The following is a 144,179-nucleotide window of genomic DNA, read 5'->3' as shown; positions in this document are numbered from 1 at the left end:
TCAAACCTAAGATGAATATATCTTCACATCTTTGAAACTGGCATGTGTCTTACAGTCAACGGTGCTAGAAAAGCCTAGTTTAGCTAGCATTGTTTTTTCTTTCGTTGTGATACATAAAATGATGAGTCTCTGACAACTGAGGGCTTGTTAGGATGGATGAAATATGGAGGATATCAACAGGGCACATTCTTTCGGAAAAACCCCAAAAAGTACATGGTACCTGCCGTGTGTTGCAATAATGGTCTGCAAAGAACCTGAGGAAATATCTAATACTAATGATCTGAGACGTGATGGTCATTTCCTTTTTTTAAATGTCTTTGTTTTTAAAAAGTACCTAATATACATGTAGTTTTATACAGTATGATCACATAAATAGTTTTTGTTTTGGGCTTTTTGAAATATTATTTCTTTTCATTGTTTGCTTGGCTCTCTATGGCAGACACACTCTAATCCTGGATCCCTCAGTGACACATGCCCTTATAATAATCCCCTGCCCTTGTGTGGGGGTGGGCCTATGGCTTTCTTCTAACCAAAAGAATATGGCAAAGGTGATGGGATGGGACATCGCTCTGTGATTAGATGCCACTGTACACGACTCCATCTTAGCTGATTTAGCAACAGAAGACTCTCTCCCTGACCTTGAAGAAGCAAACAGCCATGATGTAAGCTTGCCTATGAAAAGGGACACATGACAAGAAATTACAGAAAGCCCCTATGATATTAAGGTGGTTGTCATCCAACAGCCAGTAAGAAACCAAGACCCTGAGCCACGCAGTCACAAGGAAATGAATTCCTCCAATGGTCACGGGAGTTTGAAAGAGTACCACGAGCTCCAGAAAGGGATTCAGTTCTGCCCAGACCTTGACTGCAGCCTTAATGAGACACTGAGCGGGGGATTCAAATCAGCAGATCTGATTCATGACCCATAAACATGGTGCAAAAACAGCCATATTTTGTTTTAAGCTTGTGCATTTATTCGTTACATAACAACAGAAGACTAATGTACTACGTTGCTCCTTTTTCTTCTTCCCTCTACCCATATCATCGCCATCACCGTCAGCACCCAGGAAACCCAGGTGACAGTTTCCTAAATTATAGAATTATAAGTACTCACAAAATGTCCATATCTGTAGTGTGGGGATCTTAATCATATTTCAAAATGTGGATATTATGCAACATCATCAGCATCCTGCTTTTCTCAGTCACCAGTACTACATGGAAACCCTTCCAAGTTTCCTGCTATGGTTCTAACAGTCTTTTTAATGGCTACAAAATGGTCCATGGTATACAGGGGCTGTGCTGAGCATTCACTTTGTTTCTAGTTCTTTGCCATAATAAGAAAAATTACAACCAGTATTCCATGTGCATTCTTGATGGGTGTTGTTACTTCCACTGTCTAGTTTCCTAAGAGAGGGATTGCCAGGTCAAAGTCAACTATGCATTTCTTTTCATAGCTATTACCCCATTACTTTCCAAAAGGATGCAATAATTTACACCTGTTAGTAACATCTAAAAATACCCTCACCTCTCCATTCCTGGGCAGAAAGTAGTGTTTTCCTTCTTTTTAATTTTGGCCAGTCTAAGAAATATAACTTACTTTTGCCTGCCTATAAGGAGTTTTTTCAGATTAGCTCTTCTATGATTTGCATAATTTTAATCCATTGCCCATTTCTCTCTGGGATTATGTCCTTGTTGATTTTTAAGAACTCTGTATATTATATAAGATACTAATCTCTGTGTTCTACATGCAGATATTTTTTCCAAATATATTGTCTTTTCCACTCACTTTTTTAAAATAAAAGTTCTCCTTCCCCTCAATTTATATCCATGGTCTTCTAGATTTTCTAAGGTGTTTGTTATGTTTTTATTCTATTTAACTTTTACTCTATCCAAAATTTGTCTATATGGTGTACATTACTGGTACCATTTTATTTACTTCCTGATGGGAATCCAATTGGGCTAGCACCATATGTTGCAAAACCATCATTTTCCCAATGATTTAAAATACCACCTTGGCCATATGTTAACTTCTCATTCTTACCAAGATCCATTTTCAGGTTTGGGTTTCTTTTCCACTGGTGCACTCTGATACCAGTGCATATTGACTCAAATACGGCAAGTAAATTACAGCGTGTTCTCATCTGGCACAGCAAGTGCTTTTTCTGTAGACCTCTTTGACAAAAAGCCTCAATTCAGGCAGCACGCGTTCCTTCATAAGAAAACTTAAAATATTTCATCAGTTTTAAAAAAACTAGCTTGTGGGGAGTTCTAGTTAAAAATAAATTTTACTTTTATATTAAGGTTTAGAAGATTCACATTTTAATATTAGTAATTCTTTTCAGCCAAAACTATATTCCAGCCCTTGATTCATATCTCATGTTATGCTCTTCAATGCAAATATGTAGTTTTCATTGTAGGGGTAAGTCCAGCATAGAGTACAGCAAAGAACTGTTTACAAGAATTCAAATTTCATTTTAACACAATGTGCTCTCTTTGGGACTCTCACAGAGTCAGGGGTGGGGAGTGACTCACTAAAACACTAACATCATAAACTCAGCAAATTTTCTCCTATTCTCCTTTTTTCCTTTTTAATATTTATCAATTTAATAAGAATTTGAGTCCCCACAACTTCAAGGTATTGACACTTAAACAGGATGAGGTGCTCTGTGTTTGGGGATTTGCCTTCACAGAAGTTAACTCAGTAAAATTTAATTTTATACAAAAGCAAATGAAAGCTTTTGCACAATTTGCTTTTCTTTCTCTTTGGTCAGGTTTTTACGAAGTATTCTCTCCATTTCTATCAAGTATGATGTCAAATTTTACAATATTTGCTGTTCTCAAAAATGTACATTGAATGCCGAGTCCTGCAGAAATGGCAATTACATTTCCTTTTGTACTCCCCATAAGTAGGAAGCATTATAAATCAAATCAGAGTACTCAGATACATTAATATTAATTATAGCCATTTCTTTCTCTCTTTTTTATGTTAACTGTAAACAGCTTTCAGAGGGTTTATTGTCCTCCAGACATAGGACATAAGGTATAGTTTGTTTGAATTGTAAGGAGGTAGATGGAAAAAGAAGAAAGCCTTTAGGATATTACATAATCAAGTATGTTTTTTCTTCTAGACAAATATTTCATCAGATTGAAAGTCAAACAAAAACGCAAGATGCTTTATTTAACCGTACCACCATTGAAAATATAATTTAAAATAAGCAGACTACTTTTATCCTAGGAGCCAAAACATAAAATTTGAGACTTTTCCTACCAAATTTGCAAGATTTATCAGTCACCTGAGTTAATGGAAAAATAACTGTAAACCTCACGCTCTCTTTTGTTTTTAAAGACATAATGCTTCCTTTTAAAACCTTTAACAAAAGCTGAAGGTTCAACATAATTATATTTCCCTTTTATTTATAAGTATGCCCCCTGCTGCCGTAGTCTAATAGGACAGCTAGGTTAGACACGGCAAAAAACAATCATCTGCTACATTGAAAATTGTATCTTCTTTCCTCCATAGCACCTGTGCCCAACTGGGTTCTAGCCTTACTGTATTTCCTAGTTTCACAAAGTTAAGGGGATAATTTTTGAAAGTATCTTTATAACTGAGAGTAAATAGAATACAGCAAAGAACTGTTTACAATTCAAATTTTATTTTAAAAGATTATTACTCTTATAAACACACAGGTTTATATGGCCCCTCTCAATTTTAAATAAAATGCTCAAGTTTATGATGTTTTAGGATGATCTCAAATTACATCTACCATAAGGTGCCAATATTGCTTTGTTTCTCTCTCAATTTCTTAATTCATTAAACAAAAAGCATATTGTTTCCAGGAATCTAAGAAAAAGGTAAATGATTTTATGATGTTATGGTAAACTCGAACCATATAATTCGGCAATGCTCAGGTTACGCTGTATCCATTTAGGTCTTAGTGACTTACTTTTCCAAGCATGCTAGATTAAAAATAAAGATAGGTTTCATTTGCTCCATTTTCTAAAACCAAGACAAAGTAAACTGAAACGGCATGATGAGTAGACTTTGTCAAATACAGCGAAAACTAAAATGCCAGGGTTCACTTTATGACAGGTCAGCGTGAATGGGTAGATGGCACAACTCGAGTAAGAATTCAGTCTCCAGTCAACAACATAATATTGATTACATGGACAGCTTACAAATAACAGGTTTATCCAATAGTCAACTACAGTGTCCTCATCTACACCAGATTAGGAAGGTATGTACACCCAGTCCCACCCTGCTCCAGCCTGACTCTTTAATTTCTCATACACATGATTTTTCAGGACTCCCACCAGTCTCGGTGACTGATGCACAGCCTAAAACCTCACGCACACTAAGTTAGAAGAAGCTAGTGTATGTCCAGTTATTTGTATCTGAAATATCCTTAATGTAGCATGGAAGTCTTTGTCTCTTATTAAAGGAGGTCATGGGGACGAGAAGGGGGATGTTAACTTGTGACTTGGATCATGGATTTCTTCCCATGGGAAGAACTTGCCTTCTGGAGGCATGGTTGTTTCATTTTGCTCCCACTTCCATTTCATCCTGCCCTTATTTCAAATATTTTCTGAAATCACTTTAATCACTTTGTCTGCATCCTAGGAGAACAGTATATTCTTCCAAAACCAAATTTCCACCTATCTCAAAAAACTTAGGTTGGACATTCAAATTCAAGTTCAGTAGAAATCCCCTTAACAGACACATCAGCATTTGTAACTGGCCTGGTATCAAAACCAGTTGTAAAAAGGCCAATCATTAAAAGTATTAAAAGTTTCAGGGGGCAGGCTCCCTGATTTACAGTAAGTATGAAACTGTCCAAGGAGGGGCCAAGTGTGTGAGAAAGCCATCTCCAGTCACCCACATCCAGCTTGCTCTGGGCGTGGCTGTGTTTTAAAGAGGGAATGTACAGCACCAGTTTGATTGGCAAGCTGGGCAAATCAAGGTATGCTAAGAAAGTCTCTAACTCAGTACAACATGACTTCATAGACCAACATAACTCCAATAAAGTTGCGCCAGACAGGAAAATCCAGGAAAGTTCCCTGAGACAACTCTCTACAAAAGAGATCAAAAGAGGAAAGTGTACTATGACCACCTCCAATACGTTTATAATACTAAGACAGTAAGTATTGAAGGGAATGAGGATAATTCCAGAAACAGGGTAGACTGAAGAGCACAAACAATTAAAGCAAGTCAAGCAGTAGCAGAAGAGTCCTGATTTGGTTTTCAACTGTCATTTTTGCAGCCCGAAGCTAATTATATTACCATTTTCTGTGATACTAAGGATTGCAGGTGCCACTATTATTCACTGAATAATGATGTTACCCTCGTCTTGAAATGCAGAATCCTCGTTTCACAGCACTTATGATGCTCAAAGAGAAAAACAACTTTCTAATGTAAGAACTTAAAGAAATAAAGTCTACAAGAACACTTCATGAAATGAGAATGAATTGTTTTAACAGCAGTGGCGGATAATCAAAATTCACACAGCATTTCTAGATGATAATTCATCTTTAGTAGACCCTTAATTACCACATTCATCCTAATTATTGGAACCTGTTCCAGAGACATTAAAAACAGGTACAAAATAAAAGATAGTATAAATGTAATTCTGCATGAAAATAAACTGCAGTTGCAATTATTATAAGTAGTATGCAATTTATTGGCTCTCAATAGCATAATTTGCATTTTAAAACTTAGAACAACAAATCAGTTGAATACCTTTAAAGACTTGTTCTCATGCTCTGTAGAGAAGAGAGAACAGGATAGATACACAGATACATTTTAAATGGAAAAAAAAAGGCAATTTTAAAAATTCAATCAACACACAAAAAATAAATAAAAGTAGACCACCAACTTACACTATACACAACAATAAACTCAAAATGGATAAGAAACTAAGCCCTGGCTGGTGTAGCTCAGTGGATTGAGCACAGGCTGCCAACCAAAGTGTCGCAGGTTCAATTCCCAGTCAGGGCACATGCCTGGGTTGCAGGTCATGGCCCCTAGCAACCGCACATTGATGTTTCTCTCTCTCTCTCTTTCTCTCTCCCTTCCATATCTATAAATAAATAAATAAATTCTTTAAAAAGTGGATAAGAAACTTAAACTGCAACACCATAAAAGTCCTAGAGGAGTAAGTAGGCAGGAAAATCTCTGATATCCCATGTAGCAATATTTTCATCAACATATCCTCTAGGGCAAGGGAAATCAAGGAAAGAATAAACAAATAGTACTACATCAAATTAAAAAGCCTCTGCACAGCTAAAGAAAACATCAAATGAAAAGAAAACCAACCATATTGGAAAACATATTTGCCAAAAATACCTCAGATAACAGTTTGATCTCTAAAATATATAAAGAACTCACGTGGCTCAACACCAGAAAGACAAACAACCCAATTAAAAAACGAGCAAAGGACTGAACAGACACTTCTCCAAGGAGGACATACAGAAGGCCCAGAGACATATGAAAAGATGCTCAACATCACTAGCTATCAGAGAGATGCAAACTAAAACTACAATGAGATACCACTTCACAGCAGTCAGAATAACCATCATTAACAAACAAAAAAACAAGTGCTGGCCAAGTTGTGGAGAAAAGGGAACCCTAGTGTACTGTTTGTGGGAATGCAGACCGGTGCAGCCATACTGTGGAAAATAGTATGGAATTTTTTCAAAAAACTAAAGATGAAATGGCCTTTTGATCCAGCAATTTCACTGCTGGGATTATACCCTAAGAGTCCTGAAACACCAATTCAAAAGAACCTACATGCCCCTATGTTTATAGTGGTGTTATTTACACTAGCCAAGTGCTAAAGTGACCCTCAGAAATGAGTGAATAAAAAAACTGGTACATTTACACAACGGAATACTACACAGTAGAAAGAAAGAATGAATTCCTACCTTTCACAACAGCATGGATGCAACTAGAAAGTATTATGCTATGTGAAATAAGCCAGGCTATGAATGACAAATACCATATGATCTCACCTATAACAGGAACCTAATGAAAAAAACAAACAAATGCACAAAATAGAAATGTAGGGCTTGGAAAGGAGGAACAGACTGACAGGGACCAGACAGGAGGAGAGAGAGGAATAAAGGAGGAAAGAAGGAGAAGGGCCCAGTTAAAGAACAAAAATAAATGGTCCATGGACATGGACAGCCAGGTGGAAATTGACTGTGGGGGTAGGTGGGGCAGGAGAGAGCAACAGGGATAAATTGGGACAACTATAATAAAGCAACAATTAAATAAATAAGTGAAATTCAATCAATAGTAGTTTATTTTGTCTTTACGATGTTTTATCAATGTTGCTTTTATTTTATATTTTTAAACTTGTAATAATAATTCACATGGTCAAAAATTACAAAGTTCAGAAGTACAGAGTGAAGACTCCTTTCAAGACTGTCTCCACCTGCTTAGTTCCCATCTGTCCCTTTCCCAGTAACAAATGTTTTACATAATGAGTATATTATTATGTATATGTGCATGTTATATATTCTTTTCCCAATTTATACAATTTGTAGCATTTTATACTTTCCTGGACCTTATCTTTTTAAAATTATTTTTCTTTTATTGAGTCCAGAAAGAGGGGAAGGGAGGGAGAAAGGAAGAAAGAGAAACATAGATTGGTTGCCTCTTGCACACGCCCCTACTGAGGACCAAACCTGAAGCCCAGGCATGTGCACTGACTGGGAGTCAAACTGGCAACCTTTCAGTTTACAGGATGACACCCAACCAACTGAGCTACACTGGCCAGGGCTGGGCCTTACATTTTTATTTAACATTATATCTTAGAAATCTTTCAGTACATAGAGCACTTGTTTATTTGTTTGCTTTTAACAAATGATAATATTCTCTTATATTGATATACCATAATTTGTTTAACCAATGTACCCTGTGGACTTGTATATTCATCATTTCACAGTTGTAAGAACTTAGCTATGACAAATAAAATTGCTGGTTCAAAGAGTGAAATGTACATTTGTAACTTTGACAAATATTGTCAAATTGCCCTTCATATGCAGTTACCTTTCAACTACACTCGTGAGAGCAATGAATGAGCAGGCTGGTTTCATGTTAACAACACATTATTTAATAAAAATCAAAACTGCCTGTTCCTGGCCAGTGTGGCTCAGTTGGTTGGAGCATCACACCACAGCCAAAGCACTGCAGTTTGATTTTTGGTCAGGGCACATATCTAGTTGACAGTTTGATTCCTAGTCTGGGCACATTCAGGAAACAACCAGTTGATGCTTCTCTCCTGCATCAATGTTTCTTTTTCTCCCTTCCTCTCTAAAAGCAGTGGAAAAAATGTCCTCAAGTGAGGATTTTAAAAAAATCAAAACTGCCAATATGACATGAAAAATGGTAACAGTATGGTTTCATATATGCATATCTCTAATTTTCAGTGATGTTGACTTTATATACATTTTAAATTATTTTTATTTTATTGTTTGTGAGCTATCCACTCATATTTTTTTCCTCTTGTCTTTTGGGCCTTTGGTCTTCTGTTGACTTTAGGAGCTTTTTATATAATAGTGAGATTAACTCTTTCCCTCTAAGGTGGGCTGCAAAATTTTTCCAAGTTTGCAATTTCTCTTTTGACTTACCATATGATGTTTTTGTTGTGAAGAATTTATCCTTTTTATATATCCAATTCACTAATCTGTTTTTTTTACTAATCTGTTTTTTAATACAGATTATAGATTTTCATTCATAGTTAAACAAAAGCCTTTCGACCAAAAAAATGAATTTTCATTGAGTATCAAAAAGGCTTTTTTTTTACATATAAATTCTTGATATATCTGGAATTTATTATAGTACATGATGTACAAGGTAGATAAATTTTTAGGGGGGATGCTACCCATCATTACAGGATCATTTGTTAAATAATCTATTTTTACTCTTTCAGTACTTTAAGTTTCTACATACATGCTTCCTCATATATGCATAAAGAAACTCTGGCAGGATGTATAAAAAAATTAAAAAGCAGTTACTTATGTGAGGAGAGGGATGGGAGGAAGAATACAGACACTGGTCATGTAAAGCAAAAGGATGATATAGACTTTCCACTTAATTTTTCTTTTAATTTAATTTTAGTATTAATCTAAAAACAAAATGAAATACAATGTAAAAATTTATATTCAGTTTATAAAAACTAGACCCATTTTCTATCTGTTGTCATACAATTACACTATTCTCAATATTTTATAACTAATATAAAAGTAAAGTGATTATTTATTTTGTATTCTTCTAAAATTTTGCGCATTTCAACATTTTCCCAAGGAAGCAGATATAAATTGAACTATTAATCAAGAGGAAGCCCCTAATCAAAATGAGTTAATTAAGCTTATTCGTCTCAGATTTTAAAATCTGAGCTCAGACAATCTCATGATGAACAAGGATAAGATAATGAATGTATAATTAACAATTTATTATAGCTCTGTATCCTGAGAACACCATTAGTCTTTTTTTCCATCCTCATGTAATGAGTTCATTGTACAACTCTGAATGATGACCAAAGAGCTTTGCAAAGTTTGTCTGAAATAAGAAAACAATTTTATAGTTTTCAAGTAATATTGTTATTGTTACTCTTCTTAGAGAGACACAATCATCATTTGGCACTTTTAGCATGTTGGTACAGCTGCTAGTCAGGTTACACGTGGCAATATGTTGTCTTTAGAGAAGGCATTTTAAACAAACTTCAATTGTCAAAGGATGTATCCAAGAAAGAATATCTGCACATTTTCCTAATTTACTATGGCATATACCTCTGAAGATCATCTGAGGGATACTGTTTGAAGTCACAATAGAAACTATTTCTTTCCTAAGCAATTGTATTTAATCTAATTCATGACATAAAGACAAAGACCTGGATAAGAAAAGTTTTCTTGTTAATATGTGTTATGGGACAAACTTACCTGTTATTTCTAAGGCAATATCAAACACTTCAGCAGGGTCTACATATGATAATGCATCCTACAATATTAAATTATTTATAGCCAAAAATCTTGTTTTATTATTGCTCATCTAAATTATAAAGTATACAATGTAATGAGAGATGTTGTGAGTTTAATACTATGGAACTGTACAAGCCAAAACACTTTCTAGATCAAGTGACAGAAAAATGTTAAATGAGAAGACCAAAAAACACATCTCCTGCTGCAGCCAGGAAACAATGGCATCAAGACTCTGTTCTCTTGCATCCTTGACTTTGCCTCCACTTTGCTTCATATCAGACAGGATTTGCCTGCATGGCAGCAAAATGATGGCAGGTATCTCTAAAATCATATGGATTATAGAAGTCAGAAACCTAGAGGACTCTGAATAGCCCAGTTTGAGTCAGGTGCCTATCCCTATAGCAACACTAAGGTCTGGGGAATGCAGTGCTCTGATTGGGCAGGACTGGACCATAAAATAAGAGAGTTTAGAAAACATAACCTGGCTGGGCCCAGCTAATTGTTATAAAAAGGGAATAGGGGTGGCTCTCCAAAAGAGAGGTGCTGAAGAAGTTGACATATTTTTCTTTTCACATATGATCCTAAAATATCAGACACAGTGGAATGAGCTGTAGAAATTCTTAAAAAGTATTTATTTGAAGCCTTTCATGTTAGAACTTGGAATTATTTTAGAGAGCATCCTTTGGTTTCAATCCTGGGAATGGGGTCTTCTAATGGCACTTTAGACTTTCTAATGGCCTCCATCACTCCCTCTGTCAGGCTCAGGAAATGCCTTCCACTTCCACAGGCAGTAACAAGCAATGTAAAGATGGCAAAATTTAAACCAAGTCTCAAGGACAAGCACATACCCAAACACAGAGGATCAAAAAGTTTCAGTACCTCTCACTGCTCTCCATCCACACCCTCCTCTTGGAGAATGCACCCTTTCCCTGCAGCCCTGCAGGCCAGATCGTCCTGCTCTTTGCCTTAGCTGCTTAGACCCCAGGCCAACCACTTCTGGGTCCTGGTCCTTTAAGAGCCCACATCCTGCTCAATTCCTGGCTATTTGCTGCTGCTCTTCCAGCTCCATTTTAAGTCTTCAGGTATAATTACAGTTACAGACCCACCTTTGAGGTGGGTCTAATTCTCATTTTAGAGAGATTAAAATATGGTACTTAGAGATGTTAATTCACAAACTGCCTAGACTGACACAGGAAAGTACTGAGGCAGGTCTTCTGCCTGGGTCCTGTGGTTTCCCCCTGTCCCCAGCTCCCAGGTTCTCCCTGGCTCTGGCTCATCCTACACCCAGCCCCAGCTGCTGCTGTCAGTCCTACTGTGTCTCTTCTGGTCTCGTCTTTTTACCTCACCTTCCTCTCCAACCCTCACACATTGCATAACTTTCTTCCCAATATTTTTATTCTAAAACAAACGGCACTATTTTGACAGTTAAGTATTTTTGCTTTTTTTTTATGTAATTACAGGAATGTCGAAGTGGAAAAGACTACTGAAAGGGAATGATAGCTCTCTCAGCATGACCATCAGCATCCTCCTTCTCACCTTCATGGAGGGAAGGACAAAGTTTGAAAATGGCAGTCCAGGAAGAACGAGTACAGCTCAAGGAGACACTACAATGAAAGGAAATGGGAGACTCAGTGTCAGGTTTTTAAACAAGAGACTTGACATGAAGGGTACTTGCTTTGGCACATCTGAGAAAGTAGAGGAAAATACAGTATTGAAATTTATTTGCAGTATAAGTTGCTTATGTTGATTGCTTGTTAAATCAGATGGGGGATTCAGCCAATTCCTGTTGACATATACAGCCAAAATTCATTCTTTAGCTTATGATGATGATCAATAAATACTGATGAATAATGTGTTACAATTTGCCCTTTTACTTATGTCCTCAGACATCTACAGTTTGCCTACAGTAAGTAAATGTACTTCAAAAGCCTAATGGTCATATTTACTTTATGTTAATTCAGAGATACCTTCTCTCTAATCAGTGATTATAAAAAAATATCTGTAACAAGCTTCTACACCTGAGGATTCACCAACCACCAAATAACCAGTCTTAAATATGGACTTTTACTCCTGATTTCTCCAAGTCAGAGTAATAAGAACTTCTGGATAGATAGATTGATAGATGGATAGATAGATAGATAATGAGATATAGATCTATAGTATAGATTTATATCTATATATAGGATATAAGGATATATATATAATGATATATTCTTGTTTTAGATATATACATGTATATTTATATACACATATTTATTTATATCCCTCCTTGTGTGTGTGTGTGTGTGTGTGTGTGTGTATTCTTAGATATTTCCTCACATATATATCCTTAGATGTACATTGGACCCTCAAACAACTACAGATCATCCCTCCTACCCACCATTCCAGGATCCAACCCCAACCCTGCAGATGCCCAAATCCACATATACTCAATTCTGTTAGAAAAAATGATGTAGAAAAATACACACACTTGGCCCCCCACACCTGTAGATTCCCAACTACAGATCAAAAATACTGTTTTTGATCTGTGTGCAGCTGGTCAAATACATGGATGCAAAGCCCATGGATAGAGAGGATCAACAATATATATTTATTGAAAAAAAAAATAGTGTATAAGTGTATAAGTGACCCACACATGTCAAATCCATATTGTTCAAAGGCCAACTGTACACATTTCCATATATATTTATATGTATATATTCTCTTATGTATATCTCCATACATAAGTGTATGTCTATACATATATATAAAACATATAATCATCTATGAAACCAAACTTTGTTATTACATTCAAACCATGGAGTTTGAGGTGGTGGTTCTAGAATTAATGGATCAAAAACTAACTGAGTAATAGATTGTGGGAAAAGCCTAAATCATGATAAAATAAACAAGGAGTTAGACTGCGTAAAGCTACGTGTAATTCTTTACATACAGAATTCATCCCACTGGCGGACAGTGGGCCATGTAGTGTGCAAACAGAACACGGTTTAGAGGAAAGGAGGTTGGCACCACACTCAGTAAGCTACTTAAACTACTGAGCCTATTTTCTCATTTGTAGCACAAGGAAACTATTATTTACTGCAGAGTGATGTTGTGAGGGTTTAACAACATAGTGCACTTGGCATATGTATCGATGTGCTGAACAGCAAAAAAAACTAATTGAGTTCAAACATTCATCAGGTTTGGAAGAACATGCAATGTCTTTCTACACAGTAAAATACTCTAGCAAAATCCTATACTATTAGGTAATAATTATAACTCTTACAAGTGAATGTTTTATAGTTTACAAAGTTTATTGCTTAGTGTGGAATGAATTACTGAACCAAAAGATTGAGGTTCTAATGCCAATTTTGCTGGAGTTACTATGATTTTAAGCATAGCTTAATCAATCTGAGACTCATTTTCACGTATCTGAGTGGGAAGGACACAACCTGCTTCAGAAGATTGTGGTGATGACACCCTAACTGGGGTGGCTCAGTGGACTGAGTGTTGTCTCACAAACAGAGGTTCACTGGTTCGATTTCCAGTCAGGGCACATGCCTGGGTTGTTGGCCAGGTCCCCAGCTGGGAGCATGCAAGAGGCAACTGATGGATGTGTCTCTCACACATCAATGTTTCTCTCCCTCACTTTCTCCCTCATTTCACTGCTCTCTAAAAATAAATAAATAAAATCTTTAAGCAAAAAGATTATGGTGATGATTAGCTGTGACAAGGGAAGCAGCATAAGTGGCAGAGTTACTAGAATATGACTTCCTCATCTTTCCCAATCCTACTAAGACAAAGTAAGACTACTGACGCTCACCAAAGTGTTTGAACATAAATGGTTTCTAAAATAAGAAAAAGTATATGAACAGATATATTTGAAAGATAAACAGTATTAAATTATTTTAATTTTCAAAAGCATAGTCATTTGAAATAGCATAAATAATTTCCTCCATCCTCAGGCACATCCAGACCTTCTACACTTTTCTGTTAAGGGTTGTTATTTTAATGTGACTATTCCTTTTGCTCAATGCCATATGATTTCTTTGGTATAGTCTTTCTAATAATATTGCCACATCATAAAAACACTACCATTTTATGTTTTTTATATTTTCTTCATCTGTGCCAAGCCATACAAGCATGGTTGACATTTTTTATTGACAACACATCAATAACATTGTAGGCCAGGGTTCTACTGTTTGGAATATTAATGGAGATGCTGTCAGATATTTAAATAATAGTGGAACAATGTTTATCAAAGTCATTATGCTCATGAAAAAAATAAGCAAAGACCCTGGATACCTAAAGTAAATTAAACATGAAATTTCTTCAGATTACCATAAGTCTTCAATTCCTAATAAAAACATTAATATGTGGCCAACACTAAACAAAATATGCTATATCAAAGTACAGTGTAATCAGAATTGTTAATGTAATAAAGTAAAACAGTAAAAGCTATGCTGACTTCTTTTTCCATAGTTAAGAACAATCCATGTTGCAAATATTCTCCCTCTGTTAACTAGGTAAATTCTTATTCATCTTAATGTCATCCAGAAGTAATGAACTTGCCTAAAATAAATTTCCTTTTTTCTTTTTTCTAAATATGCTGAATTAGTGATTCATATCTTTCCAATTCAGGGAATAAAATGTCATGTTTCTATTGAATATACCTTCTGGAAGCCTACTTGAAACTATAAAAGATACATAAATGAAAGGGTATAGTGTGAAAAATAAAAGCCTTCAGCCACTCTTCTGTGTAATTGGGTCAATAAGAATATAGATCAGATTGGTCATGAATATTTACAGTAATGTAGTAAGCCAAGTCACCTATAAAGTATAATTCTTAGGTTTGTGAAACGTAAGTATGACCCAATTAAATGTCATAATATAGTTGAAGAATTATGTATTAAGCAGAAAGAAAGATTTATCATCTATAAAACCACAGAATAGTCTTTTCTAACCATTGGCAGTAACTACCCAGACTGTCAAGAAAAAAAATAGGAAATTTGGTCTAAATTTTCATAACAGAATTCATTTCCATGTAGGTTTACATGGAGAAAAGCAGGTTCTGGCTGATGGAAGGATTCCAGTTTTTACCACAGATATAATGGAAAAACAATAAATTGGCAATCTGATTATATACATTAATTTTAAGAGGTGTTTTTGTCATTGTTTCTGCTGAACCCCACTCTGGCACTGACTGAAGTAGGATTTTCAGACTGTCCTGCTAAGAATTGCAGTGAACCCTCCAGCACACCTGCACTCCATGAGGACTCTTCTCCGCGAGACAGCAGTTCTGTGATGTCGCCCTCGGCCTGTCCCTTCCTGTGTGCTCAGTGAGAAGGGTGTCCCCACAGATGAGGAAACCTGACAATAGGGATTCATTAATAAGTAAATTAGTGGTTTTCAAGATGAGAATTTATTTCTCATCTGTTTCCCAGAGGATGGTTAAATTAGACTGCATGTCTTTCCAGAACATCTTATTTCTTGACACAAATAACCATTATATAATTTGTGATTTTTCTTGTGGGATTTTCTTGTAGGATATATATATAGATTTGGATTTTTCTGGGATTTTTAAAAAAATTTGTATTGTTCTTCAATTACCGTTGTCCCCATTTTTTCCTCCATACTCTCCCTGCCCTACCCAACCCCCACCTCCCACATTCAATCCTCCCTACTCCAGTTATCTTTGTCCATGAGTCCTTTATACATGTTCCTTGATTTGACCCTTTCCTTTCTTTCTGCTATTATCATCCCCACTTCTGGTCACTGTCAGTTTGTTCTTTGTTTCCATGTCTCTGGTTCTATTTTGCTCTTGCTTGTTTGTATTTTTGGTTAGGTTCCATTTATAGGTGAGACCATATGGTATTTGTCATTCACTGCCTGGTTTTTTCACTTAGCATAATGCTCTCCAGATCAATCCATGCTGTCGTGTACAGTAGGAGATCCCTCTTTCTTTCTGCTACTCAGTATTCCGTTGTGTAAATGTACCACAGTTTTTGATCCACTCATTTACTGATGGACACTTAGCTATTCCAGCACTTGGCTATTGTAAATAATGCTGCTATGAACATTGGGTGCATACGTTCTTTTGAATTGGTGACTCAGGAATCTTAGGGTATAATCTCAGTAGTGGAATTGCCTGGTCAAAAGGCAGTTCCATTTTTAGTTTTTTATGGAAATTCCATATTGTTTTCTTTTTTTAATATATTTTATTGATTATGCTATTACAGTTGTCCCATTTCCCCCCTTCACTCCCCTCCACCCTGTACACCCTCTCCCACCCACATCCCCCTTTTAGTCATGTCCATGTGTCATACTTATAAGTTCTTTAGCTTCTACCTTTCTCATACTATTCTTACCCTCTCCCTATCTATTTTCAACCTACCATCTATGCTACTTATTCTCTGTACCTTTTCTCCCTCTTTCCTCCTCCCACTCCCCTGTTGCTAACCCTCCATGTGATCTTCATTTCTGTGGTTCTGTTCCTGTTCTAGTTGTTTGCTTAGTTTCTTTTGGTTTTGCTTTAGGTGTGGTTGTTAATAATTGTGAGTTTGCTGTCCTTTTACTATACATGTTTTTTTTTTAATCTTCTTTTCTTAGATAAGTCCCTTTAACATTTCATAAAATAAGGGCTTGGTGATGATGAACTCCTTTAACTTGACCTTTTCTGAGAAACACTTTATCTACCCTTCCATTCTAAAGGAAAGCTTTGCTGGATAGAGTAACCTGGGATATAGGTCCTTGCCTTTCATGACTTGGAATACTTCTTTCCAGCCCCTTCTTGCCTATAAGGTCTCTTTTGAGAAATCAGCTGACAGTCTGATGGGAACTCCTTTGTAAATCATTGTCTCCTTATCTCTTGCTGCTTCTAGGATTCTCTCCATTTTTACCTTGGGTAATGTAATTAGGATGTGCCTTGGTGTGTTTCTCCCTGGGTCCAACTTCTTTGGGACTCTCTGAGCTTCCTGGACTTCCTGGAAGTGTATTTCCTTTGCCAGAATGGGGAAGTTCTCCTTTATTATTTGTTCAACTACGTGTTCAATCTGTTGCTCTTTCTCTTCCCCTTCTGGTACCCCTATAATTTGGATGTTGGAACATTTAAAGATGTCCTGGAGGTTCCTAAGCTTCTCCTCATTTTTTGAATTCTTATTTCTCCATTCTTTCCTGTTTGGTTGTTTCTTTCTTCCTTCTGGTCCACTCTATTGTTTTGAGCCCCAGTTTCCTTCCCATCACTATTGGTTCCCTATGCATTTTCCTTCATTTCTTTTATGGTTACTTGCATTTGTTCATCTAATTTGTGACCAAAATCAACCAATTCTGTGAGCTTCCTGATCACCAGTGTTTTGAACTGTGCATCTCACAGATTGGCTATCTCTCGGTCGCTTAAAATGATGAGTCCTGGGGCACTGATCTGTTCTTCTGTTTGAGACATATCTCTCCCTCTCTCTCTCTCTCTCTCTCTCTCTTTATATTTTTTTGGTCTGGTCGCTCCTGTTACAGTGAGGGGCGGAGCCTTAGGTGTTCACCAGGGCTGAGCACCCCAGTAGCTAGATTGTGATGTTGTATGTGGGGGTGGGGGTGGGAGGGAACAATGGCAGTAGCTCTGTTCTCCGTGGGACCTCAGTCCCTTCTCTGGGATCCTGGGTTGCACTCTCTGCCCTGCTCCACAATCGCCACCTCACTGGGTCTGCCAGCTGCCGCTTGCGTACTCAGGTCCACCCGCTGCTATCTTGTGTGCCCCAGATGCCTAACGTGCTCCCAGTTGCCTTATGCACCCAACTCTCTCTGCTCTCCTCGCCACGACCCGCACCGTGACCCAAGTCTGGCTGCTCCTCTCCACCTCTCCTACCAGTCTAAATGGGTCTACTTCAACTTCTTGGCTGTCCAGCTTCCATTCAGATAAATTCTCTGTCAGTTCTGGCTGTTATTCTGCCTCTAAATTGTTGGTGTTCCAATCTTGGTTGTGGGTAGAGGTACGGTATGTCCACCTATGCCTCCATCTTGACCAGAAGTCTGAAATTCCATATTGTTTTCCATAGTGGCTGCACCAGTCTGCATTCCCACCAACAGTGCACTAGGGTTCCCTTTTCTCCACAACCTCACCAGCACCTGTTTGTTGCTTTGTTTATGATGGCCATTCTGACCAGTGTGAAATGGCATCTCATTGTGGTTTTAATTTGCATCTCTCTGATGGCTAGTGATGCTGAGCATCCTTTCATGTGTCTCTGGCTCTCTGTGTGTCCACCTTGGAGAAGTGTCTGTTCAGGTCCTTTGCTCATTTTTTAATTGGATTGTTTATCCTCCTGGAGTGGAATCATGTGAGTTCTTTATATATTTTGGAGATCAAACCCTTGTCTGAGGTATCACTGACAAATATATTTTCCCTTGTGGTTGGTCCTCTTTTCATCTTGCTGCTGTTTTCTTTAGCCATGAAAAAGCTTTTTAGTTTGATGTAGTACCATTTGTTTATTCTTTCCTTTATATCCCTAGCTCTAGAGGACACATACCAATGACATATTTCACAGATATAGAATAAACACTTCAAAAATATATATGGAACCATAACCAACCCTGAATAGCCTCAGCAATTTTGAGAAAAAAAAGTATGAGGGATCATAATACCTGATATCAAACTATACTACAAGTTCACTGTAATCAAAAGTCTATTACTGGCATAAAAACAGACACATAGACCAGTGGAACAGAATAGAGGGCCCAGAAATAAACCCAGTTCCCTATGGTCAGTTAATACTCAACAAAGGGTGCAAGAACATAAAATAGAGTAAAAATAGTCTCTTCAACAAATGGTGTTGGGAGAACTAGACAGGTACATGTAAAAATGAAACTCAACCACCAACTTACACCATACACAAAAATAAACTCAAGATGTATAAAAGGCTTAAATATAAGTGATGACACCATAAAAGTCCTAGAGGAGAACACAGTCAGGAGAATTTCAGATATTCCATGCAGCAACATATATGATTTGTTTTTTACAATGGGCCAAGGGTTTCCTGGAATTTAAGTTAAGAGTCATTGAGATAGTCTAGCAGCTTCTACAGGGATGAATGGAGTCATTTAGAGAAAGACATGTCACCCTCTTCTAAGAAGATAAGAAAAGGATTTAGGTCCAACACCACCTGATTTCAAAAAAAACTTTTTTATTAATGCATGGCCTTTAAAGACATTATGGCATACATCATCTTGGGCAGGTACAATTTCAGAATCATTTACCACAGTGCAGTTTAGCACAAGGAGTATCTGCAGCTTAAATGTTTTTCCAAACCCAAATTCCACAGCTGGCTGACAGGCCATCAGAGTGATACTCTGTCACTCACAGCAGGAGTGAGCAGAGGATCCGGGGGAAATATGGGGGGAAAAATGATTGAAATCAATGTGTTGAAGGAAAAAAAGGCACAGAAAGGAAAGAGCATAAGCAAGTTAATTTCACCCCCTTCTAAGAGACTCTGCTCTAGGAAGTCGATTTTCAAATTCACTTGAAAATAAGAACTTCTACAACAGTTGTTTAACAACCCTCATCCCAGTTCTACTAAACCACAGCGTACCTGGGGGAGAGACGTGGTAACTTGGCCACGTGTGTCCACAACAAGGCCTTGGGTGATTCTCTGGTAAGTTTGGGGTGTACTGCTTGAAAAGAGAACGTCAAGTTGTTAGCTGAAGAGAGTCCCCTATGTGCTTGTGGCAATATTCTGAGCCTTGGGAATAGTGAACCTCAGTTCTAACAAGATGACATTCTGGTTCTTGGAGCCAGCATATGAGCTCTTATTCAGATGAGCTGAACAAAAATATTTAGGCCTTGCAATATGGGGCAAGAACTTGAGCAGACTCAGTAAAACAAGAAGTTCAGGTAAGATGGTTAAATCCTATTACCAGTTACGATTACTTTAAACAAACAACAACAGAAAGCACCCTGGAACTTGCATTCTGAAGACATGGATGCAAATCCTGACTTTTTCAGCAACATTTTTATCATCTGCACAAAAGAAGTGATGATATCCAATTTATAGATGCTTATTATCAGACCTATAAGTTTAATAATGTATTTAAAAGTGCTACCTAAGTGTAAGATATTATGACTACCGAAGAGATTTATGATTATGAATGTAAAGAATATGAGGGCAGGTGTCGGTGTCAGGAGAGTCTAACAAGGCCTGTCCTTACAGGTGGGCAGGGATACACTGCCCTGGGAATGTAGGATCGAAGAATAATACAATGTGATTGACAGCATGTAACAGCCCCCTCTGGTGGCCAGTAGATCACCAGAGACTTCCATCTCCAGGTATGGAAGAGTAAAATAGGACTCAAAATTACTTAAGGAGGAATTCGAGAGCTGGAATGTCATCAAGGTAAGTTTCAAACATACAGGGGGAAAAAAAATCAGTGCGCACTTCCTGGAAATGGAGTACCTGATGGGAGCTTTGTACAACACGAGTTATTAGAACTGACAGCTAAGTCAGGACAGGAAAAGCAGCAGTAATCTATCCCTAAGACTTCAGCTCCCCTTGGTCAAGCCTGGCAAAGCTGAGCCTACACATGGAACTAAAATCCCAGTTATAGAGAGTGGAGAGATTCAGGAAGCTGAGGAGGTTTACACAAGGGCAATGAACCAAACTGAGGAGGTAACATTTATTCCACTACAAAATGCTGTTCAAAAGAGACATCTGCTACTGGCCAATGCAGCTGGGTCTGTTCAGAGGTTCAAATACACATAGCATTTCAGGTCAGGGGGTGATGTACAACAGCAGGGGGGTGTGAGCACTGTTATAAATTAGACGGCAACAGTTTAAGTGCAGGCAAATTCAGATTTTTAAAAACCTGCCTACAAACAAAATGGTCTCTGGGTTAAATTAAACCTCTAGGGAGGGACTGGGCCCTTACTGTCACCTAACCAATGAGTGGCCCAGGGGTGAGGGCACAGACACAGATAGTGTGATGTTTTCATTGCTATTAGAAGGGTTTTCATCTTCAGGTTCGGATTTTTAAACATCCACCTAACACCTCCTGTAATCCAGGCACCAGATGCAGCCCTCCCACACACACCTAATGTGCCTGTAATGACAGCAGAATCAAAGTAATGTGACCCCACTCCAGAAAACATGCCAAAACTCTGACCAAGGGGCTGTAATGCTTATAGAATAATAATGTTATTACTAGCAATAGTAATCAAGAAAAGAAATTAAATAAAATGTAAATATGCAATGCAGAGAAAACAATTAGACTTACATATATTAGAACACTTAGTCTTTTAAATGTAGGTCTATTCTCTTGAAACCTTGATTATATCTTAGGCATTAAAAAACAAAAACCATCACAAGTGAAAACATGTGACAGAAAATACAAAATCCCACCAATTCATACTGATTTCATAAGAATTCCAGCCCTCTGGGAAGCAGTCGTGATGAATTTTAAATATCTTCAATCATCTCTGTATTTAAAATAAATTTCGTCATCTCTTGAAAAACACAGGCGTAGAGTGCCCTCTAGGGTCTTTTTATGCCATTTTAATTTACTTTTTAAATTAAATTTATTGGGGCAACATTGGCCAGTAAAATTACACAAGTTTCAAGTGCACTATTCTATGATATATCTAATGCCAAATCAAGGGGAAATCTCATTTTAATCATTTCTGGCTATGCCCATTAAATTTACAAATATGGCAAAATTTGTCCATTACTGCTATAAAAATGTAAACATCTACAAAGTTTAGTAAAATTTTCCCCCAAAAGAAATATCTTTGAATGTAACAAATCTACATGAAACCAAAAACTAAAGGTTTGTATCTAATATGTATTACATTTTTATTTTACTTTCTTTCTATGGCCTACATATACAAAAATATTTAAAGCAAGTCTAATACCAGTAGGGCTATTTTTGGGTGTATGTGTATATGTTATTTTTTATATTATGCATTCATTTCAGCCTCTATCCCAAAAGAAGAAACAGTGTTTGTTAATCTAACATGTGAGGCTTATACCTTAAACTGAGACAATGCATGAGAATAACTAATAAATGATCTTATGTATAGACTAATAAACACGATGATTATAATACAGACATTCCTAGAAATGTCTTTGCCCTGTTTAAAGCCTATAGATCGGGACGAGACTATAACTACAGGCTAATAGGAACAGATTTATAAATGTCATGTGAAGCCTGAAGCTATAAACTTTGAATCAGAAACTAAAATTCAAAATAAAAAGAACAGTAACTTGCTGCAGACTAACAAGAGACTTTGCGTTAATATCAGCTATCCACTCTTTATCAGTCAAGTCAGAGGTCCAATTTCCTGATCTCTAAAATGGGGTAATTTTGACAGCTGAGCATATTACATAATTTTTCATGTATCAGATGTGAAAACTGATAGAAGAGCTTTATCCTATCAAGCTTTTTGTCAGTGTTCCCTCTTTGCACATATATTAACTGTTCCTCAAATACAAATGTTTACATATTTGGGAGGAATTTCACCACACCCTTTCTCTTTTCTCTTAAAATTTTTCCTAGAGAATCTCTTTCCTTCTAGTTACTTCAAATACCTTCTACAGTCTGGAAACACTTAAATTTACCTCTGTACAACTACTTCCTAACATCTGTCCCAGCTGCCTATTTTCCACCTCCTTCATCCACAGCATTAGAGCAGCCCAGGGGCTGAAATCAAAGACATACAATGTTTGAAGCAAGATGCTGTGAGTGTAAAAGGAGGCAAAACATGTTCTGAACTATCATCTCCAGCTACAGCTTGATTCAGAGAAATGGCCACGAGGATGGGAGGCACCTCGATATAGTCCACCACTGGTACCACTCAAATCAACTCTGCCCTTCATTAAATAAATCCATTACTGAGTTTTCATGGTGTTAGACTCATTAAAAAGCTTAATAAATAACAGTTATTAGCTTAATAATGCTACAGGTGCTGCAATTGATACCCGAATCAAAGTTCATATTTATCACCTCACTTCTCTGTCACCCTTAATTTTTCTCTCCCTTCTGTCTCCCAATGACTCCCACATCCTAATACTATCACCTTGGGGGTTAGGATTTTAAGATATAAATTTGTGGAGGAAGCAAACATTCAGACCATAGCACCATTTTACAATGAATTGTCACTAGGTTCATTTAAACTTTACAATTCAGTGATCCACCATGGTCATTGTGGGCAGCTGATAGACAGGTGCTCAATCTCTACCAGTGCTCAGCAGTGTACCAGAAACAGCTGCTGGTGATCCTCCCCTGTGGAATACAAGATCTTGCTCTAAAACCCTAGGGGTCTGTGCTGCAACTTTCCTCTTGGGGCTTCCAAATACTGTATGTGGAGCTTCATCTGCCCCTTGCACAACTGACTTTGCCTGAGAGACAGGCAGCTTTCACTGCAGCATGGACCTGCTACAGAGCCCTCTTTGGCAATGGGCCCCACTTTAACTGGCAACCATGAAAGTCACCCCATAAATCGCTAAAAGAAGTATTTTTAAAAGTCATGTGTGTTATCTTAAAATCCAAAGAGGCCTACTAAGCACTCTGCCTGTATTCTTAGTTGTGCTAGGTGCAAGGTGCAATAACTTGTCCTTTACCATGGAAAGAATATCGTGGAGTGTCTGAGGTCATTGAATCCTAAAAATGTTAGCCATAAAGAAGCTTTCTGAAACTTTACAGAGTTTCTCTCCCACCATCTGACATGGCTGTTGTTACTAGGGCAACCAGGGTACTTTCCACTTCTTGCACATCAGAACCAGTTAGCACAGTGGCATCAGTACAGTGGAGCAGTGTAGCCATCTTCAAAGTGTTAAGATAATCAAAGTTCCTGAACACCTTATTTTCATTGAGATCAGGAGCATTAATATTGCCCTGGGGCAAGACAGTAAATGTATGTGCACCACTGTTCATCCAACAAAAAGTAAATTGACTTTGAAACTCTTGGATGTATTTGCTAGATTGGTACCAAGGACAAGAGACTATATGGATCATTCTAGCAGAGATAAAATATCTGGCACAGCTGCAACTGGGCCAACTACTTGGTTAAGTTTGTGTTAGTCTCCCATCATCTCCCCAAATCCACACGGTGGATGTGTGGGTCAAACAGAGGAATTGGAAGCAAATGTGTTGGAAATAACCCTTCATCCTTTAAGTCTTAGAGTGTGATGCTAACCTCTGTGATTTCTCCCAGTTTGTTTTACTTCTCATTTTTTCTCTTGGTGTAGAAAGTTGGACTCGCTACAAGACAGATTTAGGCCAGGACTCTATTTAGAACCCACTCTTCCAAAGATTCACCCTAACCAGCACTCATGATAATATTTCTGGTCCCCCATCATAAGTACTTGCTCAGATTATTGATCCAAAAACCTCTTGACATGTCTTTATCTGATATATCATCTGATAAGTGGCCATGAGTCCTTCTGGCTAAGGACTGGAGAATATTTATTGCATGTACTTGAAGTATTCTAACAGGGTTCTTTCTCAAGAGAGCTCAACCTTTCCTTCAATCTAACACTCTGCATATGTGAAGTAGCTCAGATCTTTCTGATAACTAGCTCAGATCTGGAATCTATTTTCTATGTTCTCCTCTAACATCAGCCTTTTTCTTCATAATTCATATTTTTCCCATTAATTGAAGCTAACAAGCTATACCCCAATGACCTTGCCATCTCTCTTCTCCCAGGACCACCATGATGTATGAATCCTTGCCACAGATCCCACTATGTCAAGGTCCCCTGTTGCCACTCTGGCACTATTGCCTGTCACAGTAATTATGTCCAAGGTGCCATCATCTGGCATCAGATATCCTGGAACACTGCCACTCCCATTTTCTGTAAGCAAGACAGGTGGCAATCTCCAGCTGTCAGTGGTAAAATACAGAGGACAGCCACTACAAAACTTTTCAAAGATGCCAACCTCTCCCTCAACAGTTCATTCCATATTGCCTTAGTGAATGAAGTGTTACCTGGATTCTCCCAAGAAACAGAGGCAGGGATGGGTTCTCTGGTCTCACATAATAAACCCATTCTAACATGCCCATCTCCCTGGGTTTCTCACTCCATGTCCCCATGTTCTGTTAAGAAAGTTCTGGCTTTGCCTAGCTTCAAAGAAGGCATTAGGGTATTAAGATGGGCTCCAGGTGTCCTTGCTAGTGCATTAAATCTTGAGTCATGGGAATGTGAACCAAGGTCAACAAACTCTCCACTTTCTAGCCTTATATTCTATACTAGCCTGAGGCCAATAACCTCAAAATCTACTCCCACACATGTTACCCAGTCCCAGCTGGTACAGTATCTCCAGGCCATGCATTACTTTGCAGTTAATTATGTCCCCCAGGCTTTCCTCCTCAAGCTGTGTTGAGACTGGACTCTGGTGTCTCATCTCCAGACCATAAAGTAAGGAAGGAGCATGTCTTAAGGAAGATAAGTATCATTTTGCAAGGCCATTGGCCCTGTGGAGATTTTTCATGTAGCGTCTTTCCTAGGCAAGGAATCCCCAGGCAAGGAGAAGGTGGTCTTCTTGAGCACATGGGTGGGGGTCATTTCTGCCAGACCTGGAGGACTGAGGATTCCAAATTCTCTGGCATATCCACCCAATTCTCCTATTCTATTACTCAAGTTTTCACTATCAGGCCCCTGATTCTAACATAGGGAGCCTGACAAGGGTTCTCTCTCCATCTCCGGCGCATCTTGACCACTCTTACAGTTCAATTCTGGTCCCAGCCTGGTCTCCAGTGCAAGAAATGAGTCACTTTAGAAACTGCTGTGAAGGCCTTCTGACTTTGTGTCCTGAGCTGATAGTGGGCTGATCAGAGCCTGTTGGTCCTCCTTCTTCAAAGCTTCCAAAGTGATTAACAAACACCATTTACACAGTCCTTATCCGCACCACCCAACCCCCAAGATTTTTCAGTCACTAAAACTACCCGGGATTTCACCTTCTACCTGTTGCATCCAGTCCACCACAGGTAAGGTTCTTAGCCATGACACCATGTCACCCCAGGAGTTGTCATCATTCCACTTAACATCAGTACTTTCTTCTCAGAAAACTGAGACACATGATGTACAGAGCTAGAAATGATAGTTATTTAACAAACAACATTCATTATAATCAAAACCTCTGAAAATCTAAGTGTTTTGATTTGATCTTACTTTTGTCAGGTGGCCAGCTGATGGTTTATCTATAATGCACATTCTCTGATAATTTCACTTTGAAACTATTTTAATGAGATTGAACTAGGAAAAACACAAGAAAATGATCATTTATCAATTCTGGGTGCAGCCTGTATCACGGTTATAAAATAACAACAAATGAAGTCTTGCTCTTCTCTTCTCTGGGCCCTAGGATGAGATTTTAACTTCTGCAGAAAATTAAAATGAATCTTTAAAATATCACTTTACTTAGTCTTCAATAAGTAGGTACACTTAAAATATAAGAAGCCTATTAGCAGGAATTCAAATAATCTTTTAACTATATTAGGCTTGCCAAATATAATTTTCTGCATCTGTTTCTAAATTAAATATTTTCACTTTATTAAAAAATTTGCAAACAGTTTAAAAACATGTCTGTATCATCCTGTTTAATTTTTAAATATTTATACACTAAATCCTAGAAAGACATACCAAAATATAGCAATGTTAGACTTAGGATGGCATGATCACAGTTAATTGTCATTTTCTTCTTTCTTCTTATCAATGTTTTTTTTAAGTTTTCAATTATAGTTTACATTCAATATTGTTTTTATTTTTTACAATGAAAATGTATTATACATAGTAAAAAAAGTTATATTACATGAAAATTTTGCCACCAGATTTAGAATGTCAAAAAGTTGCTTAGTATGCATTGTCTGTGTTATCTAATATAGGGGTAGGATATGCAGCCTGTCCTACAATGACCATGTGTTTCCAATTTGTCCTCATATTTCACACCATTACAAATATAAGTCTCCAGGGAAGGCAGTGGCAGTCCTAAGAATAAACCTGACTAGGGACAAAACATTATCTAAGAAGTATTCACCAGAACGCAGCAAAACCCTGAAATGTGTGGGATGTATTGAATGCTGCCCCCATTTCCTCTTCCTGCGCTCGCTCCCCTGTTCTGCTCTCAACTTTAACACCAAGGAAACAATGTGCTTGAGCTGCTAGATCTTATGTGACGTCAGGAAAGAGAAAGCTCTCTGATACATTTATATTTTCATGGGCACAATATGTAATCCTTCCAGGATATTTACATTTTAAAAAGAAATATTAATTAGGAAAAATAGTAAATATCAGGCCTTAGTAGGAGATGCTTCTAATCAGTAGGAGACCTTCCATGTGGGGCTGTCCCAGATGGATGAAGAAATGGATAAAACCATTTCTATATTTAGCTGTCTTTTTGATGACTGATCGTCAATAATAGTGTGGTATACATGGCATCTTCATCAAACTGAGACCATTTACCGTGTGACCTTTGCAAAGTCATGTAAGACTTCTGAGCCTGAATTTTTGCATCTGCAAAGTGGGAATGACATCCACCCTGCGAAGCTCAAATAAGAAGAACAGTAAGGAGATAATGTGTGTGCTGCACAGGGCCCAGCAGGTGCAGCTTCTCTGTGAAGAAAAAGCTTTCTGCCTTTCCTCCTAGTTTAGCTTCCTAGGGCTACCATAACCAAGTATCATAAATTGGGTGGCTTAAAACAACAGAAATTTTTGTCTAGCTGCTGTGCTGTGTACCTCAAATTAAAATAAAATAATATTGAAACTCAACTGTAATGAAAAAAAATGATAAAAATAATAGTAATTTTTAAAAAAACAGAAATTGTTTTCTCACATTTTCTGGAGGCTCAAAGTCCAAAATTAGGTTGGTTTCTTTGATGGTTCTGTAGAAGAATCTGTCCCAGGTTTCTCTCCCAGATTCTGGCGATTAGCAGCAATCTTTGCTATTCTTTAGCCTGCAGCTGTGTCGCTCCCACCTCTGCCTCCACCAACACAAAGTGTTCTCCCTGTGTGTGCCTGTACCTTCACACCTTCTAATACAGATACTCGTCATGGAATTTAGCGTCTACCCCAATCCAATATAATCTCATCATATTCTTAACTTGATTATCTCTGCAAAGGGCTGTTTCCAAGTAAGACAACATTCACAGGCACAAGATATTAGGATACCAGCATATCTTTTTGAGGAACACAATTCAACCCACAACACCCTCTGATTCTGTGACATAAGTGTCTTCCACACCATAGTTGAGAGATCAATTCAAATGGAGATAACTGAAGGACATGGACTCTATTAACGAGTTTAGCAAGAACGTGGTAGGAGGAGCTCAATACGTGATCAATGTCCTGCTGTGCGGAGCCCAGCAAGCACACAAAAAGTAGTGTCACATTCTCTCAGCATTCAACTTTGTGTCCATTTAAAGGCAATATTCTATTGGAAATTAGATACCCAGAGATTTTTTTCCCATATGCATACGAATGCATTTTATTGTCTTTTTCCATTCATTCTTAAATTCTGCTATACTTTCCAACATTAGCAAATCCTTTTTCCTATTTTGAAGAAGGATTAATCGTCTTCAAGTACTGACAGCAAGCCACCAAACAACTGACTGGGCCTGGGACACGGGATCAGCAGTAAAACTCACTCTTCACTACACATTCGGCTTGTGATCTATTTGAATTTATCATATATATATATATTTAAAATAATTTCAGTCACCTGATATCTACCGGCTGATACCATCTTTCATCATATTTGTAAGTTCTGTCTATTCAAAAAAAGCCTCTTGCATTATAGAATGTGCACACAAATCTCCAAACTTTTGAGTATTTCCATTTTGAGTATTATTGTCACTTTTTGTGAGAAAACTTTCACCAGGCAATAAAATGTGGGTAATGAGGAATAGTATAAGTATGAACAGCTGTGAAATCCTTGAATAAATCTGTTAACTGGCATGTTTTCCATTTGTTTCCTCTTTTAAAAGAAGATATACAGGCTCATAAAAATACAAGGGGAACATGAAGCAGACAAGGGTCATGTCAAAGTATAAATGCAAGAGCATAATATAAAATAAAACCAATTCAAAAAGAAGCACACATAAGTCACAGGAAAAGAACAGATTTATATTTCAAAACTGGTTCAGAATTGAATAAAACAGGACTACACAAAAGAGCACCTCTTCGGTTCTAGAAAGTTCTATCTCTTTTATCTCATGCAAATATGAGGGGAGTGACAAAGTCTTTTTACTGACTTTGTGGTAGTGAAGCAGCTATATGGAAAATCTCCACAGCTCAAGTCAAAAGTCCTGGGTGGAATTCTCAGTTCTACCCAATTCTACATGTGTAATTTCGGAAATCACTAATGCAGACATCCTCATTACACTGCTGCTAAGCAATAATGACAAAATATGTGGCAAGGCACCTTGCAAACCATAAAACACACTAAAATGTAGGTACTAATAAGAAAATGCACACTTCCCAAAGGTAAAACAAAATATCATGAAAGTATGTAGGGTTTTTTCTGTCATTTTAGGATTCTGTAAAGCTCTCATAAGTTTTTTAATATTCTATATAGTCAAACTGGGAGAGAATAAAATTATCCCAGGGCCTGTCACTAACTAACAGCAAGACAATATTAAAACTCTGGGATAAACTACCAGAAATTCTGAATATGTCTGTGTATGTGGTGTGTGTGTATGTGTGTATCTGTCACCATATGGCTTTGAATATAGCTGGGAACCTAGTGTAAATCAAGTGAAACTCAGAAGCTCTCGGATTAAAATCTGTCAATTATCCAGCTGCTAAAATGAACATGGAAAAAGTGACCCCAGGTTTACCTAAGAAATAAGACTAAAACTTGATGTGAGTATATCAAAAGGGAGATGACCTTGGGGTGGTCCTGAGCCAATCAGGTAATCACTTAAAAGCAAGAATTTTCTCTGGTTGGTTTAGGAGAAAGAAAGCAAACTGCCATGGTATAAACTGCCTACAGACAGAGGAGGGTTTTAATTGATTGGACAATAGCCAACAAGAACACATAAACCTCAGTCCTAAAGCTGCAAGGACCTGAGTTTTGCCAATAACCTGAATGAGTTTAGATGAGGACTCCAAACCCTGAAAGAGAATTACAGCACAGCCAGTGTCGTGATAAGAGCCCTGTGAGATCTAAACAGAGAATCCAGCTAACCTGTGTCCAGGCTCCTGACCCACAGAAACTCTGAGACAGTAATAAATTAGTGCTGCTTTAAGCTAAGTTTGTGATAATTTGTTACAGAGCAGTAGAAAATGAATACAGTAGCAGGACTGCCGAACTTGTCCTCCCTCTCCTAATGCCTCATAGGGGCTTATGAAAGGCAAGCACAAACATATTGCTTTTAAGTGACATGGTTAAGCATTTGAATGTTTATTCCTAGTGAGTTGGTAATAACAGATGTTTAAAAACAGCAATTTTGTCATAAATCAATTCTCCTCAGTCACAGAGTAATTCCCTCCTATTTATCACTGAGATTAGACTGACACTCAAATATTCAAAGTTGACACCTACTCTGGATAATTTACAATGTTACCAGATTGCAAGCTGTAATCACTTTACACATAAGCATGTAATTTTCTAAGATTTTTATGCCTGACAGAAATGCTCCTACCTAATATATGTCCATATACTGAAAAGAACAATGAAATTTAAATCAATAATCATTTACTAAATATCTACTGTGTGCCAAATATAAGCTTAGGTGTTAGGATCAAAGACCATCATTTAAAAATACATGCATTCAGGGACTTCGTGATTAATGGCGAATTGTTAGAAGCATTGCCTTAAAATCAAATACAAGGATAATAGCCATTCTGACTAGTGTATGGTGGTTATCTCATAGTTTTGATTTGCATTTTCTTTATGATTAGTGATATTGAGCATCTTTTCATATGTCTATTGGCCATCTATATGTCTTCTTTAGAGAAGTGTCTATTCATGTCCTTTGCTAATTTTTATCAGATTTATTTTTGTGTGATTGAACTGTATGTATTCTTTTTTTAATTATAGTTTATTGATTATGCTATTATAGTTGTCCCAATTTTTCCCCCTTTGCCCTCCTCTACCCAGCCCACCCACTCCCTCAGGTAGTCCCCACTCCTCCTTCACATCTGTGTGTCATGCATATATGTTCTTTGGCTACTCTATTTCCTATGCTGTACTTTACATCCCCATGACTGCCCTGTTACCACCAATTTGTACTTCCTAATCCCTTCACTTTTTGCCCAACCCCCTACCCCCTCCCATTTGGCAACCATCAAAATGTTCTCTGCATCTATGATTCTGTTTTCTATCCTGCTTGTTTATTTTGCTTTTTAGATTCTATTGTTGATAGATATGTATTTGTGGCCATTTTATTGTTTATATTTTTATTTTCTTCTTCTTAAAAGAAGACTTTTTCATTTTTTATTGTTGTTCAAATAAAGTTGTCTCCATTTTCCCCTTATCACTCTCCCCCACCCCAGCCATTCCCACCTCCCACCCTTGAAGACTCTTGAACATTTCATACAATGATGGTTTGGTACTGATACACTCCCTTAGTGTTTTTCTTGTCTTGGGAGCTCTTTACCTGTGCTTCAATTCTAAATGATAGCTTTTCTGTGTAGGGTAATCTTGGTTGTAGGTCCTTGCTTTTCATCACTTTGAATATTTCTTGCCACTCCCTTCTACTCTGCAACGTTTCTTTTGAGAAATCATCTGACAGTCTTATGGGTGCTCCTTTGTGGGTAACTAACTGCTTTTGCATTCTTTCTGTATTTTGGATATCGACTTCTTATTGTATAGATCATCTGAGAATATATTCTCTCATTCAGTAAGTTGTCTTTTTGTTTTGTAGATGGTTTCCTTTGCTGCACAGAAGCTTTTTGGTTTGATGAAGTCCCATTTGTTTATTTTTGCTTTTGTGTCCCTTATTCAGGAGGACATATCCAAAACCATATTATTCAGGCTCATGTTAAATAGTTTACTGCCTATGCTTTCCTCTAGAAGTTTTATGGTTTCTGGTCTTATATTTAAGTATTTCACCCATTTGAGTTTATTTGTGTATATGGTATAAGAGAGTGGTCCTGTTTCTTTCTCTCTTTTTTGGGAGGGGGATATATCTGTTTAGTTTTCCTAACACCACTTGTTGAAGAGATTGTCATTTATCAACAAAAACAAAAGCAGATCTACCATACTACCCAGCAACCCCACTCTGAGTATTTACCTAAAGGAAACATAAATACTAATTTGAAAATACATATTTACCCCTATCATTGTGGCAGCATTATTCACAATAGTCAAGATAGGAAAGCAGCCTAGATGTTCGTCAGTAGATGAATGGATAAAGGTGTGGTACACATATACAATGAAATATTGCTCTGCAAAAAGAAAGAATGAAATCTTGCCATTTGCAACAACATGGACCCAGAGAGTATTATGCTAAGTAAAACAAGTGAGACAGAGAAAGACAAATACTGTATGGTTTCACATATTTTAGAATCTAAAAAAAATAGAACGAATGAGCAACAAAACAAAACAAAAACAGACTCAGAGAAACAGAGATCAAACTGGTGGTTGCCAGAAGGAAGGTGGGTGGGGGATGGGTAAAAAAAGGTGAAGTGGAATATAGTCAATAATATTGTAATAAGTTTGCATGGTAGTGGATGATTACTAAACATAGTGCATTGATCACATTGTTAGGTATATAAATGTTAATCACTATATTATACACCTGAAACTAGTATAATATTATATATGAAATGTACTTCAATATTTTAAAAAATCAGATACTATCATATTGCCTACCACCACATTATTTGACATAGTGCTAGAAAAACAAGAAGAAAAAATAAAAAGATGGAAGTATTAGAAAAGAGGGGGGAATCTAACATTATTATGAGACAACATTACTGTCTATAGAAGCCCTATGAGAAACCACTGATAAATCATTAATTGAATATGAGGTACAGAATGCATTCTTATACACTAGCAATAGCTGAAATATAGAATTTTAATAGATATTCTTTGTAATATTGCAACAAAAATATGTTACATAAGAATTAATCTAGGAAAGGATATGTAAAATGTTATGATACTTTATTAAAAGGCATTAAATAAGACTAAATTACATAGGGACAGAGACTCTTACGAAATTAATTAGTAAAACTAATGCAATTCCAACCAAAAGCTAAAGGAACTTTTTATGAATTTGACAGGCTGATTTGAAAAATAACCTATTCAAAAACTAAAGGGCAACAAATAGTCAGGATCACTCTGGGAAAAAAGTGAAAAATATGGGGAAAGTTTACCCTATCTAATATCAGGACTTACAGCTTTAGAGGATGTGATATGATCCAGCAAGTTGGTAACTAGAATAGAATAGAGAATCAAGGAAGAAATATGTATTGGAAAACAATACTCACAGTGAGGAAAGACTGAAGCGACTAAAAAACAATGCTGGAATACTAAAAATAAAATAAATTGCAAGATAATCAAATGCCTACATATCAAAAGAAAAAATTTTAACTTTCTTAAAAATACATAGAACTGAAAAAAAAACTTTTTAAAAACAATCCCTTAAAATAAGATAAACTGTAAAGTAAGTAATTTAATAAATTTTACATCTTTTGCCTGAAAAATGATGGTGTTGGAGAGAAGAGGATATAGTCAAGGATTTTTTTAAAAGACTATTTGGAAAAGCTTCTGTTCAGGCTCCACTGACTGGCAGCTGCAGTTTTCTGGAAATTAAGGGCATTCAATGCATATCCACTGTTTGGTCATCAAGCCTGATCGTGTTCAAGGCAGACTGGAGATGGAGTTGACTGCTCAGGAATAGAAACACCTAGTTAGCAGAGCTACCAGGTATCCACAATTCATATTTACCTCCAAAGAAAGAAAGGTCTCTGAGGAAGAACTGAAACCTTACTGGCATGATGGGTGAGGAGGAAATTTAGCCACTAGCAGTATTAGCTTTACTGTTCTTAGTAAAATTATTTTTCATAAATAGCTACATCACAAAAAAAATATTTGGAGAAGCTTAAAGTACTATTTGCACATTCTTTCCCAGGTGAACATATAATAAAATAACAATGCAAATAAACTATTAGCACAGGTATTTTGCAAGAATAATATGTAAAAAATGAAGAATTTGACATAATTAGCTGTACATACCTTATTGTTTATTTACTAAATTTAAAAAATATTTCATTGTGTATTAAAAAAATTAAACTTTTAACTATTAAAGGTCATCATTTTTAAAAGTAAAAGGAGAAGACACAGACTGAGAAAATTTGTCTGCAATTCATATTAATGGCAAAGCATTATAAAGAAAAATTGATGAAAAAAGAAAAAATCCAATAGAATAATGAGCAAAAATATGAACAGGCATTTCATAGAAGAAATAGAAATTCTCTACAAAAAAAATAGTAGTTACACTACTAAAGGATTATTTGCAACTATGTTCAAAGAGTCATACCAATCTTTCTTGTAAGAGCAAAAAAAATTGAATGCAATCTAACTGTCCATCAATTTTAGAATAGATACATAACTTGTAGTACATTCATACTTTGGAAAAACACATGGCTATGAAATGAATGACAGAGCTACATGTATTAAAGAAGAAAAATTTCCCAATAGCAGAATATAATTAAAGTCTACTCACATTTACATAGTTTTGAAACACTGCTATATCATTTAGGAGTGTAACCAATTGTAGTTAAAATATAAAAACATATATGGAAAGGATTAACACCAAATACAAAATAATGGATCTTGTGGTTTGAATAGCAAAGGAGGAGAGAATGTGACTGAGTTTAACATTTGAAACAAGAACACCACTGGTTATCCAAATACCCAAGTGTGTAACAGAAAGAAGTAACTCTGCCTTAAAATTAGTTCCAAGTAATTCATGCATTTGGGTCAGTGGATTTCTTAATTAATAATATCACATACTTTGTAATGTCAAGGAAGTGCTATACAATGTACACTTACTGCTTTTTAAAAAAAAAAATCCAGACCCAAGGATATGTTTATTGATTTTAGAGAGAGAAAGGGTGAGAGACAAGTATCAATTGATTGTCTCCCATACACACCCCAACAAGGGATTGAACCCACAACCTTTTGTCTCATGGTGCAACACTCCAACCAACTGAGCCACCTGTCCAGGGCAAATTTACTGCTTTGACATTATTTTAATAAGATACATTAATCAATAAATTGCTTTCCTTTTTCATTCTCAAGCTTAAAACAATGTATATTTGGGGTCCACCAAGTCTTCCAATAGTGGCTTATAGTACTATCATTTTTCTCAGGAAAGGTGAGTTTAAGATAGAAACTAGTTATTGCCAAGGGTAACTGTTTCTTAGAAGACATCTCCTTTTGAAGTTTAAAAACCAGTTTCTTGACAAATTTTTATCAAAGAAAACTTTTTTCTTTTCCCAATTTATTTATTATAAAGTTCAAACATCCACAAAAATTGACAGCCTATTACATCAATGAACTAGATTTTGTCATTTTTACTTTAATTTATTTTTCTTTTAAAATGACCAAAGAGCTCAAACACAAAAAGGGTTCAGAGGCATACATTTTCTTGTTATAAAAAATGTATGTTTAAATAAATCAGCTCCCATAAATCTGCCTTAATGAAGCAAAACTTACTACATATTTAAAAAATTAACAGAGCCAGATGGTGGAATAAAAGGTTCACTGCTTATTCCCCATAGCAACAACAATATGGCAGTCATTTATAAATGAAAATGCAGGAGCTTTGGGATCCAGGTAAAAGCTTATGCAACCCCAGTAGGAACCAAGAGCAAGAAGGGCCATTTTGAGAAGGCAGGCCCGCACCCCAGTAGCAGGCTCATTGACAACGGTCCCCCAGAAACAGCCCCACCACCCTGTGGGTCCAGCTACTGCCTTGTTTGACCTTGATCGGTCATCATCACCACCTGACAAGGGACCCAGGAGGAGTCACACTCTCTCATGCTTCAGTTAACAGGCCAACTGACCTAGGTCCCAGCTGTGGACCCTGAAGCAGCCCATGACCCGGCTCCAGCCCTTGATAGTGAGGGTTCAGGAGCAGTACTGCCCAGACAGGGAGCCAATGGGAGATATGCTCATCTGTGCCCCCAGAGGCAGACCCACCAACATCGGTCTGACTGAATTCTGAAGCAATCTTATAACCTTCAGATCATCTAGGAGTAAACATAGTGAGGAAACTGTGGGCTTGAATAACATCAAAGAGCAAATAAACCAAACAGGTATAATGGAACATTCCATCCAAGAGAGTAGAACACACATCTTTCTCAAGTAGACACAGAACAGTGTTCAGCTAGATTGTATGTAGGGCCACAAAACAAATTTTAGAAGGCTGAAATCATACTCAGTATCTTTCCCACTACAGCACTATAAAACTAGAAATTAATAACATGAGAAAAATGAGAAATTTCACAAACATGTAGAAATTAAACAACACACTCCAGAATAACTAATGGATCAAAGAAGTCAAAGGAAAATCAAAAAATATCTTGAGATGAATAAAAATGGAAGCGCAGCAAACCAAAACTTATGGGATAGAGCAAAAGCAGCTCTAAGTGGAAAGTTTATAGCAATAAATGCCTATATTACAAAAAAGAAAGATAGCAAATAAACAACCTAACTTTATACCTCAAAAAACTAGGAAAAAAAACTAAGCCCGAAGAATCAAGTAATCTCTGAAAAATCTGCTATTTCCTTCTCCCTGGTGTACAATCACTTTTCGGGAAATGCGTGGAGGAAGATTTATTCCTATACTCGATAGCTATGTTTAGCATCCTTCCTCAAGAGGACCTGGACTCCCCTTCAGTCAAGGAGTTTTAGGTCTATGAAATGAGTTAGGTCTAGAAACGAGGTAGAAATTCATCACTCTCTACAAAGTGGCTGAAGTCAGGTTAATAGCCATCAGACCTGCAGTTTTTCTGTTCTATAAATTAAGCAACATTTTAGCAAGCTGCTCATCTCTTTCATACCTCATGACACTATGGTCAATTAGTCAAGTTGGAGACAAGCACACCATAAAAGGGGACAAATGGGAAGGACCATGGACTTAAGCAGAAGACACGCTCTAGTCAGAAACAAGGTGTTTTAAGCACATCTCTGCAAGACTAGACAAGATCAATCAACTTCAGTGCAGTGGAGACCAGTATGAGACAAAGGAAGGGCAAAACTTAGGTTAACTGAGATGCTGCCATGAGTAAACACAAGCCCAACTGCCACCACACATGCACACATAGGCACTCTCTTGAAATGGAGAAAGGAAAGGAATGCCCTAAAGAGAGTAGAAAAACAGCCTTTTAGATAGTTTGAACTTTGAATGAATTATTTCCCCAAAAGAGGCTATTCTAGACAGAAGAGATTAAATGATTTTTAATAGACAAGATTAAGTATTCTGATCCTCCACCTATCTCAGGCCCACCACTCACAGGATTCCAAAGAAAGATCAGTTCTCAACATGAAAGGATGTTACTTGTTCTGGGCCAGCTGTGTTTGTACAATGCACCTTTAATACCTTGCCCGGTGGGTTCAGGTGTTGCTATACCATGGATGAAAGTCAGGAGACTTAATTCAATGAAACCTAAGCCTGCTCTCAGGGTTGTAGGTTTGTTGTTGTTGTTGTTGTTGTTGTTGTTTTAACACATAGCACCACTTGACAAATACTGCCACCAAGTCAAGTAAAATGTGAACGCTTTTGTAGTTTGAATGTAAAAAAACAATTATAGGGTTATTTTGTTTTGCTTTCTATTTCCAATTTCTTCTCTGACTTCACAGTTTGTACAGATCTCACTCCTCTTGAAAACCACCTCCACCTCCACTAGACTATTTTTGCTTTTGGGCAAGCATGTTATTTCTTTCTTGTCTTCTTCGTTAAACTTTAAATAAACTCATCCCACAATCATATTTTCATCATTAGTAATTCTCTCTACAATCCCTTGTATTTTAAACTCTGTTCCCACCTCTTCACTAGAATAATACCCCCAAATATCCTCATGAGCTCCTGATCATCCAACCCAATAGTCATTTCCAACCTTCAGTTTTCTTGACCTCTCTACAGCCTCTTACACTGTTGAACACACTCCTTGCTAAAAATCCATCTCAAAGTTCTGATAATTCTTCATTCTAAATATTTATTCTCTCAAAATCTTCCTTTCCATTTCTACTGTCAGTGCCTCAGTACAACGGCTTCTCCCCTGTGCTATTGCAAGTGGTTTCACACTCCTCAGTTTTCTCTTTTTAATCCATTTCCATATCATCATAAAAAGAGTCTTCCTAAAAGGTCAATCTCATTTGTAACTTTTTAAAAAAAAATCTTAAGATTTTTTTATTCATCCTTAAGCTACCAATACTTTGAAAGAGCTCTCCAAGTTCTTCAGGTGTGCAGCCAAGGTTGAGAGTCACTGATCTGGAATAAGATCAAGTCAAAGTTGGAAGACACTGGCCTAAGCCTAGGGCAATGAGGCAGCATAATCCCCTGGTGGAGCTCATTAACATTCCTAGACTTCAGACCTACTAAAGTAGGATCTCTGGTGGAGGGCACTGGGAATTTCTATTTTTAGCAAGTTTTCAAGGCCTTTTAATCAAGGGGGTATATCATAATACTATAGGAATCACTAAAATAGAATATTGAAATTGAGATTGGGCTCACTTCCATATACAGCGTGGGCAAATGGAAATTTATGGAAAAAAGTAGGATGGGGGTCAGTGGATGAAAAGGTACTCTAAGGAAACACTAGAGGTAAGGGAGGATTCTGGCTAAACTGTCCTAACAGGATTCTTGTCGAAGGCAGGCGAGGATGATCAGACATCACCTGAAGGTGGTACAGGATAAGGGGCCCCAATCAAATACTGAGGGTGGGGGACTCTAATTAAATTGACTTAGCAGTATGCTTGCTAAAATTGCACAATGCAGAGATGAACATGAATGTCCAAAAGTCAGGCCTAGTTGCAAAAGAGTTTAGAAGAGGCTGAGCAGAGTTTGGTCAATAACGAAATCTTTGTCAGTAGCCAACACTCCAATTATACAAACCCCATTTTCCCTATAAAGATGCTTCTCTACTTATGATAGGGTTACATCCTAATAAACTCACCCTAAGTTGAAAATGTCATAAGCTAAAAATGTATTTAAAACACCTAATCTACCAAACATCACAGCTTAGCCTGGCTTCCCTTAAACATGCTCAGAACACTTCCTTTGGCCTGCAAATGAGGGAAATCATCTCCTTGTCAGTGCCCAGTATAACACTGCATATTGCTAACCCAGGAAAAAGATCAAAACTGAAACTTTGAAATTCAGTTTCTGCTGAATGCATATTGCTTTCACACCACTGTAAAGCCTAAAAGGTGTAAGTTGAACCATTGGAAGGCAGAGACCATCTGTACATACATTTCCTCCATCTTTCTTATTAGCATCATTTGCCACTTTCGTTGTAACTTTCTAAAGTGTTCTTCATCGCATTTTCTTCATAACTGCGCACTCCATAACCCCTTCATCACTTCAGCCCCAACCTGACCTCTGCTTGTTAAACCTCTCCTCTAAACTGTTAGAATACTTATTGTCCAAACTAGTCATTGTCATGCTTCAAAGAATACTTACCAACTACTTAAAAAGTTTGTTTTTCTTGTATCCCTAACTAGTTGTCTTCAGAGACCATGCTAAGTATAATAAGTATTTTAAGAATACTGGCTAATTGAGTAATGGTTATTATAAGAGCCATTGTCTCCAGTATTATCTGTTGATGGAGAAAATGTACATTAAAAGCTGCTTTTATTAATGCTTTTATATAAACTTATAGCTTATTTAACAAAACTGCACATACACAGTTTAAACTAGTATTACACATGAGTGCAGGAGATACAAATTTGCACTGTCAATGCATAACTCAGAAACAGTTAATAGTCACACAAAGAGTAACTCATATAAAAGAGAGTCTGTTATTAAACACTTTTCATCATACAATAGCAAAAAAAAAAAACAGAGTTTATAAAACAAAGAAGAGACTGAGAAGAAAAAAAAAAAACAGACTGGGAGCAGGGTACTTGTTCATTTTTCTTTGTGTAAGTTGATTGGCTGGAAGCCATTGGCAGTCCGCCCTGGAGCCAGTTGACTATTTATTAGTATCACAAACTATTTTCGTTATTTCTGGATTCACTGAGAAACCTTAGGAGTTTAGCTGAGCAGCATTCATGACAGACTGCCTCTGTGTGGTGTCTGCCAGAGTCTTTCTGTTAACACATCCACTTTTTAAAAAATATATTATTTATTTATTTTTAGAGAGGGGAAGTAGGGGAGAAAGAGAGGGAGAGAAACACCAATGTGTGGTTGCCTCTCACGCACCCCCTACTGGGGACCTGGCCTACAACCCGAGCATGTGCCCTAGATAGGGAATGGAACCTGCAACCCTTTGGTTCACAGGCTGGCACTCAATCTACTGAGCCACACCAGCCAGGGCAACCCATTCTCTTTACTGAAACTAAACTTGCACCATTTTCCCGCTCAAAATTTCTCAATTCCATAGGCAACTCAATCTTCATTCTACTTTGTAATAATGATTTTATGGCCCCTCAAGTATGGCTATCCCCAGATTGGAAATCCCCACTCTAAAGCATTGTCCATTTCATCTTCTAAAGTGCATTTCCAGTAGTTATCAACCGACTCACAGAGCTGTCATCTTGCCACTCGCATCACTCCAAGATCGACTTTTAGGAAACATCAGACTGACTTACTCAGAGTGAAAAGAATGACAAAAGGACAGAAAAAGAATCATAACAACTCACATAACATTATCAGAAATCCAGTTGCTACCAAATATTAATGAAGGTATACCATTTTATAATTTGCCACATGCCACTTTAGACATATCATTGTCTAACTCAATATGAAAACTTCTATAACTCTGATCATTCCAGATTGTTGACCCTGTAAATGTGTTAGGCTAACCTTAAAATTCCAAGTTTTCACATGTCATCATCTAAACATGTAAGAGTTATTAAAAATTAATCAGAATACATAAAGTTAGTACCAAGAGGTATATGTATTAAGAGATGATTCTCTAACAGTTCCCCACTCCCTTTGAGCAGAGGGACACACGGTCTTTTGTTGTAGACTAGCTGTTCGAGCATATTTGTATAGTGAACATATTTGTATAGTAAACAGAGATAATATGTCATACGGAGCAAAAGCTGGGTAGCCTTATGGTCCATTACAAAAATTCAGATTGCCTTAAGTTCATGGTTTCTCTCCTAGAATACAACCCACTATGTATGCAGGTATTGTCTAGTCTTAGTCACATTTTACTGCGGGAAGAAATACTCAGGGAACAAACACAAAAGTGTTATTATTCTGGCTTCTACTATGGCTGTGGTTAGTAAATCGTCCTTTCTCTCTTATCTAGAAGTCTGTCTTCTGTCAGCACCCATGAGACTAAATTGTTAGCTTGTAAACAGGGAAAAATTTCAGACCTTTAAACTTCCTTGAGAAGAAAAAATAACTTATACTGTCAAAGTTGCTCTATTGATTCCTAACAGATTACAATGAATAATTTATATTTTTCTAGAAATGGAAGTTATACCAGTTGCTGCCAAATATGTCACTGTAGTAAAAGCAGCCTTTTCCTTAAAGCACTTTGATAGCAAAGTATAACTGTCAAAGCTAAGAGCAGACAAAAGATATATGACTTCTATGTAATATAAATTAAAATTTAATACCTAATAAAAACATTTGCATAGTTATGGAAGATTTGAGAGAACATTTTATATCAATCACATTATCTACTTTTTACCTTAAAAAGATCAATAAGTCTCATTCCTTTACTGTATCCATTTACTTTAAAGATAGATTAAGATTCCCTTGCCCTGTCCAGGTAGATCAATTGTTTAGAGCATCGTCCCCAAAACAGCAAGTTTGCCGGCTCAATCCCTGGTCAGGGCACATACAAGAAGCAACCAATGAATTCATTAATGAGTGAAGCAATAAATCAATAATTCTTTTCTCCTTCCTAAAGTGTTACTAATAAAGGTTTAATTACTCATTAAAATGGTAATAGATCAAAACTTGCTTAATAAATTACTGTCTCTAAGCCAGGAATTCATATAATGGGTAAGTATAATACTACAATCATTCTTTTTAAAGGCAAGAGCAACCCCAGGATATCCACTGTCACTACTCTCTTGTATGTATTGGAAGTATTAGGTTTAATGCCACAAAGAAAGAGAAAGCCTTTAGGGCATGTGAATTGGAAAATGCCCTAAAGGCTTTCTCTTGTATAATAACATAAAACTCATATTATCTGGTGTGACATATACCTGAAAATCCCAAGAAAATCAATGGAAGAAAAACCACAAACAACTCAGGTACTAGGATATAGATATCAATAGAATTTATCAAAATAACAACCATTTAAATGATATAATGGAAACTAAGATCCCATTCACCATAGCAACAAAAATATATTTTGATATACAAAATTATAGAAATATACTTATTAAGAAATGTAAAAATCTTTGTGGGAAAAGTTATTAAAACACGTCTGAAAAATACAAATACAGAGTTGAGTAAATGGAAGGCATTTTCTGAAGCTATTGCATGAAGAACAAAGCTCAATATTATAAAGGTGTCAGTTCTGTCAGTATTAATTTATTAATTTAATATGATTCCATTTAAATCCTGAACATCTTTCTTCCTAGAGTTCATAAAATTGATTCTAAAGTCCACATGGAAAAATAAGAAAGCAAAAGTAAGACAGGAAACCCCTAGAAAATGAGGACTACGGGTTGGGGAAGGTGAGTAAAAGGAAGAGAATTAGCTAGCTTTATTAGACATTAAAATAGTATCAAGCCTCAATAATTAAAGTGATGTTGATGCAGACACCGACCCGCAGTGTTCACATCATTATGAATGAAATGAGACATTCACAAGGACTACCGAGTCTGGTGGAAGAAAAGGGACAGCATGGCTTTTCTCTCAAGAGGAGTAAAAGCCTTGGCCCTTGCTATGACCGGCCTTTATTGGGTTTCTCGGCACATTACATGATGGTCCTCATTTACTGTGCACAGGTTCACTTTAGGTGGTTACCTTTTACAGAACACAAAGGAGCCAATGCTGCTAATCACATCACAGAAGAGGGATATTTGCAAATGAAGAGGCAAAAGTGGTTGAACCAGTTATACTCACCCTTGGAAGGTTTAGCATGGATTTTAGGAAGTTACTTAGCAGTAAATGTCCTCAATTCAGGGTGAGGAAGTTTTTTAGCAAGAGCAAGACTCAAAGTGGCCTAGGGACATTGCAGGCCTGATTCCCTATATGGAAGAACCTATCCATGGGCGTGGGTCCTGTGCATCTCCGAGTGGGAGCTGGGCCCATGCCACACAGAACGGTCTCCTACATGATGTGTCATTGGCATGAGTATGCCATGAAACAATTGAATGTCCAGAAATAGGAAAGGCACATATAGAAAATTAATAATATATAAAAGCAATATTCCAAATCACCAGAAAATATATATAGTCACTAAGCAAAACCACCTAATAAAAATAACAGGGCTTATAGATAAAATGGGCTATGGTTTAATACTCAAAAACTTCATCAATAACATTCATTGCCTGGAACACAATGGCTCAGGTGCCATCTGATGCTTGCAGACCCCCTAGGGCACAAAGGTTGAACTGCTTGTCTGCTACCTGGAGTCACATAGGTCATGCATTCCAGTTGCCAGAATAACAGCTTTCCATGTGAATTATGTAATCACTTAAGCCTATCAACTATAACTGAGGCTAAAATCTTTTAACTCTTCAGTTCCCCATCAGTACAACTGAAGCAACAGCCCTACTATGTAACTCCATCACTGTGCCTGGAGCCAAATGGGCACTCAAAAAATGCTAGTTCCTCTCCTCTTCCTTGAGGAGTGTATCAAGTTGAAAATGTGTTCCATTTTCAATTAAATTAAACTCCTCTTACACATCAGAAGAGCAGCAAAACTAGTCAACATTTTCTCCTGATAGCAGCTACTAAATGCTTTTTAGCAGTGACAGAATGAAACTCCCATACACAGTTCTCATATGCCTCACTGCCATTCCTAAAGTACAACTCCTCAAGAAAGCCTTCAGGCACCAGATTTCAGAGCACTGATTACATTTTTATTATAAAAAAGTGGTTATTTTATTCCTACTAAAAATGCCTTGAGGGATATACCCTACACCCTAAATATGGGATGAGCAAAAGTAGGTATAGCATTGTTCATAGGGAAAAAGACATGCAGGTTATTATTATTACAATAGATGTGTTAAATCTGTGTTTCACATACTCACAACTGTAAATCTACTCTTGCCTACCCCTATATTCCTTGGTCCCCAAAATTTGACTCCTGAGAATTTATCTTAAAGTAAGCAATCTAAAACAGCAAAGGTTTTATGCAGAATTCTTACATCAGCATTATTTATATTGGCAAAGGGAAATCTGGAAACAACTTAAAAAACTGGAAATAACTATAGGGTTGGTAATTAAATGATGCTAAATCCATTTAGTGAAATATTATACACTATACTATCATTAAATATATTTATAAAGATTATGTTAAAACATTGAAAATATTTATATGATAACTTAAAAAGGAAGAGCAGAATAAAAAATTTTTCAGTATTTTTACAGGTTTATAAAAACTGAATGGTACACAGAAAACTGCTAATAATAATTATATTGGGATGATATGTGAGCTTTTATTTCTTTTTCTCCCCTTTTTTATACCTATTCTTACTATGAAAAATATATATATTTCTTTTTAAAGTCCAGAGACATTTGAATACAGTGAGCACATAACATACCTTATCACCAAGGCAGAAAGATAAAACTGCCTGGTTATGACTTCATTTCCCCTTTAAGACTGTTCTTAATGTTCACTTTCAAGCTGACTTCATCTCTAAATATACTCATGTGGGAGAATATGAGAACACAGTGGTATTTGGCCCTGAGGTCCCTAGTTTCCAAGGAATGTCTACAGACACTTGGCAGTACTTGTCAACTAACAGGAGGATCGGGCAGTAATCTATTTCAATACCCTTAAGTATTAGAGAGAGGCTGCATGTCTACTCCTGACACGACCCTTTATTAGGAGTAATGGCATCTTGATCTTTGTTTGACTCAGATCTTTGCCCTCACCCTGAACCTTCACAAAGGAAAGCAGGCTAGGAATTATACTCATCAGGATAACTAATGCATCCAGATAGAATTCTGTACTAAATACGTGACCATCTGCCATCAGAAGGCAATTCACTTCATTTCTTTTCCTGGTAACAAAATAGGTGTAGTCTGCTGATTGTTTTAGGTTGACAGGTGCTACATTTTGGTAAATATACAAAATTTCAGGAACAAGTTTTTCTTGCTTTTTAGCTTCTGAAAATTGACTTTATCAGTTCTCTGAGGGAATAATAAAGCATTGGTGATTCTGATACACATAGCATATTTTATAAGAAACTAAGTTAACATCAAGAATGCAAATGTATTATTTTACCCTGCAAATATTTGTCATCTTATTAAATCTTTAAAAAAATGTAAGTAAAAAAAAAGAAAGGTAGAGTATGTAGAATTTTAAATGGCAGTTACAGGTTCTTAAGAAATATATCCACTAAGTTAAAATAGCATGATGAAATACCATTCTCTGCTATAAGAATATTTCTGTAGGAAAAAAAAACAAGTTTGTTTGTTTGTTTGTTTGTTTGTCTTATGTTACCATTTGTGAATCCTTAGTATGTACCAAGATTTTTAAAAGAACATGGTCTTTTTAATTTTCAAAACAACACTATGGGATCATCATTATGACTGAGAAAGGTTAATCGATATGTCCAGGGCTAACATGGCACAGTGGAATTCAAACCCAGGTCTGTCTCAGTCTCCTGTGATCCCTGCTCTTGATCATGGTTTTCAGGTCGCTGCCAGCACTGCTGCTCATCTATCTTTGCTTTTCTCAAAAAAAAAAAAAAAAAAAAAAAAAAAGGAAGGAAAGAAGGAAGGAAAGGAGGGGAGGAGGGAGGGAGGGAGGAAAAGAGACAAGACCCTTATTCTCCAACTTTCCCCTCTCAAGAGGAAAACCACTTTCTCTTTGCCTCCATCATTACATCACTCTTCCTGCCAACACAAGTACTTTCATAGCAGGTCACACCCCCCTCAAAGTAAACATTAGTGGCTCACCCTAGGGTTGGCTGCATTGAGAGACACCTGGCTGTCATGGTGGTCTCCAAAATACAACACAGGGCAAATTAGTTCAGGGATTTTGCCATTAAAGAAGAGTGTGATCCTTAGAATCCATATTCTTATTGGCATATTCTTATTGGTTTTCATTATAGAAAATCTTTCTTTCCTGATATGAATGCTTTGTTTACTCCCTGCTCTGTTTAGTTATATTTTATTTCACCCTAGATTTTAATGTCTTTATTTTTTAAACCTGCGTCCAAATGACTGCAAGTGTTACATTTGTCTGAAACTACCTGTTGGCTTTTAGTCTCGTGATTCTAGGTCAGTTTTCAAAGACAGGACAGAGAAGATGTGATCTGTCAAGTGTTATCGAAGAACAGAACATTTATTCCCACAAAAGTAACTGACTGAGCCATGGCCAGGTGGCTCAATTGGTTGGAGTGTCATCCTGTACACCAAAAGGTTGCAGGTTCGATTTCCAGTCAGGGCACATACCTAGGTTGCAATTTCAATGCCCTGTCAGGGTGCATACAGGAGGAAACCGATCAACATTTCTCTTTCACATAGATGTTTCTCCCCCCGCCCCCACCCGGCTTCCTCTCTCTCTGAAATCAATAAAAACATATCCTTGGGTGAGGATTTTAAAAAAATAACTGACTGAGACAACACTCACGAGACCAGTTTTAATTATTGTTTGATGGTCCCTATATTTTATGTTAACACTCTTTTAAAGACTATAAATAAATAAAAATATAAACTAAGGAAGGCTCAGCTAATTTTCAGGCTCTAGATTCTAGGTTTCTCTACAGGAACCAATACAAAATTAAAGTTAAAATTGTGAGAGAAACCTTAGCATATGTGATAAGCAATAATTTATGCATACAAATATGCACTGGATACAATCTGCAAAGCACTGTGCTGCTTTTAGTGAAGGACGTGGAGATGAAAGGTAGACTCCCTGTCCTTACGAGTTTGCACTCTAGTGAGGGAAAAGAGAAATGTACCCAAGTTTGTAGAGGGTGCACATCATGAGAGGTCTGCGATGAATTAACAGATGCGATCAGAGAAAACAGAGGCACATTGTTTCATTTTTCGTGGTTATAAAAGCTATTTTAAAAGGTATTTTAAATAAGAAAATATGCAAATATTTTATTGAACTAGAAAAATAATATTATCTTAGAACAATATAATACTTTTTAAAGTTCTTAAAGTTCCTATTTTGTTCATTATTTATATCTCTCTTCACTTGTGTGCCATATTAATGATGTTTGCCTGGAGTCAATCTGTTAGCAAAGTGGCTGGTGTTGCTCCCTCTCATCACTGTTGACATGACTGGTAGCAATTCAAGTCTTTTCCTGTTAGAAATGAAATTAGTAAATAAGTGACATAATAGTTCAGATCTGTGTAAATTATTCACTTTCTTGTGATCTTTCAGAAAGGAAAGTCACACAAAGTACTTTCTAAAAGGAGAACCATTATTTTTTAAATTTTTGAGTTATAATGGCAAATAGAGATGAAAGTTAATGATATGAAACAGTTCATGTAGTTTAGGTTGATTGCTAGAGTATACCTGAACCAGCCGAATTGTTCCAGAGAGACTAATGGAAGCAAGACAGAATATCTTTTCAGGGCAGAGTGTGGGTAAGTAGTTGAAGGTGTATGTTTCATGTTAGGTTAAAAGTCCTACTTGGGATTTGATCTTTATTTCTAAGAAGCCCTCAGTCCTCAGTGGCAATGTATGTTTAAATTCCTCTTATATTAATTCCAACTTACATGCTGGAAAAGCAGGCCTATTTTCACTCATTAATTTTCATGGCCCTTGAAAGGTCAGTGACTCCCCATGTTAAGACACACCTGATTATAATGCTTTTATGAACTGAGGGAACAGAAATTCTGGTTCTGATCAGGGAAGTGAAATAATAGGAGAGGAAAGAAGAATCATCAAACAGCTAGGCAGCACTGAACTCATGTTGGATCAGCTTTTAAGACTCCCACACAAGGGACAGGCCCCCAAGGCACCTGGCTCTTGAGGGCCAACAGGGCTATTGTCCACGGCACCCATGGGACTCTGGCAAACAAAGAAGCAGTTCCTAAAGGGTGCATGAACACATGCCACAGCTGTCCCCTCAGGTTCAGTGCACTGGTAGTAGGCAAAGGCATCCATTTCTCATGGCTCACTCCAGTAAGACAAGGTTGCCAGTATCTCTCTGGAAAGTGCTGTATGAATGCCTGAAACCTCATCATTTCCAGCTGCTCTTGAAAAATGGGAGCCCTAAACACTTGGCTGTGACGGCCAGCATGGCTTGCTCTTGTCCTGGTTATCCCCACAGGGCTCAACACAGAAAGAACAGGCAAAAGCATTCATCTCCCAATCTTGCCCTGAAAGAGGTCTGATTGCAGACTTTAGAAGCTCCTGTCTGAGGATGCAATTTCTAATTTAACACGCATCTAGAGCGAGGCTGCAATCCTCCAGAGACCCAGGAAACCAGTGGGCACTTCCCTACTTTCTCCATGTGGCTCATTCCAACAATAGAATCAAATCTCCAGTTTTCCTGAAATTTATTCACACACCTAGGACCCCAATTTTTATGGATGCCACCCAAATGCCAGGCCCCCAAATCGCCTAGTTCTGATAGCTAACTGGCTTGAATTCACAAGTCCCACAATACTATAGCAAAAAAAAAAAAAAAAAAAAAAAAAAAGGCAGAGGGGAGGGATCAGATTTAATTGGTGCAGAAGGAATTCTGACAACAGAGGCAGTGTACCCATTCTTCTAAAACACAGATCATTCTCCAGGTTAGGTCATATGCTGTGCCACAAAACAAGTTTAACAAATTTAAGAAGATTGAAATCACATCAAGCATCTTTTATAACCACCATGATATAAAACTAGAAATCAATTACGAGAATAAAACTGGAAAATTCACAAATATGTGAAGATTAAAAACATGTTGTTGAACAACCAGTAAACTGGGTCAAAGAAGAAATTTAAAAAAGACCTTGGAAAAATGAAAATGGAAACACAAAATACCAAAACATATGGGATACTTCAAAAGCAGTTCTCAGAGGAAAGATACAGCAGTAAACACCTACATTACAAAAAAAAATCTCAAATAAACAACCTAACTTCACACCTCAAAGAACTGGGGAAAAAAACTAATCCCAAAGTTAGAAGAAAAGTAATAACAAAGATCAGAGTGAAAATAAATAAAATTGAGACTGTGAAGCTTAATGAAACTAAGAGCTAATTTTTGACAAGATAAAATATAAAAGCTGATAGCTAAACTTGCCAAGAAAATGAGAAAGAGGACTCAAATAAAACTGTAAACAAAAATAAAGACATTGCACTAACACAGCAATACAAAGGTTCATAAGAGACTATTATAAACCATCACATGTGAACAAAGTAAATAACCTAGAAATGGACAAATTCCTAGAAACATACAACCTACCCAAATCACGTAAAAATAAAAAGCCTGAACAGACCCATCACTAATAGTAAGAAGATTGACTTGGTAATCAAAAACCCATCAACAAAGGAAAGCCCAGGACCAGTGGGCTTTACAGGTGAATTCTACCACACATTCTAAGATGAATTAATACCAATCCTTCTCAAACTCTTCCAAAAAACTAAAAAGAAGGAAACATATCCAAACTCATTTTACAAGGCCAGCACTAATCTAATACAAAAGCCAGATATGGACACTATAAGAGAGGAAAATTACAACCCAATATTCTGGTAAACATAGACACACAAATATTCAACAAAATATTAACAAACCAAATTCAACAGTATATTAAAATGACCATACACCGTGATCAAGTGGGGTTTTCCCCTGGGATACATGGATGTTTCAACTTATGCAAATCAATGAATTAAATATACCGCATTAACAAAATAAAAGATAAAAATCACATGATCACAATAGATACCGAGAAAACATTTGACAAAATTCTATATCCTTTTGTGATAAAAACTCAGCAAACTGGGTTTATGTTCTATATTATGGTATATGTTCTATAGAAAGAACATATACCTCAGCATAATATAGACCATAAATGACAAACACAGAACTAACATCATACTTAATGGTGAAAAGCTGGGAGATTTTTCTCTAAAATCAGGAATAAGATGAGACTGCCCAGTCTCACACTTTTATTCAGCATAGTATTAGAAGTCCTAATGAGAGCAATTAAGCAACAGAACAAATTGAAAACCATTGAAATTTGAAAAAAGTAAAATTGTCTTTATTTTCAGATGACAAGATAGTGTATATAGAAAACCCTAATGTATTAGCTTAAAAACAGACACATAGATCAATGGAAAAGAGAGCCCAGAAATAAACCCATGCATATATGGTCAATTAATTTATGACACAGAAACCAAGAATATACAATGGAGAAAGGACAGTCTCTCCTTTGGGAACACTGGACTGCCACATACAACAGAATAAAATTCAACTACTACCTTACACCATACACAAAAGTTAACTCAAAATGGGTTAAAGACTTGAACATAAAGACCTGAAACCATAAGACTCCTAGAAGAAAGCTTAAAATGTAAGGTTCTTTGACATTGTTCTTGGACATGATTTTTGGGGTGACACCAAAAGCACAGGTAACAAAAGCAAAAATAAGCACATGACACTATAGCATACTAAAAAGGAAGTTTAACATCAATAATCATCAGGGAAATGCAAATCAAAACCACTATGAGATATTACCTCATTCTTGTCAGGATGTCTGTTATTAAAAAGACAAGACATAAGTGTTGGTGAGGACATGGAGGAAAGGGGACCTTTGTGCACTGTTGGTGGCAGTGTAACTTGGTACAACCACTATGAAAAACAGTATGGAGGTTCCTCAAAAATATGTGAAGATTAATGACAAATAAAACTACCGTATGATCCAGCAACCCCTAGAAACCATACCTCCTATACCTCCATTTTTAGGTATAGACCCTAAGGAAGTGGATCATTATCTCAAAAAGATATCTGCACTCCTGAGTTCACTGTAGCATTATTCACATAGCCCTGGTACAGAAACAACTTAGGTGTTTGTCAACAGATAAATGTATAAAAAAAATGTGGTGTGTGTATCATGGAATGTTGTGTGTACAGTGGAATATTATGCAGTCTTTAAAAAGGAAACTCTGCCATTTGCAAATACATAGATGACCTGGAAACACTTATACTAAGTGGCATAAGCCATACACAGGAAGACAATCGTGCTGATCCACTATATTGATGTGGAACAGATATGCAGAATGTACCACACCTTGCTAAGGCAAACATAAGTGAGAGAATTGGAGATAAATTTTAGCAGCCTGCTACACTGGTAAAATTTCTTGATTCCAGGTGTCTAGAACATGTTTGAATATCTCTTTTGAAGTGGTATAATGGTATGTGTTGCTGCATCAGTGAAGGAAGATGTTCAACATTTGGTGGCCTCTTGCATTTTGAAGGCAATGTCTGCAATATTTACATGGGCTACTACAGCTCAGTTATCCAGTAATTCATGAGACTGGCCATTGTTAGATGGACCTGGATGAATTAAGAAAGGGACTGAAATAAGTAGATCTAAGCTGTGATGCAAACAGTTCACAAATGGACCTTATGACCAGCAGACCCAACGATACTGAAATGCCATTGGCAGACAGAGCTGTTATCAGATCCACCAAGTCATAAATCAATTTCTCTGGGACCTAGGACTTCCCCTCATGCCACCATGTTCTCCTATCTTTTATAGAGATAAGAATGTGTTTATAAGAATGACAAGTCTAGTGGCCACACAACAGAGTGGACTGTCTCTGGACAGTCCAAAAGGAAACATCATACCTCCAATGCTTTAGCTGTGCATGTGAGTATCTGCACTGGACAGCCAATTCCTCTGCTTTAATACATGAATGATCAGATGATTTTGGGTCACAGTAGGGTAGGATTGGTTAGCAACTACCCAGAGGACACCTACCTTATTAGAGAAGCCATTTTATTATTGACATGTCATAGAAGAGGATATAATTTTTGGTTCCTCCTTGTTTTCATCTTCCTAATGGCCTGGCCCTCTCCTAGTAGTTCCTTTATCTCACACACTAAGCTCTCAGTCTGGCTATTGTAAGAAAGGGCCTCTACATCCTAATTTTTGTGTCATAGAACATAGTTAGGAATACTTTCAGATTACTCCATTTGGTCCCTTTGTACAAATGCCATAACTGCCATGGCCTCTCAAGAAGCAGCCTCATTATGGAGGCCTACCCAGCAGTTCTTTCAGTTCCCTAGGTCTGGTATCAGGTTACCACCTTCATGGGAGCAGGGGGGCGGGCTGGGATCATAAGGGCCACATAGTTTAAACTTCTCCCTCTTCTTGCTACATGGTGCCCTGACAACATCACCTCATTGTAGCAACATACATTGCTCACAGTTTTTTGAGGTTCTAGGAAGTGAATTAGGGAAATGGTCCATTCAGTGGTCCTTACCTTATCTAAATCTTTTCATGTTCCACCCATCAGAATATCCAACCAGTAGTTTTCACCCTCAGTTCCAGTTCACCTTTCCCCTTCTGCCTCACCTCCTGTGCAACTCCCTCTCAGGCCTTAACAGCAGCCATGGAATATTGGCAGTCTGTATCTCCCTGGGTTTTGACATTCTCAGCAAATTTACTGCTTAAGCAACTTGGGACTTCAAAGTACCAGTTTTTGCAACCAGCTGATTTTTATCCATGCCAATCCTTGAAGCTAGTCATACTGCCTTATCTGGGCTTTTCCCATTTCCAGAGTAGGTCTTATCTCTGTGGTACCTAGTTATGCTGGGCCAGATTCCCTGTTTTTTTTTGTGCCAATTGTAGAGTGAACAATGTCAAACGATCAGACATCAAACAGACCAAGCTTGTGATAAAACTCCTGAGAATGAAATGCTAGGTGAAAGAAGTACTACTCCATGGCCTGTTTCACCCTGGGCTAGGACCCAGGCATCTGGAAGGTCAAACATTGGCTCAGAAAAAGCATTCTGGCCCTGTACTGAGAAGGTTTTGTTTTGTTTTGTTTTCATTTTATTTTAATTGTTGTTCAAGTTTTCTGGCTTTTACTCCCATCCCCACCTACCCCTCTAGCCCTCTCCACCTCCCTCCCATTTCCACCCTCCCCCACCCACTAGTTTTTGTCTCCTTTATACTTGTTCCTGCAAACCCTTCCCCTGTTCCCCTGAAATTCCCTCCCCTCTCCCCTCTGGACACTGTCAACCTGTTCTCTATTTCAGTGGCTTTGGTTATATTTTGCTTGTTTCTTTGTTTTGTTGTTTAGGTTCCTGTTAAAGGTGAGATCGTATGGTATTTGTCTTTCACCGTCTGGCTTATTTCACTTAGCATAATGCTTTCCAGCTCCATCCATGCGGTTGCAAAAGGTAGGAGATCCTCCTTTCTTTCTGCTGCATAGAATTCCATTGTGTAAATGTACCATAGTTTTTTGATCCATTCATTTACTAATGGGCACCTAGGTTACTTCCAACACTTGGCTATTGTAAATTGTGCTGCTATGTGGGTACATAGGTTCTTTTGATAGGAAAAACACCAGCACCTCTCTGTCATGACCAGGGCTCTGGATCTAAGCCTTGTGGTTGCAGATGTTGGATCAGTGGCTTGGTCTATCACCTAAGAATTCTTCCAGCATTGGGATCCTTAAGCACTCAGCTGTAGCTGATTTCCATGGAGCTCAGCAAAAGTCTCACTCCTTTCTGAGAGAGGACAGCCTGCAAGGAATGTCTCAGACAACTTTATTATAAACTTTCACCCGATTTATTCCTTTGCATATTTTCAACATACAAATTTCAAGTTTTTTCATAATGCATAGATCTTCTATTTACTGGATCTATTGGCTCCATCAAAAATAGTAAGTTCTTAAATGATGAGAATGGCCCACTGTGCCTGAGCTCTAAAAACAATGTTATTTGTGATAAACATCTACTTTTCTTCTAGGAGTCTAGAATTTTGGTGCCTGCCAAGCAGAGGATACCTAATGTCCAGCTTCCAGTAAAAACCTTAGCAACTTGGTCCCTAATAGCTTCCCTTGTACACAACCCTTTGCACATGTTGTTAAAATTCCAACAATGAGTTGTGTTTCCTCTGTGACTGCACTGGGATTAGATGCTTAGAAGCTCCCTCCTGATTCCCTCCAGACTCTGTCCATGCACCTTTTCCCTTTGCTGACATTGCTTCCTATTTTCTCCCTGTAATAAATCTTAGCCATCAGCCCAATTATATTCTTAGCCTGATGGGTCATTCTAGTGAACATCAAATCTGGGGATGATTTTGGGAACACCAGACACAGGGGTCAACCTGTATAGTTACCCTAAATGCAGTGCCCCTACTAACCAACCAACAGCTCCAACAGCCTCATTCCTGTGTCATTCTGTTCTTTCGTTTCAAACATCCAGAGCCATTCTCACGTTTTGCAGCATCCTTCCTTGTGTGCTGCTCAGTGATTTCTTTTCTCAGTTCAACACTTTGTCCTCCACATTTCAGGGTTGCTTCAAAATTTCTAGTCCGCTGAGGGCACTTGTGGTTCTGCAACAATGATGTGAATTTGTTTTTCAAAGAATAAATCTCTCTGTCACCTGTAAAAATGTGGGATGTGGGTACCCTTGCAGGCACATTTTATCAATTGATAATCTGATCTCCTGGTCTTCTGTTGTTCACCAGGTAAAATGGAAAGAAAAAATATTTCACTAGGACTGCCCACTCATATTTGCTTTTTGTTTGCTATCAATTCATCTTAGCAAATATTTATTTAGGAATCAGTGACAAGACAATGTACACAAAATATATATACATATTTACATGTACATACACATGTATTTGTGTGTATGCATTGCCATGTCTGCTTGGTTTTGACTTTTGTTAGTTTGTGTTTAATTACCATATAACATTATAAACAACATATACTGTCAAAATAATTGAATGTAAGGAAATAAGCACAAAAGAAAGGTCAGTTACAGCTAGAGGTTGACCTGCCTATTGGAGATAAAAATATAAAATTACTTACAAAAAACTGCAAATTCGACTGAACTTACCACATATGTTGAATGTCAGTTCCACCGGTTAGTTTTGTAGAATATTTAAGATATCATCCAATTTGTCTTTACAAGTGAGGTTTGGTCCAAAAAATATTACAATATGCCCCCTCCCAAATCTAGCTCTTTGTGATAGGTAACTATGTTATTATAAAAACACTATGAAAATAGCATCTATCTGAGCTTAAATAAACGCTGTCAAAAATATTTCGATGAACTGATTGCAGTGTTCCTTACGGACTCCATATCCAGACTGCCCAGTCAGGAATCAGAATTTCACCATTACTAACTGTGCAGCACTGGGCTCAGAGCTCACACTCTCACCCTCCGTTCCCTCATCTGTAAAACTGACACAATAAATGTACTTCACAGAGTTGTTATGACAACTGAATATGTTAATGTGAGTAATGTGCTTGATGTAGTGCCTGAGAATATAAAGCATATGTAAATTTTAGTTATTATGATTATCATTTCCCAATGGCTAAGAAAACAGATTATATTCCACTTCAACCATTTACATTTGAGTGTCTTTAGGCAAGTCACACTCATTAACCTTCCTGGGCCTTGGTTATATCCCCTACAAATTTAAGAGACTTCAAAGTTTCTACCTGGTTCTATAATAATTCCAAGTCTGTTAAGGAATTCTTTTTTTTTTATTTAGAAACACTCAGAATCAGATGTCTTCTGATTCTTTGAGCACGTAAGCCCAACATCCAGTCTCTATGCAACATTGTTTAAATCACTCATTCAACAGGATATTACTACGTGTGTGTGTTTTTCATGCCTCTCCCCAAGGCCAGACAATAATGACTTTAGGAACAAAAGGCTATTCTTTTCTCTCTGCACGTAATAAATATTGATTCTTCATTTCATCATGTATCGAATAGATGGCAAGTATGTTCTAACTAGGCATTGAGGAAAAAAGTAAGTAACGTTTGACTCCTGGTGGCGAGGGTTCATCAAAGAAACAATGGCCTCTCCCAGTACTTCTGTCTAGGAGAAAACTGCCTCCCACCCCAACTCTCTCCCTGAAGCCGGACTATTCAGTTCCTCCCTATATGTTTCTGATGTTTTTCAAGCTGCTACGCCAGTGCTGGAGCTCAGAAGGAGTGAGTCCAAGTAAGTCAGTACTGGCTCTTTAAGAGGAACTACCTGGGGCCCTGGCCAGGTAGCTCAGTTTGTATAGTGTGATCCTGATATACCAAGATTGTGAGTTTGATTTCCCAGTCAGGGCACATACAAGAATCAACCGATGAATACATAAATAAGTGAAACAACAAATCAATCTCTGTGTGTGTGTGTCTCTCTCTCTCAAATGAATAAATTTTTTTAAAAATTTTAATTTAAGAGGAACTGCCTGAGACTCCAGAACATCTCCATCTCCCTCAGCCTCAATTCTTCTGGTTTTTACCATGAGAATTTATGGGGGACTTCTCCTCCCAGCACTGGAACCCTGGCTGGGGGGCCTGGTGTGGGGCTTGGAATCCTCACTCCTCAGAGGGGATGTCTGCAGCTGATAAATCCCTCTCAACTTTCATCAGCTACATGTGGACAAAACAGCCTGGTCTGTGTCTCTGCCCCCTTACCAGTCTCAATGTGGCTTCTCCTTTAAGTCCCTAGTTGTAGAACTTCTATTCAGCTAAGTTTTAGGTGGTTCTCAATGATGGTTGTTCTGTTTAGTTATAACTTTGATGTGGTTGTGACAGGAGGCTAGTTCCACGTTTACCTACACTGCCATTTCTTGATCAGAAGTCTCCAAAGGAATGTGTTTTAAATGTCCCTAAATGTCCCAAAATGTCATCACAGAAAAAAAGATCTCATTGTACCATTGTTCTTTGAAGCAGATCTTTGATGTATCCAATATTTAGGGCATTACAAAGCAAACAGAAAGAAGAATTCAATTCCTGATCTCAACGAATTTGTTATAGTAAGCCAGCCAATGAAATATAATTATAATATGGTGTGATAAATGCAATAATAAAAGATGGAGGGATCCACATGCTTGAATGGCTCACAGAAAATTACTTTTCAGAAGAAACATGAACTAGGTCTTGAAAGATGAGTAGCAATTCCAAAGATGGAACTCAAAATGAAACAAAATGGTCCATCTGTTGTAACATATCTATGTATATATAATGGAGTGGTTGTAGCAAGTTTTGATTTATTATATTGAGGTTGGCAAGGAGAGATTATCTGAAGGAGAGATGGACCTTCAGATATCTTTCTCTTCCTCACATTACCAATTCATCACCAAATCCTATACATGTTACCTACTTTTTTCCTGAATCTGTTTATTTATCTATATATGAATTCACTCCACCGTGGGCCCAGCCACCATTATCTATCACCTGGCCCATTACAATAGACTTGTAGCCAGTTTTCCTATATTTGCTACTGCCCTATATTTGCTACTGCCCTATATTTGTTACATTCTTCAAACTATGGTTTCAATGATTATTAAAAAATAATCATGGCCCTCCCCTACCCTGAATAATGCAGACCAAAAGCCATTAATTAGCTGGTGCAGGCAGTGTCAGAGTCCAACCAAGGTGAGGAGTTCGTCCACACTAGGCAGAGGCAGAGGCAGAGGGATGGGGGTGTGGGCGAGTGCATATTAGAGCCCTTTCAGGGTGGCCCTGTGAGGGGGCAGCCTGGCACAGGTTGGAACTTTTGCAAAGTAGCTGAGCACCTGCAAGAGAGCATCCAAGTGTCAAGTGTGGGAACCCAAGCAGGATGAAGAGAGCAACTGCACAGGAGAGGGGCTAGAATGGGAGATTGGTTACATATGGGGGGATTGAAAGTTAAGTATATACATAGCAAGGATTATGGGAACCAGGTTTCTCATTGTCAGGGAAAGGAGCTACACATATGGAAAGGAGAAAACTAGAATGAATGGAATGACTCCTGTAGCATTATATTGGAATTAGAAGTTTTAGTGTAAACTCATTGTTTCATATATATGTAAATATGAACCTATGTGTGTACACATATGCCCTACCTCAAGCTACTGAGAAGGCATGGAAGTAACAGCATGCCAAAAGCATAGAGCATGCCTAACACTAGAACATGCTATCTAAATATCATTCTACAAAAGAACCCTATACTCTGACACTGAAAACAATTTCACTTCAGTCGAGTTTTCCTTTTTTCGCAAAATTTCCCCTTTCTGCCCCACCCACCCACCAACCAACCAAAAAAATCCTCTGTAGCTCGCCTCCCCTTTAAGAACCGGATCACAGGAAAATCTCAGCCGAAACCCACCCACCCCCCGGGGAGGGGTTCCCGTCACCACAGCAACGGGAGCAGGAAGAGGCGGGCTCCCCTGTTCTTCTGGCGCACGCCTTGAGCCAGTCCCTAAAGTGCTGGGGCGCAGACTTTGCGGTTATAGTGTGTCACTTAGCTCCGGGTTGAAACCGGACCCGGATTCCGCGCCAACCGCCACGTCAACCTAAACCTACACCGCCCTCCCCACCCCACCTCCTCGCAAGGGAGCCTCAAGACCAGCCCCGCCAGGCCGAGCGGTCCACGCCTTTCCCACAGTGCCCTGCGCCAGGCCCCGCCCAGGCTCGCCTTCGAGGCGGTGCAGGAAGCCGACTGGAGCTGGCCGCGCTCGCTGCTGCCGGTACTGCTTAACCTCCCCTATCCCAAGCACGGCTGCCCAGCTGTTGGAGGGAGAGAGCGTCCTTCCCTCCCACGTGCACAGCTGCGCTTGGCCGGGTAGGGTCAGCTGTGGGAGATTGAGGATGGGGGAGTAGCAGCTGGTGGCGACTCCGCAACACCGAGGTGGGCATGGGCCGGGACCCTGCTGGAGCCCGCGGCTTCCCGGGCCCTCTTTGAAGGGAGGGCGGAACTGCAGTGTGCCTGAATTTGAACCCTCTTCTCTTGGTGTCTGGTTTACTGTGTTCTTGCTCCCTGTCTTCCTCCGTATTACCCTTCTTCACACCGGCGGTTCCCCGCCTCTTGATTCATTTTCTCACGATAGCTTCAGTTATTAGGTCTCCTTTCTCATCTCTCTGTCCTAAGACTTCACACACCAGGAACACTTGACCATCTCTGTAGCCCCATATCTCTATCTTTTCCCTCTCCCCGCATCCCGTTTTAGAGTGATGGCTGCAAGAGGTGTTCATATTGCATTACCTGCAGCTTGACCTGATCCCACAGCTCGGCACAGAGCAAGTTGTTCTCACCCACGCTGAGAACAACTGCTAGGCGGGGAACACCACTGGACCCAAAGTGGTGTTTGGGGATATGTTCTCTGTTTTTTCCTTTTCGTTTTCTGGTCTGTATATTCGCTAATATCCATCACTATATTTTACAAAGGTATTTTTAGTAGCATGAAAAGGAGGGATTAGAAATGAACCAAAGACCATTAACAGGTAAGGACAAAAATAAAATAAATGGACGTTCAGGTTTAAATAAAGAACCTGAGGTTGCTAGGAAGGTTAGTTTTTTCCCAAGTATTTTGAGCTCCTTGGAAGTCAAGTATACATGTTTAAATGCTGTCTGATCTTATTTTTCCACTACCCAGGTGAGCATGTCAAAGTAACTGATTGCCTTTTTCTTTTTTCTTTTTATGTATGTATTTCCAACAAACATAAATGTGCAGTAAAGTTACATTGTTAGTTTGCAATTATTCTTCCATTTTTATAAAATAGTGTCTAATGTAAGCACCTTCTGAGAAAATACTGGAGGAAAAGGGCCTTCTATGTAAGTTATCTATTATAACAATAAAAATTCACATCACTGTTTGGAAGGTTATGTGAAAATACAGACCTTTTGGAAGGTCTGTGCTTCCTTCTAGTACCCCCCGCCCCCTCCCCATCAAAGGATATTTCCTCCAAGTGAAATCAGATTAAAATGAAAATTGAATAGTGTCAAAGGGTTGAAGAAGTAGTGCAGAAGGAAGCGGTGTTACAAAAGGGCAATGCTTTAGCTGGATAAGAAAAAGGAAGGAAACAGTCCAAACAGTTCTCCCCACAGCGCTCCCCCCTTCCTCGCTGTTATGTTCTGGTGCTGATCAGAATAAATTGCTGAGCTTGTTTAATAGTTTTAGCTGGCTTTTCCTATCTTGAGTGATTTCATAAATCTGGATACCTAGATATGAAAGCAGCAAAAGGGGCCCCTAGAGAATAGGGCTTGGGCGCTTACCCAGATTTGGTGTTTAATGGAGATCGTACTGCTAACCATGTTATTTAATAAATAATTTTATTGTTGGGTTTTCAGGTTTTTTAATGCATTTTTAACTACTTGGTTTCTTCTCTTTAGATTAACAGTTGAGAGATGATATTATGATGTTGGAGTCACCCTTGGAGTAATTGGACAGAACTTCTCAATCTTGCAGATTCATCAACTGGAACCAGCAGTGTTTCTTAATGTTCACTTAAATCAGAACTTGTATAAGGAAAGAAATGGGAGTCTGGTTAAATAAAGATGACTGTGTGAGAGACTTGAGAAAGGTCATTCTCTGTTTTTTAATAGTGTGTATGGCCATTTTGGTGGTCTCAGATCAGGATTTTTACAGTTTACTTGGCGTATCCAAAACTGCAAGCAGTAGACAAATACGACAAGCTTTCAAGAAGTTGGCATTGAAGCTTCATCCTGATAAAAACCCGGTAGGTAAAAATTTCTTTTTTAAACATACCTAATTAATATATTTTAGTAACTTTTGATATTTACCCAAATTATTTGAAATAAGTGCTCAAAGTGCTTAAGAACAATCACATGTCAAAAATCAAAATTCAACTTAAGTACTAAAACAACAGAGTTGTTGTTTAAAACAGTATAAAGGAATGTCAGTACCAAAAATACAATTCCCACTTAATTTGAAAATGAAATTTCTAACAATTCTATTACAGATGTCAACCCCAAAGCAGACAATATCTGTGAAGTAGTTTTCTTAGCAAAGTAGGTTAAAATCAAGTATTTTAGAGTGGTAAAATATACCTATATATTTCCTTAGAACTTAGAGAGTTTGTCTTACTAAAAATGGCAGTAATAGCATGCTAATAATAGCATGCTTCAACTTTTTTTCTATTTTCTCTCATGCACAAATCTAAGACCAGAGTCAGGAAGTACTATAAATAAAGCTTGAGAAATGGTCAAATCAAGTTAATTTCAATCATAACATTTTGTTGTGTATCAAATAATGTAATCTTTCAAAAATAGTTTTAAATCTTATGGTATTTTTATAAATCATCTACTTAATTTTTTATTGAGATTTAATACTTGTCAAGGAGAGAGATATGGTTATAATTTTCTATTTTCTACATAGAGTTTAAACATAGGGTAATTTTCTTTGATTTCATAAAACTGAGCACTACAATCAATATTTATCTAAAACTCTTATTACATAGTAACCTTTCTTTCAAACCTATATTGTGCTCTTTTTAGGTTTTTTTATTTTTTCATTTTTCTTTAAAATTTCAGAATGAGATTTTTTTAAGTTTCCATATGAAAGGTGTACATCTTCTATAACTAAGTTTTAGATGAAAGCATTGTTTTAAAAACCAATTCTTTGATACAGTAATAAATAAGGAATATTTCCAATCCATTTCAGTTGTTGCTCTGATACTAGTTTTTATCATCTGATGGATTGGGGTACATACTTTTTTTTTTAACCCACAGCTGAACACATGCTAATTGACTTTAGATAGTGGGGAAAGGGAGGTAGAGGGAGAGAGGAAAACATCACTCAGTTGCCTTCTGCACATGCCCCAATCAGGGACTGAACCAGCAACCTCAGCATGTACCCTGATCAGGAATCAAGCCCACAGCCTTTTGGTTTACAGGACGATGCTCCAACCAACTGGGCACACTGGCCAGGGTGTGGCACTTACTTTTTTTAGTTAATGTATTAGTTTAACCTCAAATAGAAAAATAACCTCTTTGTAATTGTTTTAGGGGTAACACATAATGCATAACAATACTAAGCATTACCAAGGGTTTGTTAAGTTTTTTCTCAGTTGCATTTCTTAGAAGGAATGACTTACATTGTATAACCACATCTATCCTTTTGAGGCATCAGTTCTCATTTCTCTTTCACTTATGTTTTGGAGTGTAAATATTTAAAAATCCTTTTTAAATTTCAATCCATGATAATCCACTTCATCTTGTATTACTACTCCTTACCTTGGTATCTATTCTCCCAGAAATTTCAGGATTAAATTAAATCTAGATACAGGTTCTACAGATACTTGATTTTGTTTCTGAAACAACTGTTATATCTAATATTTTTTAATAGAATAACCCAAATGCACATAGTGATTTTTTAAAAATAAATAGAGCATACGAAGTACTCAAAGACGAAGATCTGAGGAAAAAGTATGACAAATACGGAGAAAAGGGATTGGCAGATAATCAAGAAGGAGGCCAGTATGAAAGCTGGAATTATTATCGTTACGATTTTGGTAAGATGATACAATATTTCTTATGAAGTTCTTGGTTTTTATTTGAGTAAATTTAGAAAATTAATTCTGTTCCTCAGTTATGTAGTTAATATATGTTGCCTTAACTCTTTAATGTAACCCGGAAGTAGAATTCAAAAGAAAAGCCATGTGGTAGCTATGATATGCACAGATCTGAAGGTGTTTAAGCCATAATCTTGTTAAATGTTTTTAAAATTAGGATTTCAATTTAATTGAAAAATATTTGCATTAGAAGTTAAATATTGAAGCCTTTAAGATTTTTAGGGTGTCATTTTTTCCAAGAAAGGCTCAAGCTTCTTTTAAGTTTATTGTCACTTAAGTAGAAATGCCATCGTTAATAATGGTGCAGTGTTGACCAGCAATAAGAAATGAGGCAAGAGAAGAGAGAGTAAACAAGTTAAGAAATCAAAGGACCAAGAAAGTACATACAGGTATCAAGGCAAGAGAGACCATTTAGGTACCCAGTAGCTCTCTCTTAAATGATTAATTAACCTCAAATACAGATAAAGAACTGAAGTATGCTTTTATAGTAGACTAAATAAAATATTTTCAATTTATAGCTGTTGTATTTGTTCCTCAAGACTAACTTTGTTTTCAAAGTATTATTTTTAGGTATGTTCACTACAGCATGATAATCTGTATGAGGTATCAGCAGTTATCATTGCAGTCTAAATCTAGCCTGCCACCTGTTTTTGTAAAGTTTTATATTTTATTTGGATTTACAAATTGGAGGCAAGACCGTCCACTATCAAAAGGATTACAGCTCATTTTATTATGATACTGGCTTTATTGCAATGGTCTAGAACCAAACCCCCAGTGTTTCTGAAGTATGCCCGTACAGTTATGTTCATTTATTTACATATTGCCTTATGGCACAGGTGGCAAACACAAGGCCCTCAGGCTGAATCCGGCCTTCCACCTTGTTTCTACCCAGTGGAAGTGCTGAGCTCTCACTTAACTGTTAAGGAGTGGTTACATTTATACATTTGGCTCTTTGAAGGCAACCATGAGGCTCATGTGGCCCCCAGTGAAAATGAGTTTGACACCCCTGCTCTGTGGCTTCCTTCACACTTCAGAGGCAGGGTTGAGTAGTTGTGACAAAAACCCTATGTCCCATAAAGCTTGAAATAATCACTAACTGGCCTCTATGGAAGAAGTTTGCTTACCCTTGATCTATATCTATCACTATTATTTGGATATTTTATAATAGTAATGCAAAAGGTCACACTGGTTTTGATTGTTATGGTAAATAAAATTTATATTTACTCTAACTGTAAATATTTTAATTACAAGGCAGTTATAGAATATAATTTTAAGTGAAACCACTTACAAAAACATAATTGAAAAGTCTGTAGTTTAGTTAAGGGTAATGTACCTGTGCCAATTTCCTGGTTTAGATATTGTACTAAAACTGTATATCATGTCATCATTAGAGGAAACTGGATAAAGGGTACAGACAGCCTGTACTGTTCTTACAACTTCCTGTGAGTCTATAATTGTTTCAAAAATAAAAGTTTAAAAAATCATAATAGAAATGTTCTGTGGAGATGAAATTTCATTAATTTAGGAACCCCACAAACACATCCATGACAGTCCATACCAAAAACTAATATCTGGATCACTCTTTAAATGTATCAATCATAGTTCTCTGTACTTTTGGCTTTTCTCTTAGTTGTTTTTGATGGTTAAAACAAGAGTAGATAACCTATTTTTATGTGGAAATTTACTTTAATGATGAAGTTTTAATTTTATAATTTTTATATACTTTTAAAAATTAGGTATTTATGATGATGATCCTGAAATCATAACATTGGATAGAAGAGAATTTGGTAAGTTTATGGGCATACAATTTTCTAAAACTAGTCTAGACCAAAACTTATCTAAAATTCTTGAGGACAGTTGTATTTAGAATTTAGATTTTTTTATTTCTGTAGGGTTATCTGATATATATATTAAAAAGTGTTCTATAACCATAATTAAGATTGTCACATTGTTTATTTTACTATCATTATCAACTTTCTTCCATTGTCTTGGTGAAGTTTAATGACTTCCCTATGCAGTAGCTATTATTACAGTTATTCCTCACCTTTTACAGGTGAGGAAATGAAGTCTTGGAAGGGCTAAGTAAGCAACATCCTCAGTGTTCTATGTGTGTGGGTTGCGTAAGATTGACAAATTTGAAATTACAGTGAACTGGTATCCTCCTTTGTTCTATATAAGCGTTTTCCAAATTATTAAAAGACTTTCACAAGACTTTAGAGTATATTAAGTGAATGAAGCCTAAAACAGAATGGTATATGTAGTATAATGCAAACCATGCAAATGTTATACACATATATGCATAGAAGATAAAAGTTAGGTGAGAACAAAGTTGCCACCATTCCATCTGGTACCTCTTAATACTACTCTTCATGTTAACTATACTTAGACAACCTGAGGCTGAAATTTTAGTTGAAGAAGCCGAGAGAAAATAGCACGGATGATAGTATTATAAATTTGTATTTATATAAATTGAAGTTATTTTAAAGTTAAATGTGTTTTCTTCCTCCAGAGAGGAGTTACGCTTTCTTCTGGCTAGGGTCACTAACAGTCTCAGGTCAGCTTTACCAAACAGAGTAAAATGATTTAGAAGCTGAGCTTTGGGTTTTAAGAGGAATAGTCATTTTCCAGTTCATCTTTATTTATAAGACCCTTCGTTACATGAGCCTGAACTCCATTTTTGTCCCTCTATCCTCATAAATGTATTGAAAGCTCTGTTCAGTTTCTTACACATCAACCCCCTTGTCTAGAGGTGGCAGATGTTGGTCCTCTGATTTCAACATCCTCCCATACCCTGGCCCCTTATTCTTCACTACATTGGTAACTCTTGCTTTCAACAGAAATCTTTTATTTTTTGTTCAGTTCTGTAGTTGTAGGCAGGCAGTTAGTCCTAATTACAGAGTTTTCTATCAGGAGTGGAACTCTATCTAGATAATGTGTATCAGTAGTATAGAAGAGGAACTGTGATTAGTAAACTCCTCTCTGAAAGCCTTAAAAATACTCTCATCAGACTTTGTTTCAAGATGGCAGAGTAAGTAAAGGCTGTCTCTGCCTCCTCCCACAACCATCTCAAAGTTATAATTAAATTATAGAACGAGCACCCTTGAGAACCACCTGAAGGCTAGCCTTATAACTAAGGCTATAAAGAAGCCACATTGAGATTGGTAGGAGGGGTGGAGACATGAAACAGGCTAGTACTACACTTGTGTGTGGTGATTAAGAATTGGGAGGGATATTGTGGCTGCAGAGATCCCCACTGAGGAGCAGTGGGTTCCAGCCTCACACTGGGCTCCCCAACCTGGGGCTCCAGTGCCAAGAAGAGTCCCTACAACAGCTGGCTCTCAAAATCAGCAGGGATTTTACCTGGTGAGGCAGAGGGCTGCTTTAGACCCAGGCATACTCTTAAATGAGCCCAAGCACAGACTCCCTCCCTCACAAACACTCAACATAAGCTCTAGGGAAGGCATGTACTGGGAGGAACTAAAGTGTCAGGCCTCAGGGGAAGGGTTGGATGGTTAGTTCTCTCCTAAACTAAAATACTGGTGGGTGCCATTGCTCTGTTTTTAAGCCCTCCCCCCCACATAGCCTGCAGGCACAGGCAAGCACTAAATCTAAGTTTTCCTTAATACGGCTAACACCACTGCCCTACCCTCATGGTCCGCTGAAATCCTGCCCCACTCAATTCACGTGCCAGACCAAACTTCTTTTGGAGGCTAAGCCATACAAGCTGCAGACCAGGCCCTCACTGCTGACTTCCCTAAAATCTATCAGAGATCCACAGACTCCAGACACGCAGTGACTGGCCTCAGCATGCCATGCACATGTTGCTAAGTGAATCCAAGCCCAGGATTAGTGTCAGCCAGCCTTGGTTCACAGCATAATTACTCCCGGGCACCTCCAAGCTCAACACAGGCAGTTACTAACTGCAAAAACTTTGTAGCTCCTACCAGGTGGTCCCAAAGCAGTAGCTGACCTTGGCCTGATTGGAGCCCCACCAGAGCCCTCCCCCCACCAACTAACACATCTGGTGGCCAGCTTCAGACCATACCAGAGCATCGCACAATTAGTACCATAAAAGATACGCCCAAAGGGTGAACTCAGCAGGCACCAGAGTCCTGCTAAAGCAAATCCCACTCAGTGGGGTCAGCCCCTGCACAACAGCTTGCCTGCTATAGTCACAGCCAGTACTCCCAGCCATTCAGCTGGGATCAATTCCACCAAGTGGCATGCCAACAGTAATCAGGGCTCAACTATAACAGGAGAGCACACACAACCCAGGGATACCCCTGGAGCACCTGGCACAGGTGAACAGGGAGACTACACCACTGTGCCCCACAGGACTCCTGGTACATAAGGCCATTCTGCCAAGACTGTGAGACCTAGCAAACCTACCTAATAAATAGAAACAAACACAGGAAGACAGCCAAAATGAGGAGATACAGAAACAGGTCCCAAATGAAAGAAGAGGACAAAACTCCAGAAAAAGAACTGAACAAAATAGAGTCATGCAATCTCCCAGATTATATACACTGATTATAAAGATGCTCAGTGAACTTATGGGAAGAATAGGTGATGTCAGTAAGAACATCAATGAAGAAACATAAAAGGAGGTAGAAGATAAAGAATCAGAAATGAAGAATACATTAGAGTCTAGAATAGATTACGTGAAGTTGAGAATTGAATCAGCAATTTAGAAAACCAGATAGCAGAAAACACCTGATCAGAACAGTAAAAAAATAAAAAGATAATTTATGAGTCCTCTGGGACAACATCAAGCATAACATTCTCATCATAGGAGTATCAGAAGAAGAGCAAGAACAAAGGGTTGAAAACCTGTTTGAAGAAATGATGACTAGAAACATCCCTAACCTGCCAAAGGAAATAGACATAAAAATCCAGGGAGCACAGAGCCTGAAACAAGATGAATCTGTAAAAGTCCCATACCAAGACATTAAAATGTCAGTGGTTAAAGACAGAATCTTAAAAGCATCAAGAGAATAGCAGTTAGTGACCCACAAGGGAACTCCCATAAGACTGTCTGCTAATTTCTCAACAGAAACTTTGCAGTTCAGAAGGGATTGGCACAAAATACTCAGTGATGAAAAGCAAGGATCTACAACCAAGATTACTGTATTCAGCAGTGCTATCATTTACGATTGAAGGAGAGGAAAAAGCTTCCCAGACAAGACACAGATAAATGAGTCAATCACTAACAAACAAGTTTTAGTAGAAATGTTAAAGGGACTTCTTTAAGAAGAAACAAAAACCTATGAAAAAGAACATCTCAAAGGAAAAAATTCTCACAAAGGCAAACACATAATAAAAGCAGTGGATCAACCAACAGTAAAGCTAGTACAGAAGGCTAAAAGGCAAAAGTAAGAAAATTGTGTGTAATTACAACAGTAAAGTAAGGGATACACACAAACATGCCACAAAAGAAGTAAAAAATAATAAAAGCATAAATGTGGAGGGGGTGAGTAAAAAAATGGTAATGATTATAGAATGTGTTTAAACTTAAGCAACCACCAACTTAAAACAGACGTACAAATATAGCTTGGTATATATGAAGCACATGGTAAGCACAAACCAAAAATCTAAAGAGATACACATGAAGGGAAGAAAGGAATCCAACACAACCCTACAGAAGTCATCAACAAACAAGGAAGTAAGAGAATAAAGGAAAAGAGAACTACAAAAAACAGTTCAAAAAATAAAATAGCAATAACTACATACCTATCCATAACTACTTTAAATGTAAATGGATTAAATGTCCAATCAAAAGATGAATGGATAAAGCTGTGTCACATATATGAAGGGGGCTCCCCCCTAAAAAAAATTTTTTTCTGGACACCCAGCCCCTTGAAGTACAGGCTTTCCCCGGTAGGTGAGTGTTGTAGGAACCCATCTGTATCAGTGTTCCAGCTGGTGGTGGTGTGAGAGGCTGCAGCTTCAGTAAATTCTTTTGGAAAACTCTTTCAGTGCACTTGGCTATTTCATGATGGGTGATTTATGAGCGCACCTGCTCACACCCTGCTGAGCGTTCAGTAGTTTACGACCCAAAAGGTCATAACCTCCTTGCCACACCCTCCCTACTCACTTGATCTCACCCCAAACAACATGTTTGTTTGTTTGTTTGTTTGTTTCCCTGGGTGAAGAAATTCCTTGAAGGGGAATGTTTTGCCCATGTGGAAGAGGTGAAACAATAAAACAGCAGAAGCACTAAAAGGCATCAAAATTGACAAGTTGAAAAACTGTTTTGAGCTGTGGGAAAAAACGTCTCAATAGGTGTATTGTATCAAATGGAGAGCACTTTGAAGGTGACTGAAGTTTAAACATGTAAGAATGAATACACAGTTTTTAACAAATAAATTTTGGGTTCTTTTATGTATCCCCTCGTATACAATAGAGTATTAGCCATAAAACAACAACAACAACAACAAAAGTCTTATAACTTGCAACAATACGGATGGACTTAAAGGGTACTGTGCTAAGTGAGATAGGTCAAACAAAGACAAATACCATGATTTCACTTACATGTGTAGTTCTGTATTTTAGAAGTCAAAAGATTGCATTTTGAAATACATTTGTTGTATTCTTAGTCATTGGGTTATGCAAAAATATCCCATTGATATTTGATAATACAATATTAAAACATTTTAACCTTATACAACAGTGGAAAATGAATACATATGATAAGATCTGTATAAAATCAAAGTACCAAGATAGGACATATATTTACTGTAAATAAGGTTTTGTGTCAAATTAGGTGCCATTCAGATTTTTGTTGTGCATTGTATCTTTAAGATTTACAAACAGTAATACCATATTTAATTACTGCTCTTTTCATGTGTAAATAACCACCTCATTACTTGTTTATAGCTTATGAAATGTCCCATTTCTATTAATGTTTGCACTGTCTGTTAAGATTTTATCTAAATTAGTACCAGGTAGTAGTCTAAGTCAGCATGGCAATTATTTCGATCACCTAGATAGAGTTACCTATTTGCCAGACTTTCTAAACATTGCCAATGAACAGCAGATAAAATCCTAAATTTCATACTTTGTAATGTATGGGTTAACTGTTTTTCCTACAGGTTTGTGTGCCTTGTAATTGAAAGGCACACAAACCTGAATATGTAGGACTCAATATTCACACAAGTGAATATTGAGGGACTCAATATTCAGTCCTACATATGTTACAAATTAACCTGAATCAGTTACACATACTTAGAATAGTATGCCTGTTTTGATATCTTACTATGCTTACTATAACCTATGAAAATTTTATTTAAAAATGAATTTTAAATAAACTAATTTTAACGTGGAATTATATGCAAACTTTAAACAAGAGCATATGTCTTCACCTTTTTATCTTAAATGTTGGAGCATATCCTTACAGTGTTAGAGTTTTTAAATGAATAAATTTTGTTGATTTGCATCAGGTCATGACATATGGTTATAACATATAATGTATTATTGGCTAGACATTACATGGTTTTCAGATCTGTTATTTTACCAAATATGTATTTATGCTTTGAATTGTTAAAAATCTTTAATATTTTTCATATAACCCAGTTTTTCACAGCAAATGTCTTAAGAGCAAAGACTGCATTGAATCCCAGAGTCCTTACTAGTATGGTGTAGGTCTCTAATCTCGTTCTTTCAGTATATGGAGTAGTTGTCAGAATTGATTGACCACATGTTTAACCTGTGTTGCCCATAGTAGAAGAGCTTAAATCTGTCTCTCTTGGTGTTTCTCTTCATTTCTCTCATCTACACAAACTTTGTGAGGTTTGGCTATTGCATCCTTTCTTTTTACCGCTTCCTGGTGACTGTATTAAGCAGTTCAAGTATGAGCTTCGAATAGAAGGTATTATTTGATAGTTGAAATGTTTTCTTATAGAAAAAATGTATAGAAAATAATTTACAAAGGCAGTATGAAAGATGTATGACTAACTTTTTATCTTTCTGATCTCAACAAAAATTTTTAACCAAAATACAACAAACCTTCAGTAAATAGTTCTAAGTTGTCTTGGTTTCATTTACTTTTAGATGCTGCTGTTAACTCGGGGGAACTGTGGTTTGTGAACTTTTATTCCCCGGGATGTTCGCACTGCCATGATTTAGCTCCCACGGTTTGTATTTTTTACATCCTGATTATTAAAGTTTTATTATTTCTGATTGATATGTTGAGATTTTTAATATATTGGGGTATTTCTGTTAATAGCAATTATAACAAATAATTTTATTTTCACATATTTATGGTTTTTATTTGCTAGTATAGTCTCCTTTAAGAATATATATTTGAAGAGTGTTCAAGGCAAGAAAAATGGTCTTATCAGAAAAATACTTATGTTTTCTTTTTTTTCCCTCTGTCTCTCATAGTGGAGAGACTTTGCTAAAGAGGTGGATGGATTACTTCGAATTGGAGCTGTTAACTGTGGCGATGATAGAAGGCTTTGCCGAATGAAAGGAGTGAACAGTTATCCCAGCCTCTTCATTTTTAGGTCTGGAATGGTAAGGGATAAAGTTAGCATTTTTTAAATTTGTGAACCTTGATAACAAGGAAAAGACTAGAGAAGACACAATATGTGAATTTGTAGAATGTTTTGATATTTAAGTCTTATTTTAGGTGCCATCTTACTAGACTCTAGTCATAAAAAAACATTTTTGATACACCTTTAGATGCCATTTGAGTTGACCCACCATAACATGGAGGTTGGGGCACCTCAAAAACATGCATGTAGTCCTGACTGGTGTGGCTCAGATGGTTGGTCATCTTTCCTCAAAGCAGGTCTCTGGGTTTGATTCCTGGTCAGGGCACATGCCTGGGTTGCAGGTTTGGTCCCCAGTTGAGGCACATGCTAGAAGGAACTGATTGATGTTTCTCTCTCGATGTTTCTCTCCTGATTCTCCCTTCCTTCCACTGTCTCTAAAAATGAATAAATAAAATCTTTAAAAAAGACAAAAATGCGTGTAGCTCAAGTGGGCACTGCACATACACAGACCCCCAACCTCCTATTTACCCTTCAACAAAAGGGGTTTGAACTGTGGACATTTAAACTGAGCAGGCCAATTGAAAAAATTCCCAATATAAGTAGACCCATGCAGTTCAAACCCACATTGTTCAACAGTCAGCTGTACTTTCAAAATTAAATGTTTGCCGATTTTATTTTCTGTTTTAAAGAATATCATGTAACTGCCCTGACTGGTGTGGTTCAGTGGGCAGGGCGTCCTCCTCAGTGGTTGGATTCCTAGTCAGGGGACATGCCTGGTTTGCTGATTTGGTGCCATAGCTGGGTCACGTGTGAGAAGCAACCAGTCAGTGTTTCTCTCCCTCTCTTTCTCCCTCCGTTTCCCTCTAAATAACTAACTAAACAAATAAAATCTCTTTTAAAAAAATACAATGTAACTGATATGCATATTCTACTTTGTAATTTACAAAGTATTTTACAGGTATTGTCTCATTGAATATAAAGTTAGGATATCCCTTTCTTCCAGTTTTAAGTGACGAAACTGATAACTATTAGGTATAGTATTATTAAAATGTCTTCCGTAAATCTATATAATCAAGAATATCAGCATATCATTTGGAAATAACTATACATTTGAGAGACAGATCTTACTGTGTTATTTGAAATGATATAGAATCAAAAGTATTTGGTATTAGTGGGTTTAAAAAAAAGTGAAAACTGTGTCTCTTTATTTTTTAAAAAATAGGCTGCAGTGAAATACCATGGTGACAGATCAAAGGAAAGTTTAGTGAGTTTCGCCATGCAGCATGTTAAAAGTACAGTGACAGAATTATGGACAGGTAATTTATTTTCTTAATTTGTTTGATTTTCAAGTCTACTTTGAAATTGATGTTTTAAGTTTTTCACTGGCAATATTAGTATTTTGGTCATAATACTGTAATTTAAAAATATTTTTCCATGCTTTTCAAAATGGAATTGTATTATTTCATCTCACCTGTACTAAGTAGTAGGCATTTAACAAATGAATAATATGTGTACAGAAACTAAAACAATTAAGATATGGGAACTAGATATGAAATGAAAAGGCAAATTTAAAAATGCAACTAAATGTTTAGTAAACTAAAGTGTTTTATCACTTTCATAAGTATAATATATTGGGCAGTAAATATCTGTCCAGTTTAATTTTTAAGTTTAAAAAATCTTCTAATATTAGACTTTTCACTTATCAAGTGATTTTTAGGTGAGTTATTTAACTGTTCTTTATTACCCATGAAATGATGGTATTCACATCTAAAGAGATGCTTATATCATTCATTTAAGACAAGTTATATTTCTCAAACTATGTTAAATACTAGGCTTCAGTAATAAAATATATAATGTTTGCCTTCAGGACCTCATTATTTTAGCAAGGAAGACGTTAGTAAACCATTAAAATTTAATTGAGTAACTGTCATACTAAAGGTAAGCTAGAGAATCTGAAGGATGTGCAGACTCAGGTGGGGAAAAGAGGAAAGGTTAGAAAGTACTACTGGAATGAAGTCAGACCCAGGCTGTCATGAACGTGAAGAGGAAGCTTTAAAGGCTCCCTGTGTATTTGGGAAATTGACAGCACTTCATGAATCTAACAAAAGGATGAGCAATGCCCTGGAGTGGCATGGGGGAAAAACAGGGCTCACTGAATGGAAGGAAAAGCTCAGATCATGAGGGGCCTTTCTTACCAATTTGAGTTTCTTAATGAAATAGTGAATTTAGATTGTATGTGATGAAAAAACTGGAGATCCAGTGAATGAAATTGACATACTTAAGAGGATTTTTAGGAAATCCTGAATACTAAAGAGTGGATTGGAAGAGGGTGAGATTAGAAGGGAAAAATCATTTAGAAAACTGTTATGATTATTGAGTAATAAGTAAGTGATCAGAAATTTGCTTTATTTTCTTTTAAGGAAATTTTGTTAATGCCATACAAACTGCTTTTGCTGCTGGTATCGGCTGGCTGATCACTTTTTGTTCCAAAGGAGGAGGTAATTTTATTCATTATTTTGTTATGATGAAGAGGCCATGACATAATTTTTAAATGAAAATCTTTACTTTTTCATCCTTATTGAGATATAATTGAATAGCATTGTATAACTTGAAGGTGTCAACGTTTTGATCTGATACACTTACAAAATGATTACTGGCATAGCATTAGCTAACACCTCCATCCTGTCAAATAACTGCCATTTCTTTTTTGTAGTGATAACAGTTACTGTCTACTTGTTTAGCAACTCTCAAGCATGTAATACACTATTACTAGCTATAATCACTATATGCTGTATATACTAGATCCCCAGGACTTGTTAATCTTATAACTGGAAGTGCATACCCTTAGACTAGGTGACCATCTTTAGCATGCTACTCTAATTCAGTACTTCAAACTATAATTTATACCCAAGGTTATAATATTTTATTTTAAAAAGTTACCTCTTTTATTATTTTATGCAGTAAGAGGTGTGTATTATGTATGTAGAATGAGACTTGGACCGCATATCTACCTAGTAAATAAAGGTTTTGCTATTTACCAGTAGAGCTTAATACATTGCCTAAAAATCAGTGTGGTAGTCTGAGGAAAGGCAAATTAAAGTATAGACTTAAAGCTGAAGCTGCCTGCTATTTTTTTTCCTCTAGATTGTTTGACTTCACAGACACGTCTCAGGCTTAGTGGCATGTTGGTAAGCATCAGTTATTTTGTAAAACTACATAGCCATGTTAAAAAAAAAACACATTTTAAAAGATTCCAAATATTTTCTTTGGTAGTCTCTTGAACACTTATTTGTCATCTTTCTTGTTTTCTGATAAATATATTCATAGCTGTAGGTTTCTAACTAATTAGCTGTGTTCAATATATTTTTAAAGTATTTCATTGATTATGCTATTACAGTTTTCCCAATTTTTCCCCCTTTAGCCCTCCTCTACCCTGTACCCCCCAATTCTCCAGCATTCCCTCCCCCTTAGTTCATGTCCATGGGTTGTACATATAAGTTGATTTCTGTTTCCTATACCATTTTTTACCTCTCTCTATTTAATGCCTACCAGTTATGTATCTTCTTCCATGTGCCCTTCCCCTCCATTCCTCCCTTCCCCACTGAAAACCCTCTATGTGATGTCCATTTCTCTGATTCTGTTCCTGTTCTAACAGGACAGGATTCCATAGAATCCATGGAACATGGAATCCTGTTCCATGTTGTTTGCTTAGCTTTTGTTTTCATTGTTTTTCTTTTTTTTTTTTTTAGGTTCATTTGTTCATAGTTGTGAGTTTGTTGTCATTTTACTATTCATATTTTTATCTTTTTCTTAGATAAGTCCCTTTAACATTTCATATAATAATGGCCTAGTGATGATGAACTCCTTTAATTTGACCTTATCTGGGAAGCTCTTTACCTGCCCTCTCATTCTAAATGATAGCTTTGCTGGGTAGAATAATCTTGGATGTAGATCCTTGCCTTTCATGACTTCAAATACTTCTTTCCAGCCCCTTTTTGCCTTCAGGGTTTCTTTTGAGAAATCAGCTGATAGTTTTATGGAAATTCCTTTGTAGGTAACTCTCTCCCTTTCTCTTGCTACTTTTAGGATTCTCTCTTTGTATTTAATCTTGGGTTACTTGATGATGTGCCTTGGTGTGTTCCTCTTTGGATCCAACTTCCTTGGGACTCTCTGGGCTTCTTGGACTTCCTGGAAGTCTATTTCCTTCACCAGATTGGGGAAGTTTACCTTCATAATTTGTTCAAATAAGTTTTCAATTTGTTGCTGCTGTTGTTCTCCTTCTGGCACCCCTATAATTCGGATTTTGGAAAGTTTCAAGTTGTCGCAGAGGTTCAAAAGTCTTTCTTTATTTTTTTGAATTCTTGTTTCTTCATTCTGTTCTGGTTGAATGTTTATTTCTTCCTTTTGTTCCAAATCATTGCCTTGAGTCCTGGTTTCCTTCCTGTCACTGTTGGTTCCCTGAATATTTTGGGTATCTTTCATTTGTTCTTCCATTTTTCAACCAAGCTCAATCAGTTCTGTGAGCATTCTGATTACCAGAGCTTTAAATTCTCCATCAGGTAGGTTGCTATCTCCTCGTTGCCTAGCTCTCTTTCTGAAGTTTTGCTCTGTTCTTTCATTTGGGCCCTTTTTCTTTATTCTGGGCACCTGCTAAATTGTAAGGGGGTGGGGCCTTAGGTATCCTGTGTTCAATATATTTCAACATGAGGTTCTTTCGTTGTCATTTGCTGCTAAGTATTTTGTAATTTAATTATGAATTCCTCTTTAACCAGAGTTATATATTCATGTTTTTGTCATTTCCAAACTTTATTTTTTTTTTGTCATGTTATTTATTTATTCAACTCTCATCATATTATGGTTGGGGAATAGTCTTTATTGTTGAAACTCCTTTTGTGGGTTGGGATTTTGCCGTTATGGAAATTCTACATGTACTCAAAAATAATGCTCTCCATGTATGTTTAATGTAATTTTATATCTATTAGATCGAATTGTAATCGTTACAAAGTTAACATTAATTTTAAAGTACCCTGTTAATAATACTGTTATTCAAATCTGCATCTTTTTTAGTGTTGTATAAAACAGTTTAATTTACTGTAGTAAAGTTGATTTTTTTGCTAAATAAAGCTAAATCCCTTTGACTTTTTCTTCCCTTGCAACACAACTTATTTTTTTTGTTTTTTCCATCTTAGGATGGTCTTGTCAATGTAGGCTGGATGGACTGTGCCACCCAGGCCAACCTTTGTACAAGTCTGGATATTACAACAAGCACTACTGCCTATTTTCCTCCTGGAGCCACTTTAAATAGCAAAGAGAAAAGCAGTGTTTTGGTATGAATCATTTTCATTTCTTTAAATGCACACATTTAAATACAGTTTTGTAAACAATGAGCAAGAAAATAAATCATTTTATATCACCTGAATGTGGAACATTTAATAACTTAGAACAAATATTTTCAGGGATTTTGTTTGTACTTCAGTTTGTAAATTCTGCTGCAAGAATTATTTTTAACTGGCATAAACCAATATACTTTTAAACCCCAGAGGTATAGAATACATTCTCAGGTTAAATGAATTTCCACTGGTTTTGTTTTATTTGTATAAAATAGAAATCATTGGTAGGTTTGCCTGGAACCCGATATCTTTTTCTTTAAACACCCATTAGGTTCTGGTATAAGCTCAGTTTAGAGATCTACTGGTATGGTTCATCTCCCTGATTTATGCTGAGGATCAAACTAGTTGTCAAGGAGTTGGGATAAGTAGTGGGATACAGACAGGTCCCAGGAAACCCCCAAAAGAAAATAAAAGACTCTGATAAAGAACAAACTTCTTTTAGTTTTCTGTGTTTTAATATTTTGATGTTGATAAAGATACATATTCATTACAGAAATTCTTAACAGTAGAGAAATGTTTAAAGAAAGATGCAAAATTAACTAAAACTGCATCACCAATATACTAGCACCATCAAATTTTGGTAAATACCCTTCCAGATCTCTGCTTAGGTATGCATACGGTTATGACTTGGTGCTGATGACGCTCCAGTTTTATCTGTGGCCTAGGTCTCTGCTCTGCACTCCAGGTTTTAACATCTCTCCTGGGATATTAATTGATGTCCCAAACTTAGCTATAACTATACTCCTGATAGTCCCTAATAAATCTGCTCTACCCACAGTTTTCCCCATCTCAGTTCATAAAATATATATACATGTACTAATATATATAGTACTTATGTGCAATATATACATATATACACACACACTGTATTTTGTGTGTATAATGTGCTCCCATGTAACTCACACCCATGTTTTTGTGCCCGTTGTTATACCCATGGTATGTAGTCATTATAGCCATGTATAATGCACATCCTTATTTTTCCCTCCAAAGTTTGGGTAAAAAAGTGTGCTTTATACAAAGCAAAATACAGTACATGCACACATGTATTTAATAATTATCAACAATCCTTGAATTGTAATTCATAGACTAAAAGTATCATATTTACTCAGTCCTCCCTTAATAGATACTTAAGTTATTTCTACTTTTTTATTATTATAAGCAGTATTGTAATGAACAACCTTGTTCATCTTTTTGCACTTGTTCAGTTATGTATAGAATGAGATAGACTCTGCGATTTTAAATTCAATTCTTACTGCCAGACTGCCCTACAGAACTTTGTGTTTGCTAACCCTGTGCCATCAGTTCGTGAGGATTGCTTATACCTTGGCCAGCAGTTAAAACAGGGTCTTACCTTCTGTAAACTACAACCTCAGATTTTAGTGAGATTGTTGAGTTTTCTAATATAAACTGCAAGCTCAGATATGACTTTAGAAGATATAAATGAATGATACTGGAAATGTAATAACCAGGAGTGATGAATTAAATAGTCCTTGTCCCTTCTAAAAGCATTCAAGTTTAAAAAAAAAATGTGAGACATTGTGCCAGCTAAACATGTCTGGAAGGTGAAATTCAGAGACTGGACAGTATCCTTTTATAGACTCGACGGCCAGGGTTTACACTAAGACAAACAAACAGGTTTATGAGGAGGTTCTAGGGGATTCATCACAAACATTTACAAGCCTCCATAGCAGTGTTTTTAGTGAAATCTTCATAGTGAATGTGACTAAAGTGAATGAGCTCTAGTACTGGGCATGAAAGAATTCTGTTGCACTGGCCTTTTAAGGACTTCAGCAACAGAAAATATTTCATAAAGAGTTTTCAGAATATTTATGCTATAGATTTAAAAAGTTAGGAAAAAAACTGAGTTTTCTGTTCTTATTCCCATTGTTTCTATCCATATGGTTATGTTTATATCAAGCACAATTAAACTGTAAATACAGTGGTAGTTTCTATAAGTTTTTAATGGAGTTTGAGATTTTTCAAGTAATACTGTGTTTGAATTTTCAAACATGGATTGTTTGTAAGGAATAATATACATTAAACTGTCTTTTCAACCCATATATTTCTTGATACAACCACTGCTGCGCTCTGTGCAGTAACAGCTACTTCATTGAGAATTAGACCGACAGAGATCGTTCTGTATGAAAATACGCTGAGGGTGAAGTGCAGACAGAAGTAAAGGAGATGTGTTAGCAGGGAGGTGCGCCTTGTTTCGTTGTTCGTATCTTAAAGGAGAGACCTCGACCTAATATTTAAAATAAGAGTTTTATCAATATAGTTTACTCTGCAAAACTCATGGTTTTTGGATATTATTTTTGAAAACCTCTAATAAAGTGTATTCTGATTTTCCAGTTATAAGTTCTTATCTTAATTCCTATTAATTGTTGGTTGGGTGTGAGTGTCTTGGATCATCAAATGTTCTAGTGTTTCAACAATTCTTAAAGAATTTCTAATGCGGTGGCATTCTATGGAACATTATAGTTCCATTCTGTGGAATATGGTTTGCATTAAAATTGCATTGAACGTAATATATGTAATACAGCTTTTTCTTCATGATCCAGAAGTTCTCCAGGTTGTTGTGAGGATTATTTTAGAATACACAGGTCAGTTAATAGAAATTCCAGGTAATAAAACACCTAATAATGGAATTTGTTTTACATAACTCTTTTAAAGAAACAGGGACGGGTGGAAATAGGAGGGAGGAAGGAGGGGAGGGTTGGGTGGGTGGGTTGGGATGGGAGTAAAAGAGAAAATAGTACTGCAACAACAATTTAAATAAAATTTAAAAAAAAAAAGAAACAGCTAAGTTATCCAATTTTTAATCAATTGTCAGAATATGGTAATAGTTTTCTTGGAGAGGGGAAGACAACATTTAGAATAAGTAGATTGAAAATTGTTTAACTTCTGTAACTATTTTTTTAAAAATTATTTTGTGGAAACAAAAAAACAAAGACTAAACTAAATGGATGTTGATTAAAAAGATTATGATCTGATTCTTTTATTCTAGTTTCTTAATTCATTGGATGCTAAAGAAATATATTTGGAAATAATGCATAATCTTCCAGATTTTGAACTACTTTCAGCAGACACACTAGAGGTAATATTTTTATAATAATTAATAGTAATGTTGGTAACATTTAAAGTCTTAATAGTTTAGAATCAGCATTTACTTTATTCATCACCAGAGAGAAAGTAGCACTTTCAAAGGATTTCATTTGAGCCAACTCTAAGTTAAACTCATAATTGCTGGGGCTGCTGGTGTTACAGCAAGGATCAGTAATTTCATAAAGCCTAACCAGTCCCAAAAGGTTTCAGAGGTGTCAGAAAAGGCAAGATTTTCATCACAAAGCCACTTTGAATTTGATTGGGAACTTGATGTTCTTTCTTGCAAAACTATATTATTCACTGGAAATTAAGAAGCAACTTTAGAAATACTTAGTTTATAGTAGAGTCCATTTTTTTTCCTACTTATTTATCCCAGAGCTTTCTAAGTCTATCATCCCACCAGACTTTTTGGTAAACCTGAAAAAGCTGACTTACCCCACCTCCCAACATTTTAGCTATATGCATTTAAAACCATATAGCAAATATTTTTTACATTATTATAAAATAAACCATTTTTGGGCACAGTTGTCTACATTAAGATTTTATAATATAGTGACTCTTACCCTTCTCTAATTTCATGTGATTGATTTATATAGCATTATTCCAGATAAACTACAAAATAAGAATATGGATGTTTCCAAATGTTGGACATTATTTTGAAGTAATGGGTAGGATTGTTAAAATTAATTTAAGAGAATAATAAGTAAATACTAGAACTCAAAATTTTCTGTCTTTAACATTACTTTTTAATTTACTAAATCACTTTTAAGGATCGTTTGGCTCATCATCGATGGCTCTTATTTTTTTATTTTGGAGAAAATGGAAATTCAACTGATTCTGAGTTGAAGAAACTAAAGACTCTACTTAAAAATGAACATATTCAAGTAAGAAAAATTATTCCGCCCAGCTTTCTGCTAGTGTACTTTATTAATACATAAAATTATACTTTAAATAACTAGTTTTCTTACACAGTATATGAAAATGTCAACCTTTTTCTCTTTTTAGCTGCTTGAGACTCACATGAAAAGTTTTTTTTTCTCCCCACCCCAAGATTATATAAATATTCTCTACATTTTTAGAAGGGTGGCTTTCTTAACCTTATATTATCTCAAGTATTTGAATTCTAGGAAATATTTTTTTAAACTAAATTGAGTTTCAGTGTTAAATGTAAATTATTTCTGTCTCTTATATTTACAGCCCATTAACTTCCGTTTAGAAACTGTGTTAGAGTAATGTCATTTTGTGATTACCTTTATGAATATTTAATTGTATGGAGAAGATTTTATTTTCGTCAAATTGAACCTTCTTTTTCTACTCCAGATTGGCAAGTTTGACTGTTCCTCTGCACCGGCCATCTGCAGTGATCTCTATGTTTTCCAGCCGTGTCTAGCAGTGTTTAAAGGACAAGGAACCAAAGAATATGAGATTCATCATGGTAAGAGGGAAAAAATGAAAAAAAAATTATCTTCATTTTCAAATAGTATAGGCAGACCTCAGAGATATTGTGGGTTCGGTTCCAGACCAACAGAATAAAGCAAGTTGTAATCATTTTGTTGGTGGAGGGTCTTGCCTTCAATTTGTAAAAAAATGCAACATCTGTGATGCACAGTAAAGCAAAGTGCAATAAAACAAGGTATGACTGTGATTTTACTTTTTACCTTGTATGGACATAGTTATAAATAATTCTGCTCTCATTTATCAGTAAATTTGTTTCTTGCAGGGAAAGACATTTTGAATTAGTTATTTTATATTCTTTACTCTTGATCAGTGTTTCAGCAAGAACTGTGATGACACGTTAGACTAGGAAGGAATTTAAGTGCATTTCTTGCTTGTTGACAAAAGTAGCACCTACAGTTTTCATTCCAGTTTGCCAAATGTAGCATCTCAGCCATTATGGGCAATTTATAAATATTCATTCAGATTTTTCCTCAACTAGACTACCAAACATCTCCGTTAACTGTTTTGTCATCTTTCTTGAATTTATAACTACATTTCTACATTTCAGCTTGTTTGGGACTTTAGCTCTGCATTCAAGCAAAGTTCCAGTTCCTAGGGTTTGGTATACATTATAATCCCTGTCCTAGAAAAGGTGAAATGTAGCAAAAGAGACAAACTATTAACTAACACACAGTTAAGTGAGTAACAGATATTTGCCTGTTATGTGACAAACCCTGTTTTAGGTGTTAGAAATGCAAAGTTGTAAGACATGGGCTTTGCTCTCAAGAAGTTTAAAATATCTAGTGCAGGTGAGAGGAAGGAGATCTATAAACAAATATGAAAAGCATTGTAATGGGCATTATGTATAAGTTAATTAAATCAAATACAGAGACTTCTGCATAGTATAGGCCAGGAGGTACTGTGTGAATTGAGGTAACATTTGAAAGCTCAGTTTCCCAAAGTAAGTACAGAAGAACAAGAACTTTGTCCCGTTAAGCCACAGGAACTATATGAACAGAGCTTGCTTGGCAAAGTAATCCTAGTAATAACAACTATTTATTCTGCACTTTCTCTAAGGTAGACGTTTTTCTAAAGGCTTTGCATACTTGTGCACTTTCATTTTTTATCTTCACAACAAACTGAGACTTAGAAAGGTCAAATTACTTTTAGCCCATGACAACAGTAACCAGTCAAGGTAGATTTTTGTATCCAAATATGTCTGCTCCAAAGCCTAGGCTTACAGCTAATTAAATGTTACCTCCTTAAAGTTTTAGAATGACCAAGTTTTAATAATGGAGTTCTGTTCTTTTTTACCTCTAAAATCTTTCTCAGGTTCCCCCTCTTCTCTGCAGTTGCGGCCTTATTTCAGGTCTATAATCTCCTTCATGTACAATACCATCCTCTGGTACAGTTTTCTGTTTCATAGCCTTTCTCCTTTACAATTCATTACTGATTTTATTTGCATCTATTCCCTTGAACATCTGGAACATTTTCATGTCACTTTTCTGCCTTGACTCCAGATTTCTTTTCAAATAAATTTCTTATTTCTTCTCATAGAAGCAATGACTTTGTCTGTTTTGCTCATTGCTCTATTTCCAGCACCTAGAATGGTGCCTGGTGTGTAGTAGGAACTCAGTATTTAGTTGTTAAATTAACAGGATGCATTCACAGTCTGCCTTTGCTGGCGTTTTTGGCCTTATCACTCATCTCTGCCCTTCCAAATAATCATAGCTCCAGCTACTTGGGGATCCTTGAAAACACAATGTTCTTTCACTCTTCAGTACCTTTGTACAGAAGTTTTCTTCCTCCTCCATTGTAATCATTCCTTCCTGACCCTCAAAATATAGGCATTGGTGAAAGTAGGTTTGTACTCGTGAGTATGTGAAACAGAGTTTATTCTTGTATTTATTCATTGAATTCTCCATATGAACAGCTATAAACCTAGTGTTGTCCACCCCTTTATTTAGCAAACTCTAAATCACCCTTCAAAACTTGACCTAGTATCCCCCCCAGGAAATACACTAGGAATTCCCCAAGTATTATACTTTCTTTTATGTGCTGTCACTAATTTTATAGCATAATTTAAATCATTTCTTTGGATTTAAATAGGTATTGGTCATTTGCATGTGCTACTTATACAAGGGAGAGGGAAACATTGTGAAATTTACTTAATCTCTACCTTAAACAACATTATGGACTAGTAAGGAAAGCAGACATGTCAATGGTCATATATTAAAATGCCTGAAGTGGGGAGTATTACCTATTTCTGAGTGGTAAATTACCACAAAAATTAGTGACTTAAACGACATTTATCAACTCACACAGTGTCTGGTGTTCAGGAATCTGAGAAGAGCTTAGCTGAGTAGTTCTTTTCATGAGGTTGTAGTCAAGGTAGGTGAGGGCTCTAGTCATCTGAGGGTAGAATGCGGCTGGAGGATTGGTTCCAGGCTGGCTCATGGGATAGTCAGGAGGCCTCAGTTTCTTATTACTCGAGTCTGTCTTTGGGGCTGCTCACAGTATGGCAGCTGGCTTCTCCGGAATGAATGATCAGAGAAAGGCACACACACAGAGAAGCAGCAATATCTGTTATAGTTGGATCCCACATCCACCATAGTCTGTTGGTCACATATGCCAACCCTGGTACAACAATGGTAAGAGTATACGAGGCTGAGATCACTAGGGGCTGTTTTGGAGACCAACCGCCAAGAGATATACATGTGTTACACTTAGGAAGAACATTTAGGAGGGATAATTTTCTGAGGTTAAAGAAAGCAATCTCTTCCTTGATATCTAAAGTATAAGTAATGCTTGCTTAAATAAAGAGGTGGCAAACACATTCTAAGCAAAGAAACCAGCAATTGTATTCATGGACTCTTAAGAGACAGCCTCAGTTATTCTTAGAAAGCAAGACAGGATAGCTGGAATGTTGAATGTTGGGAAAGAATGAGGCTTGAGGGTGGAGAGGGCACCAGGGGTCTAAATTATGTGTTACATGTGTCAGGTAAAGGAATTTGGACTCTGTGCTGAGGATGAAGCAGCAGAAGCATTCGTGGATTTAACAGAGATACGATTTTAATGGTTTTGCATTTTAGAAAGGTGACTGGAAGCCTAGAGTGATTAGAAGCAAGACTGGAAGAAGGGAGAGCAGGTAGAAGCCTGGTATAATCATTTATGTAAGAAAAAATGGCTGCTTATTAAATAATGTAATGTGGATAGGAAAAAAGTGGGCAGAGTTTTAAAATAACAGGAATACAAAATCGGTATAACTTGATGATTGTTTAGATGTGGGAGAAGAGGAGGAGAAGACCCAAGTTTCTGACTTGGTGAATTGACAGTTGAGTGACTGACTGCATCACTTCCTGCAGAGAACACTGGAGGAGGAGTTGATGTGCAGTAGGCACCCCCAGTTCACAACTGAATATAGGCCTGAGCCTAAGGAGAGGAATTTGGGCCAAAAATGTAAATATAAGTAATCATCATATCAAGGAATTAAAGCTTTGGAGGAGGGTGAACTTGTCTGAATGAACAGAGGGACAAGATCAAGACTCTAAGTATCACTTTTAAGGGACAAGCTAAGAGAGGAATTTGTTAAACAAATCAAGAAGCAGCAGCTGAACAGTGGGGGGAAGCAGAATATGGTGTCATTATTACCATATTTAAATATTTGTGAAATTGTCTTTTCTACTGGGCTGTAAGCTCAAGGAAAACTGTCTTTTTTATTTTTTATTTTTTATTTTTGCATGCCTTATGGCATTTAAAATAGGGTCTGAGACATAATAGGTACTTGACTTAATATTGACCATTGAGTGACTAAGTCAAAGGGACTGTGTGCTGATTGAGAAAGCCATTATTTGTCAAGCCAAGAAGTACAGTGTCCGGCAGAAGTAACGCCTACTTGATTGTGGTTGGTGGGGTAATAATATGGGCATAATAATTTATAGTTTTTTTAAAGATTTTATTTATTAATTTTTAAAGAAGGAAGAGAGAGAGAAAGAAACATCAATGTGCGGTTGCTGGGGGCCGTGGCCTGCAACCTAGGCATGTGCCCTGACTGGGAAATTGAACCTGCGATGCTTTGGTTCACAGCCCACGCTCAATCCACTGAGCTACGCCAGTGGGGGCAATTTATAGTTTTAATTTGAACATTTCACCTAAAATGTCATACAGCGTGCTTGAGTGTAATATTGTTAATGTTACAGAATTACATGCTTATGATTTTGTAATAAAAGATTTTCTAATAAAAAAGGGGATATTATTTGTGCCAGACCCTGTGTATGATCTTTAGGCAGTGGCAGCGTGATTAATGTTTTTTGCACTAGCAATGCAGAAAATGGATTACCCCGTATGTTTCATACCATAAGACGTACCTAGGTTTTAGAGGAGGAAAATAGGGGAAAAATTTTTGAAGTAAAACATGCGGTACAATATTTAATAACATAAATAACAATATTTCACCAATATAAATGTAAACAGAACTCAACAGCAGCATTAACAACCATTATTCCTTACAGTCTGAAAAAATATGATAGTTAAGGAACAACAGAAAGACCAACTAACATTATTGCAGTAAGCCAAACTGAATTTCAGCAGTAGCCTAAACTGAGGTTGGAGATGGCAAGAAACAGAATGGATGGAGTAGTGATACAAGAGCACAGGAAGAAGGCAAGAATCACTCTGGGAAATCTTACTTAGGCACCTAGTGGATGATTATGCTATTGCCAAGATGGGGAAATTAAGAAGCAGCTTAGGGGGAAGATAACTTCAGTTTGGACATAATATTATGTTTGAAATGTTTATATGATTCCAGGTTAATTTTTCCACCAGCTAGTTGATAATGAGGCACGTGAATTCTTAATAGAAGTCTAGGTTGAAGAAACAAAATTAGGAGTTAGACCATAGGAATAGATCAGGCAAGCATAAAAAAATCAATACTGCAAGGAAGTTGTAATTCTGCCACTGAGGATGAATCAACATTTTCAAAAAGATACTGACATTTTAACTGAATCCTCCAAGAAACAGAAGGGTAAAAGTAAGGGTGCCCCTGTATGTATACCTTACAAAACATTTAAACTTCACCGAAATCAATTTGTTCATAAGTTTATCTTCCTTCCTTTATTATTTTAAGCATAATAACTTTGAAATGTTTTTATGCATAAAACACAGAATGTGGATTTATAACTTTTCTCTTACTCCATTTCAAAGGAAAGAAGATTCTCTATGATATACTTGCCTTTGCCAAAGAAAGTGTTCATTCTCATGTTACCACACTTGGACCTCAGAATTTTCCTGCCAATCACAAAGAACCATGGCTTGTTGATTTTTTTGCCCCTGTAAGTTATTTTTATCTGTCAAAATTCAATATTGTCAGATTTTCTTGTTAAAGCAAAAAGATATTTTCTAGATAACTTTGAACCATCATGGGTACTAGATTTGTGTTGTCCAGTTTTGGCTACTACCATGCATTGCATCCAAGAGAGCACTGATGTACTTACCTCTCTAAGGATTAAGTATGCGAGGTCTGTACAGAAGGTATCCAGCCATGTAATATGAAAAACAGACACTTATTGAAGAAGATGCAAGATACAAGAAACATTGTACACAAGACAATAATGCCTCAGTCCCCTTCAAAGTAGGCACCTTGGGACCTCGCACAGTTTTCCCAATCTCCATCAGCTGCCCCATTGTATTTTCCTGAATCTCACTGACGCCTGAAATCTCTTCCCTTTCAAAAGGTGATTTAGTTTTGGGAACAGCCAGAAGTCACAGGGTGCCAAATCTGGGCTATAGAGGGGCTAAATCACCTGGGTGATTTGATGTTTCGCCAAAAAACTCTGCGTAAGACATGATGCATGAGCAGGCTTGTTGTTGTGATGAAGCTGCCAATCACCTGTTACCCATAGGTGCAGCCTTCTGAATCATCCAAATAGTTTACACAGAGGAATGTTCAAGCTTAACACAAAATCTGATGCAGATTCATTGCTCTACTTGCTCTGTCATTTTGAATGCAGTGGCCACACAGTACACATGCTCACCCAGCAGTGTATCTACCACACCCACTCACTAGTACAGTGAAGTAGTCATTGTTCATGCATGCACATTCCAATCCACTGTCCTTGGCTGCCAGGTTACATCAGTGTTATGCAAACCATTCTTATTATATTAAGAATAGCTGGACTTTTTCTGGACAGACCTAGTATAAAAGCATAAAATTTGCAACTAAGTGTAGTTTTCCTTAGCTTATTGCTAATTGCAAAAATGATGTGTTTTTTGTTTCATTTGGCTCAGTGCTTATAAATACTTTTTCTTTTACAGTGGTGTCCACCATGTCGAGCTTTATTGCCAGAGTTACGAAAAGCATCAAAGCATCTTTATGGTCAGCTTAAGTTTGGTACACTAGATTGTACAGTCCATGAGGGGCTCTGTAACATGGTAAGGCAAAGTACTAAAAATGTGTTCTAATCCAAAATTAACATAACAACTTTCAAACATACATCTACATTTAGAGTAGTAACATGTTGTTTAAACAAATTTAACAAAATTATGATGAATTAAAATATGGAATAATATATGTAGTTAAATGTAGATATAGTCTTATTTATTAAACTCAGGAAAATATTTAGTTGACTTGATAAAATATATGATTTTTAAGTTATTTTAAAATCTTTGTATTTTTTTAACTTAATATTACATCTTGGTAGTCTATAGCTTTATTCTTTTGCTTTCTTTGTAATAGTAGCTAATAGAAGGACATTAAACAATGAATGAGATATGAGGTCAATTGATATTTATTCTTTTGTTCTAAGAAGTACTAGAAATTTTATACCTTGTGATGAAAGTATAACGTGATCTCTGTAAAATAGTCTTGAGAAGAAAAATCAAATCTAAATGAAATCATCATCATATCTATCAGGGTATAGACAATCCAGTGACAGAGAGGTACAGGTTAAATGACAACATGGGTGTGCGATTTGCAAATTCTGGCACAGAGAACTTCATAGGACAAGCATCCAGTTTATTGGACAGATTTTTTGTAAGTGGAAGAAGAATAAAAAAAAAAAAAAGACATACCATTCAAATGCAAGTTTAGGCCTCATGTGGATGCAATTCAAACAAACCAACTGCAACACTAAAGAGTGAACTGGGGGAACTTGAACACTGACAGGATAACTGATGATTTCAGGAATTATTGTTAACTTTTAGAAACCAGGAAAAAAATCCCATTTGATACAGCAACAAGAAAAATAAAGTACCCCAAAATATACCTAACCAAGGAGGTAAAAGACCTGTATGCAGAAAACTATACAACACTGAAGAAAGAAATTAAGGAAGACACAAACAGATGGGAGCATATACCATGCTCATGGATTGGAAGAATTAACATCATCAAAATGTCCATACTGCCTGAAGCAATTTATACATTCAACGCAATACCTATTAAAGTACCAAAGTATCTATTTCACAGATATAGAGCAAACACAAAAAAATCATATAGAACCATAACTGACTTTGAATAGCTACAGCATTTTGAGAAAAAAGAACAAAGTAGAAGTTATCACAATACCTGATACCAAACTGTATTACAAGGTTACTGTAATCAAAACAGCCTGGTACTAGCATAAGAACAGACACATAGACCAATGGAACAGAATAGAGAGCCCAGAAATAAACCCAAATCTCTACAGTCAATTAATATTTGATAAAGGGGGCAGCAGCATAAAATGGAGGAAAAAGAACCTCTTCAACAAATGCTGTTGGAGATCTGGACAGCTATATGCAATAAAATGAAACTTGATCACCAACTTACACCATACAGAAAAATAAATTCAAGGTGAATAAAAGACTTAAATATAAGTCATGACACAATAAAAGTCCTAGAGGAAAACATAGGCAGGGAAATCTCAGACATTCCACGCAGCAACATCTTCACTGATATGTCCTCTAGAGCAAGGGACATAAAGGAAAGAATAAACAAATGGGACCTCATCAAAATAAAAAGCTTCTTCATGGCTAAAGAAAACATCAGTAAAATGAAAAGAGAACCAACACTATGGGAAAACATATTTGCCAATGATACCTCAGACAAGGGTTTAATCTCCAAAATATATAAAGAACTCACATTATTCCACTCCAGGAAGACAAACAACCCAATTAAAAAATGGCCAAAGGACCTGAACAGACACTTCTCCAGAGAGGATATACAGAGGGCCCAGAGACATATGAATCAGATGCTCAGCATCACTAGCCATGAGAAAGATTCAAATTAAAACCACAACGAGATACCACTTTATACCAGTGAGAATGGCCATCATAAACAAATCAACAAATAACACGTGTTGAACAGGACGTGGAGAAAAGGGAACCCTAATGCACCGTTGGTGGGAATGCAGACTGGTGTAGCCACTGTGGAAAGCAGTATGGAATTTCCTCAGAAAACTAAAAATGGAACTGCCTTTTGATCTGGCAATTCCACTGCTGCGATTATATCCTAAGAACCCTGAGACACAAATTCATAAGAACCTATGCACCTCAATGTTCATAGCAGCACAATTTATAATAGCCAAGGGCTGGAAGCAACCTAAGTGACCTTCAGTAAATTTATGGATCAAAAAACCATAGTACATTAACACAATGGAATATTACACAGCAGAGAGAAAAGAAGGAGCTCCTACCCTTTGTGACAACTTGGGTGGAACTGGAGAGCATTATGATAAGTGAAATAAGCCAGGAGGTAAAAGACAAACACCATATGATCTCACCTTTAAGTAGAACCCAATCAACAAAACAAGTGAGCAAAATATAACCAGACATTGAAATTAAGAACAATCTGACAGTAACCAGAGTGGAGGTGGGGGAGGATAATGGGAGAAAAAGGAGTTCAGGAACAACTATAAAAGGACTCATGGACAAAACCAAGGGGGGTGGAAGCAGGGGAGGGAAGTGGAGATGGCTGGTGTGGGTGGGGAGAGAAGGGGGCAAATGCAGATGGTGGGTGGGGAAAGAAGGGGGCAAATGCAGATGACTGTACTTGAACAACAATAAAATAATATGCTGGGGGGCAAAAAGAAAATGATAGTGTGGTTACATGTATTTGGGGGGGAAAGTCCATATATTTTGAATATACTGAAATATTTATGGATGAAATGATAAATTATCTGGAATTTTCTCTAAAATAATCTTGGGGTAGGACTAGAGTCCCAGGAGATACAGCTGAATTAAGACTAGCCACGAGTGAATTATTTTTATAGCCACGAGAGTACATGAGACTTCATTATTCTCTGCTTTTGTGTGTATTTTAAATTAAGATTCATAAAAACTAAACTTTTTAAGAAAGATAAATGGAAGGAAATGTAGGATGAAATGCTTATGGCATCTGTATGAGGAATAATTTTTCACCCTACCCACACATGCAAACTAAATATAAAAATCAATGAATATGAATTAATTTGACTACGTTAATGTTAAAACTATTGCCAAAAAGACACTATAAACCTAACAGAACAGGCTGATGATGTTTTTGCAGTACATATAACTAACAAAGCCTTAGTGTCCAGAATATTTAAAGATTATAAATAAATTTTTTTAAAACTAGAAGAAAAGTTTACAGACATTTTGCAGAAGAGGAAATCCAAAAAATGTGAAAAATGTTCAACTTAACTAGTCATCAAGAAAGGACAAACTACCAAAAGAGCCCTATACCCTCCCCATCTAATCAAATCAACACAAAAACAATAGCAGGTAAGTGGATAAATTAATTATCCAGTCACACAGTGGAGTATTTAAAACCTGATCTCTCTTTACCAGCATAGGTAAATCTCAAAAACACAGTGTAAAATTGAAAAAAAGGTTTGAGGATAGTAAAAGAGTACGATAAAATTACAGAAAGCTTTTAAGTGCTCAAACATTACAGGTTGCTCTGAGTATCGGGAAGGGAAGGAAATGAGATCAAGAAAGAGAACTTCCACAGCCTACCAGTGTGGCAAAAACAGCCAATCCTCCTTAAATATAGGGAAGGGTTGTGTGGGTATTTGTTAGATTATTCTCTTTTTATTTTCTTTTGAAACTTCATTAAAATAAATTTAAAATGAAATAAAAGGCCTTTGGTTTTTAATTCCTTGCATGCCAAGCAAAGATACAGTAATTATCTAAACTTGAATTCTAGTTTTTCTACTTTTTATCTCAATTATTAAATAAATAGCTTATAGGTAATCAAGTAAAATGCAAGGGTATAAAACTATGCTATTGGTTCACCCAGAACAAACCAGGATTCACTACTCACTAATTGATGGGTCTTGGCCTAGTCGCTTAGCCTGTCAAAACCTCAATTACTTCATCTGTAAAGTTGACTTAGTAATTTGAGCTGCTTAGTAGCATTGTTGTGAGAAACAGATTAGAAACCACATACTGAAGTGCCAAAAAAGTGCTAGACACATAGTAAGTGTTATGTTTAATTGTTGTTTTATTAATGTAATGAATCATTGATATATGCACTCATTTCACAAAAGTTTGAAAAATATTTTCATTTTTCCTAAAATTAGTTTTGAGCCCTGACCAATGTGGCTAAGTGGGTTGGGAGTTGTCCTGCAAACCGAAAGGTCACCGAATCGATTCCTGGTCAGGGCACATGCCTGGCTTGTGGGCCAGGTCCCTTCTGTATAAAAATAAATCAATCAAAAGTTATTTTTTAATCCTAGTCAAAGATTCCATTTTCCTAATAAATGTGTCAACTTTAAAGATGTAAAGTTCAATGATGGCAAATCTACAGATTCTTTTCAACTTTTTAAAAAATAAAAATTAAAACTTTAAAGAAATGCTTCCTTAGTTCCTGTTAATTCTGAGGAGGAAACTGTAGTGTTTTGTACTATAAAAGCTATCTTGAATATAAAGAAAAAATAGCCACATTCTTAGGGCATGATTCATAATTCTTTAACCTAAAGTATAGTTATGGTCACATTAATTATTACTATATTTCTTTATTCATGCTATTCTATTTGCTTGATTTTCTTCTACTTCTAGACAATTAGAATACTTATTAGGGCATCAGAAATGACTTATGCTAGAAATTAGCCTGCTCTTTGCAGCCTCATGCTTCTTAGTTCTGGAGAGTAAAAAGGCACCAGGCCCTTAATTGCCCATGCTTACCTCTCTGTGTTTCATGCCTGTGGATTTTATATGCAACAGAGTACCTATAAATAAGGGTTAGGTACTCATCAGTACCATTTTCTTTGTGAAAGTTGGCCGGGCTAAAATTTTTCAGTCACCAGCCATTTAGCAATGGGTTTTTTCAATCACACTGTTACTTAAATAAAGATAAGCTGGTTATAAATTTGAAACAGATAGGTTAAATGTATAAAATCATGTTCAATTTGTCTTTTCATTCTTAACAGTATAACATCCAGGCTTACCCAACAACAGTGGTGTTCAACCAGTCCAACGTGCATGAGTACGAAGGACATCACTCTGCCGAACAGATCCTGGAGTTCATAGAGGTGGGGTTTTTACTGCTGTTCAATTACAGTTGTCTCACAGACATATTGTAAGTTAATTCTATAGTATTGTGAAGTGCAGAGATACATAAGTTAAGTTCATGGCTATAGATCCGTCTGTGTATGTTTACACTTTGTATAAATAGTTAATCATGTTTAATAACAGGATTTATTTTTTGTGCCAAAATATTTTCTAACAAGAAAATGAATTTCTCAAATTTTACTAATGTTTTATTATAAACTTACTATAACAATAAGTGTGTTTTGTTTATTACCTGGTTCAGTGCCTTGTACACAGTAGACACAGCTATTTATTAAATATGTGAAATAATTTTTCGTAAAGCTTTGCCATACACCGTCCATGTTTTCTCAGATAGAAGCACCATACCTTATTTCTTTTAGGTCCCATATATATGAGATAAGAGTAAGCTCATTATTATCCAGGAAATGTGTGGGGGCAGTCCGACCCAACTCCCACTGGAGGGCCCCTTTCCAGCCTGGGCAGCTATGCCACACCTGTGTGATTATAATCACATGGAAGTGTCCTGTATCTAGAGCATCTTCTGTTTTCCCGCTAATAGTCTTGCTTGGCTAGAGTAGTTAACAGGGTTCTTAAGAATAAAAAATTTTAGCTTATTATTTATGCAATGACCACTCTATTCTCTGTTCTACTCTTCTCTCCCTCCTTCTCCAGAATAATAGTTTTCGGTTTTGATTATTTTCCCCAATGAAGCTAACATCTTCCTTACTATTACCCAATAATGACAGACTGAAGCTTTGTTAAAACAACATCGGAACAAGTGATCTGTAGAGACATTGTGTAGTATCTCCCATCAGAATGGCAGGAAAATAGATGTGTAAGGCTTTCCATAATTAATTAAATAATGGGTCATTTCCAGCCAATCATTGGTTTCAGAACTGAATATGGTGAATGTAGACATCTGGGCAACTCTTGGAAATCCTGCCTCATCTACTCATAATCTTAAATAAAGTTGCCTCTTTATTTTAGTGATACCTAGAAATAGCAACAAAATATACCTTGATTTAAGAAGACTGATAGTCAAAATCCAAACTTAATAAATTAGGGATTATTTCTTCCTTTTAAAAATAATTCACTATAGATACTCTTTAAAATATCCTTAGGTATCTTTTTACCATTCAAAAACAATTTTTTCTAAATGACAGATGCCAACGGTTTGCCACGAATATATGAAAAACTATTTTGTTTACATCTGTTACAATGAAAGCTGTGTTGTCTTTAGGATCTTAGGAATCCTTCGGTGATCTCCCTGACACCTGGTACTTTCAGTGAACTAGTTAAACAAAGAAAACATGACGAAGTCTGGATGGTTGATTTCTATTCTCCGTGGTGTCATCCATGTCAAGTTTTAATGCCAGAATGGAAAAGAATGGCCCGGGTATAGTAAACTAGCTTATTTTAAATCTTACCATTTACTAAGGATGTTTATTGAACAGAATTATTTTGAAACTGAGATGAGTAAGCCTACTTCTAGGTTTTGACTTATTTAATAACAATTCTGATCATACCACTTAGATTCCACTCAGTTTCTGTCTGTTAGGTGAATGTAGAGAATGATTACCCTTTTTGTGTGTCACTGCATACATATTTAACCAGATTTCTGCCAGAGTTGACCCAAAGTTCTACTTTATTTTATAATGAAATGTATCTGCTTTTTTATTTTTAGATCTTAAATGTATAGTTTTTTCACAACTGTAGGACTTAAAAACAAAAAATAGCCTTGATTTATAACACACTGGATTTTTTAAATTTCATTCACATAGAAATAGTGTTATATAACTCATGAAAGATTGGAAAGAAATTATTTAAATACCAGAATGGAAAATGCAGTACTATTTTATATTTATTTCTAATATTAAAAAAAACTTAACAAACCTATGAGTTAAAGTGATTGCTGGTATCTAAACATTTGAGGTAAATACAATTTTGTGCTCTGCTCATTAAAATTTTAAAATTCAGATATGAATCAGAATGCTCCCCACAGCCCATGTCTCCATTTGAAAAAATCAGTCCTTGAAACAGCATTGCGAAGACCTTCCTTAGTTCTTAGTTTTAATACTTTGAATTTTAGAAATATATTATTTTCCCTATGTAATAGGTAGATGAAATCAATTATTTAGTATGCAATAATTGCACTAGGTAGGAACCTAACTACAAAATTAGATTTCTAGTTTATGTTCTATTATATGTGAAGCCCTTACTCATCTTTATTTGATGAAAATCACTGATAAATAATATAGTAACCATCTCATAGTGACAGTTTTTCCTTTGCAAATATATATAAAGTCATTATGAAGGTAAGTTTATTCTTACCACTTTGACCTCTTTGTCTCTTTTTCCTTCTCTTACAGACATTAACTGGACTGATCAATGTGGGCAGCATAGACTGCCAACAGTACCATTCTTTTTGTGCCGAAGAAAATGTTCAGAGATACCCTGAGATAAGGTTTTATCCCCCAAAATCAAGTAAAGGTTATCAATATCAGTAAGTATTGTCTAAAATTTGAAGACATTTATTACAATCATTTATCCAGTTAAAATTTAAAAGTTATCCTGACTAAATAAATGCTAACCCAACAAATGTTTTGGGGAGCCCCTGTTTAAGATAGTGTGAAGGAGAACTTCAGAAGATGGAGAGACAGTTGAGTAGTTCTGCTGTTCATGAAGCTGACAGTCTAGTAAGGAAGAAATAAGAGAAGGAACTAATATTTATCAGGTTCCTGATGAGTTTCAGGCACTATACTAGATCTTTTCTTACATTATTTCTACTAGTCCTCACACATACCCTGAGAAACAAAAATTATCACCCTTCCTATTAGAGAAATCAAAGAGTTTAGGTCACAGCAGCTGAGGTTTGGAGTTGGGGGTGTAAACCCAGTTCTGTCTCACTGCCCATTTTTCCACACCACCACATGGTTTTTCAGGTAGAACACTGACGAAAGAGCAAGGTAGAATATATTGAATATTTAAAAAGTAAAAATGAACCATGGATTTCAAAGGAGTAAGGGATCACAACTCAGAGGGAAAAAATCATGAAATACTGCATTTGTGAGGTAGCTTTTGATGTGGCTTTTAAAAGTGGGTAGGAATTTTACAGACAGTTCAAACCAGAGTAAAGGTTCAGAAACTAAAGCCTCGGACATTGTGAGCTTTGTCTTTACCTCTGGTCTATAGCTGTCCAGCAGGCAGCTAGACACAGGTCGGTCTGGACCACACAAATACATTAAGACTAGTGAAAAATATTATTTGGGAGGCCATGTAAGTAGTGCTTGTATCTAGTTATATATGAGAAGAGAGATGCTAAAGTCATTGGGCTATACTTAATCTCTAAGTTGCTACAATGAGATTGTTTTCTAAACATAGCTAATAATGAAAACTACTATGTACAGCTTAATATTTCTTCTTTTTTGCAGTAGTTACAATGGTTGGAATAGGGATGCCTATTCCCTAAGAATCTGGGGCCTAGGGTGAGTAATTAAAATACATTATTGTATAAAATGGATGTAATGCTATTGACCTTCCTCTTATGTCTGTACTTAAATTTGCTGTGAGCTGCTTGAAATTCTAGCATTTTAAAATATTTAGTAAAGAATTAGAATTCACAAAAATAAGGTTGTGGTTTGTTACACTGTTGTCCTTTGAAGTCATTTTTAACTTAGAAAGTTTTGCCAGTTTTATATTTTGGAAGTTTGCTTTGGTTTTATATAATGAAAAATAATTAATTCCTCACCACAGATTTTTGCCGCAAGCGTCCATAGATCTAACACCTCAGACCTTCAATGAAAAAGTCTTACAAGGGAAAAACCATTGGGTAGTTGACTTCTATGCTCCTTGGTGTGGACCTTGCCAAAACTTTGCTCCCGAGTTTGAGCTCTTGGCCAGGGTGAGTCTGGTCTGGCTACTAAAATAAGTTGTAGTTACATCTATGTTTTAATAATTAGCTAAAACATTTTAAATATTTATTTCTTAAATGTTCCCTCTGAATTTTAAAAACTATTTTACTTTTGTAACTCTAATCTTTGCAGTAGATTTTATTCTTTATTTTAAAAATTAGCTAACACCTTCTCTGCTTTTGATGACATCACCTACCTAACCTTAATAGCCAAAAGCTTCACTTCGTCTGCGTGTTCCCTACTTCCTTTTCCTGCAGTTAGGAAGGAATCCTTTTTTATCGTATTTGTATAAGCTAAAGAGCGTGACAGATCTCCCATCCAAGTACTAACCAGGCCCGACCCAGCTTAGCTTCTGAGATCAGGCGAGATTGGGCATATCCAGGGTGGTATGGCTGTAGATACATGGAGGGTTATCAGCAGGGAGGGGGAAGGGGACGGGGAAAATGGGGGAAAGGTGCAGGGAATAAGAAGCATACATGGTAGGTATAAAATAGGCAGGGGGAGGTTAGGAATAGTGTAGGAAATGGAGAAGCCAAAGAACTTATATGTATGATCCATGGATGTGAATGGTGGAGAATGCTGGTGGGGGGGAGGGGTGCAGGGTAGAGGAGAATAAAAGGAAGAAAAAAATGGGACAACTGTAATAGCATAATCAATACAATATACTTTAAAAAATATAAAACCACTCGAATTTAAAAAAACAGTAAAGTGATTATTCATAGATAAAAAAATAAAAAGAGAAAGAGTGAGAGATCTGACAGGGAGGAGACTGGAGGGTGTAGCCGAAGTAGTCAGCCTTCTACAAGATGAATGCAGACAGAGCTGGAGATATTTGTGCCACAGCGGACAAGGTGTGGTTACCAGGAAGAAGTTGAGGTATTTAGGGTAAAGCTTCTCGGTTTACTTGGTAAGGCAAAGGAGAGTTAGTTTGCTTTTGGAGAGGTAGTGCTGGACAAATAGGAATGTAAAGAGCCAGTAAGAATTTGGAAGCAGTCTTATTCAGAAGCAATCTTTTTTGATTGAATAAAATAAGATTTTTATTGTTACTTATTTTTGTTACTGTTTTTTAAGTAACAAATCCTTAGGTTTATAAAAATTGGAAATTTTAGTTATCACCTTGCTTTGTGGTTGCCAAAATACTTTATGCCAAAGAGAATAGTAAACCATATTTTTCTTTTTTCAGATGATTAAAGGAAAAGTGAAAGCTGGAAAAGTAGACTGTCAGGCTTATGCTCAAATATGCCAGAAAGCTGGTATCAGAGCCTACCCAACTGTTAAGTTTTATCCCTATGAAACGGCAAAGGTATGTACAGGTTTTCCCTCTGTGTTCCTTTCCTTTAGCAGGCCGAGCACTAAAGATTTTTTTTTTAGTCTGAGTAATGCTTTTCTGTAGTTTCTTCTCCCTTTGTCATTATTTTAGTGCACATTACTGAAATAAGGTCTTTTTACATACATACTGCGTGATTTTAAAAGTTTTTTCAGTCCCACTGTTAATACCAATCTCCATTACCTTAAAATTTTTATGCTCACGAACAGCAAAATTACTCAGATGACATACCAAAATAATAATAGTGGTTTTCTATGGGTGATAGAATTCAAGGTTCTTACTTTCTATGCAGTTTTGTATTTCCTACTTTTATAGAATTAACATATATTACCTTTAAAATGAATTATTTTTTACAAGAAAAGACAGTATCCTATTATACTTTTGCATTAGCCTTAGCACCTGAACATTACTATTAGTGGCTTAGACCACAAGGTAAATGTGAGGGTCCCTTGGTTCAGTCATAATTCCTTTTTTGGGCCAATGACATTTTTTCCCCCAACAAAAAACTAGACATCTACCAATGATCTTAAAATTCAGAGGATAACTTCTCTGATTATTAATACACAAGTATCTGTCTGTTCAGCCAGTGTGATTGCTAGCTGGGAGTACTCATGACCTTTGCTATTTTCCCAAGTAAAAGAATGACATTTTTGAAAGTAGAATATTTACTTTGTACTGTATTCATGTTTTCTGGTAAAACATGAAGTAAATTTCAAATATTTTAATATATACTTTTTGAGAAAGAATATCAGATTAAGATCTCATGTTGATAATTATAATACATTTTGAAATAGAGCTAAATAAAGAAATGAATGACGAATTTCAGAAATCTAGAATTGCGAGGCATCTAGATTTTGCAGTAAAGGATTTTGAGTAGTCCAGGAGGCTCACTCTATGTTAAGACAGTCTAGGGTAGACATAACCTGGGGGGAAAGGAGATTAAACCTGAGCCTCAATCTTTCTTCCTTTGACATGACTAGCTCTACTTCCCAGTTCTCAGAGCAGCTGAGAAATTGGCAAGATAAATGGGCTTTTTTGTATAAAATGATGTTGGGGAAATATCAATCTAATGAGCAGTCACAGAAATAAATTATCAGGCCATTGAGGGAGCTCTTTGAAGATGATGTTACCATGTGTCTAGAGGAGTCCATCCAGAGGACAGATTAGTACCTAGAATATCCCAGTCCAAACTGAAAGACAGGCGTGGCATCCAGAAGTCCAGGCCAGATGAGAGGGCCAAAGCAAAATAACAACTGGAATAAACAGAAATACAAACCAAGGTGGGCAGCTTTGCAAAGAAACAAAATCCTAACATACAAATGTGGGGTTCCCTTCACAAGGAAGGAAACAAGTGACTGCAGATCCCAAACAAGCAAGAGTTGGGTACATTGACCTATTCCTATCCCAGCTTTTTAGCCACCTTCCTGCTGTGAGCAGCTGAGAACCAGGGATACACATCGCTTTCCATTGCTACAGTTAGTCACAGTTTTGTTTGTGCCTGTGGTTGTGTTAAACTATGTGATGTGAGTCCTCTGGGCACATCTCCTCTTACACAGCTTAGATGTTGTGAGGCATTTTGAGTTAGCAATGCATCTTTTTCCAAGAACTGATTCACATGTTCCCATAACAGTATCATAGTATTTATTTCAGGTAAACAAGGGTTAACTGTACTTTTGGAGCATTATTTCCTCGAAGAAATTTCAGTTTTGAACACCTGGAACTTTAAGGACTATTTAATCAAGTTTCTTAGATGGAAATGTCATGTTTTAATTAAATACTTAAAAAATTATAAGAAAAGTGTTTTTAATTTTAGAGAAATACCTGGGGAGAGCAAATAGATTCCAGAGATGCAAAAGAGATTGCTAACTTAATATATGAAAAATTGGAAAGTCTCCAAAAAGATGGAAAGAGAAATAAGGTAAGGACTGAGTCTAGAGCTGACTTTGGCAAACAGCTAAACTTATTCTTCCTGTGTTTTATATATGTATCAATAAACAGGTAAAATGAAGCTTCAAGAAAACAGTAAGTAGTTGGAAATGTTTTCTTTGGAAAATATGAGAATCAAGAATATAACCACTAGACACAGAAATGCTTAGGAATTTGGACAAGTAAAGCCATTTAAGAAGAAATCATGTCTGTGGCCAGAAATTACTTAAATTTTGTTCAAATATAAGTCAAGCATGGGCTTAGTAGTAATAAATATACTGGAGCCTCTTGACACATTTGGATAACAAATAGTCTTCTGTTCTTGGTATAGTCAGGATATATTGGAGCCTGTGTTCACCTGGGCCTCACCTTGAGATTTAACCCATCAAGTAATACAACCTTTTTCCCACTGCTCTTTGTAAAGCTGTTTATTTTCGTCGTCTTTAAATCACTGTCATTCTAGCACAGACTCGGACCAAAGAGTCAGTGAATGCTTTCTGAATAGAATTTGATAGATCACCTGGAGGTTTCTTGGATTCTTTCTTGCAAGGTGCAAGGACAAAAGAACAGCACAGCCCCGGAAGGGCCTGAAATCATTAGAATCGCAGGTCCCGATACAGAAAGCCTTCAGGCTGGCTTCTGGAATTATATTTTATCCAAATCTGAAAGTTAGGGAAAAGACTATGGATCTTTATTTTCTTGGTTTCAGTAAACAAAAAATGGTTTTTGTGATAGTTTGTGTAGCTGTATTTTTTTCAACTCATTTTTTAAATTGTGGCTTTTATCTCAAGTTAAACATTTGGAATAGAAAACACTTACTCATAAATCAGAATATCTTAACTGAAATTTACTTAAAGAACACATCAAAATATGACCTTGAAAGCATAAAACTGTAATTGGTCGTGTCTGTCACAGGCAAGTAAAAACCATCTGATACCCTTGTCTCGAACGTTGTCATAGGTTGGTGAGGTGCATTTTGTGTGTGTGATCCATTATATAAGAACAGAAAGTAATTGTTTTGAGAAGGTAAAACTTTGGTTAGTTTATATTGTATTTTGTCTTGTTTTAATACTATAAACTCAAGATTCTTTTTCAATTACTTTTATATTATTATTGAAGGACGAGCTTTAATAATATTGAAGATGAAGAAAAAATGAAAAGAAATTCTGACAAGTGGTGACATCAGAAGACATCATTTTAGACTGTTACTACATTTGTGGTGGGAATAGAAGAACGTTACATTGGACATGTAATTGTACCATCGAAATTCTATACAACATTGGTATGAATGAAGGGTCTGCAAGCCTTTTCTGCTAAGGGTCCGATCATAAATATTTTAGGCTTTGTGGACCATATGCAGTTCTTGGTCACATATGGTTGTTTTGGTTTGGTTTGGTTTGGTTTTTGTTTTGTTTTGTTTTGTTTTGTTTTGTTTTGTTTTACAACCGTTTGAAAAATGTAGAAACCATTCTTAGCTGAGGGCCATCCACTAAAAGGCCACAAGCCACATGCAGTCCTCAGGCCATAGGTTGCTGACTACTGGAGATGGTGTTTGGGCCGGCTGGCTTGAACAGGAGCCTCTGCTAGTACGTGCCAAAGTGGTACAGTGTGAACTTCATCACTTAAAGCATTGTGACTCATCTGAAAAGGGAGAACTTGGTTTTCCGTCACCTGTTCTTCTAGCAATTCTTTAAAATTGATTCTCTAATCATATATTTCCTTTAAAAAACATGATGTGGCAAAATAAATTGATATCCTATTTTCATGATATATTATAGTGAAGATATCTTCATTTTCTTCCCTTACTTAAAGGTTGAATAATTGATTTTAATTTTTCACAATAGAGAAAAAATTTTTACAGTAAGTAAACAAACTCTATAGATTACCACAGCATTCAGAAATATCTGTGGAAAAAAATATGTATAGCAATTAACAGAACACTGTAGAGTATCCCAAATATATCAAGTATTTAGAGTTCTATATTTTAAAGATTTGTCTTAATTTATTTTCTAAGTGTTTTTCATAAAAGTTTTCCCTGTGATAATAAGTAACTTTGAAGCTTCTTTCTAATATTTATGGTTTTGCCTTCTGGACTCTTTTGATGTATACCTTTTGTTTACATTTGCCTTTTATTCGTAGTTGTGTTTTAGTCTTGACTAATCTCTTCATTATTCAAATAGGAAAAAGAACTTTGCAGTTTTATTTCACTATAAGTCACGATGATACTGCAGTCATTCCGATTGTTAATTTACTGTTGGAGGCTGCCATGTTCAGATAAATATTGGCACAATAACAAGTTATTTTTCTAAGAAAATTAAGTATATAAATCTAAAGATGAGACCTTTTAGTTTCTGAGTCATTCAGACTCAGTCCAAATATTGTTTCCTTGCCTTTTAACAAAGCATTGTTAGATATAATTTAGGGTGTATGGGATGGTAAAAACCCCAGCATAACTCTAAAGAGGTCTGTAAATTTAAAAAAATATTCAGTTTTCCCAAAAACCTTTTAGGATTATGCTTTATTATATTGGAAGTTTTTATTTTTTTAATACCACTTTACCTCCTTCCCTAATGTTTCCTTATAAATATTTACAATTACAATTTATAGAAAAAGTAATAGATTTTTTATTTTCAAGTGTAACCCCGTACTTTACAGTCTCTCCCATATTGTTTTTAGTGTATTTCTTACCTCCTTATCTTAGATTTCATTTTACACATGTAGGCACATACAGAAGAATTGCCACTTTGAGCCTTAATTTAACCTTATTGAATTATGATCAGTAATGGCAAGTGCCTTTTATTTATTAAATTTTCAAAGCCTAGAAAATTCTTTAAATTAGCTTGTTTCTATAAGAATCCAAAAATGGAATGCCTGAGGAAGTCCTCGTAAATACTGACTGAGTTACTGTACCAGCTACAGGAACACCAGTGTGCTGGACACTGAGGAGAGTACAGATGGACGTGAAGGCATCGGCCCCATCTCCCAAGTTTATGTCACTCACAGTTCTGACCCTGAATCCATAAACAAGTATATAAGTGACTGTATACTACTGCCTGTAATTCCAAATTTAATTGAAAAACATCTTAAGCAGTACATAAAGTAGTAAAATTATATATCCTATAATTTGGCCTCAGTACATACCTGTGGAATCAGCTTGGAGGCCAGTGCTGCCTGGGAGTCATGTTAAGTACTGTGTATCATATTAGTAATACATATCAAGAGGCTATTCAATCGTGTCAGCGTCGTTGGGTAATTAAAAAACGGCTGACAGAATTAAAGGTTTTAACGGCCGCAGTAGTGCAGTGGAGCACCTCCAAGAGTGCCACATCCCTCTCAGCACCGTTGTGTGTGAGGGTGGCCTCAGGTGACACGGCACGTCTCTAGCAGAGCAGGGTGCATGTTGTCGGGCAGCTGGGTGTGAAAATCAGATGCATTTGATTGTGTGAAACCATTTGGAATTTCTGTTTCTGGCATTAATCATGCTTGCCTATCTCAGTTTCCCAGTTTTTATTGAACATCTTTCCTATCTTTTTTACTTAAAGTATATGATTAAGATGAAGTAAAAATAAAATGAAATAATTATTGTATAATGACTGATATTGTAAAAGTTTTCTTTAAATTGTTTTTTTTGTTTTATGACAGTATGCAAAGCAGAAATTTTCTTTGAAGTACATTCATCCAAAAGGAGTTACTACATTGTTTCCCATTAGACACAGTTACAGAGCTACTTAGTATGGGAAAATTTTTAATGAGGAAGTAATATTTTTTCAAACCCTTTTAACAGAATTTTTGTACAGTAATTAGTTTTAATCCTTATATGTATGAACAAAGTCAGATAAATGTCTTAAATTATACATATATTCAGCCCATCATAAGAGTTAAGAAATAATACAAAGCTTCAATTAACCAAATGCATATTAAACTTTCTATAATGCTTAAAGGAAAAAATTGATTCTGAAAAGGAAAAAGAAATAATATTCCTGGTAGTACATACTCATAGACCAAAACTTAAATATACCCTAATACTTCTGAATAAACTTGTTTTCAAAATGAGTAAGTAATGACAAGAACTTAGGTCAGCCACCAAGCTTAAGTATAAATGTGTTATTGATCATATGTAAAAAATGTTGGGGCTCACGTCATTTATTTTTATGTCGAAGGGTGTTTATGCCCTCATCCTGTCCCCAACCCTCTTGTTCAATGTACTTAAAAAGTGGTAACCAACCAAAATTATGGCTGAAGATGATACCAAACGGGCTCATATTACTGATGAATCCAGGACTATATTATTTAGTAGCCTGCTGTTCTGAATGTTATGTAGTAATCATTCAGAAAGATCTGTGCTAATGTCCTTCCCCCTGTAAAGAATGAATAGGTTCCAGTACAAGATGGCAACACAGGAAGTCCCTGCACTCACCTCCTCTCATGAACACACAAAATCTGTAGCCCCGTACAGAACAGTTCTCTCTGAAGGAAATCCAGAAACTAGCTGTGGGACCTGTACACATCAGGTGAGCAGTAAAATCCTCACAATGAACTAGGTAGGAGAGACAGAGAAACGATTCTTCATTAAACCCCACCTCTGGTGCAGTGGCACAACTAGAACAAAATTCAACTTCCAATTTCTCAGAGGAGCAAAAGGTTTGGATCTTATTTCTGGTGTCCTGACTTTTAAGACTTTGACCTAACAGGCAGGCCCCTCAGCTTTAAAAGGCAGCAGGACCTGTGTCCATGAGACTGACAAGCTTTAATTGTCAACAGGCTTACAAGGACTCATCCTGGCTTACCCCATCCCCCACCCCTACGCCCAGGGCAAAGGCAGCATACTGAAATGCACCCAGTGTTTCCGTGTGAGGGGCCTATTGGCAATCTTAAAGGCTTCAGCTTGAGGGTTTGGCTTCTAATTTAACACATCTAGAATCTGACTGCAGTACTTCCCAGGAACAGAGGCTAGCACTCTGTGTTGTCCCTCTGCCTCACTTGAGGCTGCTGTACTTTCCAGAAAAGGTTTTGCAGACATCTAGCATCCCAGCTTCGGTGACTGCCACACGGGTTTGATCACCTGGTAACCAACTGGAATTATATTTGCTGGTCTCACAGGACTGCAACAAATAAAAAGGCAGCTCAAAACTGAGCTCCCACTCTTCCTCCAGCAGTGGTATTTGCATACTTTTAAAGCTGCTGCCTGAGGGTATGCCTTCCAGTCAGCTAGTACCTAAGTGCTGATTGAGCTCCTCCCCTTTGGGACAATGACAGGTTTTGGCACTCCCTCACCTACCGGGAGCCAACTAAGAACAAAAAGTGCTTCTTTAGACCATCACAAAGGTTTCAGAGGTAGCCAAGAACTACGGTAGACTGAAAAATGAAGTTTATCTCCTACACCACTCCTTTCAGACAGAGAAGTGGCTGTTGTATGCAATCCATAGAAACCAACACAGTCAAGGGAAAAAAAAGAAACAGGTATATGTTCCAAATAAAAATTGATAAAAATTTAAAGCTAAAACTCAGAAAAAGGCCTTAATGGAAATATAGTCATGGAGATGCTCACCAAGATCAGGTCTCACAGCGCATGAGCAAAGTAAAATTTGCCACAGCAATAGAAATGATAAGAATGTACTAAACACAGAGGTGAAGAATACAGTAACTGAAAAATCTGAGAGAGGACCCAGTAAAGTACTAGATGAAGCAGGAAAAAAAGGATTAGCGAACTCACAGGAATTCATCCAATCAGAATAACCAAAAGGAAAAAAGTGAAGAGTGTGTATAGGACATTATCAAGCAGACGGTATTTGCATTAAATAGGTTGCACACAGAAAGAGGCATAATCTTATTTGAAGAAATAATGGCTGTAAAATTCCCTAGCCTGGAAAAAGAAGCAGATATCTAGAGCAGAGAAGCCCATAGAGTGCCAAAGAAGATGAATCTAAAGAGAAACAAGAAGACATAATTAAATTGTCAAAAGTTTATGACAAGGAGAGAATCTTAAATGCAGCAAGAGAAAGACAACCTTTATGTACAAGGAACATGAGACTTCTTTAAGCTGAAACTAAAGAGCATTAATTAGTAACAAGAAAACAAAGTGTAAATATTACAGGTAAAGGTTAATACTGGGAATGAAAAAAGGGTTCTCCAGAAGGTAACCTCACAGGGTGATCTGACCATAAATTTTTAAGCAGGTCATAGTGAATAGTCATACCCGGGGCATATAAATTTTTTAATATAAAGTTGATCCCTGCCTTACACTATCCCTGTCCATTGTTCATGTGCACCTAGGTTAACACACCTTTGATATAAATGTCACCACCCTCAGAGAGCACGTGATCTCTTTAACTGTCCTGTAATCCAGTACCAGCCTTGCTTTCTTCCACCATCATGTAATCCTCCTGTGTTCCCTCCTCAATTTTAAGTGCATAGAAAAAATGCAAAATTGTCATTCTCTGGAGCATTTGAGATTGCTTCTTGTCAATGTCATCATTTTGGCTCAGAGTCTCACAAAAATTCTTTATAGGTTTGGCCTTGGCCAGTGTGGCCCAGTTGGTTGTAGCATGGTTCATATACAGAAAGGCTGCAGGTTCGAACCCCAGTCAGGGCACATGCAGGGAGGCGACCAATGTTTTTCTCTCACATATCTCTCTCTCCCTCTCCCTCCCTCTGTTTCTAAAAGCAATGAAAAAATGTCCTTGGGTGAGGGTTTTTTTTTTTTATTGTTTACAGGTTTGGATGTTTTTTTACATCAGCAATGTATGGTTAGATTCAGAATACTCTAATTTACACTGGTGGGTAAATCATTTGTAAGTCTAGTATGAAAGTTAAGACAAAAGTAGTAAAAATACAATAATTTTTAATAGATACACAAGGCAAAATTATGTAAATTGTGTTAAATACATAAAAGAGGGGCGTAAAGGATAGAGTTGTTTTAAGACAACTAAAGTTAAATTACCAGCATAAAATAGACTTATATCTGAAATATGTTTTATGGAAGCCTTGTGGTAACCACAAGGCAAACATCTGTAGTATACTCACAAAGGTAGAGAAAGGAATCAGACCATATCACTACAGGTAATTACCAACACACAAAGCAAAGCAAGGAGAGGAAGAAAAGGGAGCTACAAAACAACCAGAGAACAATTAAGAGTTCATATTAGTAAGAGCTTAAGTGTCAATAATTAATCTAAATGTAAATGAATTGAGTTCTTCAATTGGAAAGAATAGCAATAATAATAATAAAGGCCAAACTATATGCTGCCCACAAAAACTCACTTCAGCTTCAAGCGTGCACATAGGCTCAAACTAAAGGGAGAGAAAAAGATATTCCACACAAGTGGAAACCAAAAGAAAGCTGGGATAGCTATGCTTACATCAGACAAAATAGACTTTAAGGCAAAAGCAATAATAAGTGACAAAGGAGATTATTACATAATGATAAAGTCATTCAACAAGAGGACATAACATTTATAAAATATTTAGGGACCAAACATAGGAGCACCTAAATATATAAAGCAAATATTAACAAACTTAGCAGTACAACAGGGTCCCCATTTCCATCAATGGACAGGTTATCAAGAAGTTCAGTAAGAAAACATTAGATTTAAATTACATGTTAGACCAGATGGCTTAACAACACAAAATATTGCATCCAAAAGCAGCAGAATACACATTCTTCTCAAGTGCACGGGGGTGGGAGGAGTTGGGGGTGTCCAAAATACATGTTAGGCAACAAAACAAGTTAATAAATTTCAGTTTTGAAATATCAAGCATGTTTTCTGACCATAATGATAAGAGAGTAGAAATCAATTACAAAAAGAAGACCAGAAAAATCACATATGTGGAGATTAAACAACATGCTACTGAATGATCAACAGGTCAAAAAAGAAAAGATTTTAAGAAAGAAAAACTGAAATATACCAAAACTTACAGGTTGCAGTAAAAGCAGTTCTAAGATGGAAATTTATAACAATAAAAAGCCTATATTGAGAAAAAATCTCAAACAACTGAACTATATACCTCAAGAAACAAGGTAAAGGACAAATGAAGCCCAAAGTTAGTAAAAGAAAGGAAATAACAGTATCAGAGGAAATAGAGATAGGACTCAAATAAAATTAGAAGTGATCAAAGAGACTATTGTCAGTAACTACATGTCAACAAATTATATCACCAAGAAGAAATGGAAACAAGTTCCTAGAAACATACAACCTACCAAATTGAACAATGAAGAGAGAAAAAGTCTGAACAGACACATTACTAGTAAGGAGACTGAACTAGTCATCAAAACCTAACAATAAGCAAAAGTCTAAAACCAGATAAACTGTTAAGTTCTACCAAAGTATTACAGAAGAATTAATATCAATCCTCAAACTCTTCCCAAAAATACAAGAGGCAGAAACACTTCCAAATTCATTTTAGGAGGCCAGCATTACTCTGATACTAAAACCAAAGGTCAGGAAGGGAAGGAAGGGGAAGAAAAGGGAAAAAATTACAGGTGAAGATCAGGCTGAATACAGAAGCAAAAATCTTCAATAAATTATCATCAAACTATTAATACTCAAAAGATCATGCACCATGATTAAGTGGAATTTATTTCAGGGATGCAAGAATAGTTCAAAATCTACAAAATCAACAGGATACATCACATTAACAAAATGCAGAATAGAAATCATGTGAGCATCCCAATAGACGCAGAAAAAGCATTAGACAAAAATCAATATCCATTCACTATAACCCTCCACAAAGTTGGTATAGAAGGAACATACTTCTGCATAATAAAGGCCATATATGACAAGCCCACGGCTAGCATCATACTCAGTGGTGACAGACAAAAGCTTTTCTTCTAAGATTAGAACAAAGACAAGAATGCCCACTCATCACTTTTATTCAGCATAGCACTAGAAACCCTAACCACAATTAGGCGAGAAAAGCAAATAAATAGCATCCAAAACAAAAGCAAAATTTTTCTATTTGCAGATGGCATGACATATATAGAAAACCCTGAAGACTGCACTGAAAAACTGTTTAACAAAGTAAAGTTGCATGATACAGTATACAAAAATCTGTTGATTCTATATGGTAGTATCAAAGTACCAGAAAGAGAAATTAAGAACACAAAATCATTACAGTTACATCAAAAATACCTAGGAATAGTTTTTACCAAGGAGGTGAAAGACCTGCACACTGGAAACTGTAAGACATTGATGAAAGAAGTTAGAAAGACACAAATAAATGGAGAGATGCTCCATGGTCATGTGATTAGAAGAAATATACTGCTAAAATGTTTATATAAGCAAAGACACCTATAGATTAAATGCACTCCCCATCAAAATTCCCATGGCTTTTTCAACACAATTAGAACAATCCTAAAATTTGTATGGAACCACAAAATTCCAAATAGCCAAAACAATCGTGAGAAAGAACATAACTGGACACATCACATTCCCTTATTTCAAACTTTATTATAAAGCTGTAGTAATCAACACAGAATAGTACAGGCATAAAAGCACACACAGAACAGAGGAACAGAATAGGAATCCCAGAAATAAGTCCACACAGATATGGTCAATTTTTGACAAAGGAGTCAAGAATATAAAATGGAGAGAGGAGAGTCTCTTCAATAAACGGTGTTGGGAAAACTGGACGGCTACATGTTATAGAATGAAACTCAACCACTACCTTATACTATGACAAAAGTAAACTCAAAATGGATTAAAGACTTAAATGTGAGATGTGAAACCATAAAACTCTTAGAAGAAAACATAAGCAATAAACTCTGACATTTAGCAATATTTTATATATGTCTCTTAAGGCAAAGGCAGCAAAAGCAAAAATAAATTGGATCACCTCAAACTAAAAAGCTTTTGCACTAAAAAAGAAACCATCAACAAAATAAAAGGGCAACCTATAGAATGAGAGAAGATATTGTCAAATGATTTACCCAATAAGGGGTTAATACCAAAATATATAGAGAACTCTAAGAACCCAACATCATATAAACAATTTGATTTTAAAAACAGGCAGAGAACCTGAATAGAAATTTCACCAAAAAGAACATAAAGGTAGCCAAAAGACACATGAAAAGATGTTATCATCACAGATTACCAGAGAAATGCAAAACAAAACCACAGTGAGATGTTTCACACCTGTCAGAAGGGCTATTTTTAAAAAGACAACAAAGAATAAGTTTAGGGGAGAATGTGAAGAAAAGGGTTGCACTGTTAATGCGATTGTAAACTGGTGCAGCCAAGTTGGAAAACAGTATGGAGATTCTTAAAAAAAATTATGAATAAAACTAACAGATCAGCTAGCAATTCCACTTCAAGATATTTATCCAAAGAAATCAAAACCACCAATTCAAAAAAAGATATATGCACCCCTATAATCGTCGCAGCATTATTTATTTACTAGCCAAGATATGGAAGCAATCTAGGTGTCTACTGATAGATGAATGGATAAAGAAGTTTCAGTGGTGTACACACACACACACCACCACATCATCTTTACAATATGTATAATATATAATGGAATGTTACTCAGCAATAAAAAATGAAATCTTGCCATTTGAAACAATATGTATGGACATAGAGGGTATTATGCTAAGTGAAATAAGTCAGATAAATACAAATACCATATGATTTTACTTATATGTGGAATCTAAGAAGCAAAATAAATGATAAAAATGAAACTCAGAAACAGAGAACATTTTGATGGCTACCAGATAGGGAAGATTTTGGGGAGATTGGGTAAAAAAGGGGAAGGAATTAAGATGTACAAATTGAGGGTTATAAAAAACAGTCATAAGCCCTGGCTGGTGTGGCTCAGTAGATTGAGCACCATCCTGAGAACCTTAAGGTTACTGGTTCGATTCCCAGTCAAGTCCTGGTCCCTGGGTTGTGGACCAGGACTTCAGTTGGGGGAGTGTGAGGCAACTCTTCCTCTCTCCCACAACAATGTTTCTCTTCTGCTCTGTCTCCTTCCCTTTTCCTCTCTCTAAAAATAAATGAAATGTCGTTTAAAAAAATAGTCATGGGGTGTCAAGTATGGCATAGGGTATACAGTCAACAAGACTGTAATAACTATGTAAGTTATATAAATGTCCAATCACTATGTTGAACACTTGAAACCAATATAAAATTGCATGTCCACTGTAGTTGAAAAATGAAAAAAATTTAAGTACCTCAGCAATTCATTCTCTCTCAGATAAGTCACCAGAGAACACAAGACTCAATTATATGGTATATCAAAAGGCCTAAATTTAAATCACCCTATTAGGGCTTTAGAAAGGTAATTTAATATATATGAACTATAATAATAAATTCAAAATGCAGAAAATTCCTATCTTACTACAAAGACTAAGTAAATTTTAAAATTTATTTAGTTGATGTGCCTTATGTAAACTTAGAAAAAAACCTAAATGATAAGAAATTTCCACCTCCTCACCAATGAGGGTGAGAAAAGGTAGGTTTCCAATTGTGAGTATGCAAAACATAGTTTGTTCTTGTTTCTGAGCTTATTCATAGTTTGTTATTTATTAATGATTGTATTTCTTCCATATGAACAACTGTTAACCTATTTTTTTCTCACCCTTGTATTCACAATGATCTTCTGAGGAGAGAAGCCATGGCTTCTTGCTTTCTGCTCTGTTTGCAGAAGCCAGCCCTAAAAGTGCTTCCCTTTCTTCACCCCACCCTCAACACCCTCCCCATCTGGCAAACTTCAGAAGGCCATTGTCAACTGAAATAAGACTTGCTATATCTTGTTAGGGATGGAAGCTGAATAGTGGAAAAATAGAGATCATTATACCTTTCTATTTTTTTAATTTCCATAATAAAATTTTTCAATAAATATTTTTTAAAAAACACAATGTTGTCTTTCTCTTAGTGACCTGTTATGGAGAACTTTGAATGGCACATCCATGTAAAATGTATGTGCTAATTAAACCAGAAATGTACTATATTGTTAATTTTTAAAATTAATTTTCCAGTAATTATGATAAAAATTGTTAGCTAGAAGTTATAATTATTTTATGCTTTAAAAGTTGTAGCTGATGGTCTACAAGTTTAATTAGCAACTTTTATAATGCTTAGGGGGTATTATAGTAGATATCAGAAACTTTTTTCAGAAATTAATAATTTTTATTGTACACTTAAAGTAACTTTACCTGTCAAGAAACACCTATTCCTTTGAAGGGAATGTTCTAAAATAATTTTTGTCTTCATAGTTTCTTTCTCTATTAAAGTACCTATGATAGACTTCCCGGAAGGATTTTAATCAGAAACAACATTAGGCACCAGCAGATGGCAGTAAAGATTAAAGCAGAGACACAGAAGGTATTTCATTCTTAGAAAATGCTGTTTCTACCTAAGTAGTGAATGAGAAGTCACACAGCCTAATTGGTTTTTGTTTTTCACCAAAAAGACCCTGAATGTCAGTCACATATATTTGACTATGAGGAGTTATGAAGAAACTAACACTGCATTTTGATCCAAAAATTTATAATCTAGCCCTCGCTGGTATAGCTCAGTGGATTAAGCTCGGGCTGCAAACTAAAAGGTTGCCAGTTCAATTCCCAGTCAGGGTACATGCCCAGGTTGCGGGCCAGGTCCCCAGTTGGGGCCACATGAGAGGCAACCACACACTGATGTTTTTCTCCCTCCTTTTCTCCCTCCCTTTCTCTCTCTTTAAAAATAAATAAACAAAATCTTTTTTTAAAAAGTTTATAGCAAATAAGAAATGTTCAAATGTGTGAATGACGTGAAAGAATAAATTCAAGAAAGTCGTATAGCCACATATACTACTATGGACACATAAACATACATACATGTATTGAGGCTTGACCATGAATTATTTCCACTCATGGAAAAAATGGTTCCTAAATAAGTTAGTGTACATGGATTACTATTAAGAAATCATAAAACAGCTCTGGCTGGTGTGGTTCAGTGGATTGACTGCCAGCCTGTGAACCAAAGGGTCACTGGTTTGATTTCCAGTCAGGGCATATCCCTGGGTTACAGGCCAGGTCCCCAGTTGGGGGACACAAGAGGCAACCACACACTGATGTTTCTCTCCCTCTTTTTCTCCCTCCCTTCCCCTCTCTCTAGAAATAAATAAAACCTTTAAAAAATCATAAAACATTTATTAAATTGTACTGACAATACATTAGTTTTTTATCCAAAGTCTCCTCAGAAATTTTGATGTTTTTAGTACTACTTTAATTCATGAAAGAAGAGGCCCACTGTTTGGGTAAAAAGAGCTCTCTGGTCTAAGAAATGGTTTTCCTAGATTTTAGCCCTGGTTCACCTACTTACTAATTCTAAGTTTGGACAAACTGCTTACTTCATCATCCTGTACACTAATCAACTCATTTACTAAATGGTAAAAGTATCTCTTCTACCTGCTTCATCAGGTAGCCGTGTAGATAAAATGAGATAATGAGGGCTTTTTTAAATTAATATATGCAGGCATCAAAAAAAAAAATAAAAGAACGTGTGAAACTTTGTGAGGCAATGACATGGTTTCGTAACCAGAGACATGATACATGGACCAGAGTGACAGCTGTTAGAGCGGAGGGGGTTGGGTGCTGGGTGAAAGAAGGTGAAGGGATTAAGCAGGAAAAAAATACATATACAACACACAGACACAGAGGACAGTGTGGTGACAGCCAGAGGGAAAGCGGTGAGGGTTAGGCGGAGGTGGGCAAAGTGGGGAAAATGAGGACAGAAAGGGATTTTGCTGGGGGCGACGGCCACACCATGCTGTGTGCAGATGCTGTTTTGTTGAGTTGCACATTGAAGCCTGCATGGTTTTGTGAACTAATACCACCCCAATAAATTCAATTAAAAAAACAGAGGTAATGGTAACCCACAGATTAAAAGAGAAATTAAAGAAAAAGGCTTTTGAGTTATATTAGCCAAAGGCAATGTGTGGACTTTATTTGGATTTTGACTTGAACAAATTACAAAAATCCTTATGAAACATTGGGGACTATTTAGAATATTGACTGGATAGTTGATAGTAATCAAGTATTTTGGGGAGAGGAGAATTGTGTTCAGGTGTGCTAATGGTATTTACAAAATGATGATAATGTCTTTAAAATAATTCAATGACAAGAATGTGGGGGTGGGGGAAGAAGAAGGAGAAGGAAGGAAAAATAATAACCCAGGGGCTGGAGGGGTTATTTAGTGGAATAAGACTGACTGTATCTTGTTAGGTATCAAAGCTGAGTAATGGATAAATAGGGGTCAATTATACTATTCTATTTTTTGTGTTTGAAAATTTCCATAATAAAGTTGTTCAATAACCAACTTTTAAAAAACACAATGTTGTCTTTCTATTAGTGAAATTTTATGTAGAACCCCAAATGGCAAATTTATAACCATCTGTCAAAAAAATTAGTTTGCTGAATTCGAAGAGATAGGAAAATTACTGGAGGAAAAAATGGAATTGGTTGGCATTAAGAAGGACTATTTTGGAAGAGAGTATGTGCAATTCATTTTCCTTCCATTTCTCCCTCCCAGCTTGGAACCTTAGGGCCATTTCACTATTTAGAGCCTACATGATTGGCTCAAGCTATCAGAATGCTGGAAAATTATGACCCTGCCTCCTCACTCAGGTCATATAACTAAATTCTCAAACAAAAAGAATTGACTAGAGATTGTCTAGTCAAAGCAGACTAACCAAACTGAAGACTGATTAATACACGGAGGTCTCATCACCTTCTGTAAGGGCAATCTAACTGAATCTGCATGAGGGAGTACGTCACCTTCCTAAAGTGACCTTCTGTGCTGTTCCCAAGGGCCACTGCCTCAGCTGGCAGCACCTGGCCCTTGCCCTTGATGGACACCACAACTTCGAAGGGCCAGCCAGTTGTCACTTCTCTCAGAGGTGCTCTTTCTTGCACTGAATATCTCTTTTCTATCCTTTCTCTTCATTTCAACAGCTTAGTGTTATTCTCTCAGTACTACTTCTATGCAAAAACTTGTGTCTATAAAAACTAGCTAGACTTTGTCCCTAAAAACAGCTCTTTAAGAGAGTTTTGTGTATTGTGCAGCACCTATCCCAGATGATTCTGAAGGCTTCTGAATAGTATTCTTCACTTAAAAAAACATGTATTAAACCAAAGGCACTATAAATATAACAGTAAATAGTTGTATAACTAATGCATGAAATGGACTTACAGATTCTAGTCTGGAATACATGTACACCCACAACCCCTTAACTCCTTCCTTCTGTGTTCTAAGGTAGAACAGAGACTTTCCTCTGGCTTCAGATGTGTTTCCATATCCCTAAGATTGCACGGTCTTCCTTACCCTTGACCTGTATTGGTAGAGCCCATCATTCCCCCTATGTTACCTGAATTCAGTTCTCCAGGGAACCCAGGAGCAACCCTCTAGATTCTTTGCATGTTCCAGCTGTGAGGTATAGATGCACACGTACAGAATGGGCTCAGAAACATTTGAGGTAAGTAAGCTGTTGTGCCCCACAGAGGCAAAAATTTAGTCCAAATACATTTACTAGCTTTCCAGGAGGAAAATCCCGTGGTTTCAGAGTAGTAGGACCTCCTGCAAGTAATGTTCCTGTTTGTGGTCCTCAGCCCCGGAGAACAAAAGCGAGCTTCTCCTGCAGCACAAGGGCTGCATTTATCTCAGGGGAAAGCCAGGAAACTTTCTACCTGAGAAAATGGAAGGGTAGAATATTTAGGCCTTTTCTAAAATGGCCTTTGATTTCTGGGAATTTATGATTACTTAGTGACTGTTTTCCTCATAGAACACAGAGATGAGAACTCCTGTCAGCTATTTGAGACTTAGGGAAGAATCTATTGACTCCATGACAAGAACATTAAGTATGTGTAGGTTTTATCCTAGAGGGAGAGAAGGAAGTTTCAAGTTAATAAATGTCATTTGGTGTCTTCCTCAGAATCTTTGGTTCCTTTTAGTTTTTTTTTTTAAATTATGGTTAAATACACATAACATACAAGTTACCATATTAATTATCTTTCATGTTACAGTTGAGTAGTGTTAAACCATATGTACAACCAATATCCAGAAATTTTTCCTCTGGTAAAACTGAAACTCTGTTCCCATTAAACAACAGCTCCCCGTTCTTGCCTGGCCCGTGCTCCTGGCCACCATCAGTCTTCCTGTCAGTGTGAATTTGGCTGCTCTGGGCTCCTTGTAAAAGTGGAGTCACATAGTATTTGTCTTTTGTTGACTGGCTTAGTTCACTTGGCGTGATATCCAAAAGGTTCATCCATAGTATAGCATGTATCAGAATTTTCTTCCTTTTTAAAACTGAATATTCAATTGTACATATATAACACAATCTGTTCATTTATCTGTCAAGGGATGTTTATATTGCATCCACCTTTAGGCTATTGTCAGTAATGCTGCTGTGAGCACGGGTGTGCAAATATCTCTGACACCCTGCTTTCCGTTCTTCTGGATACATACCTAGAAGTGGAATTGCTGGATCATACGGTAGTTCTATGATTATTTTTTTGAGAAATTCCATATGTTTTCATATTCCCACCCATTCACAAGAGTGCCAATGTCTCTAATCTTCACCAACCCTTGCTGCTATCGGTTTGAGAGTAGATGTCTTAATGAATGTGAGGTGAGACCTTGTGGTTTTGAGTTGCACTTTTTAGAGTATTGTAATTATTTACTTTTCCCGTACTGAATGTTTTGTGAGAAGTCATCTAATTCATGCTTGCATACCTTGCTTCATAGTACTTTCCCATCTGGATGCCTTTTTCCCCCTTCACCTCACACTTTACACCCCAACTCCCATCTTCCTCTGTGAAGCCTTCGCTGACTTCTTTTTTCCAAATTGATTTCTAAATTTCTATAAGTATCTCACTATCTACCACATAACTTAGTTTATACTAGTAAAAAAACATAAGCTTTCATTCAGTTTTGTATTATTCTCCAATTATTTCATGTGTTGTCTACCAAAGTAGACTGTTAGGTCTTCAAGAACAAAAGAAACGTATTTTATCCTTATAACCATCAAAATGGTTTATGATGGCCATCCTGACCAGGGTGAAGTGGTACCTCACTGTGGCTTTAATTTGCATCTCTGATGGCTAGTGATGCTGAGTACCCTTTCATATGTCTCTGGGCCCTCTGCATGTCCGCCTTGGAGAAGTGTCTGTTTAAGTCCTTTGCCCATTTTTTAATTGGGTTGTTTGTCTTCCTGGAGTAGAGTCATGTGAGTTCCTTATATATTTGTGAGATCAAACCCTTGTCCGAGGTATCATTGGAAAATATGTTTTCCCATACAGTTGGTTCCCTTTTCATTCACTGCTATTTTCTTTAGTCATGCAGAAGCTTTATATTTTGATCAAGTCCCATTTGTTTATTCTTTCTCTTATGTCCCTTGCTCTAGGGGACATATTGGTGAAAATATTGCTGCATGGAACATCTGAGATTCTCCTGCCTATTTGCATGGTATGAAGAATGATAAAATGAGCAGGAAAATACCACATTTATGGCTTTATTATGTGGAATATTTTTCTTGTCCCTTGTTGTTTACTGCAAACTCCTCATCAGCCTGCAATTGACCTTAAGTCCCAAGCAAAAAAAACCCAAAAAAACAAAAAAAAAAAACAAGAATTCTTGTAAAAATAACTTCTTGTATTTAGGAGTATTTAGTGACACATTTTTAAGACTACAGCATTGGAATGGCTTTTATAATATATGTATGACAAATACAACTAGAACAAGAACAGAACTACAGAAATGGAGATCACATGGAGGGTTAGCAACAGGGGAGTGGGAAGAGGAGAAAGGGGGAAAAGGTATGGAGAATAAGTAACATAGATGGTAGGTAGAAAATAGACAGGGGGAGGGCAAGAATGGTATGGGAAATGTAGAAGCTAAAGAACATATGACACATGGACATAAACTAATGGAGGGAATGTGGATGAGAGAGGGTATACAGGGTGGAGGGGAGTGAAGGGGGGAAGTGGGACAACTGTAATAGCATAATCAATAAAATATATTAAAAGAAGAAAAAAATATGTGTATGAAAAATAAAATAATTTTCCTCTAAAAAAAAAAAGTTACTGAAGTACCTTAGGGTGCAAAGCATTTGGTAGTTTGTTCATTTAGTTTGGGTGACTTTCTGCATATGAAATTTGAGAAGTTTACAACATAAATATTTTGGCCTCATACAACTGAATAATACTTAGATGTGTTTAAATCTGCTATATAAAATGGCAAAAGTAAAAGCCATTGTCTAATGAAGCATGTTTTCTCTTTTCTTAAAATAGAATGTAACAATCATAATTGTGCCTTGCATCACCAAAAAATTAAAGAACTTTAGTGGTTTAATGTATCAGTTACATCGACTATTAAGCTGGCTTGTTTTCTGACATTGTCTTTGCTTTATTCTCAATCTTACTTCTAAAAGTAACCATATTCCTTTCCCCTCTATGTTTACTTCTTCTCCCTTTGTGACTATCCTGGTATTTAAACTTTATGATTTATTTCCAAGTAAATATTTTTAACATTCTTCATTTGGGATAAAATACACACTATATAAATCCAGTGGATAAATACCGACATACCAATCTACCCTACGTGAAATGTGTTCCCTCAGAAGTAGGCCAGTTCATCCATTATGGGGTCACGCCATAAAAAGTGAATCCAGGCAGTAATTCTCCAATTAAAGAAACTCTAGTTTTAGTCCTTCTGAATCATAACTAGTTGGCAACAAAAGCTGGCATGCCTGAGTGTGAATAAGCCTTAACATAAAAACTCCTCACCTAGCCTCAAGAGTTAGAACTCAAGGGAGAAATGTATTCAGGTGGCCATTTATCCACAGTATTTTTAAATACCACTTTGGCCAAACTAGTATCAAATGAGTTGCTGTCAAATGAAATTTTAAAAACCCATAAATGTCTTGAACCTTAAAAGCTCAGCCCAGCCAGAAGTCAATGTGTATCCTGATGCTATGTGGGGACGGAGGGGCGGGGGTGGCAATAGATCACCCGTGGATTATCAGATTATGAGCTGTTAGCAGAATATTGGCCAAACCTGCCTCAGTTCTGAGTCTCATCTTCAATATTCTCTTCCAGCTGGCCTCAACGTGAAATTTGTCTTGACAAATGAAACCTGGCTCCAATGACAACAGCTTTATCCTACCTCTCATTTCTTTTCTGATCAATAAATCCAGCATCTGAGCATATAAATTCTATGATTCAAGACACTCAGATATAATGTGAATAAGACACTTCAAAAACAGGAAGTTAGTCATTGTAATATTCAATAGCATTTCTGGTATAGTTAAAATTTTTAGCATAACATTTTAATTAATTGCAACATGGGTATAAATACACATTTAGTAGTCAAAATGCATCTCTATTTTAACAATGGATGTTAAAAGTTCTTTTTTTTTTTTAAGGAAGAATTTTTTAAGGTTTTACTTATTTTTAGAGAGAGAGGAAGGGAGGGAGAAAGAAAGAGATGGAGAGAAACATCAATGTGTGGTTGCCTCTCACATGGCCCCCACTAGGGACCTGGCCCGCAACCCAGTCATGTGCCCTGACTGGGAATCAAACCGGCAACCCTTTCGTTTGCAGCCTACACTCAATCCACTGAGCTACACCAGCCAGGGCAAAAGTGTTTCTTTGAGTTATATTGTGCATTTTACAAAGCGCTGAAGATAGGAATTTTAAATTAAACTCTAAATATTCTAGAGAATCAGAAAATTAGATTCTAGCCACTCACCTTGTAAGTTTAAGCCTGTTTACTGGTCTGTTTCCCGCCCTCAGATACATGAACCTTGAAGACCAGGACTATGTCTTGTGTACTTCTGATCCCATGGACTGAGCACTGAATACATACTTGGAGAATAAATGAATAAAAGAAAAAAAGAGGTGCACAAGCCCTCTTATAAGAGGACCATTTATAAGAAATTCTCACAAATGTATATATACCATCAATGAACAATTATTGTTTTTTTAATCATTGTTCAAGTAGTTTTCTCCCTTTTACTCCCAATCCAGCCCACCCACCCAACCCTCCCCACTTTCCTCCCATTACCACCCTCCCCCTAGTTTTTGTCCATGTGTCCTTTAAATTTGTTCCTGTGAACCCTTCCCATTCTCCCTTGAAATTTCCTCTTCTCTCCCCTCTGGTCACTGTCAGCCTGTCCTCTATTTCAGTGTCTTTGGTTATATTTTGCTTGTTTCTTACAATTGTTCTTTCAACTTTATGGTGTAATCCTTTACAGATTCCATTAGAATGAAATGCATCAGCTAAAATATCTGTTTTATTGAATTAACTAAAATTATACTAGTGTTGTTGGCTATCTTTGTTGGGGGGTTTGAGGGTATGGAACAGCATAATATTTTGAAATTCAAAAATAATGTAAATGACATATTCAACTTTTTTTCCAAAAGCTTTTCATTAGAGCTGTTACCAGCCCTGATAGAATTGAATGGTTTTTTTTTCTAGCCTTCAGGTTAACATCCAAAAAGTCCCATTCAATGGATTTATCATTTAATATATCTCATTTTTTGAAAGAACAACTCTTTGCACCTCACAAATTACAGACCTATTGGCATATAGCAATCTATCTAAAAATGCATGCCAGTTTCCTGATAAATTGCAAGCTTGTAATCTCAAAGTGAGTGGATGGTAGGTTCAACTCTTCTGCCGATGGAACACTGTGATCCTCACTGTCATCTATCCTTTCGCCTTCCTGAATAGAAATCATTTTTGAGCTAGCCATATGAGTTCGATATGATCTCATATCATTCAACAAAAATTTATTGAGTGCTTACATGGTACTAGGCTTTGTTTTAGATATTTAAGATGGTAAGTGTCTTGACTGCATGAAGATTTGATTCTAGCAGGGAGAGACAGACAACAAATATAGCACGAGTTAATGTTACAGTAAGTTAGAAGGAGATATGTCTGGAATAAAGAAAAAGGTAGAACAGGATAAGAGGGACTCAGAGAGTACCGGGGCAGCAGCCGGAAGGTTGCAATATTGAACCGGGTGGGCAGGCTATATCATTTTAAGTACTTCGGCTTTTACTGTAAGTGAAATCGTCAAATTCCAGAGCCCAACAGAAGATCCAAAAACCTTCCAGAGAAGAAACGCACACATACACACACCCCTCAAGTTACCTATAGAAGAACAAGAATCGGACTCTGGAAATACTGAAAGACTGTATAGGAATGCCTTCCAAGTTCTGAGGAGAAAATATTTGCAAGCTACTATTCTACACATATCTACTCAGACAGAAATAGCAGGCAGAAAATAGAAATGTTTTTTTCGGAGGTGGTTAGTTGATGGCATGCCTTCACTAAATGAAAGCATGAACAAAATGCATGAGGTCCAGGAAACAAGGACTCCAACCCTAAGAGAACAGTGAAGCAAAATCATGGGACAACAACTGTGCAGGAGAACTAACAACACCCCACAGCAGATTGTAGTTAGAAAGAGAAGCCCTGGGAAAGCGGTCTCTGAGGAGGAAGGAGGAGGCAGAGGGTACGGCCGTGTTTGTGGGCTTGGAAACAACTTGAGTATATAGGAAACAATTGGTGGACTGTAGAAATAAAGAATGCAATCAGACTCTGTCCTTTGAGTGATCATAGCATGAAACCCACAGAATAAGAAATATGATTCCAGCCTACTACTTGGCTTTCCATGAGTTATGTTTTTTCTACAACATAGAAAGAAATTTACCACAAAAATGCAAATGCCATCATTAGCTTTTCATCTTAACAACATAAAAATAAATATATCCTGACTCAGAGAAAGGGAAGGGGAGGAGCACTAATGTCCTCCAGAGAGAAGGGAGGCTCTGTAGTTCAGGGGTTGCAAACGCACGTAGCTCGGTAGGCAAAGTAAGTGAGAGCAGTTAGCACATGCCCTATATCTGAAAGGCAGCAATTTCTCAGCTCCAAAATATTGTTGTCATGAAGAAATGGAAACCAAGAGATTCCTGTTTATCCAGAAAGGCCAAAATCTGGAATTTAATGAAAAATCTTTCAAATGTTGACAGCTACTTTAAAACACTTAGAAGTATTATGGGGGCTGAATAACGTCAGATACAGCCTAATGTTTCTAGTCTGTGACATCACTTTAGCAGATGGACAAGAAAATGAAGGGGTTTGAAGGTGCTGAGCTGACCATTGCAGAAGCTGAGCCAGCAGCTTTAGGACACGGGAGGGCCCTCGACTAAAGTGGAGGGGGGACTTGTCTTAAAGCTGCACCCATTGCCAGCATTCAATCTGTGATCATGTTGGGAGAAGGCTATGGGGAAATTATGGGAGCTAAAGTTCCTTTCCCCCAGCCACTCATAGATGCCAACACTAGAGAAAAGTCATAAGATAGTACTGGGAAGAAGGAGGAAGGAAAGTGTCAGATAGCTAATTAGTTTCAAGGAGAAAACATTTATGAACAACGTAAATCTAATAAAAAGGAAACTTCAGGCAAACTCAAATTGAGTAACATTCAAAAATTTAAATATCAAGAAAAGTTTTTGAAAGGACACTCCACCAAAGAAGATATACATACGACAAATAAGCATACAAAACTACTCAAAATTATTAGGGAAATGTTTAAAATACAAGAGAGACTACTTCTACACACTTACTAGAATTCACTAGAACTAAAAAGTGTTGGCTAGAAATTAGAGTATCTTTAAGTCTCCTATATCACAGTCAGAATATAAAATAATACAGTTACTTTGGAAAAGTTTGGCAGTTTCTTAAGTCAAATATTCACCTAACATGAAATCCACATAGCCCTTTATAGTCTTATCTTAGAAGACAAATATGTCCACACAAGACTTGTACATGAATGTTCCCAGCTTCATATGTAATTGCCAAAAACTGGAAACAACCCAAATGTCCATCAATAGGTGATTTGGTAAAGACTCTATAGTATATGCATACAAGAAATTCTTCTCATCAATAAAAAGTAATAAAATATTGACATGCAACAACATGGATGAAACTCAAAATAATTATGCTGAAAGAAAGTAGTGCACACTTTAGTATCCCACATATATGAAACTCTAAAAACATAAGCTAATCTGGTAATAGAACAGATTAGGGTTCAATGAGGATTGCAGAGGTAGGGGGTGGCTGGAAAGAGAAATTATAAAGGGACATGTGAAAGTATATATTTTTATATATATATATTTCAAAACTTATCAAATTGTACAATTCATACATAGTTTGTTATGTGGCAGTTTTATCAATAAAGTTTGTTTAAAAGGGAAAAAATGTGTTAAGATTGTGAAAGACAGAGAAAACCTAAGGAATTTTTCCAGAATGGAGGAGATTAAAAAGATTGACAAATAAATACAATATTTGCATTTGACCTAGATCTTGGGAACAAATGCTTTAAAAGACATTATTAGGACAACTGATGAAACTAGAATGTGAACCATAGATTATATAAAATGTTGAGCAATGTTAAGTTTCCTGAATGTGAGTGTTGCACTGTGGTTAAGTATAAGAATATTCAACTTGTACTTAGGAAATGCATTTTGAAGTATTTAAGGGTAAAGATCCATGATGTAAGCAAACTATTCTCCAATGACTCAAAAAATTACATGTCTGTCAGTTTGTGTCTGTATATGTATATAGGGTAAGAAATGATAAAGCAAATGTGACAGAATATTAAGAACTGGTATACCTGCATAAAATGTCAAAACAAAAAAGTTTTATGTGATAGCCTCTGGTGCATGAAAGGAGAGGTCTGGTGCAAAGATATTACCTTTTTGGTTAAGCTTCTTTGTACTATTTTATTTTAAAATCATGTCAATGTATGTATTATATTGGTTTTATTTGGAAGTTTAAAAATTTTAGGAGTCCTTTATTGCCATATTTTTAATCATCAAAGTAGGTATTTGGCTGCACCTGCTTTAAAAATTGCAGATTGAAATTCTCTATGGGGAACTTTTTGATCTCTACTGAGTCACTTTGGTTCCAAATATTTTGGGCATGGTCAAAAGCCATTGAATATGGTTCTGTACAGAGTGGGTGGCCCTCTGTCCACACAGTATCTTTGCATTTCCTCAGCTTTCACAGGAAAACCCTTCCTTCTCTCAGCTCAGTTGGCTGCTAAAGGTGATACTCCACACTTAACCAACAGCACAGAGGAGTGGCACTCCAGGCCCTGGTCAGGAAATCACCTCGAACTCACTACCCCTCAGCATTTCACAAAAGCTCAATTGAGAGGAATAATAATTACGGACAGTGGCCTGCCGGATCTAAAGTCCATTCTTCCCTCTAAATAGCCTAAAATGTTTTTCCTAAATTAAGCCAGGCCAGCAGAGATCCACAAACCTGACCACATCTTCTGAAATCCCCACCCCTGCAGAACTGCCTTTTACCGAACTTGGCTTTGGTATCGGTTATACATTATGACACAGTGAAGGATGTTGTAAGAAACAGCCCTGTGAAAATCTGTCAGCCTGACTGCAGAATAGTGTCCACTTCATTACATAGTGACTTCTTTGTGAGAATTTACAAGAGAATTTTCTTCCTGGTCTCCCAACCAGAAATAATTATGCTACTCTTGAGCAACTAGCTTGTTTTTTATCTCCTGAACACTGTGAATCATGTAACTGATCGTTTTTTCCTTCTCGATTTTGTCTGCCAAAAATCTTAGAGGTAAACCTGCGGTCGGTCTCCAGCAGGACTGTAGGACCTCACAGTTTCTACTTTGTGTATTGACCTTATTTCCAGCTTCATTGTTCAGTTGGGAAAGTGTCATGGAGGTGGAGTGCCGAATTTGAGCCCCGGAGCTGTACCATTTACCATTTACATGGTCTCAACCCTTCTCCTGAAGTCAGTTACCTCACTGTAAAATGAAGAGAATAACAGTACTGATTTTGTGGGTTGTCAGGATTCAATGAATTCATATATGTGAAGTGCTTAGAACAGTACCTTCCACCTAGCAAATGGTCTATGTTTAGGCATTATTATTCTTATTTCACCTTTTCCACTAATTTTTCCTTTATATTGATTTCCTCTTCTATCCATTTTACTTATATATATTAAATTTATATACTTAATACATGTATACATTTAATATATATTGCCGGGTTCCAGCCCGGATCTTGGAGTTGGATCCGGCAGGATCTTGGAGTCCCCAAAGGATGCACGGCTAAGGTGAAAAGACTGAATCGAGACACCGGGTGGGGTGCTGGAGGACAGCCAGGCTTTTTGGGCCCAATTGACTCATCGAGAAGAATCAATCTTTATTTTTATAGGGGAGGTTATACAACATTCAATGCATAGTATGATTATTAAAACAGAAATGGTTACCACAGAAATAATTTCTAAAAACACAGAAGGTTTTACAGATCAATCATGTTAAACAAAGAAATAACCAAAAAGTACAGGAAGTCCCACAGATCAACCATATTAAACAAAGGTTATTGTGACCAAGAAGATCATTAATCAGTTAGCCAATGAAGCTATATGAGCACAAACCTTCAGGTGCCAATTAGTAACTAGGTATCTATTAAAATTCTAGGAATTGGTCTAAATTAAAAGGGTGCAAGGGGTGATTTATAGGTATATAAAAATCAACTATTATCCATTAAAATTAAATTTATCTCAATCAGATAACTGATTTTTTGCCTATATATTTTTATTTATACATCTTGGGGGGGCATATTTTGTGTTTGTTTCCATGTATTGAGATTATTATTCTCAACTAGAACTCCTTGTTCCTATACACTCCTGTCCGGGTATGGGAGGGGTAGTGGCTCTAATAAATCTTAAGCTTTCAGGTGGTGACTCCCTAAGAAATACTTCTAGCAACAGCTTCCTTCAGCATTCTGGCAGTTGGTCGACCCATAGTTTAATTTTGTCCTTAACTTCCCAGGTGGGGGAAGTAGGCAGCATTAGGGTTGCTAGGGGTCTCTATTCTGTGGTCAGCAAGTCATTTCATGCAGAATCAGAGGCATCGTGCAGATTTTTTATTATAATACACAGTTATCTAAAAATCCCACCACGTATTGCTAGCAGGGACAGGCATACAGAAGGAGACAGACAGGAGATCAGGCCACAGTCGCCTCTACTGTGTAGATGCGTCTCACCCGGCCCAACTGTGTCAAAGGTCAGCTGTTGGTTGGCTCCTGACAATATATATTTAACTTATATATACACACACATATACATACACACACACCACCTGAAATACTTTGTGGAACAAAACTAGGTATAAACAAAAGCAAATGAGCACAAAATGCCAAAATGCATGCAGCAATTGAGAATAAATTAGGAGTAATCAATATGAAAATATTGATTTTTATAAAAAAATAAACATATACAATAACCACAATATGGATTATCATCTAAATAGGCTTTAATCTGGTACCTTTCAGTAGCTACCGGAAGTCTGATCATGCCCTGATTTGATCCTAATTACAATTTGTTTGACAATGGGTTTCTGTGAGAAAAGGCTCACCCTTTGTACCACATGAACATTCAAAGATGGCCCCTGGGAAAACTACCTGGATCTCTTAATCAATAGACAAGATCATAGGAAAGGTATTTCTGCCCTTTACCCTTGGTTATATGAGCCTCTAAAGAAGTATCCTTGTGTTTGCTCTGCTAACAAGGCAAGGCCTCCTTCCCTTGTGAGTTGTAGAAGGCGTTTATACAGGTAAAAGTCAGATACCTGGTATAAAGAAAGACGTAGGACAGAAAAGTATGTTGTTCCAAAGCACTGCAAGGTTTTACTCTTGATAGTAAATACACTTCAGTTGAAATAAAATCCTGTGGTTTATTTCTCCAAAATTTAAACAGCACTCCTGTTCTCTCCCACTTTCTCTCTGTCTCCAATGGTTATGAGGTCTGGTCTTGGACTTAGGTCAGAAGTCTTCAAAAGGATCTCTTGCTGGGCAAAAGTACTTTCTTCAAATTATTAGTTGCTACAAATTAAAGCTTTGTTCCTTTGGCTGAATCACAGTACAGTGTCTTCTATTATAATGAAAGTTACCCCCGGAATCTGTCTTCTATTAAGCCTTTTCAACCACCTTAAGAAGACTCTATTGGATTTTAACTGGAAGTAGCTTTTAATAAAGGAAGGGAGTTAATCAACAAATACTTGCTCAGCAACACTTGGGGCTCAGCAGGCAACGTAGAACTGGAGAAAGGGAGAGCCTGATGGGGATGGGTGGCTGGTACTTGGAAAGGGTGGTTGAGGAAGGCCTCACAATGAGAGGAGAGGGATCTAAAGGGGCCTGTGGTGAAGGGGTAAAATACAACCCAAGTGATGAAGGAAAGCCACCCAGATAAGGGAGAGGAGGGGTCCTACAGTTAACTTTCCCGCTTGCTGAGGACAGTCAAGTTCTAGAACCTAATCTTGGCCCTGCTGACCTCCCTGCCCTGCTTAACCTCACCTTTCAGATGAAGGTGATAACGCTTGCACTGTCTGTGTCTTGGAGCTACTGATGTTTGAGTTAATGTTTAGGGAATAATTGGAGCCTCACGCATATGAGATATTAGGAAAGCATGAGGTACGATTATATTGTTTTCCCTTTCTCTTTCTCACGTTTCTTTCAGTTCTGGTTGGGTTTGATTTTTGTTTGTTTTTTGTATGTTTGGTTTTTACGAGGAAAAACAGACAGAGCTGGTGGCCCATTCATCCCTGTGAACCAAACTCACAGGTCAGTTTATACATTCTTTATCTACCAAGGGCAGACCTGAGATTTTCCTCTGTGCTCCAGTGTCAAGAACAACAACAAACTAAAAAATAAAATGTTTTGCCATTAAGGCAAACAAACTCAGTCAATCACCTCTGAATTCAGTGTGTGAGCATTAACGCTTGCCAGGAGAGCACCCTTAGAGAACCGATTTTCAGAAGAGCAAAAGAGCACGGGGTGTCACTGAGTCTTTGAGGTAGGAAGGACAGCTGTACAAAGAAAAGCCCTGCCCTGGCTGGTGTGGCTCAGTGGACTGAGCGCCCGCCTGTGAACCAGGAGGTCGCCGATTTGATTCCCAGTCAGGGCACATGCCTGGGTTGCAGGCCGGGTTCCTGGGAGGGGGCATGAGAGGCAACATTGATGTTTCTCTCCCTCTCTCCTTTACTTCTCCTCTCTTAAAATAAATAAATAAAATCTTTTTTAAAAAAAGAAAGAAAAGAAAAGCCCTAACAGCAGCATACTTGTTAAATGTGTCAACTGTTCTAGAGATGTAGATAGAACCCTCCAAGACATAATTCACTTTTCTGTATCTGTACAATTCAATTAGATCTTTTAAAAACTTTTAGACTGTTTCATCTTCCATTTTCTTTTATCTACAACAATAGAATGGGGTAACCCTGGAGAAAAGAGGAGGCTAGAGAAGGTGAAAAAATTAAGAAAACTGAATCTAAGTACTGAAATTGATTGGGAGCAGCAAAAGTTCATGAAAATACTGGGATTCCAGTCTTTAAATACTTAAAATTGGATTTTAAAAATTAACCTTTTATCATGGAAAATGTCAAACATACACAGAACTAGAGAAAATAGTTTAACAAGCCCCCAGATACCCATCAGGTAACTTCACCAATTTTTAATACATTGTCAGTATGTTTCATCTATGGCCCAACCCCCCCTGTGCCTCCCTCAATTGTTTTTAAGAAAACCCAGAAATCTTATCACTTCATCAGTAAATATAGTTGGTTCTGATTTTTCTGGGCGGTTATGTTTTTGTTTTGTTTTTTTTTAAAGAAAATTATTTATTTATTTTTAGAGAGAAGGGAAGGGAGGGAGAAAGAGAGGGAGAAACATCGATTGGTTGCTTCCTGTACACCCCAAACAGAGACCTGGCCCGCCACCCAGGCACGTGCCCTGACTTGGAAATGAACAGATAACCTTTCAGTTTGCTAAATAACGCCCAGCCTACCAAGTCACATGAGTCAGGGCTGGGCAGTTATGTTCTATCAAGTCATCACAAAACCTGAATTAGCAAATACTAAACCATTGCTCTATGGGAAACACAAGGTTAGCTTCCTGTAAGCCTCTGGTCACATTTTTGTCAACTGGGCAACACGTAACATTGTTTCCTGTGTGTTCCTGTTTAGACGGTGGCATAACATATTGTTGATTTATTCACATTAAACCCATAGTCAACAGCACTGTAACTGATGCCTGAATGAAGCTTATCTAATGCACACATTTTTTCCATCAAGTAAATTAACAGCCTTCTTGTGCTCAGGAACACCACACAGCACTACACTGGGAGGCCATTTAAAACAGCAAAATAACAAAAAATGTGGAAAAACACAGCACTCAATAGACCATCAGCATGCTTGTTTACAGGACAAGAACTGAAACCAGAAGGCAGAGGGCGGCCAGGCTCAGCCTCAGCTAGCAGCCCAACCCCGTGCAGCTCTGCACACGTCTGTGGATGGCCACGGAAACATCACGAGGATTGATTTGGGGGTTACTCATTTTAATGAGCAGGCAAATTCATAAATACAAATCCCCAAATAATAAAAAGCAACCACATTTTGACGTGTATCTTCGGTAAGATTTCCTTTTTGTTAAAATAACAGTAATATTTTTTACTTCATATTAGCAATAAAAATGGATATTTTTAAATGACTTTAGTCTTTATGACACTTATTCAAAATGACATTCAAAAATGTCAGTAATGAGAATTTAATATTGCTTATGAATTCAAGCATTTAAGTGCCACTGCATGTCTTAATATCAGATGAGATTAAAGTTTGTTAAAGAAAAAGTTACAGCAGGAATTATATAATATCCCATCTCAACTATGATAGTAATTTCAAAAATATTATAGCATGTTTTTTTTTAAATGTTCTATTTTGTTTTTAAGGGCAAGATTTCATGTCAGTATAATAATATAATATTATTAGGAAATAATCTTTAATTCCTCACATTCTTGAGCAGCTGTCAGCTAACCAGGCACTGTGCTGTTCACTTTTGCATTTCCGTCTTTTGTGTTCCTATTTGCACCACTTTAACGACAATATTTAGTTCCTTAATGTCTGTTTAGTGAATGTCCATTTGTAGTGTGGCTAAGATCCTGACATAACAGCAATTATATTTTTTCAAAGTTTGCAAAACATAAGAATTCCAGCAATATCATTTTTCTAGGATATTTACCTAAAATATGGCAGTAAAGCACTTTTAAATAAGTAAGAAAAAAGGTTACCCAAGTAAGAAAAAAGGGAAGATGAAAATCACTAGTACTGGCTATAAAAGAGGAACATCAATGTAGACCCTCTAGACATGACAGAGACAACGAAGGAGCGCTGTGAACAGCTCTACCGCCACACATTGGATAACCTGGACAAAGTGGCTCATTCCCAGAAAGACACAAAACTCATACAAGATGAAACAGACAACATGAACAGGTCTATATGCATTAAAGAAATTGAATCAATAATTCATACCCTTGTAAAACACAAAGCCCCAGGTTCACTAGTAAATTCTACCAAACATTTAAGGAAGAAATTCTACCAATTCTCTACACTCTGTTTCAGCTGACAGAAGAAGAGATGACTCATTCCATGAGGCCAGCATCACCATAATACCAAAACCAGACAAAGACATCATAGGAAAAAAAGCAACAGACCAACATTTCTCAGGACGACAGATACAAAAACACTCAATAATATATTAAATCCAATAAATTAAATCCAACAACATATAAAAAGAATCACACACCACAGCCCAGTGTAATTTATTCCAGGTAGGCTGATTCGACATTCAAAAATGTAAAGTAAAATTAAAAGTAAAATAAAAGGAAAAGTGGAAGTAAGAAAGTAAAAGTAACAAAGACTAAAAGTGAAAATAAACATTCAAAATTTAAAGTAAAATTAAAAGTAAAATAAGAGGAAAATGAAAGTAAAAATTGAAAGTAATGCATAGAGATTAAAAGTAAAAATAAAAGTGTAATAAAAAGTTAAAGTACGGTGAAAAGTAAAAGTAGAGTGAAAAGTAAAAGCAAAGTGAAAAGTAAAAGCAAAGTGAAAACTAAAAGCAAAGTGAAAGGTAAAAGTAATATGACATATCTATAGGCTAAAGAAGAAAATCACATGATCATGCAAATAGATGCAGGAAAAAACATGTAAAACAATTTAATAATCACTTATGATAAAAACTCTCAGTAAACCAGGAATAGAAACTTCCTCAACTTGATAAAAAGTCAATGTATACAAAAACCTATAGCGAACATTATATTTAACTGGGAGAAATTTGAGGCTTTTCTACTATGACCAGGAACAAGGCAAAGAAGTCATTTCTCACCCCTGCTTCTCAATGTTGTAATGTAAGTCTTAGCTAATGCAATAAGAAAGAGAAATAAAAGTATACAGATTTTGGAAGAGAAATAAAAATGTGTTTGCAGATGACATGATTATCTATGTATAAAACCCTAAAGAATCAACAACAAAAGAAAAACTCCATATAGGAATCCTGTATGCAGTTATAGCAAGGTAATAGGATAGAAGATTATAAAAGCAGACTGCTGCCTCATACCATCAATGAACAAAAGGAATTTGAAATAAAAAAATACTACTTACATGCACACTCACATTTATTATCTCCAAAATAAAATACTTAGGTATAATCCAAATAAAATATACACAAGATAAATCTGATGAAAAGAACAAAACTCTGAAAAAGTACAAAACTTCACTCTTTTTTATTGATACTGTCTACCGGTTCTATTTCACTTTCACTTGTTTTGACCCTCTTCCACCTTCATGCTCTCTGCATACTATACCCTCTAGCCATATTCAGCTAATGCCAGTTCTTGAAAAGTCATACCATTTTCTGTGTTTCTATGCCCTTGCACACACCATTCTCTCTAACAAGCTTTCAGTAATAATGACTATGACTGGCTTTTGTAAAGGACTACAACAATGTTAATACAGCCATTTGTCTGCTTAATGACTAAATAATATAAGAGGTAAAGTACATCAGGACAGGTTGAAGCACTTCTTCTCAAAGGCAGGACCAGCTCTACTCTGAAACTGTTCTTAAGATCATTGACAACCTCTGTCTGGGGTCCCTGTTCTGCCCTCCACTTGCTTGACCTCTCAGCAGTACTGATCACTCCCTAGAAAAGCAAGCTTCTCTCCTGGTCTTCCCTTTTCTCATGGTCCCTCCAGTCTTCTTGCTCCCGCCTACTTGACCTGTGAACATCAGTGTAACCTGTGGCTCAATCCTCAGCCCTCTTGTCCACCACTCTTCTATCTGCATTCACTTCTTGGACAGTTACATCCATTCACAGCACTGGAAATACTGTCTATCTCTAAATGACTTCCGCATTTAGGTCTCCAGCTTTGACTTCTCAGCCAGCTCCAGATTCATTAACCAGCTGCCTATTGACATTTCCTTTTGAGGATCATAAAGACCTTTCCAACTTAACAATGAATATAAAACTTTTCATCTGCCCTCTCCTCCAAAAGTCTCTGTTCCTTCTCCAGGCCTCTTTATCCCAATAAAATGGCTCCACAGTTGCTTATGCCCACCTAGGAGTACTCTCTGGTGCCTTTGTTTGTCTCTCCCCCCTCATCCAGTTCATTAGCAAGTCCTGCTGATGCTATTTCCAAAATGTATCCTGACTTTTCCTCCCTCCGGCTCCCCTGGTATCACCCTACTTGTAATTTGTGGCATCTGCTGCCAGTATTACTAAAAAGCTTCCTAGCTGAAAACTATATTTGAACGGTTGCTCTTCCACAATTGTTATTCATGAGTAGAAGAAGTAATCTTTACAGAATGTAAATTAAATGTCACCCTCTGACTAAAGAATCCTTCAAAGGCATCCTATTTTACTCACAATAAAATTAAAATGTTTCCATGACCTGTAACCACCCTCAACCTCTCAAGCTCCTCTGGCACTGCTCTCCCCCTCACCCCCTTCCTCCAGACGCTCCACTCTTATTTCTGTTGTGCGAATTCCTCAAAATCACAATCCACTGTTCAGCCATTTTACCTTCTGTTTCCTCTGCCTAGAATATTCTTTCCCCCAGAAAGTATATGATTGGTTCCTTCTTGTCATCTAAATCTCAATTTGAAACTTTGCTATGAAGGTTCTTCAAAATCTTGTGGGTCTTATATTTAACAGCCTAGTGTAAGTAATTGGATATATGGTGGTTGTCTAAAATAAGACAGGAAATACAAGAAAAGGATTCAGTTTTGAAGAAATTGAGCTCAATTTAGAACCTGTTGAGTTTGAGATAGAATGCTACCAGGATAGGTATCAAGAGGATAGATGGAACTGGACCTCAGGAAGGCTACATAGTTCAATTCGTAGTTACCAGGGCAGAGGGTGCAGCTGAATGCATGGGAATACCTAGGTTTGCCTTGGGAAATCAGAAAAGACAGATTATACAAAGACTGATGGTAGAGCACTATGAAATGCCTCTCATTTCATTGATGAGTGTAGGAAAAGTTACTAAAAGGGCCTGTGATAAAAATAGTGAAAAAAAAATCAGTAAAGAAGGAGGACACAAAGCAAAGGGGAAAGAAGTTTTCAGAAGAATGAAGTAACAAACTCCATTAAGAAATTAAAAGTATAAAAAAACTAAAAAGGCATTCATTGCTTTGAAACTGAAAAGTCATGATGGCCTGGGCTAGATTACCAAGCCCAACTGCAATAGGCTGGAGATAAAGAGTTGGAGACAATGACAGTCAACTATTTATCAAATGTTTGTCCTCTTCACCAGACTGTAATTCCCCAGAGAGCACAGCTCATTCTTTCCAGGATATTCCTGTTTTCCAGAACTCAAAATCAATAGCAGGGGTCAGGGAAGGAGAAGGGAGAATGAGGAATTGGGGAGGGGAAGTAAGGAGCAAAGAGGAGAAATAAATGGAGAAAAGAAGGGAAAAGAGAAAAAAGAAATAGAAACAAAGGAATGATACAGCACTGGGTAGAGAGGATTTAATTATCTTCAAGACATGAACATCTCAAGCATACTTACATATGGAGACAAAAAGAACCAAGTAGGGGAATTTTAAGACACAGAGAAAAGACAAATGGAAAGAGCTCTGTAAGAGGGTACAAGATGAGATCAGGAAGTAGCAGAAGGATGAATTATATATCGATAATTCTGTGAAAATTAATTTCAGTAAGACTGACAGAATGTTACACAGAAGACACATTATCTGTAAGGGGTGATTTTTAATTTCATTGTACTGTTGTTATTTTCTTTATTAATTGACTTAATGCATAATTGACTTAATTATGTGAAATAACCAACATTTACATCCAATTTTATACTTTTGACTGAATCCATAATAACCAGTTATAATTTGTATTTGTTATATCAGAATTTTCATTTTTTAGAAAAACTTTCTATTATAGTTATAAAACACACTACCTCTGAAGGTGAAGCAGAAATAGAACTAATGATAAGGAAAATATGCTTAATTTTCACAAAAGATAAATTATTAAATATCATTTAGAACTCATTTAGAAGTGGCTGGTACAATAAGTGAATTCAATAAAGTTGTAGGACACAAAAGTCAATATTCAAAAATATGTTGCATTTCTATATACTAACAAAAATTATCAGAAAGAAAACATAAACAATCTTATTTATAATTGCACCAAAAAGTGTAAAATGCCTGAGAATAAATTTAAGCTAGGGTGTGAATGACCTTCATTTTGAAAACTGCAAGAGATTAATGAAAGAAATTAAAGAAGACACAAATAAATAGGCATACATAATCAAAATAATCAATATTATTAAAATGTCCATACCACCCAAAGCCATGTACAGATTCAATGCAATCCCTATCAAAATCGCCATGGCATTTTTCAAAGAATAGAACAAACAATTCTAAAATTTGTATAGAATCACAAAAAAAAGTCAAATAACCAAAGTAACCTTGAAAAAGAACAATGCTAGAGGCATTACATGCTCAGATTTTAAAACATATTACAATACTAGAGTAATCAGAACAGTATGGTATTGGTATAAAATAGACACAGAGATCAATGAAACAAAATAAGAATCCCAGAAACAAACCCACACATCTATGGGCAATTTTATGACAAAGGAGCCAAGCATATACTGTTGGGGACCGCCCTGCCTGGTCTCAGGAAGCTATAACCCCCTGTGACTTAGGCTGAGTGAAAGACCTCTGGACCAGAAGCCATTAAGGAGACAAAACTTATTTCCCTCCATGAATGCTGCCTGTTCTAATGCCTGGCTCCCTTGCATGATCAGCAGTCAATGACGGGTAATAATTCTCTAAGAAAGAGAATGCATCTAGGACAGACGTGATCACGTGGGAATGCCCTAAGGGAAGAGACTCAGGGCTATGACTAAGAAGGGGTGATGAGATCAACCCCTGCCCCCCCTCCCCGGCTTTGTCAAAGCCTGAGTCCTTGTGAGAAATCCAAGTCTCCTGGCTGCATTTGTCTTCTCTGTTAACTCAGACATGCAGGAGCGGTGCAGCCCAGACCAGAAACCCAACTGGGCTGCACTCCCGGGGTAATCAGGCCTGGGACATAGAATATGCAAGATCCTGCGAGATCTGTTTGCTGGAGGATGTTATTAACTTGGAATTTAAAGGCACAGACAGGAAACCTTTGGAGCCTGTAGTCCTTTCATATGTTAAAACTCTAATCTCAGCCCTGGCTGGCGTAGCTCAGTGGATTGAGCTCGGGCTGAGAACCAAAGTGTCCTAGGTTCGATTCCCAGCCAGGGTACATGCCTGGGTTGCAGGCCATAACCCCCAGCAACCGCACATTGATGTTTCTCTCTCTCTCTCTCTCTAAAATAAATAAATAAATAAAATATTTAAAAACAAAAAAACAAAAAAACTCTAATCTCTGCCCAGAATCACAGCAGGGGTTCTGTCTGCACCTTTGTAAGTCACCTACTTCTTTTGATCTTTTCTGCCAGACTGCGAATCCACAAACTAAGCCTGTATTCTCAATAAAAATCTGCTTGGGAATAGATATGGCATGCTCTCCTCTAGAGAGAGTGGCCCTTCTGTCCCTATTCCCCCACAGGACCTGGTTGTCTCTGTGTATGTTTTTTCTCATGTTTCGACAAGCATCCACAGCCGAGATGGATACTACTGGCCGGTATCATTCGCAATATACAATGGAGAAAGGAGAATCTCTTTGATAAATGGGGTTAGGAAAACTGACAGACACGTGCAAAAGAATGAAACTCAACCACTATTTTATAGCATACACAAAAATTAAATCAAAATGAAATAATGACTTGAAAATAAAACCTGAAGTCATGAAATTTCTAAAGGAAAACATAGGCAACACGCTTCTTTATATAAGTCTTGGTGATACTTTTTTTTTAAAATGACACCAAAAGCAAAAAATAAGTAAGTGGGGCTACATCACACTAAAAAGCTTCTGCACTGCAAAGGAAACCAACATAATGATAAGTGGCTAATATCCAAAATATAAAGGAACTCATACAACTCAGTAGCAAAAAGAAAAAAAATCTGATTAAAAATGGGCAAAAGACTTGAATAGACATTTTGCCAGAGAAGACATACAAATGGTCAAGGGGTACATGAAAAGGTGCTGAACATCACTGATCATCAGGGAGATGCAAATCAAACCATAACAAGATCACACCTGTTAGAATGGCTGTCATCAAAAAGACAACAGTTGTGCTGCTGAGAATATACAAAAGAGAGAACCCTTGTTCACTGTTGCTGGGGAGGTAAATTGTTGAAGCCACCGTGGAAAAGTCTGTAGCTTCCTCAAAAAATTAAAAATAGAATTACTATATGAACTAGCAACTCCACTTCTGGGTATTTATCTGTAAAAGACAATAACACTAACTCAAAAATATATCTGTACCACATTATTTACAATCACCAAGATATGAAAATAACCTAAGCCTATCAGTGGATGAATGGATAAAGAAATTGTGACATATACATACAATGGAATATTATTCAGCTATAAAAAGTTAAATCTTGCCATATGAGACAACACTGATAGACCTCAAGGACATTACACTAAGTGAAATATGTCAGAGAGAGAAAGACAAATAACATATGATCTCTCTTATACGTGCAATCTAAAAAAGAAAACCACAGTTGGGACAAGGAGAAAAAAGGCAAAGGGGTCAATGTGTAAAAAACATAATTTTTTTTCAAAATTAAATTTATTTAAAAAAAAACTGTTGTTTGCCACTATCAGAACCAATAGAGGGCAAGAGAAAAAACAGAAATAGGGTTTGTTGTTTATTGTAAAAAAAAAGATTCCAGTCTAAGTCTCACCTATTTTAGGTCATGTCCTTTTTGGAATGTAAACTTCTCCCCACCTCCAGAAAAAAAAGAAAGAAAGAAACTGAATAGTTACTAAACTCTACCCCGGTGTTGTGCTAATGTGGCCAAATGTCTTGTTTACCAAAACTGAGCTGTCACAACACGTGTCCTGTCCATTTCCACCGAGAAGACAAGGCTCTACTGATTGCTTTGTGCTCCTCTAAAACCTAATTTTGGCCTCACCCCTAAACCCAGAGAAACAAATCTGAGCTTTGTGCAATTTGCATCTTAGTTGAAAACATGCAACACCAGGTGCCTAACTAGAACCTAACATCAAACTCATCCTCTCTGTTCATAGTGTGTTCGTCTGGGCTGACCTTAGAGATCACCATTGTGTAAGACAGTGAGACTCAGGAAGTTAGAGTAATTTGATTATATGTCATTAGTTATCCACAGAGTTAGGAGTAAAAATCAAGTTTTCTGATTCTGAGATGGGAATGAACTCATTTCCCACAATCCATGGGGTGCCCTCTTAAAGTGTTTGCAAATACGTACACATGACTAGACAATTAATTGTGTGACCAAGAAATAGTGAATCCCCTCTGGTTCTTCTAAAAAATATTTTTTAATTCCATTTCATCACTATCTTAATCATCCCCACTTTCACTAATTCGGAAGACAGTTACCCTATTTATTGATAAGCAGAGCCCATGTGCCCATTTTGCTTTGGGGTTTTTTATTGCTTTTTCATGTCCCTTGCAGTGAGGATGGACATTATGAACAAAGGGGAGGTTGGCTTTGGTCTATGATTTTGCAGAGCTAGTATATCTAGAGAGAATTTCAAAACAAACGACACACTAGGTTTTCATGGCTGGTTTTTGTTTTATGTGTACACTCCTGTCACAGGGGCAGCCGAGAGTCTGAGATAGGCATTGTGGGTCACAGGCCTCTTCTGCACCCCCAGAGCCTCTCTGTGCTGACCTACCTGGCCCCGGCTCTGTGTGGACTCGACCATGCCCCAGATGCGCATGCCGGTGCCTTGAGCACTCACCTTCACCTGAGGTGCCCTCGCTATGTGGGAGCCCTGTCTCTTCACTCCCACCCTGACCCCCAAATATTTACACAGACAGCTGAAATGCAGGGGGCTTTACACTCCAGGGGACTACTTCTGACCAAAGGATGACCAGAGCCATTGGACAAATCTCTCCACTTTTCACTCCACCCCATCATGGCCCTGAACAGTTTCTCCTGGACTCAAGCAAACCCCTTTTTTCTCAAACTCCAATAATTCAGTTATTTGAGCCTTTGAAACCACATTCCTTCTAATTGTTGTTTGAAAGAAAGTCATTGAAATTAGATTGTTGAGGTTCTCCTAGAGAGGAGAATAAAGAAAGAAAATAGTGCGGGATTTTAACGCTTTTGTAAAAGCACGACGCGCCTCATTCACCCCAGAGAGGGGCTGTACTGCTGACAGACGACACAACCCAAAACACCCTTCACATACACATTGAGGGAGAAATGGAAACTCCAACAACACTTCTTTAAATTTCCTTTAAATCCCTTCCATCCATTACAGTTTCCCCTAGTCTCTATTCAAGCTCCTCTGGAAAAACATCTCTGCCCAGCCTGTACCTTTAAAATTCAAAACTTCCCCTCTTCATTTTCAATAACATTCTTACCATAACGTTTTTAAAAGTTGCTTCCCTCTACTTTCTGCCCTTTGGACATGGACTCCATGCTCCTCCAATTCTCCACCATAAAGCACAGCGGCACTTGTGGAAGTTTTCCAGCAGTAAACATACCTGAAGGTACGCAGGATGAGTCAGGACTCGTGTTACAGCAGTGGTTCTCAGAGCACGGTCCCTGGAGCAGCATCCACGAGAGCTGGAACTTGATGAAAATGGAAATTCTCAGGACCCATCCGGTCCTGCACAATTAGAAACTCCAGGAGTAGGGCCCAGTGATGTGTTTCACAAGCCTGATGTGAGCTAATGTTGTGTATATACTGGTAACCATGGCCACATGGTTCTCCTTCAACCAATCCTCTCTGTACATCCAGACCACCTGGGAGTAATTCAGGCTCATAGATTCCTGGGACCTACCCCCAGAGGTCAGCTTCAGTGGGGTTGTGGTAGGTCCCAGAGTTTCCAGGTGATTTCACTGTCCGTCCAGGGTGCTGACACATTGTGGCATCCACAAATATAAACTAAATAGGAAAACAGCTTTTCCTATTGTGGTGGGTTTGGGGTATGAAGGAGAGAAGGGAGAGTGCTGATTTAAGGGGAGGTTTCTATTCATTTAAGTCTGAAGTGTTTAGATATCTTTAAGATAAAAAAGGACTTGCGGACGTGGACAACAATGCGGTGATTGCAAGGACAAGGGGCATTGGTGGAGGGGGATGAGGGCATCAGGGGGATAAATGGTGATAGGAAAAATATAATAAAAACATTTTAAAGACAGTATTTATTTGTTTTTAGAGAGAAGGGGAGGGAGAGAAACATTGATCAGTTGCCTCTCTTATGCATCCTGGGGATAGAACCCACAATTCAGGCCTATGCCCTGACTGGGATCGAACCCATGACCTTTGGCTCTGTGGTACAACACCTAACCAACTGAGCCACACCTGCCAGCACTATAACATTTCCTTTAATGTAATTATTAGTACAGAGCAACACTGCATGTCCAGTTTTTAAAACTTTGCTTCAATAAAGCATATAAATGGTCTTTAATATTTCTGAGCACATGTGGTAGAACTGCTTAAAGTAAGCAGAACTATTCCAAGCATCATGGACAGCTAGGCTGGCCACAGGGCACTTGTGGTTCATTGATGGCTGGCTGGGTGCCTTCCCCTTAACAAATTTAGCAGCCCTTCCAGTGGGTGCCCTGGGCAGCTGGCCTTCTCACACTCTCCAGGCCTCCAGTCCTTTGGAACACAACTACAATTCTGCTCATGTCCTCAGACAAAGGCATCATTTTATTCAGCTTTTATTAATAGCAGCAAGTGTTAGGGACTTTGTAGACTGAACCCTGTGGGGAGAAAAGGTATAGACCGGGTGTGGGTTTAAGCATTATGCCACCTCATCAGGCCATTTTTCCACTTTCTTTTCATAAGAACCAAAATAGACAATGGGAAAAACTCCAACTGCAATTTTCCACGTGGAAATGAGACACTGCTTTGGGGTTCACTAGTAAAGTTTATGTTTAGATAAAATAACACACAATCATACAAATCTCTACCTTTTTGGCTTAACTGCTTCCATTACCAGCACCTCATTTGATTTGGGGATTTTCTTTCAACTTAAAAAGTAATCATATGGCATGTACTTAGAAGTAGTATATAACCTTCTTGATTTTAGAAAATTAGGAGTTGACCAATATATTCAAGTTTCAGTATTTTCATCTTGGTTGTATGAATTAGCTTGATTTTCTCCTAACAATACAATTAGCCAAAAATCCAGAGTGTTATCTGATTACTCCAGGAACAATTACCAAACTGCAGTTCAGGGAAAATCACCAAAAGGCATGTGGCTTTTATGAGAAACTTGAGTGCCCATGTATCTCTATGCCCAACAACAATAGAATATTTTTAACATCTCGCTCATGCTTGTAGCATGCTAAATGAGCATAAAGGTAATGCATGAGAGAGGGACACTGTGGTTATCCTTCCAGTGAAAACCCATTAGTTTTTTGTTCATGATATTCTGTCCAGTGCTGGGAATAGATACTGCAGAAACTACCTGTTGAGAATTCCATAAAATCTTGAGTCTCATCTTTGAAGTTATCTGCAGAACTCAAGGGAAACAAAAGTTGAAGAAAACACTATGAGGTAGTTTGAACAGTGGTCCCTGTCAGACACATACTAGTGTGACTAAGTTGTCAGTGGCTTTAGACATGCTGTGGAGGGCTCAGAGAGGTGGAACTTGAACTTCTCCCCCACCAGCTATTGATATGCAGAGCCTGGATGTAGCTGGAAAAGAAGTGGGCAGATTTGCAGGAGACCATTCCAACCCTTTCTGAGCTTCTAAGCGACTGACACCTGTCAGAAGACCAAGCAGGACTTGATCGAAGGCCCAGTGGCAGAAAGTAAAAGTACACACTGTGGCAGAGAGACCAGATAAAGAGACCGGATTTCTAGGGCATGGTGGTGGCAGACCCCAATCCTTGACCTGACCTAGAGTTGTAACCTTTCTGAGGAGCCTTCTTCACTGAGGTGACACCAAGGCAGGGACCGCCGTAGGACCTGGCGGAGCAGCCACAGCAGGACGGTGGGCTAGCCACACTTCTGAGCCATGGTCAAGGGGCCTTCAGACTCTACAGGAGATGTTTTGTGCCCACTACTCCCCTTTTGAGTCATTATTGCTAATAAAATTATAACTCTAAGGAGCTACAAAATAGTACAAATTAGAATTTAAAATACAATGGACTTTTTAAGAGCCTCCACTGACAGTAGATGATACTGTCACCCTCAGAAAATGAAACATGAACTTCAGCCTCACCCTTAGCTGTTCTCTGAGTAGTATTAGATATATTGAACCAAAGGTAAAACTGGACATTTTTTGCTTCAAAATTGCATGATTGTGGAATACAGCAAAATTAATAGGTAAATTTTGGTAGAATTTGAGGGCTAAAAGCAGAATACAGAGGAGGTAATGCTGGAGTGAGTCTTGAAAGATCAGTGCTAAATAATCAGGCTAACAAAGGGCAGGGCTGCTGGACACAGAGAGGCAGAGAAACGTACTACTACCCTGGGATCTTCGTCAGAGAGAACTAAAAATATTTTGTGTCCCCTCCCACACACACAAATCTTTACATGTTGATTATACATTGCATTATAAAAATAACACCTGCAAATTAGAGTTGATAACTTGAAAAACATAAATGCAGATACTCTGAGACTCACAGAAAGAAGTAGCAATTATGGAGCTTTTACCAGTGGCCAGGCCGCACCTTCCTGCCTTCCTCACATCTGCTCACTTGATTGCTAGTCCTGCTAGGGAGGTGTGTTGCGACCATTCAAGACCAGACAGGTTCTGGGATTCGGACAGATGGAAGAAAATTCATGGAGCCATCAGGAGTCTGACATGACTTTATTCTGGGCTGGGGCGATCCATGCACGCCACGAGCTGATTGCCGCCGGGAGTTCCAACTCCCTTGTATACTAAATACAGACGAAACCAGCAGGGTGCCAAGATACGGTATAACAAAGCGAGATTCTGCACGTGCGGGCCCGCCCACTCAGGGTTATGGGAAGGCTGCTTCTTTTAGTCGCCCAGACACCCAGGCGTGGGAGCCTGAGTCCGTTTCCCCTACAGTATGAAATGTTATTGTTCCCCCTCTGCAGATGAGAGGGCTGAAACCTGACAAACTTGCCCCCAGGTTTAAGACTGGCTTCTGAGCCCACCTTCTAACCTTGATTATATGTGATTATACAACCTTGTTGTTATTACCTCCTGCAAAGATACAGCTGTGTTAGGATCCCCCTGTTTCTCACCAAATCGTTTGTACTATAAGAATCAATTTCTGGGCACAGGTTGTAGGAGCGGATGCCTGGGCTCTCAGATCCCTCAGATCACTGGGTTGCTTGTTTGGTTTTGGTTCTTTATAATTTTTAATACACTATGTTTTCCTCTGCATTTTTCCTAAATCATATGCAGACTGCCAGCTGTACTTTTTGAATCAATACATTTGGCTTAATAGAAATGGGAACCAGAAAAAAAGATGTTTTGATGTTCTAGCATTTTTTAAACCTCAGATTTGTTTAGACAACTGAAATAATTGTATGTACAACTTTGAGTCCTGCTCTATTCACTTAAATTATATCATGAGAATTTGCGTTATTCAACACTCTTACAAAAACACTTTAATGGTTGATACTATTCTCTCAAGTGGATATAAATCATAGGTCTCTTAACCAATCCTCCTTCACTGACATCAAGCTAAATTTGAGGTATAAAAGTTAACCTAACTCTTACGTTAGCTCTGGAGATCTAGAAACTAATCAGTAGGTATTGCTCTCAGGCTTGGTACCTAAAAGGCTATTGCAATCAGTAAATTATATATCATGCCACACTTGATCAATTTTTACCATATTAACAGTGATTACACATTTCTCAGGTTTCATAGGGAAATCAAATAATTGACCACAGCTGGCAGTATTTTATTTTACATGGAACACCGCAGCTGGAAGAACACCAGCGAAACCTTGAACAGGGCTTGAATTGACTGCCAGCTTTTAGGGGCAATGTCTTGGGCTGGCTGACTTTCTCTCCTTCGATAACCTTTCACTTGGTGTCTGAGTTTGTTCAAAAGTACACGCAGGAGTTACATACGTAGTCTTCAGCGGCGCTCAAGGAGAACCCAGGAGCCCAACAAGCTTTATTCCAAAAATGCAAAACAACTCCCTGAACCCGTAGGTTATACTAATATCATAGTCGCTTCTAAATGCCTGTGGAAATTGGAAGCTCATTTGATCCCTTCAGTTTTTATAGCCTCTTCAAATCATTAAACAAGGACAGCAACGTCAGAGGATATGTTTTGAATACCAGCAATTCTTGCCACAGAATTTTTATAAGCAAGAAGAAAAATGAGAAGAGCAAAAAAGATTAAAAATAAAACATTTTCCTACCACTTGGGTTTACAACCTCCTCCTGATACTCACCATGTGTTACCTAAATCAAATGATTGAACACAGAAGTGTCCCGAGCGTGTGTGTGTGATGCGGCTTTATTAATATTATGTTTATCCACTTGGCAGGAATGTTCCTATGTAGTCACAATAGTTTTATTAGAGAGAAATGTCAAATCCATTCTACCCACAAAATCCACAGAATTTTAATTAACATGTTGTATGACTTATATTTTAATTTTCTTGAAGATGATTAGTTTTCATTGGGCAATGTAAGAAAAAGAAAAAAAAATGGTCATAGGAAACATTTTCCAGGACATATCCCGGATTCACTAAGAACAGCGACAGAAGCCAGGAGTCCAGTCTTATTACAGCTGCGTTTTATGCGACCGAAGAAAGAATGCTGCGATCTGCGCACTGAAGGCACTCACAGTCCACACTTGAAATAGCACAAGTGTCCTTAACACATTAAATTACTACTGCATGGCACACCCAAACCTCAAACACATCATTAACGATCACCTGGAATCAGCTGATGAAAATATTTTCACTTCTAATAAATGGCCATATACATATATTTATACATACA

The 144,179-nt window shown here is 37.0% G+C and overlaps 1 protein-coding gene across 3 annotated transcripts; it reads left to right on the top strand.

The window, feature by feature from the left end:
* The first annotated feature begins 49,508 nt into the window (after positions 1–49,508).
* DNAJC10 (DnaJ heat shock protein family (Hsp40) member C10) lies at positions 49,509–103,457 on the top strand. 3 transcript variants are annotated; one of them, XM_036023217.1, is made up of 23 exons: positions 49,509–49,519; positions 60,481–60,827; positions 62,456–62,621; positions 64,418–64,468; positions 70,731–70,813; positions 71,064–71,195; positions 72,399–72,492; positions 73,597–73,674; positions 74,321–74,364; positions 76,366–76,503; positions 79,574–79,663; positions 80,442–80,555; positions 80,992–81,106; positions 86,311–86,438; positions 87,421–87,537; positions 92,493–92,594; positions 93,854–94,009; positions 94,983–95,116; positions 96,045–96,098; positions 96,367–96,514; positions 97,708–97,827; positions 99,665–99,769; positions 100,897–103,457. In XM_036023217.1, exons 2-23 carry the CDS (start codon positions 60,624–60,626, stop codon positions 100,906–100,908), a joined length of 2,385 nt encoding a protein of 794 aa, XP_035879110.1. In that variant the 5' UTR covers positions 49,509–49,519; positions 60,481–60,623; the 3' UTR covers positions 100,909–103,457. The 3 variants fall into 3 exon arrangements, with proteins under 3 accessions (XP_035879110.1, XP_028364950.1, XP_028364949.1); XM_028509149.2 differs by lacking the exon at positions 49,509–49,519 and adding an exon at positions 58,774–58,932; XM_028509148.2 differs by lacking the exon at positions 49,509–49,519 and adding an exon at positions 58,774–58,998.
* The last annotated feature ends 40,722 nt before the right edge of the window (positions 103,458–144,179 follow it).

The sequence above is a fragment of the Phyllostomus discolor genome, chromosome 4, assembly GCF_004126475.2.
Source record: "Phyllostomus discolor isolate MPI-MPIP mPhyDis1 chromosome 4, mPhyDis1.pri.v3, whole genome shotgun sequence".
Taxonomy (NCBI): domain Eukaryota; kingdom Metazoa; phylum Chordata; class Mammalia; order Chiroptera; family Phyllostomidae; genus Phyllostomus; species Phyllostomus discolor.
This window is presented reverse-complemented; position numbering and strand designations above follow the sequence as displayed.

What these genes read in the sequence shown, in the direction of transcription:
- DNAJC10 (XM_036023217.1), top strand. Translation starts at nt 60,624, where the DNA reads ATGGGAGTCTGGTTAAATAAAGATGACTGTGTGAGAGACTTGAGAAAG. An exon ending in TTATTATCGTTACGATTTTG is followed by an intron (nt 62,622 to 64,417) that starts GTAAGATGATAC and finishes TTTAAAAATTAG; the next exon opens with GTATTTATGATGATGATCCT. An exon ending in TTAAAAATGAACATATTCAA is followed by an intron (nt 80,556 to 80,991) that starts GTAAGAAAAATT and finishes TTTCTACTCCAG; the next exon opens with ATTGGCAAGTTTGACTGTTC.